Raw genomic sequence first — 144,179 nt, 5'->3', positions numbered from 1 at the left:
TTTGAGGGGAAGATATACCATGGTTAAATACAGAGAGAGCATGGGTCGGTGTCAGCCAGGGTCTTCCAGTGCCCTCTGAGTGGCATGGGATAATGTGTGGGGTCTCTTGAGGAAACTGTGGAAGATACTCAATGTCTGGACTGTCCTCCATATTTAGCATGAAAGCCATCACCTCTGCATGTCCTAGGCTCAACCTGTCAAAACATCATCCTGAGCCTCTGAGCAGCCCCATAACTTAGCTTGGGCAGCAACGAGCTCTCTGTGTGCCAGAAACGGGGCTTTCTCAGAGGTTAGTTCAAGATCAATTCACTTGGCAGAGCTAGTGACCATCGGAAAAAGTTGCTACCCTTTTATCCAAGTGCATAATATGCCTTTTTTCTTTTTTCTTTTGTGTTTTGGTTTTTTTTTTTTAATACCTTAAAATAAGCCTAGAGTAGCACAGACGTTGAGCTCTTCCCTCCTGTCACCCTAACAGCCTTTATTTTTACTTATGTAGCTGGAGTACATCTGTCTTGAACATACATGGCCGGATATCTACACAGGAGACAAAATGTGTTTTTTCCAGGTTCTTCTTGGAAATTTATACTGCGGTGTTCTTTTAGCAATACTTTCCCTGATACGTGTTTGCTTTTTCACAACAGCGTCCCATTAGTGGTTCATTTATCCTATGATGGATTCAAACTCCTTTAACGTACCCCCTCCTCTGTGATTTTTCTGCTGGTTAGCTGCATTTTTAAGCATTATTCCAAAGTGCGTAGCCTCCTCTGTTCTACTTATTTTGCTACATTCTTCTGTTTTGACAGTGTTTCCCAATTTTGTGTCTGTTGTCCACTGATTTCATTATCATCTTCCATTATCTATGGAAAATACTTATATTCTTAAATAAGATTGACCCAGAAAGCAAGCTGCAGTGGAAATCCTCCTCTGTCCATTTAGTCCAACCTGCTATAATTTTCTTCTACCCAACTCTTGATGGCTTGTTTGGATTGCACGTAACTATGCTTCTTTTATTATATGTAATTCAAATAAAATAACTCTGTTCCTAATTACCATTTTGCAACAGTGCTAATTTGGAAAGGGCAACTGTCAATAGATGTGGTTTTACTTTAAAGAAATGTCATGGGAGCCCAAATTAATTAATACACTAACTACATTTTTCTTATTATTATGCAAGCACATTTGCTTGTTTATGCTTTTTGAGAAAACTGGAATTATATATATTTTTTCCTTTGAGAAAATAAATAAATCTGGAGACCTGGTCTGACACAATATTGAGCATTGAAACAGTTCTGTGATGTTCTCCAGGCATATTATTCCTGACTTTATATGGCAAGTTTATTGGAAATATCCAGGTAAAATGTTCTGATTTATTGCCTTTCTATGGTAGATTTACTGAATGCATAAAAATGCAGTGAAATTAAATAGGATTTTCATGAAATTATGCATGCAATAGCATTTTGAGAGGAGTGAGGGATCACAATTTTAATTTTATTTTAATGTGTGCTTTGATCCTTTACTCTTGTATCAATTGTATAGTCTTTTTCAGCCCTGGTATTTTCTTGTTAATATTTCAATCATGCTCCAATATATTTCTGAAAAAATATGGGTATTTAAAGCACTGTGACTTTTTGTAGGTGTTGCATTTGGTGGGTTATAAACCTGTTATAGGAGGGCAAGCAATTAAAAGCATATTTCATCTTCTGTGTGAAATAAGAAATGAGAAGTATATCTGGTATATCTTGTCTCCTCTTGTCATCTGGTGGTGACGTATTTTAAGCAGAGCTCTGATCACTAATGTGAAGAAGGGGGAACCCTGCCTTTCTCACTACCAGTCAGCAGGTTGCATGTACAGAGGAAAAACAGCATTGCAAGTCCTCGAGGGCCTCAGAAAATAATAATAAAAAAATATTAATAAAGACGACAAATGCCCATTTGACGGAAGACAAAGATCTCCAGTAGGCTGAGACCAAAAATCATGCCCTGGGAAAGGAAGGAGGGTTCTGGTACAGGATATTCGGGAAGAATAAGTGTGGTTACTCACTCGGAGGGAATAATTAAGTGTTCCCTTGTGTTAGGGATAATAGAGGATGGTCCGAGTGGGACATGATGGAAAACCAGTAATTGAACCAAACTCAGTATAGGTGCCGAGAAAAAGGACCTCAGTACTGTTGCTGCAAAAACTATGTGTGTATCCCTGAGAACATGACCTTTGAAGAAGAACAAGAAGGGAGTACAACAAAGTAGACAGGTATCAGACAGACGCTAGTAGTAAAGCTGGGTCATGAGTCTGGTAAGGCTCGCAGCATGCACTGGCCACGCGTGCAGCAACTCTAGCCTGTACTTTTCCACTCAATCCGGTGCAGGATATAAGGGGGCTGTCTCGGGCTGGAGAGGGAGAGAGAGTCATGAGTGCACTTTGAAGATACAGGGGTCGCCCTGAACAAGCGCTGTGCCTGCCTTCCCTCTGCCGTACCAATGTAGGTCCTCGTTATCCTGCTGCTCAGTGGTACTACTACAATCTATGGGGTGGTAAGACTCTCTGAAGTAACTTTTGGAACATTTGGGAACTGCTTAGCAAGGGCCGTGCCTACCTCACTCTGCCGTACCGATGGTCTCCTTGTTATCCTTCTGCTCAGCGGTACTACTATGATCTAGGGGGTGGTAAGACTCTCTAAGTAACTTTTGGGACATTTAGGAACTGCTTAGCAAGGCTTTGCAATAAAGCTGAATTCACTGCTTTTTTTTTCCTCTGTAGCAAGGCTTCACAATAAAGCAGAGTTAACCCTTTTTTCTTTTCCTTTGTGTGGGCTCCGGTTTATATGTTGTAATCTTTAAAAAAGAACCGGTTACATCCCTGGTGACATTGTAAGGCATCAAGTTTTTCTAATAGTGTGATAGTTGAGGGATTTGGAATAATTTTTACATAAGCATACAATATTGCTTCAAAAGCTTGCAATAGATTATATGGTTAAAACTGTATTTAAATTGCATAAATTTACTCCTACTAGACTGGCTATGAAATAATTGTATGCGGTTAAACTCACAAAACAAAAATAAATTAATTTTTTCCCTTCAGGTCCCAAAACTAACATTTGAATTTAAAAATAGGATCTAAATGTAAATTTTAAAGATTATTGATGTAGCAGTGGTAATCAACCCATGTGTTCATTTCTAAATACTAAGTCTCTCATCTTGTCATTGCTGGCAAACAGATCCTGCAGTAGCTCAGCAGTGGGCATTTTTTTTCTTGCTATTATTGAAATAGGTTCAGAAAATTGAGTCTGAAGTAAGAGAAGTTTCTTTCTCTCAAAAACTTTTTTCTGCCTAGTTTTAGAAAAATACACCTGTCAGCAACATCTTACTTCTTAATCTTTTATGCAGTAAACCTAGGGAAAATAGTAATCTTCAAAAGGTTTGGGTAATTTTTGGTTCCAAACATTTCCAGCATGTGCCACCTGGGATGTGTTGTGATTATTGGAGCAAAACTCATTCACATTGAAAGACTGACATATTTTATTTAGCAGACTTTGATAGGAGCAAGTTTAATAGCAGAAATCACAAAAGCTTAACCAATTTGCCTTCTTTCTGCAGTAAAAAGGTTTTGTAGTAGAACAAATAGGCTTTTCTAATTGTTCTATACAATGTTACGCATGAAGTCCTTTGGAACTGCTGCCAAACTGGTGTTAGCATTCTACAGAGAAACCATTCTGTTGGTGAATGCATTGAAATAAGAGACAAAAAGCACAAAACCCTTAAATTACGCTTAATGTAAATGTGAACATTAGGAAACATTGCAAAACAAAAATATGATAAAGCTTTTATTCATGCCCCCTGCAAGAGCCACATGGATTTTGTGACTGATGTCATAAACCGCTGTAGCCCAGGAGTTCAGAACTGGACAGACTCGTATCTGACGAGTAGCTTAATAAGTTTTATTACTTCAGAAATGAATTCACAACTAATGACAATGCCATCTGCACTCTTATAGTAAATGTGTGCCTAGTACACTTGTCACCCGGAAAACTGTCTTGCTATTGAATAAATAGGTTGAATACCATAGGAAGAGGAGGAAATATTAAAACAAACAAACCAAACCAACAAAAAATTCCTAAACCCAAACCTTTCGTACAATGCAGAAGCTCAGCATTACTCCTTGTCATGGGCGGAGTGAATAACTTCACTTGTAAGAGAGAAGCAGTGAAACGTTTATTAACATAAAACAGTGATTTAACAAAGTTAGTAGTGAATGCGACAGTGTTTTACGAGATTCGATGCCAGGGTACACTTGATTATTTACTGCATAGAGGCCAGGGTCAGACAAGCTCTTAGGGAGACCTTCCCGTTGAGTCACGAGGTTCGGAAAGGACCCCCTTGCTTTCTAAACTCCTTCTCAGAGAGGAGTCTCGGTGTGGCTGGATCCAATCCTAGTCCCAGACTTGGTCAACGGTTTATGTCTAAAGGATTATATATGCGCAATCAATCCTTAGATCACTTAGCTAAGATTTCAAAGTTTAGCATGCTATTAATCACTTACTGAGAATCTGTTGCGGCAAGGAATCTCTCAACCTTGAGGAGAAGAACCTTAAGCGAGTGTCCCCACTCAAGGGGAGATCCTGTCGTGCAGCCCGCTGCCATGCAGGAGAGCTCAAAGGGCTCTTGGGCTGTCCACTATCTATGGAGTAAGATAATTGACCTATAGTCATATTTGCATGGGAACAAGATACCTAGGTTCCCACTCCAGACGGTGTTTTGGTTATGTTGCCAGCCATCTCCCACAGTTCAAGTGCAACTCATAACAACTCCTGCTGATGGCCATGGCTTGAGCAGGAGCTGGGGGGAGGTGGGGAAGGGGAAAAGGTGAGAGCACACCGTCACACTCCTATATATCTCTGCCTTTGTTACATTCCCACAGTATGCTATAATTGAAAAAAATCCATGACTTAATTATTTCCTTAAGTTAAGTATGGGACTCTTCAATAGGGGAAACTCATTTATTCATTTAACTTCATTTACACTTTCTGCCTTGTCACAGGTAACTGTATCTTTTTGCCTTTTGATGTAAGATGTCTAATATAAAATGGTGAATGTAAAATATGATCAGCCTTACAAAGGAAAGCAAATAAGCATTATGTCTTTATTTCTAAAGTTTTAGTAGGATTCTTTAAGAATTCATAATTTTTGAAACCCTACTACAGTAGTCTTAGTTTTCTAGTGACTGCAGGCATCAGCTACCTGTATTCCCAAATTTTCACTACTATTGTTTGGCTAAGGCTGTGTTTTGCCTGTGACTTAGTGCCATTGAACCCGCACGTATTTCTTTTTCTCTTTCTCTGTTATCATCAATGCCTCTGTGGAAGTTGTGGTTTAAAAATTAAGGAGAAGGGAGGATTTTGGAGGTAGTGGAGAGGGTAGCGCTGCAGCAGGTTTGTAGGGAAAGAAAAATGTAGGTGGCTGTGTCCTACATCGAACCTGAGGAGACAGCGGCTCTCATGTCTAACTGCAAACTCCTCTTCTAAGCCTGGTCAAGCACCAGAAGCTGCAGCAAATCACCACAGCCAGCTACCATCTTCTGTGTCAGGAAAAAGATGTGGAGAACCAGCTGTTTATTGATGGCAGAGGGAAAAGAGGTCACAGGCTGTTGCGCCCTACTTTAACGGACCGTGCGCGCACCCTTCTGCTGCTCCTGCTGTGAGCGGAGCTGCCCCTGGCCAAGGAGGGCAGCGGGCAGCCCAGCCCGCCACACCAGCTTCGTCTTCAACCCCTGCTGTTAAGTCAGCAAGAGCCCCTCTGCCCCTGGGATTCATCCGCCCTGCCCTACGTGGCATCTGCTGTTGCTGGCAGGAAAGGTGATGTTGATTTTTCTGATCCAGGACTCTACAGGCTTTGCAAGGGCTCTGAACAGGCCGTACTGGAAAGCATCTCCAAAGCCCACTAGTTAGTCACAGGAGGTAGTTCAATTGTACGTGGCTTATACAAGTCCGATTTGTTTCTCTGAGCTGGGGCGTTTTGTCCCGATGTGACACATCAGTGAATCGACACCAGAGAGAGAAACACAATCAGATAATACTTTCACAAAAAGCGGAGCTGTTGGTCAGTAATTATCTCTCACAATTCCTATTTTATCCTTAAAGCAAAATCAAAGAAGAAACAAACAAAGAAAAGAACTTTCCGTTCCCACAGGATAAACGATTTCTACTAAAATCTATTTGTCCTTTTAAAACACAGATCTTAAAACTGGAATACTTTCCCCAACAGGATTATTTTATAACTCGGTTTCCTTGGATAATATTTTCTCTGCTTTTTATTCTAATTATTTCTGCAGAGAAGTCAATAAATATGTAAACAATGCTTGTTTTGTATTCTAAATCATAAAAAGGCATAGTTTAGTAACAGAAATATTGCCCTATGTGGTAATGAAAACTCTGAGATTCAATAGTGAAGCACGCATGCAAGTTACAGTGAAATGTACATGCACAAGAGCTCACCTAATTATGTTTAAGAGTTCACTGTCAGATTTTTTAAGGTGCAAAAATCCCTGTGCTGTAAAAGACCCACTTTATGTTTATTGCATATCCCAAACTTTCACTAAAACTCTCAATAAAGGGGGAAAATGGGTTAAGAAATAACCATTGGACCTAAAGGGCTTCTGCATTGGCTCTCTGGTGAGTTTTAAAATAATACTGGGTACACCTTGTAGCGTATCGTGGAAGTCTAATAAAGCCAACCGAGCTTGCATTTCTGTAAAATTGAAGGGTTGCTGCAGAGAAATACATCTTCCTGGTCTGAAAACACTGTAGCTTTTTTTATTCTACATATTGCAGAGTTATGTAGAATTCATACAGGTTTGATATGCAAATGTCACTTGTTCCAGCATGATGATTTATTCACATCGTTCTGCTAGCCATACTAGGAGGATATACTGTCCCACGCTATGATTTTCACTCTGGCTAATGAGGAAGAGAAAATAAGACAAAATTACCTGAGCAATAAGAAAAAAGCCCATGTTTAGTGATAGACGTATTTTACCTCATGCCCTTCTGTTGTATGCGTATGACAACATACATTAGGGTGCTGCCTAGGAGTCATATGCCAGCAGAAAAGTTGTGGCAGTATGTGTATACAGCAAGGAGCACAATACTAGGATGGAATTTAATAACTTCTGAGTTGCCAGCGGAAACTTTCAGGAACAAGCTAATGAGAGGGGACTTGCATGATGAGAGGCAAAAGGGAAAGTAAAATGTGCTTCAGTGTCCAAGGCTAAATTGTAAAGCAGGTTTCAAATATAAACCGGAGGTTCAGATAGGGAGAAAGTCTTCAGGATATACAGTATGGTGCAAATAGAGGAGACAAAGGGGAGGGCAAGATCAAAGTTGTAGAATGAGCACGGAGGAGAGTGCAGAAGAGAGGTCAGAGAGTGCCCTGGAGATCCTTGAGAGAAGGAGGAAAAGTTTTAATTTGTTTTAAAAATACCACAAAGGCTAAGGAAACTGAATGATAAGGTGCAGCTTCTGGAGTATGGAATACATCCACTTGAAATGCCGTGTACTTACTAGGAAGGCTTTAAGAGACGATGAGCAGCAGTCAAGATGAGAAGGACTTCAAGTCTGAAAGTGTTCAAGGACACAGTTAAAACAGTCAATGGGAATGCAGGAATGAATTGTAATAAGGTTTCAAGGTAGATAGGCTTCCTCATAGTAAAAATGATACGAAGGGGAAAAGCATTTGTTAGCTATGAAAGCCTCTCAAGGTTTTCCTAATAATCCGGCTCTAAGAACAAAGTCAGAGTCTGAGATTCGGAGCCTAATCAAAGTGCTCAGCAGAAAATAATAATAGCATCCTGTGACTGACCGGCCCTCAGGTTTAGCTGGCTGAGATGCATAATCAAGAGAAAGCTTAGTGGGGAAGGACATGTAACAGAGTACATCGGCCTATAAAAGATAACATAAAAGCGCTATTGTTTCTGTAAGTTCCCGCTACTCAAAATAGACCTAGGTTTAGATCCCACGTGTAGTGCAAGGAGAAGGTAGTTTCAAAATTGAGGCGGGTGGGGCGTGGAGTCCCCAGGAGCTGGAGGAGAGCACAGGTGCATAAAACATGTTGCAGATAAAAATCTGAAAGCCCAGCCCTCGCGACTCATTCATCACTTGGGGATCCATGGCCTGAACACTGTCTTGAACTTATATTCCCATTTTTTAAAAAAACTGAGAAAGGACCCCTCAGATATATGACAGCTGTTCTATACCAGCGCTTCCAAGACACGGGACAACCTTTTGCCATATTAGATAACTTCTGTCATGACTGTATGTGGAGTTTGAGGGTTCCTTTTTCTTCTCGTTGAGGTTTCATGTGGAATAATTGGATCAGAATAGGAATCCAGATTTTCCCCCAGGATGTTTAAATTTGTCCAACGCCTTGTACCACCACCCTCCAGTGTACTAGCCGCTACGAGTTTTTGCAGCCTCAGCAGCACTACTAATTTGTGTTAATTTTTGCCTTGCATGTTAAAAGAGTGTTTTCTCTGCGTGTCTGGAGTAGGTGCTAAATGCAAAGGCACACAGCTATCGCAGCTGTTTCCATCTGAGATGAAATGACAAAAGGATCTAGGAATTAGACAGCTATTTGGGAAAAATTTGGAGATGACTGGAATAAAATGGAACAGCTGCTCTCTGAGGAAGCTGTTAGCATTATACCAGAAGTAGAATAAGCTCCCTTTAAGCCAGATGCCTCTAAATTAGGAACAGACCCAATAAAGGACTTAAATATTGATGTGCTATATTGAGATACTGTAATGCTGTAATTTGGATTTTGTTCCTGACAAAGGAATCCAAAGCAGTTAGGTACACAGTCGCAATAATCATTGTGTGAGGACCGTCTGGCATCTCAGAATGAGATCCAAATGGCTAAAGCACTGAGCGAGGAATTGTTTAAAACCAGCCATCCAGAAGGGCTGGGAAGAGGGCTCTAGGTTGAAGTCCCACCTTGATATTCCAGAGCAGGCTCCTTACAAATACCTTTGCAGAGGCCCTTCTGTCTGGTCTGGTTACCCTGTGTGTAGCATCTCCTCAGGGCATGTGTCTATGATTATTCATTAACAACAGGGCAAGGCTCACTCTCTTCTTTGAAAGGATAGCTATTTAGTGGTGTTGTCTACTTATGTACATTCAAAAAGTAGAGTATTCAAAGAAAGAAGTCTTGGGTTCAACATTCTTCTTAGCCCCAGTATTCCTGGCTGAGTCCTTCAAGATTATCTCAACCACCAATTTAGAAGTTACAGTAGACAGGGCGGAGGGGGTCACTTTGAACTTTTTAAAACCCAAAGGAGCAGGAAATTCATTGCCTGACACCACAAATGATTATCATGGTAAGTAAGGCAGTCACCTCTCTCTGGGAGCAGCGCCATTCTGCAGGGTCCATCGGGTACAGTCACAGCTGAGCAGCTCTGCTGACCCGAACCTTCTATGCTGGGAGTGTATAATACCAGAAGATTAAGCCAAAATGATGAATGTAGATGGATGGTAGCAAAGTAATCTATGAGATATTAATTGGCATATGGTGTACCTCAAAAAATGACTTAGAGGACAGGAGGAATACCAGCTGTGTGTGTTAATACTGATGATACCAAACAAGCAGCATCTGACCGTGTAACAGCCACAGCTGGGTGACTCTGAAGGAGCACCTGCTCGGTGCCGCTACAAGGGGTCTGGGCAAATAAAATACAATCCATGCGTCCTGTACTGAGTATAATCAGTTGGCATTGGTTAGTCACATTAGTAGAGATGGGTTGATATATGAAAATTATTATATTCTTTGTACAATACCAGGTCTCTAAAAAATCCGATCACCTAACAGGCAAATCAATATTTATATGGCAGGAATGGACACTAGCAAAAAGCCTAATTCACCTGAGGAATTCAGAATGATCGTGTTGTGAATACTGGTATAAGCGTTACATAGTGCTAAATAAAAATGCAAGTGCTTTGGGTTTTTGGAGATAAATCTTTGCTTTTGAAATGGTGTAGGCACTTCCTTGATTAAAGTGATCGAACACCAGCTATATCCTGTCTCTGACAGTTCAACCTGTAACATACGAATCAGCATTTTCAGACAACATGTTACAATCAAGCTAGAATAATATCAGCTGTTAATTATCTTTTAAAAGAGGAATGAAAGAGTATTTAATAAAAAGGAGACAGGGTTAGAAGTGGTAACTTCTGGGCAGCAGAGCTATAGATTATTTTTTTTACCTTAAATCTAATTTTCCCTGTAACCTAGCATGGGTATTATCAAGAGGAAAAAGAGAATAAAATAAAATAACAGCAAGGAATGTGTCTTTGCTTAATATTGAATGTCAGCCTTTGTCATAGATATACACAAAAGTATTAGAAATGCTTTCTCATTGTTAGGCCTTTCAACTGGAGTGAGCCAGTGAAAAAGAACGTGGCTTCTTTAAAATAGTACATTAAAAAGTTAGTTGTGTACATTTTATATCCACACATGCACTGTTCGCATGTATCGTTGTGGAGATTTGTACACTATATTCTAGGGCTTGTTATCCATGGGCCAGATGGTACGGTGACTTGCACCAGCTCAGGATCCAATTCAGCATCCTTTTAAACGAAGCAATCAATGTGATGTTGAAATGCATCATTTGGCAGTGCTTTTGTCATCCAAATTCATCAAAGGAGCTATGGTGCAAAGTGCAGACAGTTCTGACTGCCTATTTGTAAGGAAGAAGATGAGCACATATTGTATGGCAGCAGGTAGACTCCAGTTCCTGCTAGTGGTAGTGGTATCAGGATTGCTGAAGCTTTCTTGCACGTGGAGTTTATACAGGCTACAAAGGATTCTGTGGACCAAAACTTGTCTAACAAGACTTGAAAAACATCAGGCTTCCACAAATATTCAGTGTTCTGACATGAAGAGGGATGAAGCGATGGTTAGGGAGATGTAAGGATAATTAACCTTACACATGGCAGAGAGTGTCCCAGAGGGTCTCAGTCAAACCAGACATTATTTACATGAAGGACTGGCACTTAGACATGCTTCCACTTTGCCCTCCATCATAATCTCTTTTTTGTCAGCTTGGTTCCCTATTTATTTTTTTATTACTGACTATCAGTTACTCATTCTGATGCCGATTTTCTTATCTAAGAATTTGCAGGCAAGATGTTTTATTCTGATCATGATCAAAAGGGACAATCAGGCTCTTTCACTTAGTTCCCTAATAACCAGTTGACGGGGGCTTATTTCAAAGCATGTTACTGTTAATGTGACACATGTAAGAGGGAATAAATGGCAATATAGAGGTGTTTTCATGTTGCAAGTTGTGCTCAACTATTGCAAGACATCATTGAAAGTATCATACAGAGGATGCATCTTTTCTAGCTATATCTAAACATGGAGATTGTTTATGCTTGTCACCAGACAGTGATTAGTGTACCAACTTTAAGACTGTTCATCAAGAAGCTCTAAATAAAATTTTGAAAATCATGACCCAATACTTGTGATTCTGAACCATCTTGGCTTGTTGAAGATCTGTAAGACATCTTGTGCCCAGCTGAAAGACGCACCCAGTGTGTCGTTTTGAAGAAATATTTTTCTTTCCTCCAGTATTAATACAAAAATCTAAAAGACAAACTGTGAAGAAATCAGGACTGGATTTTTTGGTTTCAGTCATCTACTGTCAGAGATCAAAGCTCTGAGGCCTGAACAAGGAGAAGCTGCCTAAACATTAATTCATGATTCATCTAATTGAAACTTGCACTATAGACATGCCCAGGATGCGGATCATAAGTAGTCCTGATGTACAGATTTTTTGACCTAAAGACCTGAGAAGAGATTGAGAAGACCTGCCAGGGATCCAGGGAAATGCACTAAGGTAGGCCAAGTCCTTCTTGGAGGGAAGCATCCACAAAATAGAGGTGAATTAAAGCACGGCTGAAAAGAAACACAGTATGACAAGCTGTGTATAAAAAAGAACTGCGGGACTGCACTCTGCTTTTAAATTATGAAGGTTATAGTATCTTCCTAGAAATCCTGTAGGATTTGTTTCCCCCCTCTTGCTTTCTGACCTATTTAAGGAATTTACAACATCTCAATCATTCCACGCTTCCTGGAAGGAAAAGCAAAATCACTTTATTAATTCAAGTGTCTCCCTGCACTGTCAGTCCAATTCTATTTTTTTTTTAACAGACCACGTTTCTTGGTTTCAATGTCGTGTAATATTCTGGCCTATGTTGCTTTAATGTAGTCTCATTGATTATAGTCATCTACTACATCCTTTGTAAGGGCTAGAATTTCTTACAGTGTGGCAAATTCCGCAGTACATTCATAAAAAGAAGTACCATTGAGAATAATCCCTAAGAGTCATCTGATCCCATGGGTGCAAGCTCAGCAGATGCCTTATGATGAATATTTCCCTTACCTGTTCCTAAAAAATCTTCTGAGCTTTATTATGTGGACCTATTCTTTCTTTAAAAAAAAAAAAAAAAAGTACTAAAAAAGCTACATTGAATTAATGAGAATTTTTGCACTATGAATTTTTTAGCAGCCATTTCAGCTTCAAAAATATGTTTAAGTCCTTTCACTTTAGCATTATTAAATAAAAATTCTATTCTGTCATCTTTGTTTCATATAAACAAGTGTTTACTTCTGTATAATGAATTAATAAATCAAATGTATGAAATCCATGGATAAAAAAAAGGGAATTTTTAGCAGATATTTAGGAAATTATTTGATCTCGTTGGCGATGAATGACTTCCTAGATGACAGCAACTACTTTGAGCTGAAGAACTTACAAATATTCTCTATTCTTGAGAGGCAGTAATACAAATCAGTGCTCGTTCACAACCGTGGCACTCAAAACGCACCTATATTGCAGTGTAAGTCATTTCAGTGCAGATGACAGACAGATTTAAGAGCCCCATTTTAGGCTGTGTAATGGCTGAACCCCGCTGGGACAACACGCCTCCACCACTAAGCTTCAGGTGTCTGCACAGCCCTTTGGATGCAGATATGCCCCAGGCTAAATTCTGTTTGCAGGGATCTCATAAGCACAGCTTGAGGTGGGGCATGTGATGGGCTCCTTGGCTGGAGAGAAATTGCCTCATATTTCCTGAAATTGCATTGCACTGCAATTGCTGGGTTTTATAACCAACTGGTCTTGTAGCTTAGCTATGGCGTTAGAGGCAAAAATGTATGAAATGGCCAATATAATTTGTATGTTGGAGTAGAACTGTAGCAGTGTGGTATTCTCATTATTCACAATGGTTTGCAGTTGTGTTTTAGACTCTGCCTTCTGATTTACGTGCGCATTGCCTGTAGCAACCAGTGGAATTCCTTTCCTACTGGTTTCGTCGTGGCACCCGTGGACCTGTCCATGTTTTGTTAGAAAATAAAAAAAGTAAGGATCTGGAAATGCTCAGTGTGGTGTGATTAATATGATTTCCGGAACATGAACATAACAATCAACTCTTATAACTGCTGATGGAAACTTAATCCCAAAATTTAGGACACTTTTTGTCTATTCTGAATAGAAGTTAAAACGTTCACTCTAAAGCAAGGATCATAAGCATGTTGTTGGGGTCATCTAGACACAGAAGTGGCACTTGTTCAAATTCCAAATTTAATAGCAGGATCTGTTCTTGCAAAATCATGTGTGGGTAAAGCTTAAGGATTTACTTTGAGGCTTCAAAAAAATTAATTATTTTCTTTTCTTTACAAATTTTGTATCTTAGATACGATAAAAACCATACCAATAATTTAGATATAAGTTCGTGTGGTATCTTTCTGGGACAATTTATTTAATTTGAATGTAATTTGGTCACTGTGAAAGCTCAGCTTTTAAACGGTAATTTTGTAGTAAATTAATATGCTTAATAGCATGAGAGTGTGTTAAAAGAATGTCTTAGCACTGTACATTGAGGTGGTTTTTTTTTTTCTTTCATATGGACCACTTTACTAGCTTAGTTTCTAAATTACAGCCCTCGGACAAGTAAAATGATCCTTCATCTCTATAGTTACAGTCTAATCAAACAGCACTAATCTTCTTACTGCTTGTCAGCCTTCTGCAGAGGGAAATAATGGCCAGGGCGAGCTGGGAGCGAGGAGAGGCAGGAGGAAACTGCAGAGCTCAGGGAAGTGAGTACGTGATAGCGGCTGCTGAAGCTGCAGTACGCCTGGAGGATTACTTTGTGGAGTATTTCTAGAGGCATCCCTGGGATCAAGCACAGTTTATTCTTTCGTGTGTTAATTTTGGGGACGGGATGCAGCTTAGCTGTCGGTGGGTTCCGGACATGAAGTTAAATGTACAAAATGGTCAGTGCTCACCAGAGTTAAATTACTGTGTCTCCCTATGTGACAGTAAATAGCTCTCATTCAAGGCTCAGTCTGAAGAATATTTTGACCCTCTAAGGCAGTCTGGTGTGTGGAAGTGGTTGCTCCTAAATGTCAGCCCTCACCAGCCTGGAGGGAGAGGGAAGCCCATGGACTGTCTCACTTCAGAGGATGATCTTGTGTATCATCTTGCCCAGACGTTTTTGAAGATCAAGAGGAGGAATGAGCTAGTTTAGAAAGTGTATTCTCCCTGGAGACCGTCTTGTCTCCTGTGTCAGAAGTTGTACCCATGAGAAAAGTCCCCTTCATGTTTCTGATGGGGCTCAACATGACGGTGGTGCTGCCCCTGAGAAATGGCTGCCATCTCTCCGTATAAGCAATGCCCAGGGAAGACCTCTTGGGACTTTCAGCAACTCGATCCCTGCCCTGTCTCATAAAGGTAGCTCTGTAAGTAAGATTTTCTGTCTTCTGGCACAGATTCATTCTCTTCGGGGGATACTTTTTTTTTTAATATCTGTTGCTTGACAAATACGTTCAAGCAGCAGGCTGTAGGCAAGGGAATGTGCCTGCCTCTGTGCAACAGCGAGGGCCCAATTTTGCCATTCGCCTCCAAAAAAGCAACTTACCACTGAGTGCTTCTAGCTCCAGAATAGATCTCTGATTGCCTGAAATAATCTTCATTTCCAATGCAGTCCCGCACATCCTCCAAGGTCCTAGCCATGGAGGATGTTGAAACCTCCTTCCCTTTGCAGCTCAGCTCTCGCAAATACAAAGACGAAGAGCAGTCTCAAGTACGCAACAAGTAGGCAGAAGATCTCTATAATTAGAGTGCACTGCTCAGTGGTTGTCTTCTCCTTTATGGCTGGGATTCATAGTTTGAGATAACAACATTTAGTTTTCTGGTCAGCCTGGGGTTTCTAGATGACTAGGTAACGAGCACCTCTAAAGGGCAATTTATATAGTGTGTTTTACATGCGTTTTCACTTGTTATTTCTTTCCACTGACTGCAAAGGATGGAACTGCTGGCATAGTCTTACATAACTACTAATTTGAATGCCTAAATTAGGTAAAATGGATTCGACCTGAGATGTTTGCCTAGTTTCTGTTATTTGCAAGGGATTTATGCCTGTGTGGATGAGGACCCCGGTTTCCCTTTATTTGTCAGTAGATTTCTTGTGCATCGCAATGGCCTTGTGACAACTGAACATTCATTTCTTAAAAAAATTCACTATGTCAAGATTCACTGTTAGTATCTCAGAACTATAACAGCTACAAATATTTTTGTGGTAGGTTTCTTTCTGTTGAATTAACATGCATGTTTGAGCTCTTAATTTACTAAGAAACAATGACACATTTTTATTTGAAAGTAGATTTTAGAAGAGCAATGAAGAGAGAATAATAAGTGGAAAATACCATGTATTTGCTTGTGAAAGGCAGAAGAAAGTCAATATTAGTCACGCTGCCAAACAATCTTTTTGAGGTATTGAAGGCTGCCAGAGCTCTCACATTGAAACAGTAGTGGACTCCTCAAATTTGTTTCTCAGGTAAGTAGGGAAAATCAGAATAGTTCCTTCTGCCCAGAGCCTTTTGGTTCTAATGTCACTGAAAATTTTCGTTCCAATACTTCACCAAAGTGGTCAATAAGGCTTGTTAAAGCCATGGGTGACACCAGGAAATTTCGTTTTCAGAGGTCCTTAACAGTCACAGCTGCCATCTCTTTTCCAGGCACGTTGTCTTTGGTTCTCACCTTGAAGCATTAACATCACGTGGGGCAGCGCAATTGAGCACATCTGTTAATACCTCCATGCCAGGAGAGAATGACTAAGTGTGGGAAGGAAAGGCGTTCAGCTCAAGGTTGTCTACTGCTTTCATTATGTGAAGCTTCATGTCAAAAGGATATTTTGACTCAAGTAAAACTATTCAGATAGACAAAAAGTTAGCCGTCTACTCGTAAGAAATACCTGAGCAGATCGAATGCAGGCTACATCAGGTCTTCTCTGCAGGCTCTGGGAGCTTAAATGTCAGTCTCAGGCTGCAAATATATTCAGAGGAAATCAGTACAGCACTAAATTTGTTCTTCTTTTGAGCAGCCAATGCTAATGAAATAGCAAGGAGGCTGCACACCTAGAAAATGCCAGGGATGGTTCAACTCTTAACATTCCATTCCAGTATATTGCAACCCAAGGCTGGAGTAAGTAAAGCAGCATGATTAAGCTAATAAATGATGTTCTAACCAACACCAAATTTAACTCAACGTCAGAGATCTAAAAATGCTTTGATTTAATAATTAATTCTGCAGAAATTCTTATTGTTTTTTCACTCATCCCCTTGCAAGAAGCTGTTATAGGAAGAGTTGCTTTGGGGAAACAAGCAATATCCTTGAACAAAGCCCAGCACAATGGTCTTATGGCTTCTGTCTTTCTTTAAGCCCTGCTTGTACAGAAGTAGTTAACTCTGAGCACATAGAGAGTCCTCCTTCCTTGAAGTGGTTCCTAATTAAAAGAGGGGGACCTAAATCATCCTGTCTCCAACTAGTGCTGTTGAGCTTGACACTCTTTATCCTTTTAATGAAGAGTGAATATTTGCAATGAGGCATTGATGTTTCAGGTGTAGTCATAAGGGGCCGAGGGTGAAAAGCATCAGACTGACTGCTCTGGTGTGCTGAGAAGCTGAAGTACATGACGTTGCCCATGCTCGGAAAACAAAAGAAGAACTGAGCACTAACTATTAGCAAATACTATGTTAAGTAATAGCAAAATATTTGGTTGAAGTTGTCAATAATTAGAAACAAGATGAATCATTCACAGGCTGTCAAGCGTCTTATGTTAACACGCAGTAAAAAAAAAAAATTGTTAGAGAAAGGTCTTTACTTGCATGCCCTGGGCCTCAGGTTCATGTGCACACGTGCATGCGCAGGCAACAGGGAATATTAAGTCTGGCAGTCTGGCATACTTCTCACTGAGCACTCCTAAATTGTCGCTCCCATCGTTTTTGTCCTTTCTCTCACTTACCCAGACTACTTCTCCTCTCTTGCTCTTTCTAATAGTGTGGAGTTGTGTGCAAAGTGGGTATAAACAAGTTTTGAGATTTTGAATGCGTCTGAGGCATCTTTAACAACAAAACCAGAAATTATTTGGGATTCTTCGCTAAGGCCGTTACTACGGAAGCAGTGGATGAAATCACAGTTATTACAAACATGCTTCTTCAGTGCTTTCAGAAATACTGGCTCTCGAAGCAGAACCCCCTCAAACCTGGCAATCATTTAGGTAAAGATGTAAAAGCTCCTTACCTTTTTTTTTTTCTTTTTTTTTTAAATTTTGCTCTTCTATCCCTGATTCAATCACTTGACTGATGCTCTCAGAATATTCTGCTTTTGGCGGGGCGTGTGGGTGTGGGTGTGGGTGTGTTCATATTCCACTTGGAATAGTTTCCATTTCTGCACTGTATTCCTAAGGAGAAATTTGTCCATTCAGGTAGTTAGGGCATCTCTGGAGTCAGAAAGAAAGTAGTGTGGAACAGGCAGGGTGGTGATGGGGAGGTTACCCAGCCTGTGCCACTGCCCAAAGCAAGTCCTTTCTTATTTCTGCTCTTAAAACCACCAGTGATGGAGACTGCACCAGCCCCTCAGGTTATCTGCTACAGTGTTTCACTCTCCTCAGCCATTTGAAGTTCATCCTAATATTTAACCCCAATCGTTATTGCTGCACATTAAGCCGTTACTTCTTGTCTGGCCACCATGGACAGGAGGATCAGATTGTTCCTTCGTACTTTGCACAACCTTCAAAAACTGTCCCACCTTGATCTTCTTTTCTGTAGTAAAACAACTTTTGGGTCTTCCCATTTATTTTTCTTGTCAGTCATGTTCTTGTAGTTGATTTTTTTCATCTAAATAAATTGTTCCTGTGGAATTTTACTCATTTTTTTCCAGCCCTTTTTTGCCAGTTGGTCAAGGTCACTTGTTTTGGGGTTGGGTTTTTGGTTTTGTTTTTTTTTGTTGTTGTTACTTCCTTCCAAAAATCAGAACTTGTGGCTATTATCCAGTGGTTTTATATAGACCTCATGGGAATTTAAAGTAGGGAAGGAGAAGCTGAGAATGGACCTGAGTGGAAAAGAATGAAGAGGATGAGAAGACAGGTTCTCTTACACATTGTATCAAAATAACTGCTTGTCTGCAACTGTCTTGTAAACCTGTGCAGCACTAACACCATGGGAGCACAGCAGAAGTCCAGAAAATATTGGAACAACACATATTATGTTCTATAATAAAAGTATAATAATTAGTCTGGCTTAATTTCTCCTTGGAAATTAGCCTGGCCACAGCTGGGCAGTTTTGCAGGGAAGTAAGTAGTATAGTTGTATATTAGCTGATTGATCTTACAAGACCATTTCATTACCTGAGCAGCAGTTCCAGATATCCTGAGTGGCACCACAAAGGATACAAGACTAGGACAGACCCTGGCAACCCCTCCTTCCTTTCCATTTCCTTGCAAAATTTTCATTTATCCTGAGTGGACCCAGTCCAGAACTGGCTTCATTCTCTGTCCCTTTTCTTTCCCCAGCCCCTCGTGACTGGCCTCTATGTCTGCTTCTGCGTGACAGGCTCTACACAAAGCGCAAATGTTGGGCGGTGGAGGTGGAGGGAGAAGGGTGCTTTTCTGGATGCCTTTGCTTTTGTGGAGTTCAGTTTCTGTGTCCTTTCTTGAATTCACTGAAGTGATGTCAGTAATCGCTGTCTTGCTCATAATAAAATGCCCTCAGATAATCAGTGCTCCCCGTCTGGTTTAAAAAGCTTGCCCCTGCATACCTTGACAGCCTGTCCTGATTTTGCTAGGTTAATAAGGGATAAAACTATTTTCTGGGAGGTTTATGTACACCATTCAGTCAAGTGCTGCACTGCTTGTTCACGTCCTTAAAGGTTATTTAAGAGATAATCTCTATTGATTTGAAACATATAAAGCCGTGGGTAACCCTGAGGTAACTTAATAGCTGACACAGTAATAAAGCATTTAATCAGCCTCCAAAGCTACTTAGGGTGCTATGTTCTAAAGCAATTTTTGTTCTTCTGTAGCAAGCCATAAAAAGGGAGGAAAAAGTATTGAATGCCCTTTTGTGCGTGACATCAAAGTGCTGAGGTGACCGAGGTGTTTTGAGCTGTCTGCTCTGTGACTTGATTGTTCAGTACCTCCTATGTTTGTTGCATCCATGTTTGACAGTCACTCTGGACCCAAGTCAGACCTGCACATATGCAATTCCCATCAGAGGCAGAAGACCTGTTAACCCTGGATCTCCTTAGCTCAGTGATATGTTTGTCTTTTCACGAGATTGAACTGAGTGTTGATTTGGGCTTCTCTCCCATCAAGCTCATCGTCTTCTCTAACTTATGAGTTATTGTTTCCACAGTATCAGTATTCCTCTTCTGGTTTAGGAAAGTTTTAAGAACGTATTTATTTAGGCTCTGCTGACATGATCCTACTTCCAAAGAGTCATCTAGATGACTATAAGCGTCAGGCAAATTAATTACCTTGTGGTACTGCGTAAGGGTCTTTGGCTAGCACAAAACAGAAAGTCCGAGGTGTCCGATGGCTGCCCCTTCTACCCCCGTGAATGAGCAGAAGTTGTGTCTGTGTGTCAGGCTGATCTGCTGAGCCAGGCCCTTCCCAAGCCTGTCCCCAGAGACCCTGTACGTGCTGTGTCGTGCACAGGAACGGGGAGGCCTTTCCTTAACCTGCAGGACTGCAGTGGATTTGGAAAGCCCCGTTGGAAAGGGAAGAATTTCCCCTCAGCAAGCGAGATGTACAGTCCTCCATAACTCTTCCACAGTCTCCTTGAGAAATCAAACTCTTTCTGTGTGCAATGTGGAAAATAGATGTTTTACTTATTAGGTCATAAGTTATCACCTATGGCAATGTTAAATTAGTCTCCATATGACTCCCTTGTTTTTAAATAGGAAAAAAAAAACCACCCAAAAAACAGTGCCAAAAGTGGAAATTAGATACAGACACTACATAGCTCAGTTCATACTGGAGCCACTGCCCAACAAACTTCACGTGGCAAATTGGACAAAGATTCAATGTCACTTGACAAAATGAGATGCTTTTTTCTCCACCTGGCTTGCTTTTTTCTTCAAAATTAGCATGTGCTTATTGGAATAATTTTGTAGATATAATGTTGAATAGATTAAATATGTTCTTCAAAAAGAAAGGCATAAAGTCTGGTCAGGACAGATTTCCCACTTCACCTCAGTTCTGCGTAGGTAGAAGCAGATCACTTGTTTCCCACCTCGGTAACTCCTTACTGATACTTGGCCTTGTACATTCCTGCTTTTTATTTCTTTTTCACCATTGCATGTTCCTTCCTTAGTGTAAAGTCTTGGTAGGTGATTAAATCACTTTCCTACAACCTTTGTTTTTTGACCCCTGTTTCCAGCTCATGTCTCTGCTGTATGTCTCTAGACCAAGTCTCGTTGTCATTTGTGTCCTACTTCTATGAACTAGGTTTCCTAAGTTTGATGTTTATGACACGTGAAAGGAAAACAACAGACTAAAGACTGAGATTCAGATTTCTGCAGGAGTAGTTGATGATAATCAGTACTTGAGCTTGCTCTGAGTGCATAAAGTAATTGTCAGCTCAGCATCTGACATTCCAGTCAGGAATATTTTTTTTCTTACAGTTTCAAGCTTCTGTACCAGGTCCTGAAAACAGGTCCTGAAAGTTCAGTGGAGACAGGAAAAACTGAAATTAGTGTGGCAACAACACTTTTAGCCAGGCCGCTTACCTTAGTCAAGAGAAGAAAAGGACCAGTTAGGATGCATCCATGGGTGCTGATGGAGCAGCCATCAAGAGACCAATTTTTATCATGGAAATCAGAAGATGTCCCCAGTGACTGGAAAAAGGGAAATGTTATGTCCACCTTCAAAAAGGGAAAGTGGGAGTCCAGGGAAGCACAGAACATTCAGCCTCACATTAGTCCAGGGGAAGATTATGGAGCAAAGCCTTCTGAACAGCCAGATCTGATCTACCAAGGGCAATTTATATCTAACCAACCTCAGTAATGCCATCAGTAATGAAATGACCACTACAGTGGATGAGGAGAAAGCAGTGAATGTCATTTTACTGTACTTTAGCAAGATTTTGATAGTCTCCCGTAACTTATTTGTAGCCAAACTGAGGAGATGTGGACCAGACAAGTGAACTACAAGTTGTGTGAAAAACTTCTTGGACCATTGGACTCAAAGAGTAGTGGTCAAGGGATTGAAAGCTAATGGATAGCTGTAGGAATAGTATTCCTTAAGGGTCAGTCCTGGAGGCTGCACAGTTAAAACATCTTTATTAGTGACCTGAGCAGCAGAAAGGAGTACACTCTCATCTGTATGGTGCATGACGACAAACCCAGGAAAGAGTTCAATGTGCTGAAAGACAGAACTGTGATTCATAGGGATCTGAACAAGAGGAAGGAGCTAGTCAATGGGAACACCACAATGCTCAGCAAAGACAAATGCAAAGTCCTCCTCTTGGGACTGAGCAACTCCATGCAACATTACAGGCTGGGAACTAGCTTGCTGGGGAGCAGCTCTGCAGACAAGGGCCTGGGGATCCAGCTTTATTCTGAGGTTCACAAAGAAAGGACAAGAGACAGCCAAATTCCAACTAGACATAAGGAAAAAAAAAATTACAGAGAGGTTGGCTAAAAACTGGAGCATGTTCCTCAAGGACACTGTGGAGCCTCCACCTCCAGAAGTTTTCCAAACTCAACAAGGTCTTGAACAGCCCAATCTCACACTGAAGTTAGCTTTTCTTTCACCTGGGGGCTATACTAAATGCCACTGAGGATCACTTCCAACCTGAAACATTTTATGGTGATTTTTATGATTTGCCCAATAGAAGCCGGCAGGTTTCTATCTCGCTGAGAGCTGTCAAAATTCAAACTATCCTTTCTAACCATTTTCCCCCCACGCACCTCAACCACTCTTTTTGTCTTTAGCTAAGATACTTGTGACAGTAATTTCCTTTTCTGGAAAGAAGGCAAACATCCGGACCACCCTTGGAGAGCTGGTGTGCAGTGTAACCAAAGCAATGTGGGAACAGAGATGACCCTGTGTGTCTTATAGCTGCGGTTCGAAACAAAGGTGTTAGACCTTGAAGACTCCTCTTCTCAAGTGATGTCAGGCAGATGTGACAGGGAGAAGTTAAGCTGGGAGATCCCTTTAACCTATAGCAGAAAAAAACGAACTGCAGAAGTCAGTAAGATTTATTTATTTATTCTGTAGAAAAAAAAAAGTACAACCTTGGGCAGGGGGAGAAGTGATTTTTAAGTTGTAATATTTCTCAGCAGTGAAAAAGGGAGGATGTTTTAACGTCCATCCATCTGCTCTACCTTCTTGTGAAGGTCTTTGTCTTTCCTAACGCTCTGTCCTTAGCAGCTGCTGTGGTGGTTTTTCCCTGTCTCGTGAAGATACTCGGCAGAGTTGGCAGTGAAAGATTTTTTGAATGACAGCCTCGATTCTTACTGCTCAGAGCATTTCCTTGTGGGTGTGTTTTGAAATGTTTCTGCTAGAGCTGGAACTGACAAAAAAATCTCTGTAGCTGAACTCTGCATAAATCTGCATTCTGGTTACATTCTCTAAAATCTCTGCCTTGTGGGAAAAGGGAATGTTTACCACCACAGTTTCACTAGAGGTTTTAATGTCTGAAAAGCACACACCTGCCTCATGATCTTTGTTGGCTTTCTAGCAAGGACATGCCACCTTTTCCATTCTTTTGAAATTCCCCAAGTCTTCTGTGCCCTGTTAATTTGGTGATTTGGGGCAATGTGTGTATTCAAGAGCAGTACACACCTCTTCGTCTTACTCCCAATGCACGCCACCTTGAACACTGTCTGCTTGTTCCTGCTGTGTTTCCTGGTTTCCATTTCCATTTTCCGTTCCACTAGTTTCTGATCTGTAGGAAATAATGATTTAAGAACTCTGTTACAGTAGAAGCAACATATTTCTAAAGACAATACATACTTTAAACAAAAAAAAGGTCATTTCCCACATAAAGACATTAATTTCTTAACCATTTTTTAATTTACAGCACCATTCTTTCCAGGCTAGTGCAATCTCAAACATTTTTGCTCTGAAACTTGGGTTATAAAGAGGCTGAGCTTTGCCCACAGGAGAGCGCCCCAGGATTCGTGCAGTGGGGTTAGCAGCACAAGCAGCTGCATCCTGCTGCGTGAGCAGCAGTCAGGCTCCATCCCTGCTTCCCGCAGCCTCTGGCTGAAGCCCGGGTTAGCTCAGCCCAGAGCGCAGCGTGCTGGTGCAGGCTGAGCAGGGAGAAGCGTCTGAGTTGTCCCTTGCTCTAGCTTTACCAAAAAGATAAGTTTGTCTTATTTTCTTGACTATGGAAGAAAAGCAAGTTTAATCACCCTCTATAAGTATCCCTTCCATTTTTAATTCTTGTTTTTCTTCTTCGACACAAGTCCATCAGGCTTGTCTTTGCTCCCAGTGTACAATGGTGTATGATTTAGCTGAAAGCAAGGACATTTTGTGTTACAAATGGGTGTGTTAGCAGCTGCAGGAAGCTGCTCTTCTGATGACAGCCCAGAGAGCCGTGCCACCTTATAGTAGAATCTCTACAAATCTTTGGCCCATCTCCAGATCCTCCAAAAAGGGGCAAATAACTACTTTTGGCACATAAAGAACCAGGCTGTTTCTCAAATGACGGCTTTGAGGACACTACCATGAGCAAATCAAGTAGCTCCCCTGCAGCATCCTTGTCCTCATTTGACCTTCCACAGGGGAAGAAGTATGGTTTAGGCTGGGAAGTGAGAAGCGCTGAGATGAAAGGTTTGATAAAAGCTGTGGAGATAAACTGGGTGTGTAAATACGGAGGTTATAATTATTAACATAAAGGGACACAAATACATCTCCCAAGGAACTGTCTTTGCTCTGCCTTCCCTGTCCGATATTTTAGACTTTACCCTTGCTAATCATCCATGACCGTCTAATCAGAAACTTACAGTGGTAAAGGCATCTTACAGCTCAGAGCGGCTGTAGCACACTGTTAATTTAACTGTAGCAAAACACGAGTGGCTGCAGTTGCGGAGACATATCTTAGACTACACTGCATTGTGGTTTTGCTGAGTAGGAGCAAAACGAACTTCCCTGTAATTAGTGCTGGTGACAGTAGCAGCTGAGCCAAACCTGAACCAACTGCAGCAGTTCCCTGGACAAGCTCCTTCACGCAGGCTGCTGAACTCTTGGATAAAAACAAAAATAAGCATCTAATTTGATTCTCTGTCTTTCATATCTTCTTTTGAAGGTGCTTGAGGTTTCTGAAGATGTATCTTTTTGAACTCTTGTTTTATAGCCACCTTTACTGCTTATCTATTGTACCTAGTCCCCCAACTGTGTTGCTCGCTTTTAGACAGCTAAAGCACAGGTCCCATTTCCTTTTTCTTGGCAGTATTTGTCCTCATTTTCTCAGATGAGACTAGCTTGATTCAATATAGTAACTGCAGCCAACGGTCCATCTCAGAGCAGTTCAGTTTTGTAGGGTAATGAAGTTTCACGCACAGGTTTTGTTGTACTTAAGGCTTTTAAAACCTTTCCATGAAACTGGAATTGTCTCTATATGAAAAAGCAAGGATTGAAAAACCTGTTGTTTGGAAGAGGTAGGACTGGACATTCTGATGATACATTTCCCAGGAATGCAAGAAGGAGCCTGTCAGCCCCTAAGAGGACCATGTCTGCTTCACCTCTAACTCAGATGACTTGAATTTATCTCATCAGATCACAAAATGCAGAGGAAGAATGAAAAATCCTCCCACTTCATAAGGGGCACTAAGGCATACTTTCTTGAGGTCTATTTATATTTGTTATGTAGGAGACTGATAACATGGTGACAACTAAGAAGTCCACACCTCTTCGGCAACTTTATTTTGTACCCTTATTATTCATGTATCTTTAGCTCAGCAGCACTGCTGTGTAATATGGTGTGATTTGGCATGTTTGCTCTCTGGAGATGGCTGTGACAATCTACTGAGTTGTAGAAATAATAGAACCATGCCCAACGCAAATTTGAGAGATGAAATTTGTAACTATATACTGACCTTCTGCCTCAGCTTAGTTTCTCATAGGTAATCCTTGAAAGATAAATTGCTAGGAGTTTATATCACTGCCTTACTGTCATCGTGCTGTGAAGGCTGAAGCTGTACTCTCACTAAACAAGACTGCTGAAAAACTAATGCTGACTTAATTGCAATCAAATAATGTATTAACTTGTACGTCTCTGCCTTATCACCTCATCACAGATCTAAAGAAGATAGCCAGAGTGAATGTATTTCTTTCTGAACTGGTAGTTATTTTCAGTTAGTTTTGAAGTAAATGTGCTCCTTCAAGAAAGAAATGCAAAATGGCTTTTCATTCTTTCCAAAACAAAAAAGGAAACAATAATACTTCTTATCAGGGCTCACCAGGTTTATAGCATCAGTACCGTATGTAATGTATTTTTCCTAAGTATAGCATCGTATCTAATAGTAGAAAGATACAGAAATGATTACATAGCACCAAAGGGCATACAACTAGATGACTTCTTTGATCTAAGATAAATTAATGGGTACAAAAATATGAATTCAAAACACTTGTACTGCCCTTAAGGTGTAGAAAGGCATCATGTATCTTCCAAGTTAATCCTATTAGATTTCTTCTACTGGCAGCTGCTTTCTTGAAAATAATTCCTTCAAGAAACTTGATAATCCTGGTACTTAGTTGGAAAAGCTTCATATTGCAAATGGGAAGTCTAAAAATTGCCTCTTAATCTTGCAGTTCCATTACAAAAGTCCTTTTCAGCCTTCCCATACATGATACTGGAATGCGATGCCAGTATTTTATATAACAAACTAATGGCTGGAATCCTTACTATAGATAAGGTCAGACTCCATCTGATTTGACTTTTTCAGTCCTAGACGATTCCCTCTTTCCGGGACCGTAGCTTAACAGCCTGAGCAGTGCCAGCTTTTGGGTGAGAGCACCTCTCTTGTTGAAGCTGGGCCAATGCTGAGAGCAAGATCCTCTCCGTGTGTGCATGTGTCTCTGCGTGTGAGAGAAGTGAGGAAACAGCCGGGTGGCTAACTGCGGCACAGCGATGTAGGTATTCAAACAGCAGTGGGAACATTCCCATGGCTGCAGCTCCCTGGACCCTTTCCGTATTTTAGCCAATGCCTACTGAGAAGTGACTATTTAGAAGCCCTCGTTTAAATGTTACATTATTAAGAAGTCAGGCACTGCTTACTCTTGTCTGTGCATGTTAAGCATCCTAAGGGCGCGTCTCCTTGGTTGTGCCCTTGGGTCGATTCATGTCATACGGAAGGTAAGGAATTTAAAACAGCCTTACATATATTAAGGTGGCCCACATGCTTTTGTTCTTCTAGGGCATAGTTAATGTTCATTTTCCTTCTAGGCCTCTGATGTCTGAGGTGACCTTTTCTATCTATCTGTTTCTCATGATCAAAGTTCGTTCAAAAATTGAGGACAAGTATTACTTTCTTGCCCTACAGAATGCTCTGTATTAGTCCAAGGATAAAAAAGGATGAGTCAACTTATAGCATTTTCATCTTGCCACATGATGCCAGTATTCCATTGAATATCTCTCAATTAGGGTTGCAGGCACAGCAAATGATAAGTAGCTTTATGTATTTATTTAAATGATACACCATTGTTTCTGTCACTGTCACACCGCTGCTTGCGCTGCCTTTCTGTAGTCGAGTGCAGGAAGGTTCTACGCGCAGAACTGCTGTCGGAAAGCAAATGTGAAACTTTGCACTGCAGTCCTTGTGGAATATGCATTTTCAGTTTGGTTTCTATGAGCACTGGCACCTGCACATTAAGCACATCCTTCAGTCTAGCCCTCATCAACAAAACACTTAAGGATTTGCCTGAGTGCTTTCCTCAACTGGGGCCTTCAACGCCAATTCTGAGCTCACTGCAGTCGGCGTAAGCTTTGACAAGAGCTGCAAGTAGAGCAGCCCCGGCCTTCCAGCTTCAATGAATATGTGAAGTGTCCTTAAAAGTTTGTATTCTGCTTTCCTAACCTTGACTGTCAATATCACCTCCTACTGTAACTCTCTTTAAAGTGCTGCACTTTGTCGTGTCTTATTGTTTTTCCCTCTTGACGTATTAAGTGAAGGACTAATGGAATGTTGCAGGATAGCATTTTGTTTGTTTTCTGGCGACAGTATTTTTTCGGTAGCTGATTCCCACCCAGAGGGATGCAGAGGCCCTGCAGGTGCCTCAGCAGAGCGCTGTGCGGTCCTGCAGTCCCCACACCTAGTATCTTTTAAAGCGTGTAACTGCAGCAAGTCATCCATCACCGGTTTCTATCATACCTCAACCGTTTTACACCATTTTTGGCTACTGCTACTGTAATCACCCCAAATTTTCAGACGAAAAGATTAAGTTTTTATACAGCTGTAGCCTGTTTTCTCTATTTCTCTTAAAAATGAAATAATTACTTCTAGGGTTCTTTTATTATAGAAGGCTGAAAGTGACTCAGAAAGGAGGTAAACATGTACCCATCCTGAGCCAAAACACTCAGTCCTCATTGATTTAATTGAGAACTGAGTATGCTTAAATGCCTTTATGAATTAAGGCTAAAATAATGTCCCAGCAATTGAGTTAAACTTTTCCTCTGGACCCACAAGCATGGATCTTGGTAAAAAACAGGGAAGGAGGCCTAAAATATTAATGATAATGGCATTTTCAACTTGCATAGTTCTAAAAGTGCATTTTAGTTTAGTTGTGGGAGTGTTAGTTCTTTCAAAAATAAGACTTAAAAAAGCAATTACTCTTTGAGCTAATCATCCACTGTATTTATTTAATATGTAAGTCAGATCAAGTGCAAATTGCCTTTTAGAAGTTGCTGGATCAAAAACTTGTTTTATGTAGAGCCAACTCTTCCCCTCAGGTTTAATAACTTTCTACTCGTCAGAAGGTGTCAAAGTTCCCCTTTTCCAGTGCAACCATGGTGAGAAAAGCTGTCTTTTTGTCTTTCCTATGTTCATTGCCACTGAGATAGTAGCTACACAGCAGTATTTTCAGTGCTGGATATAATTAATAATGATTTACATAACGTTTAATAACAGTATATTTAATAGCAGTGTAAGAAGATGAAAGTTCGTGACCATTATTGAATTAATCTCCTGTTTTCAAGTTCTGTATCACAACTGAAGAGTTGATTTCAACATGCAAGTTGCATTCTCAGCAACATATTTCAGTCAATTTATATTGATATTCTGAGGTTACTCTCACTCTACATTTCTCTGCTTTTACTCTAATTTAGAAGCAGCGAGAGGTTAACCAGGATTTAAAGGAAATAAAATAGACAATTATAAATTCCATTGCATGCCTGAACCATTTACAATTATGAGCGTAAACTGAATTTCTAATTGAACTTCAGGAAATATTTGCCATTACTACATTTTACATTTTATAGTGTTGTGGAAGGTTCATTTTTTAAAATTAAATATTAAGCGAGGTAGACAGTGTTTTCTTTCAATCTTCAGTAGAAAAGTCAGCAAGAAGGAGAGATTAGCAAAGTTAATACCAGCAATAAACCCTTTGCCTTGGTTAGAGGTAAATCAGATACTTAGATAAGTAAGATATTTTTAGCTCTTCCATACATGAAGAACTTCATTCTTTGACAGAAAAAGCACTGGCTAAAAAGGTCTCAGAGCCAGCAGCAGCCACCTCTGGGAATTCACGAAGGGTGGATGAAGTGCCATAAATTGACAACATCATTGTTGCTTTGCCCCCTTTCTTCAGGGGGAACAAGGGTGAGAAAAGAAGCAAGGGAGCTACGCACCACTCAACATAACTTTAATACCCAGAAAAACTCTGGAACAACCTATTCGTAAGTTATTGGAAAACTATAATGAGATGAATTGCCACCAACTCTCTTCTCCTATAACTTGTTCTTGGTAAATCCAAGTAACTCTCTTTACAGTGGGATAATGGCATTTGTGGGTAGAGTGGGAGCCATGAATATTTTATACTTTGGTTCTTAGTAAGGCTTTTCACAATGTTTAACATGATATTCGCAAGCCAGCTACAGAATCACAGTTCAGATGAAAGAACCCTAACCTGCAAGCAAAATCGTGCTCAAGAAATGCTTTTCAGCAGTTTCTTGACAAAAGGGGAAGATATCTTTATGCAGCTCTGCAGGGTTTTACCTTCACTCTATTCTAGTCTGTTTTCTTTTCACTAGTGGTCTGGGTGAAGGAATAGATAGGGTGCTTATACTAAAAAAGACAGAAATACTACAGTTATGCTCCAAGGCAGAGAAAAGTTGAAAATGGAGATTCAATAGGGACAACTGTAAAGTTGTCATTAATGGCATGAAATTTAACAAGAACATATGCTGGGTTCTGCACCTGGAGTAATGCCGGACACAAGAATAAATTGGGAGAGGAATGGCTGGAGAGTAGCCCTGCAGAAAGGGATCTGGGGGTGCTGGTCATCACAGGCTCTATATAAGTCAGCAGTGTGCCCTGGCAGCCTGGAGGGCAAACCGCATCCTGGGGTGCATCAAACAGAGTGTAATCAGCCGGTCAAAAGAGGTGATTACCCCACTGTATTGAGCGTTGGTGCGGCCTCACCTTGAATACTGTGTGCAGTTCTGGGTCCCACAATTTAAGAAGGACATTAAGGTCCCTCAATGCGTCCAGAGGAGGGCAACAAAGCTGGTGAAAGGGCTGGAAGGAATGTCCTATGAGGAGCAGCTGAGGCCTTTGGGCTTCTCTAGTTTGGAGAACCAAGACTGAGGGGTGACCTCATTGGTCTCTACAGCTTCCTGAGGAGGGAAAGTGGAGAGGGAGGTGCTGAGCTCTTCTCCCTGGTACCCAGTGATAGGACACATGGGAATGATTCAAAGCTGCATCAGGGGAGGTTTAGACTGGACATTAAAATGTGTTTCTTTACTGAGAGGATGGTCAAGCACTGGAACAGACTTCCTAGATGGGTAGTCGATGCCCCAAGCCTGTCAGTGTTTAAGAGGCATTTGGACAATGTCCTTAATAACATGCTTTAATTTTTGGTCAGCCCTGAATTGGTCAGGCCAGTTGGATTAGACGATCGTTGTAGGTCTCTTCCAACTGAAATATTTTATTCTATTTTACAGAGCAGTTCTCCAGGGAGTATCTAGGTGTTACAATGGCTTTTGAGCTGCCCATGGCACTGAAAAAAGGGAAATACCATTTGGGGACGTATAAACCTACAAGTACAACCAGCATGCAAAACAGTCCTTTGGTTCTGCTCAGTAATGCCAAGCCCACTGCTGCAGTCTTCGGTCAGGTTTTCAGCAGCTTTTCCATGAAAGATTTGGACTAACCAGTGTTCAAAGAAGAGCAGTAGGAATAGTAAGAAATTTGGCAAGTGTGTCTGTAAGGACTGACCAGAAGAACTGAAGACTGTTTAGCCCAAGAAGGGAAGGACTGCAAGACACGTGATAATGGTCTCCAAGTATGTGAGGCTGCTTCAAGAAAGAGAATAACGTGTTCTCTGAGCCCAAGGTGGTGAACACACTATGGATGTAGTGAACCACTGGAACAAGCTGCCTGACAGGCTGCAGGTCTCACTGAGTGGAAATATTTCTGAACAGGCTGGAAAAGCATCCCTCCAGAGTAACCATAGGACAGACAGGTGCCCATTTGAGGTCCCATTCAGCCATACTTCTCCAGGCTCTTCTGAACAAGACCAAAGCACAAGAGATGATATAATATATGCACACATTATTAGCTTTGTTTCTGTTTATACTTTGTGTTCCTGCTGTAAAATTTAACTTGCCATTCAGTTTGACCCACCTCCTTGTGAAGTTCAGATGTTAATGCAATACAGGGAAGAAAACACTTTTTTTACCATTCTTTAATTTTTATGGATGAGACTTTTCCAGATGGTGTTTGTGAACAAGGAAATCAAATATATATGTATATTGGCTATGTTCACTGTTATTTCTGCTTTGTTGTTGTTGTGGTTTCTTCAGTAAATGCAGATATATTCTTAATGACATACTGTCATCGATTTTGAGGGGTCAAAACAGAGAATTCTGGATTCCAACAGATTTGAGGATAATCCTCTATCTGGTAAGATTCCCTTTTGCTAAGGGACAGCAAGTTATTGTTTTCTTCTGTTTGCAAAGATTTGTTCTGAAAATATCTCCTGCGTTTTTACTACTAATCTACTTTCTTGTAAGGAAAACTCCTATTGCGCACATTGGCTACCTCAAAAATATTTTGGTTCTACTGGAAATATTTTCTGGTTACAATTCTAATTCAGTTAGGTTCCAGCCTAATTTTAGATCATTGCTAATGCTTGGAGTATGTACTTATTTTGTCCACATGTGGAATTTGTTTGTAATTTTCTCTCACATAAATTTCAATGGGTCCCATTTCTGTAGCATGCTGAAATTAATCTCTTTTAGGTCTAAAAATATATTCTTTATTTCTATTGAGTTTGAGATCATGCAGAAAATGCTACTCCTTAGGTGTCAAATTTCTCATATCACTTAGTCACATATTTATGACTCTCTTCTTATATCTCTTCTGAAATGACACGTGGTATTTGGAATATGGCAGATGGCAGCAACCTCTGAATCAGTCATGCAGACCACTATCTGTTTTCTTATGTAGGACATAGATATGAGACCTTTGCAAATACTCTTTTACATGTTAACAAAGAAATTGGCCTTTAAAATGGTGATAAGGAAAGGAAGGGAGCTCAAAAATAGCTGGAAAAAAAAAATCAACTGGGTGGTGTCATTTTTGCAGGATTCCTAGATTCTTCTTCGGTGTGGGATGCTCGAAATGCTAACATAGGCGTTACTCATCTGAAACCTTCCTCAGTCTTCAGTCAGTGTCAGCACTGCATTAGCAATCACCGCCTGGCTTTCTGCGACGGGGGGAAGAGCTGGTTGCCTCCTGTGCTTTGCTGGGTTTTGTGCTAGGGGTTAGGGCAGACCCAACAAGAGGGGCTGCACCAAGCATTTAGGACTACCTGAGCAAGCTGAACATTCACTTGTGCCCCATTGGGAATACCCTCCCTGACACTGCCAGAAGAAAATGTAAACCTAAAGTGACTCTTGCTGTAAAGTATTTCCATATTTTTTTACATTGAACGACACACTGGACAACAAATGTTTGTTGAAACTGGAAAGGAGGAAGCCTGCCTCTTAGATTTGCTTTATCTTCACCATGCCCGTGGAGGCAATTACTGTGGTGGTGCTGTAGGCTCAGCAAATATTTACTCATGCCCAGGAGGGACTGCAAGGTGAACTGTCAGTGCGGCAGATTGCCTCTCCCAATGAGAAAGGGCTGAGAACCATTCTGAGAGGAGAATTTAGGGAGTCCTTCCTTCAAAAGTGAAGAGGATTTGGAGCCCAGGTTTGAAAGGTATAAAGGAATCTGAAGATGTAAGGAAACGTTTGGTGGTTTTCCCAGGGCACCTGGCATGTTAGTTCGGTGAGTAACAGCCCAGCCTGGCCCCTACAACAAAACACTGAATGAGGGATGGAATGTCTGTGTGTTGTATACAGCGCGTGGGCAAATTAACCTCAGGGGGACCTCTTGCCACACAGCTCTTCTCATTGGATTTCCAATGGACTCAGCTTTATGTGTTGTATTATCATTTCAAAGGTTTCTAATGGTTGCCACGAGGCCACATGGGCCCCACTTGGGAGCACGTTGCCCAAGCCCGCTCTCTTAGCTTAGCTTGTGGCGAGGCACCCTGCTTTTCGGGAAGAGGCGTGCGGGTCAGGAGGGTGGATTGATACAGTGGCTACGCAGCAATGAACAGCACCGTATTAAACTGGCGCAGCTGTGCAGCTCATGTCAGTCCAGGTCAAAGCTTTCATATAAATGCTTCAGTCTCTTTGTGCGGACATTTGGAGATGGGCTCACAGTCTGTAACTCCTTCCTGCAACATAACACCTCCTACCCAAACCAGCCGCTCTCAGAGACCTGCGTTACTGACATCAATGACTACAAATACTCGTCATCAGAAGAGCAGGACGGTGATTCAGATTTTTTACTCATTAGTTGAGGATCTTGTTGCCAACTGTTGGGAACCTTATCAGCTTTCTCTCTCACTCATGCAGCCCACTTGTGTCAAAATGAAGGCTTTAATAGGGTGTTTTGCATTAAAATGGAGATAAACAGTGTGTTTGCTTGAAGCAGAACAAGGCAGAATAAGCCAGATCTTCAGCTGATATACATTTGTCACAGCTCTATAAAGATAATGAAGCTATACTAATTTACATTAGTTAAGAAGCAGAGCTGCTGTCTCTCATACAGACTCCTCTGCAGATCTTCTTCAAGCAGATAAAGAGGCACGCTGGTGATGAAGTGCAGCCCTGACAGCTTCCAGGACATGCCTCAGATAGGTCAGAAATGGGTCTAAATCATGCCTCCGCTGAAGATCGCTGATAGGCAAGAATTGGTCATAAGTAAAAGCTTGAATTCTTATACTTTTCCCTGGGCTGGCTTTTGGTACTCTTAGGCAAAGCTGCTCCATCTTACCTTTGCCTTTAGGATAAAGGGTCTGCATTTTTTCATGACTACTTGGAATTTCTCATGTGCAATTAAGAATCATGTCTTACTCCAAATCTAGCTGGGGACCCACTCCATCCTCTTTGGTATTCACTTCTTCCCTGTCTCCTCTTGCCTCTTGATTTTTGGGCAATGGGGAGGTTTTTCTTAGCTTTTCTGCCTCTTTTAACACTCTTTCTCTCCCTGTCTTGCTCACTTGACTCAGATTTTCTCATAAGGCCAAATTTTCTTGTTAGAAGGAGTCGGGTACTGTTTACCTTTTCGGCATATATTTCCATCTGATATCACTCTGCCTTTTAGTGACAAAAGAAAATAAATTTCAATAATTTGAATTTTGAGTAAGTAATAAAGGTTGAAGGCATTCCTTATTGTTGTACTATTCAGACAGCCATTGGCCTTCAGGAGCCCACGAGGTGAGTCTACAGCACTGGGGATTCACCATTTGGGTCACAAGTATGCAAGTCCCACTTAAATACCAGCTGAAGCTCTCAAGTCTGCTTTTGCAGACGTGGTCGTTTAATTCATGCACGCTGGAAGCAACAGTGATGATAACCAAAGAGAAGTGTATTTGTCCCTCCTGTTTCCCTTCACTGGGAAGTTCATGCAGTTTTCATGTCTTGTGACGTTATTTTGTGTTCCCGTGGATGGCTGCGTAACCAACAGCCTGACAGCCGGGGGAAGTGGGAACAGAGGCACTCGAAGGCCCGTGACTGTGAAGCTCTGGAACAAGCGATACAAGCTGTCAATGAAAAATTTAGCAGAAACACAGCATTTTTTCTGCTGTTCAGTAAAGCAAATTTTATCCCTCCCAAACATAAATTCTTTTAAGAAATTAAATATTTTTTTAATGGAAATTTTCTGCAAATTTGTGTATGTGAGTGCACGAGCCGTATGATCTGCTTTTTCTTTCAAAATTCAGTATGGAAAATTCCTGTAGCTGCAGGTACTTTTCTGCCTTTGAGTCAGAGTATCCACTGAGATGTAATATTCATTTCATTAGGCTCATCAGTGTTAATGCTGTTCAGCTCCATTTAATGAAAACAGTAAATTAGCATGTGCAGTAGTTCTCTTTCACTAACTAATTGATATATGATGAAAGTTCCCATGTTACCAGCTAGTACATCTTCAAGGAGAATAACTAGAAACAGTGGCTTAAGGGTTTTTAAAAATGCGTGTTTTTAATGACAGTGATAGCCAGTATAGGCTACTTAAGAGATAAAAGCAAAAAAAAAAATAAAATTGATACTGCCCGATAACAAAATCTTGTCCAAATCATTTTTTACCCTGGGAGTTTCAGTAGGTATTGCTCTTATGCAGAAATGGTCTTTGAATACAGATTTCAGCAGGATTACATACTTTAGCGTAAGGATTATCATTCTGAAGTCTGCTCTCATAGTCATTTTTTTCGGTGGACTTTTAACTTTTGATCTTGTACTTGCATCTAATTGAAGAAGTGCTTATACGACTGTCTCTGCTGATTGCTAGGCAGGAAAGACTTGAATTCCTAGCTGTTTTCCAGAAAGTCAAAATGGAGCATAGCAGATTCTCATCTGATGTTAACTAGTTGCTCTGTTTAAAGCTGTGGAAGGATGGGGAAGAAACACGGCGAGGAAGCACTGAAGGGCACCTCCGTCAATGACAGAGGCACCGTAGTGCTCCAGAAGCCCAGGAGACTTCATCAGGCCACAGTCAAGCACCTGTTTTGAAGGAAAATTTGAATGACCAGTAAGGGGAATAAATGAAAAATCATATACTTCATTAGTATTGGTTTGTGGATGGCTTCAGTCTTCCTAAAAAAAATCAGCTGCTGACTTCTCCTTCTGTAGTTACATATGCCTACAAAACCTTCAGAGGGAGAGACTGGAGATGGATAAGAATGAAAAATGCAAAAGGACCTGAAAATAGTCCATTCTGCTGAAGGAAGTATGGAAAAGACTCCAAATATAAGCTTGCACATCTCCCGAGGCATCGTGTTTTAAAAAGGGAATGGAATGGTGTGAAGAGAAAGCAGCTGTAGCGACTTTGTAGCCAAACTGATCTGCTCAAATTGCAAGAAATCTCTGACCAATTCTTGCAGCATGCAAGGCACCCAAACACCATACAAACTGTACAAGGCACCAAGTTGCTTAAAAGTCACCTTTCCCTTGGCTAGAAGGTCTCCAGCGGTGAGATGCTGCTCATCTGCTAGCAATGGAAAGCCAGGGCTCATAACAACTGTGTTTTCTGAGTTCACATGTCCCGGGAAACACATTGCTTTTCCAAGACAAACGTGTTGCTGGCTTCATGCTGCTGCCCGTCGGCAGCTACTCAGATTTGTACAGTGCCAAACCACGCAAGCCCTCGCAAGTGAGGTTTTTCCTGGCAGGAAAAAACAGAGGTGCTCGTCGAGGTAACCTGAGGACTGCTGCGCTCGCTGCATTTGTTTAGATTAGTCTGGAGTGCCATAGCGCTGTGCAGAAATAGGCCTTGCGGCGACTTCAGAGACTGAACAATGTGGTAGTTTGCCTTTAACTAGAGCTGAACTTTATAAAATCAAAGTTTTTATTTTATTAACGCAAACTTGATTTCCCCCAATTATTTTTTAGCAAGTATCTTAGTGTTGTTATACTCCATATGGACAAGCCAAAAATCCTGTCCCATAGACAGATGGGACAAATGATGGGAAAATTATTATAAATGCAAACAAAGTTATTTAACTGGAGGCTTGGTCATGGTTTTAGGTTCTTGATTTTCTAGTCTGGGAAGTGTCTTTCTCTCATGTGTGATAGCTCTTATCATAAGGCAGTGGTCTTCTATTGCATCTTCTTTGTCGTGTGTTCTTCAACTAAACATTATGTATTTTTGAACTAAATGCAAGACGATTGTATTAAAAAAAAGGTGAGTCTATGGAAGTATATCTGAACTTCTTGCATATATTTTAAACCTTATCATGAGGAGTATAATCTGTCATTTTCCTGCCCAGGTGGAATGTGGTGTGGTATGGTCTCTGCCCCTGCTTTCCAGACATAGTCAATTTTTCTCTTTATTTCGGATCATTCCAGAAGAATTTTATATTGTGGACGAATATATTGATTTCACTTTAAGACATAAACTTTTTGAGTACTGCATTGTGTTCATCTGTATCATTTATATTTGTTGAGCGATAAATTGGGTAGCTGAGTGATACTTCCCGTTGCTGAAGTTTAAAAGGTCTGTTTGTGAAGACTGATAAAAATGGCAAAGCACAGGAGTGCTTCAGGTCATATATTACCTTCTCTTCACAAACTTCTTGTTGGATTACCGCTGAGCAAGAAGCCACAGCGATGATATTGTAAAAGATTCATATTGTTCTGTATTTTTGGAAGAGATCAATGATATGGTGGTAAAGGATATGAAGGAAGACACTTTGTTATCTATGTTCTCCTTTAAATGTTATGCCAGGTGATAAGTTTCCCTTTTATTTTTGTGAGCCAAGCTCCACTGCTCATGTAATGGTTTGTATTGTGTTTTTTCACTTGCAACTAAAAATCTCTAAAGACGTTAGACTGGCAGGAGCATTTCAGGTTTTTTAGCTGACTTTTTTCAGAACTGCTGCCTCAGTTGCCATACAACTGCTGGGGCAAACTGAAATATAGGCTTGCCTTTATTTTTCTAGGCGTTGTAATTAAAGTTAGCAAAAGCTTAACAAATTCCCTAAAGCCTTCCTGGATGAGATGGAAACTCTGGGATCTAGCGCTTTCCTGGAGTGATTTTGAGCATTTTATCCCTACCCTGCGCAGACCCCTGGCCCCAGCCTGCATCGGCCATGCCCTTGTTTTGAACAAAATGGTTAATTATTTTTCTGTTGCCCTGGGCCCAGTCAGGCAGTGTGTAACTGATGCTGCAGCTCCCTAATGGAGTAGTGGTAATCACAACCTTGCCTTGTACTATTTTTCTTCTCAGCCCGCAAGTAGCATTATAAAACATGGGATTCCCAGTTGTAATTGAACTACAACAAAGTCTGCTAAAGGAAAAACATAGTTCCAAGTGCCTTCCCCCTTTCCTTCTCCTCATCCTGAGACACGTTCTTGGGTAATGCAATATCTTGTGTATTCTTAATCAAGTCTAAGTGTATTAGGTAATTTAAGAACTGAATAAAACAATGAATAATTGTCTCATAGAGGACGGAACACTTTTCTTCTTCTCTTTCTGTTCATTTTGTCAAGAAGTCAAGGGAACTTGTGTCCTGGGAGTATAATATTGATGGGAATGCTGGTCTTAAGAAATCTCAATTGTCCTCTGGATTTATTATATAAATGACCTTATCTGTTTTGGGGTTTTTTTGTTGGCTTTTTAGGGGGGGAGAGCACCGATTTGATTTTTTTCCCTAGTTAAAGCCTATGTCTTGCGTCTGTTTCAATCCATTTCCTAAGTGCATATTGCACTTGGGTTTTTTGACTGTGCCCTCACTGCACTTGCATGTTGGCAACATTGTACTTTAAGGGGAGATGCAGAACAGAAGTTTGAATCATCTTTTACCACTCTTTTTGCTAAATTTCATTTCAGTACCCTGGTACATAAAGACTTTATAGTTGTACTCCTGCTCTGGTTTGATATAGTTAAGATGACATTTACTGTTGGATCCTGGACCAGATGCATCGTTGATCTGACTCAGTGTAGTCACTCTTGTGTTATTATTGCTAAGTAAGAGTAAAAGTGCAAACTATTAGTTTTTGGGGTTTTTTTTGTTGTTGTTTTTCACTAGCCCCTGAAATCACACAGCCTTAGACCGAGCATAGGAACCAGGCAAATCAACAGATCTTAGTAGGATGCATGAGTATCTCACTGGTCTATACTGACATCTATTCACTGAGTTCAGCCTGGACTTTAGATGCTGAAAAAGGTTTCATACTCTATTCCTCTTTCCATTCTTATTAGGCTGCATGAAGATGTCATTTCACCCTTAGTGTCCCAATCTGCCTCTCATGTGTCAACGGAAGGAGCCAGGGGAATTGCCATTTAGCTCTTCCAAAAGATTTAAAGGAAACCAGAATTGCTTTCCACTGAAAAGATCAGGAGGATGGTAGGTAGCCTGTTTCTCTGACATTTCCCTGACAAAGTCACCCTAAAATTGGAGAAAATGGTATTACTACTCAAATTAATGATATAGTGAGTGTACTTAAAAGCTTGGTGTTGTCTCAGTGCCTGTCTACCAAGTCAAAAAAAAAATGTAACCAGCCTTTGTGGTTTGACTAGGCTCAGATTCTGGAGGTACTCCAAATCAAAATGACTTATTTTCCCTAAGAGTGTACTGTTTAGGGTACAAAATCTTGCTGTTTGCAGATCCTAGCGTGAAGGAATAACAAAAAACATGGTATCCTTCAGCTTTAGTATTTCCCCTGGACCTCAGGTCTTTCCCTGAGATCACAGCAGTACTGGCTCCCGAGGAGAGTGCCCCTTTCCACCAGTGCCTGTTCTTACCTTGCCTCTCAGAGGGAGAGAAAGCAAAATCTCTATATCCGTGTGGTTTACTGCAGTTTCCTATTCTTTAACTTGACTTTTTTGTCTACTTTGAGTACTGATGCAAAGCATCCCAGCAGCCTGCTGAGATCAGAAGCCACCACCATTTTGCAAAGAGCCCACCTCAGCAGAAGCATGTCTTCACCAGGCAGTTGGGATCAAGATGCTTAAAGGTGGTTTCATGGCAAAACTACTCAGATGTCATTAACTGTATACACATGCAAATTCTTGTATAGAAATATCCCTATAACTCAAGTCAGAAGAAGAAAACAAGGCATCATACCCACTCCAGGGCTGTGATTACAACTAGAAGCTGCCTATAGCACAGCTGACATAGAGCTATCCGATATATATTAGATCAGGTTGAAGGCTGACCTTTTTAATGCCACTTGGCAAAGCTCAAAGAGAAGTTAGCCAGAGCCAAGGAGGGCAACCACGGTCACCCACCCATCATCCTGACTCCCTCTAGTTGGGGAAACCTCTATCACTGTTCCAGCCAGAGAGTCAGGAGCGGTTTGGTTTGTAGGGCACGAACAAAACATGGCCACATTAGTTGCCCTGCTTTTGGTAATGAGCTGCCCTTGAGGTGCAACTTCATGTCCCAGATCACTGCTCTCTGAAGAGTGCATGCCCAGAGCTCGCTCCTCCTTGTCAGGAGACCCTCAGCCGCCCAGCTGTTGGCTGTGAGTCTGAGCTGTGATGTGGAGGCCCTGCTGACAGACAGATAGATCCGTTATGGCCCGCACATCCCCCCTTCTGAGAACTTCCAGGTGCCTTTCTGCTAAACTCTTTTTTTGTTTAATATTAAAACTGCTTTCAGACAACCTTTAATAATAAAGTCATGAGGTAGTACTCTTTTACCTTTTTATCCCCCTATCTTTTTACTGAGTCATGTTTATGTATGAAGCAAATTATAATATTCAATAACTTCACAATCCTGTGAGTTTTTATAAATATTTAAAACTGTTGCACTCTGTTTAAAATTTCTCATGCATTAGAAAGGCAAGAGACTGTAAATTAAATTTATATTGCATGCTTGAATATTGGATGTCAGTGTACTCCAAAGTTATTTGGACTAAAGCAAGTGAAATAAACTACCTAATACAAATGCAGTGATTTGCCTTGGCATAGTTTCTTGATTCATTGGCAGTTTATACAACTACAGAAAAAAGATGACACACATTTCAAATTGTTTGGGAAAGTTAACAATCAGGTCAAAATTGTAATTTGCAAAGCTAAATAAACTGATGGTAGGAATGGAACAATAGCAGATTTTGAGGTTATTTCTTTTCCTTTTTTCCCCTTTCACTTCCGTTTCTTATTTTCTTGTATTATGGGTCTCTTTTCTCTGTGTTTTGTAATGTAACCGAGTCACATAGGTACTGGGAATACAATATATGTTTATTTCCATCCAGGGTGTCTCTCATACAAATCATATTTCATTTGCTTCAATTTTCTGACCTTGTAAACAGAAATTAGAAGATCCCTTGAACAGCCTTCGAGAAATGTCCTGGCTACTGCTGTCTTGCATTAACAAAAATTGTCGTCAGTACAAATAACAGAAAACAAAAACGAAGCAAAAGCACAATTTGTGGTGCTTGGACTACGTCCTTCATTTCCCTTCTGTTTCTTAATTATTTTAACATTCTCCTCAAATTTTCAAATATAACAAGCGAAAAACATTGCTCAGCCTTTCTAGTTATGCAGGTTCTTCAGTTTCCTTTTGCCAGGTCCTCACAATCAGCAATTAGGTAAGAAACTGGGAATTTTGTTTCCTTGTGGTTGTCCTTACCTATTTGTTTTAAACAAAATTAATTTGCTTGGCCAAGAGAAGCACAGGATGGAGGACTCACGATAACCAGAAATGTAATCAGTGATTCTGAAAGAAAGGGCTGAGACTGTAGATGATTTATGTAGGTTCAAGATTTTAAAGCAAAAAGCAGCCACTGGCCTGGTTTAGCTTCCTCACTGCAGAAGCCAGAGCATTTCACACACTGCTTCCTACTGAGCCGCACATTTATAGTCTGATTTAAAGCCAGCCACTCCTGATGTGGAAGCGTCTAGAGATGGAGAAACCACTTGTTCTGTAAGTTATGCTTTCTGTTAAAAAACATACAGAGATTTTTGTTGAAATTTGCCTACTTTGGGTATTGGTTTTTTCTATGGTCTTCTCTTCCTTTAGGAGATTAGTATCTTTAACATGATATTATTTCATTTCTGTGATGGTAATCAAGTTGTCTATGATCCTTCTCTGTTACAGACTGAATAGACTGCCCTCTGAAGCATGGACAAGGAATGAAATGCAGAGGGTGAAGCTGATGCAGAGGTATTCATCACCAAGAAGCCATGTGGAAATAGAGTGACAGCCCCGTGGCACGTGGGTGCTGTGCAAAGGGTGGAGGGAAGAGGTCACAAAATCCAGACTGGTTGATCACGGGCTTTGGGAAACAGAGACCCAACTGACTATATCTCCACGAGGCACGTGTGTGGTGTTTGGTTCACAGCTCTTTTGCTGCAGAAGAGGCAAGAAGTGTAGCTTGGAGGTGATGCCCAGAGTTATGGATTAATTAACCCTGGATGGAAGTCCTTGTGGTAGTTGCCAGGTACCTTAGGTCTTGCTTTGCTACACTGGTAAGTAATGGGAAAACAGAATAGACAAAATGGGAGTAATTAAGATAAAGTGTTGGAGAATTTAATAAAAAAGTACTGTGTATTTCAGAAGCGCAGTTGCTGCTACCTAACAGGCACTAATAATTATATGATTGTGAGAGGCTAAAAGTGATCCTTAATCACCTGTCTTGTAAGAACACTGATGGTCATTAAAGAAACGACCCCAGTTAGTAAGGGAAAGACCATGTCCAAAAACCAGCAGAGTCAAAAAGAGAGCTTAAATTTATTCGGCTATCAGTATCATGACTGGAAAAATGTAGTTAAGTATGAGTTACGGCTTCATTCCACGTACTGCAGCCTGTAGCGGTGGATACTTTAATAAACTTCACTAGGAAGAAAATAAAATGGATTCTGTGAAAATACCTGAGGTGTTTTGAAGATACTGGCACCTGAGGAAATATATTTTATGGCAAGCATCCCTATAATGCAAAGAAGCAGGGGACGTGTAAGTATGTAATGAATATAGAACAGGCTTGGGGAAATAAGTGCTGGTGAATTTAAGCAAGCTGTGTGCCTTGAAATGTAAAACAACCAAAGTATATTTCTTCAGTACAACAGTGAGTAGTAGTATGCATTTATTAGCTGCAGGGTAACTGAACTCCCTATCATGTTAAATGCAAACCCCTGAAGGAATGAAATGTTTTGATTGAAAAGAAATGGGGCCTTCACACAGCACAATCAAGCCCATTAACAACCAGTTTACTCTGAAATTGCCTTGTAGATGTGCTGTGTGTCGGTGCTGCCCCAGCAGGCGGGTTGGGGGGGTGATGGGAGGGGAGGAGGTGCCATGGGGGGTGGCAGGGGAAAGGCTGCAAGGAGGAGGTGTCACCTCACGTTCCAAAGTCACTGGTGGCACCACTGTTTGCCGCTGCTGCAACAGGCAACACCGGCAGCACGGGGCAATAAACCACTTCTAAGCACAGCAGCCTTAGGACAGCGTGGTAGGTCCAAGGCTGCCTGGCAAAAAAATCTTCTTCCTTGGGGCTCTTTTGCTGCTACTGCTCTAGGTACCTCACAGCTTGGCTTAAGTCTCAAACCAGCCCCAAGTAAAGGGCGTTTCTACTCCATTGATATAAACTTGTGTAGCACTCTATAGGCAAATAGTAGAAGAAAGTCCTTCCTGGTGAAGCAGCCTGAATACCATAATGACACCTGACAACTAAATGCACTAAACAGAGGTAGGTACTTCTTTAGCATCCACAATTAAGTTAATCAGCTTACGCAGGTTGTTGAATGTGAAGCAAGAGCAAGACATGGCTGCAGGCAGTTCTTCAGCTCTTCTGCGGTGCAGCAGTGCTCTCAGGACTTTAGCTCCTGGAAGCTGTGAAGAGCACTCTTTATCAGCTGTTCTCCCAGGAAGCCTGGAACAATATTAACTGGGCCGTGCTCAGCTGGACACTGATTATGTGCTTTTTCTCCCAGGAGACTGCAACATTTTAAAAGCTGTGTGTTGTTCTCAGGGAGAGAGATCCTCAGGTAATCACTTGGTATCTTTACCCATCTCTTCCCCCTGTAAACATGAGCAGCTTCCATGACAGTTGGTGCTGTTGCTGTTGTTTCCATGAGGGAGCTCATCTTACTGCTCTGGCAACCTGGAGGATCACCTTGTCTATGCTGTAGGAAATAATGCTGCTACACTGTTGCTACAAGCTCCATGCGAACCCTTATAGGAGGAAAACGTAATTTTATTTTAAAAGAAATCTCACTTCACTCCCATTTTCCTGCCCTGTTTCTCCTAAGCATCAGGACAGGTGTCTCCAGATGTCTCCTGGGGGTGATGGGGAGAGCAAGACAACAGCTCCAAGTCCTCGTCACGCTTCCTGGGCCCTGCTTGCGCTGGGGAGGGTGGTTGAGCTTGGAAGTGTCCTTTGTGCCCTTTAGGAGGTGCTGATAGTTTTTTGCCTCTCTGTCCCATCCCATTTTTTGACTCCATAGGATTTGTTCACTGTCCTTTCTTACCTTCTCTGGGCAGCCAAGGGCTCCAGCCTGTTCTTCATCTTCCAACCCAGATGGGAACCCTTGCTGATTTGAGTCTTGGGTGTAGGCTGTCCCTGGATCTCTAGTTGCCCTGAGAAGCTGCACATAGCTGTGTGTGCTGGGATGCCCGTGACTTGCTAGTCTGGGTGCCATCAACGCGTGCCAATCTTATGGCCCTTTTCCTCTTCCTCCTGGCGCTCCCACATGCAGATCTCCCCCTACAGTCTCTGTTCATCCCAATCTTAATGTTTCTGCTACAGTCTTCTGAAATACTCAACAAAGCTCTTCAATGGCCCATGTCCTCACTGCTACCACACAACATTATTATAAAGTGAAATAAAATCTCAGATCAAATCTTACTTGTCCTTGAGATTCCTGATAATTCAAAATGGATCATTCAGCATCTGCCTTTGCAAAACAGTTCAAGTTGAAAGGAAGAATACCTTGAGAAAAATATTAAGCTGCAATGAATATATATCGTGAGAGGAAGCAGAAAACACCTGGATTCGATGAGCTACTTCATTTACACCTTTGTTCTGTTACATGTTACAGTGATTGTGCAAAATAGCTTTGGTTCAGTGTTTTCCATGATTATTCTTACCCCAGATGGATGCATCTCTGCAGGGGTTTTAGAGCAGTTTGCTTTTGTTGTTGTTAATTTTGAAACGGAGATTGATGTAGTTTTCTCTAAGTTTTCTCAGCCAGAAAAAAATGAACTGCAGTGCGTAACTGGTACACATGTTTAGCTATCCAAACAGAACTCAAAAATGAGAAGCTGCAGCCTCGCTCATTAGAAATTTTTATGTAAATATAATGTTGATACATAAAGGCAAATCAAGAGTTTCAAGAGTTTGTGAGTTAAACAAATTGAGTAGGCTCACTAGTTTAGCAATATTAAAATCTGGTTAGTGAAAAAGTATTCAGATGGAGCGTTTTCATTTTAACTGGTGTCATTCCCATATCCATTTACATACTTATAGCTAGTCTGTTAGTATTTCTTCCTGCCATTTTCCTGTGCTATAACAGAAAATGGTTTCTGAAATGTAATGATACCATACAGCCTCTATGGCCAGAGCTGAACCTTCTCTCGGTAGTACTGTAGGGTGGCTGACGTTAATTTAGAATGCAGTGTCATTTCCCAGGAGTTATGGGTTAATTCTGAAAAAAATTAAATGACCTTCAGATACATGTTGTATAAATGATTCTCACTCATCCATATTCAAAACAAGACTTTTAAAAGAGGCTCCTTGTAGCTCATATCTGCAAGTGTGATCTCAGGGAAAAATAATTGCGTTCAAAATTGCAGTTACTCAACTAGAGGCAAAATTTAAAAAATGTCTACCTCTTTAAACAAATCATCTTGCATTTGAAATTTATTTTCACTTCCCAGGTGGTTATCTTTGTCGGTGTTTCAGGAAGCAAAAAAATACATATGAACCAATAGGCACTGGATAATTAAAGCCTCCTATAAAGACAAACTACTATATATGTAAACATCTCAGCAGTACCAATATAAATGAAAGTGTGCTGAAAAGCATTTTTATTGCATGCTAGACAATTTCAGATAATTGTTTTCTATGATTTCGTAAGGAACAATGTTGTTCCATTTCATGCCATTTAAAAACCCACTTTATTTTCTGGTAAAAATATTTTTTGCAATGCTTTAATGCACTTCCAGGTACTCCTGGAGAACAGCAGAGCTGTCTTAAGTTTCCTTAAAAAATCTAGACCACCTCAGAAAACTGCCTGAGTTTAAAATATATTCTCATTTTATAATGAGAGCAAATACATCTTTCCCTTTCAAATGAGGAGCAGCAACTAACAAATTACAGTTTTCTAGTGAAATAAATAGATAGTATCTTGTTAGGTGTATAGGTCCCTCAGTTGTTTAATATGAAAACTCTTGATTGTGTGAGTGGATTTCCTCTTTCTACTTCGTAAGACTTTGGGCCAGACTCTTTACTCCCACAAAAAGGTGCTTCTGACATTTTATTTTTTTTGGATACCACCTTTTCCAGGAGGCAGACTCAGTGTCGCAAGTCCCATGTGAGAATTAATCACACTTTTAGAATAGTTTTCTAGATTTTCACTCCCCCGTGCTCCCCAGCAGCTCTGTCTGGCAGCCTGTGAGCTTGAAGGTGCAGAGCAAACCCTTCACATCTGCAGGACGTGAGCAATACGGGGAGAATAGGTACGTAAAGTAGAAAAGGTCTGTGTGTAGGCCATTTGATACAAATCCCAGAACTGCGTGCCGGGGCTGACGACAGAGTAACAAGATGCCTCGCTGCAGGTCCAGCAGCTGAGGTGCAGTCAGTTATTCCCGGTTGTCCCATGCTGGTAGCGGTTCTCCCAGGCCGGGTCTGTGGTCGCTGCCTCTATCCGTCGGCTCCTGGCTTCACTCTCTGCAAGCAGCAATTTCGAGACCGCTAAAGCTTGTCATTCTGTGTCACGGGCCTCGATAAAGCCCCAAAATGCACTCACGCTTGTCTCCCAACACTGAAGAGAAGGTGGAGCTGCACGATGTGATACGTACTGGGGAATATTTTGCTCTCCTTACCTAATTTTCAACTGCCAAATCCATCCTGAATTTAGCAAACACTTCAAGCTGAAATCACAAATGAAAATTATTTGGGCCTTTTCGTTTTCTTTTTAAAACTTTTCCCTTATGAAAAGTCTAATTATTCTCATGTATGAAGAAGGTCAAGGATATGAAGTTCCAGAGTCTCTTCTTGCATCATTGTCAAACATTGCACCCAGACCAGGGTCTCAGGGGGCACTAACCTCCACGTGATCCTTTTCAGATCCTTCCCATGGTTGGAAATGCATGTGACTTGGTATGGAGAGAGCGGTGGTACCTGCAGGATGGTAAGGACTGGGAGGAGGTGTCTCAGCACCTTCTCTTCTTGTTTTGCCCAATGAAACAGTGACTGAATGTGAGAAAATGAGGGAGATGGATTCCACATCCTCGTGGACAGTGTGGGAGGTGCCTGCTGATTTCAGTCCACTCTGTCTGAATCAGAGGAGAGGTTTCACCCTCTGCCTTCTGAACAGGGTACATACCTTGGCCCTAGGAACTGTGCCTGTGTGTTGGGGAAGAAAAGGGGACTACACACAACTTTCTGGACCTTCATTGGCATGTTGTTTATTGCAAATGTATTTAAAATTAAATAAAAGGTTTGTTCAGATCAAAATCCACCTCCTCTCTTTCCTTTTTTCCTTTCTTTCCTTTTGTCCTTTTTTCCTTTTGTCTTTTTGTCCTTTTTTTTTTTGGTTTATCTGCCAATTCCACTGCTCTGTCCCCAAAAAAAAAAAAAAAAAAAACCAAACAAAAAAAATCCACCAACAATAAAACCGAACTCTAGCTACTTGCACCTACTTGTACCTAATCTTCTGTTTTATCTGCAGATGTGTAAAATTACCCAGTCCTGATTTAATCCCTTATCCTTTTGCAGCAGACGGTATGAAGGTGGAGACATGGACATACTTATACACATAAATGGATTTGAATTCATCTCTTGTGTTTCCCAAAGTAGTTGATTACTTAGGTCCCAGCTCCCTTTCTCTAGAGCTGCACGTTTTCACAGGGAATAGGAGACGGCCTGTGACTGGGACATGCGAGTTATCTGTACCTCTGTTGTTAAAGAGAGGGAAATTAAATGTGTGGAAGAAGAGAGCTTGAGGTGTATACCCAGGGAAATGGGAATTGCAGGTGGCAAGGATATTGCCAGGTAGTCAGCTCTGTTTCCTGAGCTTACTGTTTCCTGTTTTCCTCTCTGCCTTAAGCTGCTGTTGTTTCAGGCAGAAGCCAGAATGTCTTTCCACAAAGCTGAAAGAAATCGAAAGCAGGAAGGAGCCAGGGGGAGAAAATTCACAACCAAAATTTAGTTTGAGACTTCACATCTTCAAAGAATAAGAAAAATCCCAGGGTAATGGTTCCTTTTGCTTTATTGTTTACTGTTCATCTAAGAAATAATGATTTTTCTTGCCTGGCTTGGTTTTTACATAGCTAAACTATGCATAATTTAAAAGTACCTTATTGCCAAGTGCACCTTTAGTCTAATTTAGGGCAGATAACTATATAGTCACAGCAATATTGTCCCCAAAGCAAGTATTTTAAACCTAGGAAACTCATGTTAAGCTTAAATTCAAAAGAAATTGAAAAACATCATGGTATGGCACCTCAAGACCAAGTCTAAACTTATTTGTATTCCTGTTAGTACGATGTGTGGGGAAAAAAGAGGAAATCTGACAGTATGAAAAAGCTGTAAAATGATATTTGGTATCATATTGTTACTGCTCTGTGTCTGTGGATAACTAAAACATATTTTTAAATTGTACTTTTTATTTTATAGCTTTGTTACATAATCCTTGTCCAGGAATTCACTTTATATTGATATTTTTGCACCCTGCCATTTGTAAATTTTGAGTCTGTTTTTTGCTGCATGAGCCAAATTCCATATTGTCAGTCATAGAGAAATTAAACAGCGGAAACAATGCACAGTGAGTTTTTCATTCTTCTGAATAAAAGTTTAACAGCCAGATTGTTACCTGTGTTGTTCAAACACTGCACAATCTGCTTAAATATTAAAGTTTTTATTCTGCTAACACTATTTTTCTATATCGAGGTAATTCTCATTAAAGAGTTGACATTTCTTTATTACACAGGCAATTTCCACTAAGTGTGCTTTAAAGGCTGTAATAATGGTAACAGTTTCGTGTATATATTTACTGCCGGTATTTAAGAAAGAATTTTTTTTAATCGGAAGTGCTTATCCACTGGAATGATAAAATGAACCTCTTCTCTGATAGCATCCTGAGGAATTCCTCTTTTAGTATGCTGGAACGTAATGGAAAATCTTTGTTAGCCTTTAGTTAAGACATATTACTGTGCACTATAATTACAATCATTTGCTGATTTGTTCGTTGATTTTAAAGTTATGTGTTCTTATTGCCTTTTTGCAATATTTTCAATTCAGGATAGTAGGTTAAAGGCAAAATAATAGAGATATCCACTTACATAGGCAATCTCTAGCTATTTTTGGTTCATCCTTTGACTCTAGCTCTCTGCGTAGGTTTTACCATTAGACCCATCGCCTGCCTTGCAAGTTCCTAACAACAAAAGTAGTAACAGCTGTGCATTGCCACTGCAGTACTAGGGAGGAACGATGCACAAGGGTAGAAATAGTGCAAGGAATATTGACTGTCATCTGAGAAGAAGATTCAAGCAAAGACTTATTATTTCCATGCAAGTATTGTGTCTCTATTTTTGATCACCTCCTTGTGACTTGAGTCTAATGGTGCTTGGAAATTCTGGGCGATGCTAGATTTAGGATCCTAGCTGTAAACAAAATAGACCACTGAGAATATATATAAAATTATACTTGCCGGTGGCTTAAAATCTGCATTGTATGTTCCTTTTTTGGTCTCAAATGGGACTGTACCTTGTACTTCTAGGAGGTATCAATTTTGTAGAGGCTTCACCCTTTCCTCGTCATAAATACTACTCCTTGGATAGAAATTTCAGAACTGTTGAAGCATCAGGTTTTTGCTTGTACAAAAAAAATCACGTGTACAGCCATTGACCCTGCTTACTGCAATATTTATTTGATTTTGTGGCATCCAGGTTTGCAAAATCTCCATTGTTTTCTAGTCCGTGGGATTGTGAGAACTGCCTTGCAAGAGTGGATCAAACATTACTTATGCTGTCTATAAACAACCCAAAACAACACTCTGAGGGATGTGAAAAAATCTGTAGCTCATTAATCCATATAAAGTGCTAAAACTGCAGTGTTGTCAATGAGACACTGCTCTATTCAGGAGTCCAGGTTAAGTCATCTCAGCACTCCAGGAACTTTGCCTGAGGCACAGCTACAAATATCCTGCACAAGATTTACTACACAGTTATACAGCACAGGGCTTTAAGAGGAAAATACTTCTGAATATAACAGGATCGTTTAGGATGGTGGATGGAGCAGAAATTTTGGAGGAGGTGGCACAAAATTAATGTTCTTCTCTCGTTGGCAGTACTGGCTTAAATTCCCTTGTCCATCAGTGGAAGGAAAATAGATCTTGGCAGAAAAAATGGGCTGTGATATTTTGGTTTGTTCACGAGCAGAAAACACAGGTAGCATCCAAAATTTTGCACATGAAATTAAGAGGTTTTTATACCAGTGCATGTAGGATGCTCAGGGTTTTACAGGTTCCCAAGGACTGAACAGTAGTTTTTCCACAATTATTTATTGAAAAAAAAAATCCCTCTCTGAAGATAAAAGGATGTCTAGGGGTTCATTGAGATTGAAAGTTTGAAATTCAGGAGGGCTTTATGCATTCTGCAGCTTTTCACTGCCAGTGCTGGTGACTTGGGCTAAGGAAATGTGCCTACACATGTCATTTACTTGTTTGAAGAAGATTCAGGGGGGTTTCTTTCTCTTTTTTCTCTTTTCTCTTTTCTCTTTTCTCTCTTTTCTCGTTTCTCTTTTCTCTTTTTTTCTCATTCCTCTTTTCTCTTTTATTGCTTTAGACATAAAGCTGACACAAAGCATGATCACAATTTGTATAAACCTAACAGGTATAGATTGTGCCAGGGCAAAGATCCATCCCATTCACTAGTCTGCCTTTTGGGAGTGCCCAGCAGCAGTTTCCTTGGGAGTGAATGTAAGCACCATAGGTTGTCTCAGTGCCTGTTTTTTAGTAACCCGTGACTAGTGACTTGTATGTAAGAACCTGCAAAGACCACAGAGAATGGACGGGGAGAGGAAAACACTTGTAAAAAGACACTGAGTTTGGTTTCTTGGCATAATTTGGGGCAAAATTCCTCCTTACCTGACACTTTGATTAGAATTACCTGTTTTCAGCTACTTCTGACTAATGAGAAATACTTGGATTGAAATTTTCTTTTCCGAGTTTCTCCCTAGCACAGAGGGGAGGAAAGACATTCCTCAGCCTGCTGGTGACACTCTTCCTAATGCACGACAGACTTTTCCTGAGTGAAGACAGCAATTAGATTTGCCTCTGCCTTGCCTTCTCTTCTCCAGACTAAACAAATCCAGTTATCTCAGCCTCTCCTATCATGTGGTCCAGTCCCTAATCATTTTAGTAGCCCTTCATTGGCCTCAGTCTGTTTGCCAGTCTCCCTGTTGTTCTGGAGGGCTCAAGCTAGGACATAATACTGCAGATATGGCTTCACAACTGCTGAATAGATGGGAGTAACCTTTTCCCTTGACCTGCTGGCTATGCTCTTGCTTATGCAGCCCAATATGTGGTCGATCTTCGTTCCTGCAAGGGAACACTGTTGGCTCACGTACAGCTCCAAGCCCCCTATGACCTTCTCTGCAGAGTGGTTTTGTAGGCAGTCATTGCCCAGCCTGTGCCATAATGACCATGCAGAGTGGAAGAGAAACATCCTCGAAGGCGGAGGAACCAGGAAAGTTGGAACAAGGAGTCTCAGGGAGGAGGAATCCTAGTGGGACCTGAAAAGGCTGATCCGTGAGTGTATGTCTGCAAGCCTGTGATGGGTATCAGGAGAACAGATGCTAAACAGCGATTAAATGAGTAGGATGTTGGCTCACTGTCTTTCATATTTTACATTAATCAGGTCTCTGGGAGTATGAAATTAGAGGCAAATAACTGAGATGTAGGACCATTATCCCACATCTTGCAGGGCATGGAAGATACAGTGAATAGACCGAGAGAATGGGAGGATGGTGTCACGGTTAAAGCAGTTCTGTTCTAGAGTATTTACTGTCCCTGCCTGGAAACACAGTTCCCAAGAGTATCAGAACTAAATAACATAACTCTTTCAAAAACTTTTGTCTGCTTGTCTGACTCCTTGTCTTAAGTCTTTAGTTAAAACTTGTGGTCTCATCTGCAGAAGTTCTGGGAACTCCTGGAAAGAGCTGAAACCCAGAAGAGCCAGGTGCCTTACTTTGAACAATGGAGAATTTATTTAATGAGGTCTCTGACAAATTATGTTACAATGAGCCCAACTTATTGCAATAATATCCACAGCTAGAGGATATATTTTTATTTTTAAAAGTCTTTGTGCCTTTTTTGTGGTCTTTGTGGTAGGTTGTGCTCATGCCAGAGATTGCAGAGAAGCCTGACTACAATTTGTGAAGCCCTTAGACACAGAAACAAGCACCACAGAAAAGCTCATGAGGAAAATAATAATTCTGCCTTCAGAGAAATGTTTGAATAGTGTATGGAATACATGGGGAGAAGACATTACAAAATATTGAAATTCTGTATATGAAGCAAATACAAATCATGTCTTGTGCTGAAGTGGGAAAGGGTCCCCTGTAAAGAAAATATAAACTTGTATTTATTGTCTATAACATGATACATACCTAAAGGCAGCCTTAATCTTGGTATTTTCTGTCTATTGAACACTTCTCAGCCTTTATAGCATTCTTTTAACTTTAGAGGATTTTTTTTTCTTCCCATTTAATAATATGTAAAGTGCAGTTATTTAAAGAAGCTTGAATGAGGTTGTACCTAAAGGTCATCTAATATCAACTAATAAAACTGTGCAGAATATAAAATATTCCTTTTTTTGTATTATCTGTTATTTATGGTATTTCTCAGAACCTGCACTGAATTAGTGATATTGAAATATCCTTGCAGGATAGTTAGTTAAAGGAGAATAAAATATATCATGGTACAACTGGAGTTGGAAAAAATCAACCAAAGACTAGAGCAGCCAAAGTATTTCAGCAGATATAATTCTAAGTGTGAAATTTGAGTCCTCAGTACTGCCACTAAGCTGTTCTTTTGGGCTCTGAATGTGCCTGAAGTCTCATGTGAAAACTTCATTGCCCCAGGTCTGTCTTGACACACTCAGAAGCACTTCTGACCGTCTGGTGTTGACTATGACCTGATTTCTAGCTCCCTTAAAGGAGTATGGAAACCAAGAACTCTTCCAGCCATGTATTTTGCTCTAGCTGGTGTTCCCTAGCTACCCTAAAACACCACAAAGGGAAATACAAGGGGAAACAGAAGATGCTGTCTAGTCCCCTTTTGCCCAGTAGTCTATTTTACCAGAAACTGTCCCCCATGGTGGAGAGAGAAGGTCAAGACCCTGCCCTCCCTATCCACTTCTGTGGACTGGACATCCACTCCTCCTACCCATAAAAAAGGGTTAGTTGGAGCAGGAGCTGTATGTTCTCAGACTACATTGCTGCTACCAGGTGAAAACATATGCCAGGATGTGGAGCTGATCTTGGATGCACAGCTGTGCTCTATGCATGAAAGAAATACACATCAGACAGGAGGAAACGAGACCAAATATTTTGTACTAGCTACTACACTCAAGAAATGGATATTCCTTTTATAGTACGTTACTCATTACTTCCGGGTTGTGAGCACACAATGTTGGCTCGTGTACAATTTTTCATCCACCAGTACCCTCAAGTCTTTCTCTTCAGGGCTGCTTTCAATCCCTTCATCCCCAGCCTGTATTGATACCGGGACTTATCCCAACCCAGGTGCAGTTCCTTGCACTTGGCCTTGTTGAACTTCATGAGGTTCACACGGACCCAGTTCTCAAGCTTGTCCAGGTCCCTTTGGATAGTATCCTATTCCTCAGGCATGTCAACCATACCACTTGGTGTCTGCAAATTTGCTGAGGGTGCAGTTGATACCACTGTCTATGTCACTGAACAGTACTGGTCCCAATATGGATGCCTGAAGGACACCACTTGTCACCAGTCTCCATCTGGACATTGAGCCGTTGACCGCTACCCTCTGGATGTGACCATCCAACCAACTCCTCATCCACCAAACAGTCCAACCATCAAATCCATATCTCCAATTTAGAGAGAAGAAAGATCCCTTCCTTCAGAACTATTACCCAGCCTTCTCCTGCATGTGCAGCCTGCCTATCTATAATACCTTTCACATGTCTTTATTGAAGAGCGCACAGCACACCGTGCACTATTTCTTGGGTTCACATGACCATCTTAAATTCTAACCCTATTCTTCTGTGTTCTTTCATCCCCTCATAGTTCAGTGTCATCTGCAAACTTTTTAGATAAATTCTGCTGCATGAGTTCTTAACAGAAATATTGAGTTGCACTCATCTCAAGAGAGACCTCTACAAAATTCCACTGGGCCATTGCCATTTTGACAAATAACCATTAATTAATACTTTTAGTGGTTTCCAAATGCACTAGTTTTATACTCCCTTATCAAAATCTGAGTCTGACAGGGATTTTTCCTAACTTGTTTTCAGGAATACCATATAAAAGTGCCAAACTTTGCCTAGGTGGGAATATGGTATCTTCTGCTTCTCCCTTATCCACAAAGCCTATTATTCTCTCAAGGAGCCCTTAAATCAAATTTAAAAATTCTAAATGGGCTGTTTTATATCTTCTTGTCATTGTCCAGGTGTCTATAAATTACAGTTTGATTATTTGATATTATATTTTTCCAGAAACTCCATCCTTGCTGGTGTCTTACTCCCCAGTACTTCCTTTATTAACAGGTTGCCCAGGGAAGTTGTGGATGCCCCGTCCCTGGAATGTGTTCAAGACCAGGTTGGATCGGGCTTTGAACAACCTGGTCTAGCGGGAGGTGTCCCTGCCTGTGGCAGGGGGGGTTGGAACTAGGTGATCTTGAAGGTCCCTTCCAACTCTAACCGTTCTATGAGTCCATGAGTCTATTCTTTTGTTAAAACTTGCAATATGTTTGCTCATTTTCAGTCTTTCAGACCACATCTGTTCTCTGTGAACTCTGAAAATTGTTGGGATTTTTTGTTTGAGATTGTTTCAGTCAGTTCTCTAAATGCATTACAAAGAAGCTCTTAGACATTTTTAAAATATATAGTTTGTGTAGGTCTCTAAATTAGATGGAGATTTTACTCATTGGTATTTATGATGGTAGCTGTCTGGTGAAAATGACCATTTTAGTCAAGGCAAATACAAAAAAGTCATTAACGACTTCAGTCTTCTCATCACCCTTTTGCTGTCTCTCTCCCTTCATGCCTTACTCCCCCCAGCCCCTTGCTACTAATGTGATAGTGCTCATGGCTTAGTCAAATTAGCTTCTTACTGTACTTGGTGTCCTGCATTAGGGTAATTTGTTCTTGCACCCTTAATGTCATTACTTGAAGGACTTGCCAGTCCTTAACCTTAACTCTCCTTTTCTTTCTCTTAATTTTCTTCCCATGGGTTTTTTGCCTACCAGTTCTTTGAGTTTAATGAAATCTGTCTTCTTGAAGTCCATTAAACAGCTTCCAAGGAATTATTCCATTGTAATGGAGAATATGAGTTTTTTAAAATTAAAAGAAACTCAAAACTAACTTTCCTATTGGTATCTTATAGTAAGCATAAGCTTAAAAATTCAGCCCTTCTCTCAGATGAAGCAAGAGGAGTTGCAGATATGTTCCAGGGAAAAGTATTCAGCAAAGAACTGAATCATTTGAGGATTATGTTGTTGTTGTTTGGTGTTTTTTAATGTTCCGTGTAGGTGTAGAGAACTGTGAAGAGCACCTTTATGAAAGCTGGGACACTCTCCTTCATCAGCTTCATTTTATTCATAGCAGTCTGTCTTTATTATCAGGTCTACAGTTTCTATTGATGTATGAAGCTTGCTGTAAATGATACGTATTTCCGGAACTGCTCCTTGGCTAGATGCAGCAATGAACCCCCAGCAGGTGACACTGCTGCAAATGTATGCCCCTACTGAGGTGGCATAGCAGATCTGCTGCTTTTGTTTATCTGTTCCCCGGCAATTTTTCATTTAGCTAATTTGAAGCTATCATGGAGGCATCTATATTTAAATACTTGATCAAGTGCAGGCATACCTGAAGCTGCAGTGCCCAGGGATGGATAACAGGTGAGTGACTCGCCAGTCTGTTCCACCTACTACTGCCTATGCTGACTATGTGTGTTTCTCTGAAGTCCAAGTGTGCCACTGATATATCAGAAGACCACTATAAGAGCACCATGTTGGAAGACATCTTTTAATGCAGACAAATTGCAATCTAAGTGTAAGAAAATAGGTATATACAGACTGACAAGGACAGCAGGGAAAATATGTTTGGAAATGATAGGAAGTAATGTCGGTACATGAGCAGCCTAAACTGTTGTGAAATTTACGCATGCTGTGGAGGAGTTCTGAAGTAGGGATTTGAAGGTGGTAGAACAGTGAAGTAACACAAAATTTTACTCCCAAGGGTGAGGGGAGGCATATGATAGACATAAAGATGCCATTAAAAATGAAAAGTATTGGCTGGAGCATCACAACATAAGCTGATTGGTGGTAGTAGCTGCCGTTGCAAAATCGGAGCAGTTAGCAGTGGAAAAGAGAAAAGGCTTAAAAGGAGGAAAACTATTAGGTAACAGTTATTGTTTTGGAAAACAAGTAATCAGTGTGGAATGCAAAGAAAAGCATAACATGATTAGAACAATGCTGAGAAATTATCTCAGTAGTAATATGAATAAGTTGAAAGCCCATGAACAAGGCAAGGTTGATTTGTCAAGACCAAAAATAATCATATTTATTCGGTGTTGTAGTAATCAAGACTGACATGCTGAGAACTGAGATGAGGATTGTATCTGTGTTGACACAAAAGCCTTGCAAACCAATCAGCAAAGTCAAGCTATCATCCATCCGCGAGGAGCCAGTTTAAACATGAGGACATAAAAATTGAGTGGACGACATGCAATTAGGGTATAAAAATCAGGGGGGATCTCTGCACCAGTCAAGAACAAAACAAGAGGGAAGGATTAAAAAGGACTCACATTTCAAAGCTTCTTTCGTGGGATTTTTTAGCCTAGAGATGTTGACAGAAAAGCCTTAAATACATTTTCAGTACTGAGAGCATTTTATTCAGATGTAACGTCATTACATTTTTACATGTCGTGAGCTGCTTCCCTGAGGGGTGATGGACTCAGGAGAGCTGGTGAATCTTCAAGGACAGCCTCCTCAAAGAACATGAATGGTCCATTTTGATGTGTAGGAGAACAGGTGGGGGTTAGAGGAGAGCTGCATGGGTGAACAAGGAACTCCTGACTGAAATCAAACTCGGGAAAGTGTACAGTAGTTGGAAGCAGGAATACATCGCCCAAAAGGTATGCAGGGATGAAACTGCAAAAATGAAAGCTTGCTGGAGTTGGAACTAATCAAGTTTAGTGTTGAGCAACAAAACCATCTTATATCTATATATGTTAGCAGGAAAAGGAAAATGCTAGCTTGCTGCTGAATAGGTGAGCAACCCACTGATGAGGATTTGGAGGTACTCCAATACTGCCAGGGCTGAGGTACTCAGTGCCGCCTTTGCCGTAGTCTTTACTGGCAAGGTCTGCTCTCATGCCTCAGGGGTCTTCATGCCCTGTCAGGGAGAGCAGTACTAACCAGAGCAGGAGAGGATTGAGTTAGGGACCAGATAGGGTAAACTGGACATGTAGAAGTGGTCAAAATGACCAGACAGGACACACCTAAGGAAACTCAGGGAGCTGGCTGACATCATTGTGAGGCCCCTCTGTTACCTCTGAAATGGATTGCAAATGGGTGATTCATGTTTCCAACAACAGGTGAAAGACGAATTTATATCTGTCTTCAAGAAGGTCAACAAGGGCATCCATGGAATTTTAGATGGTCATCCTAACTCAGTCTGTGGGGAGACTGTAGAGAGGTCCTCCAGGAAGACATGTCTCCAGCACATGAAGGTGACTGGGAACAGCCAGCTCATATTTACCAATAGCAAATACCTGACCAACCTGAATGCTTCCTGTGATAACTGGTTCAGTAAACAAAAGGAGCAGATGTCTCATATATTGACTTTTGATGGTCCCACAGCTTCTTTTAAGCCAGAATAGGGAGATACAGAGTGGACAGGAGGACAGTGTGGTGGGTGAAAACCTGTCTGTATGAGAATAAGAGAGAGACTGGTACAGGAGTGAGACCAGTAGAGGACTGGTCTCTTAATAGATGGTCGGGGGCTGGAACAAATGATGTGCAAGGAGAGGCTGAGAGAGCTGGGTTTCTTTAGCCTGAAGAAGAGAGGGCTGAGCTGGGAGCAGATGTAATTCCTGTCTTCAGCAACTCAGAGGGAAGGAGCAGGGGAAAAAGAGTCAGACTTTTTTCAGAAGTGTGCCACAAAAAGACAAGAGGCAATGGACACTGGTTGCAGCTAGACATAAGGAAAAAAAAAATCACAGCTAGAATTCCTGCTAAGAACTGGAACAGGTTGCTCAGTGAGGCTGGGGTATTTCTATCTGGTTGAGGCCCTGAGCAACCTGAGATAACGCTGAAGTCGGCTCTGCTTTGAGAGGGGTTGAGACTAGGTGACCACCAGAGGTGTCTTCCAGCATACACAGTTCTAGTACTCTGTATTGATTTTATCACTTCTCTTTTTCCTCTGAAGTTAAGGTTAAACTGAGTTTTGTCTCTGATGAGTGAAAACGATCAAGCTAGATGTAAGCATAACAAAATTACGGCTTAGTAACAACTGACCTCTTACAATTTTCTGCCATTTATGCTCCTTTCTACTCAATGCCAGCAGCATTGCACAGTCTCCTTGTGTCAGTTGTTATTACTCATCAGCTGAGTTCCCAACTGTTCTGGGAATAAAATGGGTAGGTCGCGTGAATGACAAATATTTGTAAATTGCAACACCATGGTTATAAGATTGTGTTTCATGTCTCTAAGACTTGCTCTTATCATTGGTTTTGCTGTTTTTCATACCCATCTTATACTTATTTTAATTAATTTCCAGCATGATGTTATCATGCATAACTTGAACAGCACGAAAAAGTCTTTTGTGTGTGTGCTTAAAGCCTAAGTGTGTTATATCGTAGGCTTAGGCAAAACAATAATTAGTATCACTCAATTAAACAGATGAACCAAAGCACACTCCTTCATCTGTATAAGGCCAGATATCTCGAAGCAGATCTCTCCCTCGGGAGGTGCACTGGGAGGTCAGTCCATGCTGTGCCGTGAAGAGATTCATCACTTACACTCTAAGTAAAACCAATTGATTATTTCCTCCATCTTTGGTGCATTTTGTCATGGCACAAAGGGGGCCTCTGAACTGCTGGGTTTCACACCTACTTGTTAGAGTCTTGAATTTTAACTGGGGTTACAGTGTTTTCCACCCCTTCCATTTCTTTGAACCAGTCTCCGCATTCTTGCTGCAGTCAGTTTCTAGGAGAGAACACAAAGTTATGTTTTTATTCATCCTCCCAGGTATCACACTTGAGCCCTTGCCTTTCTGTGTGGAAGCCTACAGCTGGTCTGCCTGTTAGATAGCTCTTCCTTTTGTGATAGCTGCTGTCTACCTTGCTGTAAATATAACAAGTTGGCCAGCATGGTCATTGCTTTATAAACCATTTGTCATGGCCCTTGGTGTATTGTATGTGTCCTTTATGATACTAAGCACGCAGAGGGAGCTACAAAATAATGCATCTGATTATTTATTCTGGACAGTAATTTCTATTGAACGAGAGAACAGCAATGACTAATATGTCCTGCCAGCTCGTGGCAGGCTGACCAGCCCAGCAAGCTGACAAACCTGCCAAATCCCTTTGTTTGTCACCATCTACCGAGCAGAGATGTCTTTCAAAACCCCTTTTTGAGCACTTTATAAGTCCATCTATTTTCATTCTCCCTTTAAATTTTCTCCCTTAACATCTTTCTCTATTTGCCAAGAGCAAAGCTGTATTTTTTCCCAGCTGTACCTCCAGCAAAATGGGAAGTTAAGAGTGCACTATTTTTGGGCAAGGCATGGACATTAAGGGATGAAACACCTTTTCTCAACTGAGCCTTCAGATTTAGTTTTATTTTGCTAATAATTTCAGAGTGTGGACATATAGGAGAGGTTTGCTAATATTATACATTAGCATGAAAGAACTTTATGATATATGTCACTTTTCACTTGCGTCTCTAGAATCTGGTAATTCAAATTTTGATATAAATATGCTGTTTATGATTCTGTATATTGTATTTGTTATGAAGCTTATTAGCTTGCGAATCCAACAGCAAACTCATCTATTGTCTTATCAACAGTTCACTCAAGTGATTCACTTCAGTTCAAATGTCTAATTTCTTCTATTAAATTATGTTAGGCTTCCTGAATCATTATCTTTATCATATTCTTTTAAGCATTCCTACACTCTGCCATGCTTGAAGAATGACTCTATGCTATATGAACATGACTGACAATTGTTTCAGTGTAAACAATGTTTAAAAAAACATTAACACCTTAAAAAAGGAGCACTCCTTTTAAAAACTTATCACAGTACAGCCATTTTTAAGTAAAGTCACACATATATTTCTAACATTGTCTTAGTTATAACATCTCAAACTCCCTTTACTCTTTTAATAAAAAGTATTGTAAGGATTTCCTGGAAATATTAAGCTTAGTATTTCTATTTTGAGGTAGTACCATATATTAATTTACAGATGCTAAACACATCACAGAGGCATGAGCAACCAAGATGTTAAAGCAGGTCATTGCCGATGCACTAAAGTAGGTGTCCTTGCACCCCCTTTGCTGATCCTAGTTCGACAGATAGATCCATGTCTTGCTACTCACATATATGCAAAGATAAATGATTTTTTTTTTATTGCAGTCTTTAGGGAACACTCAACAAGCAGAGACAAAGGATACCACTAATGTATCCTAATGGAAGCACAACCTTCGGCACTCGCTAATAATAGTTGGCAACTCTTCAAGCAGCATATGGACTCTGGGAGCTCTGAGCAGCGGATTTTCCTGAGCTGATGGACTTCTTGAATCACCCTGATACACTATGTGTCCTCCAGGGTATCGTAATGAATGCAATAGCAGAAAAAGATATTGAAATAAATACTGAAGAAAAGGTGGTTCACTAGAAAGAGGTCATAAAAGGACTTTTAGTGGTGTATAAAGGCGCAGTCTGGAAAAGTAATTTATTATCCAGTGCATTTGGTAACCCGGCACATATGCCCTTAAGTGACGGGTTTGGTTGGTTCCTGCAGAAAAGATCTCTGATTATTATTGTTTTTATAATACTTCTTCCAGTGGTTAGTTGAAAATGCTGTCCACAGGCTATCCATTCTACTGAGATTTCAAATTCATTATGGTCATTTTTCAGAACAAGGAAATCCATTTTCTATTACCCAGAAGGTGTTAGCTTCATGTGTTTCTGAAAGAGAACAATTGTGGTGGTTGCTGCTGGTGAGTGAGTAATTGACCAGAGAAACTTTCTGTATCCACTTCGGCATGACAAAAAGCTAGTGCTGTTCAAAGGAAACATTATAGGCTTTTTCTTTGTACAGAGAACTCATTCTTTGTCCAGGTAGTAAGTGCAAATAATTCCATGCCATTTAGTTGAATAAAAAGATAGATGACAGAAAATAGGAGAATACTATAGCAAAGAGAAGAAAAAAAAATTTACTGTGTAAAACTTATAAATCATTTTTACCTGGACAGAGTCCTTGAGGTAAGAGGTAATAGTCTGCTTAGCTGCTCTAAAAGGAAATTGGTCCTACAATTAATACCACATCCTTACAAATTAAAAGTAAACAACTTTTTACGTCCTACTGAGACCTCCCTGGTGTGAGCTGTTATGGCTTGATCTCTTCCTGTTGCCATGCAGTGGGCTGTGCAGCAAAGCAGGGCTGGCGCAGCCCCACTAGTGGGCTGCAGGGGGTGGGTGTTAGAGGGAAACCTCACCAGGCTCGGAAAGTTGAGACTCTGTGAATCACCACATGTGATGCCTCAACACCTGTGTCTGGAGCTGGGTTACATATGCTTCATCTCTGGCACCCATCTTTCCACGTCCAGTCTCTACAGCCTGAGAGGTAAAGGTCCTATTTCAGATTAACATGTATCTCTAAAGTGGTTGTTTCAAATTAATCTTTTTATGCTTATTTTTTGACAGTAGAAAGAGAGGAAGGAGCTCAGGGTCCCCATGACATGAAAAGTATTTCTAGAGACCAAGTAGGGCAGAAACGAAGTTGCTAAAGAGTATCAAATCCCATAGGCTCAACCTCTTCATACAGTGAATTGGTTTTTTTGCATTTTATGTTTTGCAATTCGTGACTCAGTTTCCTAGGTTGGGAGTACTGTTCTTTTCCTTTACTTAGTAACTGAGCACAACAAAACACAAACGAGCTACTCTATTGCAACATAAATTTGGGTTTCCTAATTTGTAGCAAAACATAGTGCTGCAATTTAATATTGAATAAACACAGAAGTCCAAAGACATCGCAATCAATTAGTAGAGAATAATATATTTTTGCAAGGTTGTGAATCTCAGTGGTTACATAGAAAGAAGCACTGAGGGAATTTAAATACCACTGAGGAGGATTTGCATAACTCACTAAACATAAAGGACAGTACAACAGGAAAGAAAACTGCAAATGAAGTTCCCAAAAGTAAAACAGAAAAGAACAGCAAAACCCCCAAATGCCACTGAATATAAGGCTGAAAGTCTGATTCAGTCATCTACTAGACAGGAGAGCTCAAAAATATGTATAATTTAATAAAAGCTAGTCAGCGTAGATCCATCACTGGAAGCCCAAGCTTCAGAAATTTGCTTGAATATTTTTGTATATACTAGAAAAGAGATGAGCATGGGTGAAAGTCATAATGTATCTGTATTTCAGGAAGTCTTTTAAACCATACTGCCAAATAGCTTATTGTACAGAATATGAGGGAAGGTGGCCAGGGCAGCTGTCAGAAGAATGGGACAAGCCCTGACGCAGGGACAGGTGTCCTCAGTGGCCCGGGGCAGAGGCACGCTTCTCTGCTGAGCGATCTCTGTCTATGCGTCCAGCAGGAGGTAAAGGGAGGATATGTGTACTGCAACGTGCCCTACCATGAGAAAGGATGTAGGTTGCCTTCACACCATGGCCTAGATCACCTTCCTATCAACAGAGACAATCACATCTAGCAATGGGGCATTTCATCAGTCTCTTCATTAAGATACCAAGGGGTAGATTTAGTCTGCTGGGATACCTACCTTGGAGCTGTAGTTTTGGTTTTCTGGTGAAGCACTCTTCCTTCAGCTGAATGCTGTTTCCTTAAACAGTCAGTGAAAGGTGGTTAAGTGTTTAGAAGGTCTCCAGGGGCACAATTCTTCTCCCGGAGATGGGTTCTGGGTCAGAGTTAGGAGCAAGTGAAGCTTCTATTCATGGTTTGTGTTTGCAACACTTACCAACTCGCTTGAGTAACTTAATTCCTCTTTGCCTCACTTATCCTATACAGAATAAGAGAAAATATGCCTTGTTTCCCTTCTGGGGACTTTTATCCCTTTATATGACAATGACTGTATTATCACTAAGCATTTTGGGGTTTGAAAGGCCACAATGATCATTATGGAAGCTAAGGACTATTGCAATACAATAGATATCCATCAAAAAGCTATGTTGTTTTTATTACGGGTCATGTGCAAAAGCCAAGCTTTTTATATGCTTGAATAAAGGAGAAATATTTTGCTGTTAGGTTTTGTCTCAGCGTGTCATCCTTTGAACAAAGAGTTTGCCTTTGCCAAAATTTTAGCAACATTACACACTTACTAGATATCCACCTCACGTTTTGACACCTCACATGATACATATCACTCTATACTCATTTAATCAAGGTCATGCTTATGCAGATAGTAAAAACTGTCTCTGGTTGATAGCAGAATTTCTGTTTGAGGGACTTTTTGTCATTCAAATGCATGTTAAACATAAGAACATTTTTCTTTTTTCACTTCTAGTTTTCTTCCTAATATCTTGATCCGAAAAACATTTGGAACTGACTTCTAAATCAGGCACCACGGTTTGGTTGTTCATGCTATTGCTAGGATGATGTAAAAATTCACATTACACAAGTGATAAATTAACTGTAAACAAATGTTTCGTACCTTTCTTCCTCTGTGAAAATAGAAAAGTCTTGGGGTTTAGCTGTTTGTTCACAGTGAATTATAAGCACGGACTATCTGTTTGAGGAGACTCTCTCTAATCAAAATAGTGGAAGAGCTCTGCCTATAAACTGCTATCCAGTAAAAAAGTAGTGCATCATCCAGAAATAAGGGTCAGATGTAGAAAAGTCAATCACTGACATCATGAGAAGCTTCGGTGCTCAAAGCTGGAGCTTCTGTTCAGCTTCTTCTGTACCCTGTGTAGCAGAGTATGTCATTGCTTTTGAGACAATGATGGCATTTACAAGGGCAGATTGCTGCCTTGAACCCCAACCGTATCTTCATGTTCAAAGAAGACAGAAGTCTGCTTTCTGATATTCTAATACTGATTTTGGCTTATTGGCATATGTTGTAATGCTCCCTTCGGAGGAAAACTCCATATTCTCTTATAGAGAGTAGAAAATGGTCATAAGCTGTAAGAGAAAGACCTTGTACCGGATTCAGAGTGAAATAGCGTATTAGTGATTCAGTTGTCATACTCATTTACCATATCACAGCTGTCAGTGAAAGGTAGTCAGAAGTTCATGTTGTACGCTATGTTTGTAAATGGTGATGCTGTCTCATTATTTTCCAGCCCGTCTGCAATTAACCTCCTATTTTGAGCACGGTGAAAGTGTGCAGTAACAGCATACAACATTTTAAACATATTTCAAAGTGCATCTTTGTCACTTCAGTCAGTCATGAGGGAAACAAATGCTTCCTTCCTGATTTGCATGCATGCTGGTCATAAATAATTCTTATCCTTAACATCATGTATTTGAAAAAAGGAATAAACTTCAGTAACGGATTAGTTGCATGTCATCATTGTCTGAATTTTGATAGCTCCTGAATCTTGAGCGTAAGTAATGCAAGCAGTAATAAACTGATTGAGAGCTCTAAGTAGATCATCCTGACTCTGAAGCTGTCTGTGATGAACCCTGGCCAGACTCTATTCCTGAAATGAAGTCACTGTACTGTCACTCAAGCCCTCAAGGGAACTTGCAGTACTCCAATTTATGAGCACGAGCGCTTTGGGTGTGCAATACAATGCAGAATTGCTAGTCACTTATATTTTCACCCTTGTACATACTGTGTGCGTGACATACCTGTTTTAACATTTATACCCTGACCAACGCAGGTGTTTGAAAGTTAGTCTTACAGACCTAAACTAAGCACCTTACCCGCCCTCTGTAGCCAAATACAAGACTCCTTCAGAAAGCAATTCTTCTCATCCTCAGATGGTGGTTATGACAGATGAGACAAACTGTAGCGCTGGAGTTGCCTGTTCTCCCTGAGAACAAAGTTGGGAGCGATGAGCTTCAATTTGGGGAAGGAACGTCTAACCTCTGGCATTGGTTGGGCTTTGCCTGCTGTTTTTTTCCTTTCCTTCTGCAAGACAGCTATTCTAAGCTAATCATCTGGTTTCCCACCTACAGACAGCAGAGAGCAAAGAGACTCTCCAGGGGATGATTCATCCTCTCCAAAGATAAGTATCTGACACAGGTGGGTGTTAGTCAAAGTAGAAAATGTACTGTAAATTCATTTTTGCTGGTATTGTTCACTACTTAAACAGTCTCTTAGGAGTAGAGCTTCTTACCTGATTTTTGCTTTGCAGAAGAGACCCCCCCACCCGTCGCATTGCCAGAGGATGAGATCTGGATGTTAGTCTGAGCATTGTCTCAATGTGGACCGCAAAAATGAGGGAAGCACATGGAGGAAAGGAAGGCCCTTGGGAAAGGTATAAGCAATGAAAAGTAATTTGGGAACGTAAAAGGGTACATGTGAGAGGCAGTGATTACTGAGGAAATAAAAAGGGGTTTTTAGGAGAAGAAGAATAGTGCAGGAAATCAAATAGAGCAGAGATTAAAGAGCACAAAAGATGTGGGGAAAAAAAAAAGATAATGAATGCAGACACTATTGGAAATGGATGGTAAATACAGGATGAAACTGGTAAGGAAAAACATGCCTGCAAAACAGGAGATTTGGAAGAAGTTATTTGTAAAATAAAAAAGAAAGCTGCTGTCAGCTAAATAAAATAGGTACTGATTTCTTTCTTCTATTTCAGTTTAAGTTCCTGACAGAGGCAGGTAAAATGGCCAGGAAACATACCTGTTTGGTACTCCAAGGCCAGGCTATTACAAACAAATTAATTTTATATTGCCTGAATTAGAAGTCAATGAAGTCCATTTACCTGTGCTTACTCTATGAAACCCATCACTGGGTCCTAAATATACCGCTACCTAGATATTTTTCAACTTGGTTATAAGCCCCAGTTCTCAAACTAGCCTGTATTAGGAGTGTGAATAGCAGAGAGGAACAGCATCAAGTGACACAAAACACCTAAAGGTAATCCAAAAGTGAAGTATCTTTGTCAGGAAGACTGAGGTCTCCAGGAAAGTGCAAACGAAACTATGGATAAGTCCCAACTACTAATTCAAAGGTAAGAAATCAGTTAGAAGGGAAACAGTAAAAATTCAACTTTTGGAATTACTACCGTTTAGAAAATCCTGTTCCCTTTCTTAAGTCCTTCTTGGGTTGTCCTACCTCCAGAATGATATAGTCTTTCTCTACAAACATGTATGTATTTGAAAATTGCTCAGTGTGACCTAATATTGGAAAAGCTGTTCATATAGCAGTAAATAAGAAAGCAGTCCGTGCTTAATGCCTAGTTCCAAACATCAGTCTGCTGCTTACCCTGACTGCATCACGTCAAATATTTCAGAAGCTCAACAGTGTAACAGTACAGCAGTACCTGGTCAGATGTGAGGAGACAGTGACTTATTTTAACATTTGAAACAGAATTAACAGATAAGACTAGATAAAAAAGTGGCTCCAGAGGAGTGATATTTTGAAACTTAAAATTACTTTAATATCACCCATTTGAAGAGTTTTGTCTTTATAGTGAGGAGACTGTTTTGGCCTTTTCCTTTCCCTCTTCCCTTCCCCAATCACAAAACTTGCTGACTGAAGAATGTCTGAATGTCTGATGAAAGAAAGTCTTTGGAAACTAGAACTGGAAGCAGACTGTTATTCCAGCTAGATACTTCTGTTTAAATAAGCAAGGGTGTGGATATCCATCACATTATGTGGTTGAGGCCCTGAATATGGACATAATTCTAGATTTCTCTCCATGAATTCCAGGGCAAAGGAGGTGATCATCCTTAGCATCCTTTGTCTTGCTGGTCTTGTAATGACTATTTTCCAGATCAATGGGAGAAAGAAAGAAAGAAAGAAAGAAAGAAAGAAAGAAAGAAAGAAAGAAAGAAAGAAAGAAAGAAAGAAAGAAAGAAAGAAAGAAAGAAAGAAAGAAAGAAAGAAAGAAAGAAAGAAAGAAAGAAAGAAAGAAAGAAAGAAAGAAAGAAAGAAAGAAAGGAAGAAAGAAAGAAAGGAAGAAAGAAAGAAAGGAAGAAAGGAAGAAAGGAAGAAAGGAAGAAAGAAAGAAAGGAAGAAAGGAAGAAAGAAAGGAAGAAAGAAAGGAAGAAAGAAAGAAAGAAAGAAAGAAAGAAAGAAAGAAAGAAAGAAAGAAAGAAAGAAAGAAAGAAAGAAAGAAAGAAAGAAAGAAAGAAAGAAAGAAAGAAAGAAAGAAAGAAAGAAAGGAAGGAAGGAAGAAAGTAAGGAAGAAAGAAAGAAAGGAAGGAAGAAAGGAAGGAAGAAAGAAAGGAAGAAAGAAAGAAAGGAAGAAAGGAAGAAAGAAAGAAAGGAAGGAAGAAAGGAAGGAAGAAAGAAAGGAAGAAAGGAAGGAAGAAAGGAAGCAAGGAAGGAAGAAAGGAAGAAAGAAAGAAAGGAAGAAAGAAAGGAAGAAAGGAAGGAAGAAAGAAAGAAAGGAAGAAAGGAAGGAAGAAAGGAAGAAAGGAAGGAAGGAAGGAAGGAAGGAAGAAAGAAAGAAAGAAAGAAAGAAAGAAAGAAAGAAAGAAAGAAAGAAAGAAAGAAAGAAAGAAAAGAAAGAAAGAAAGAAAGAAAGAAAGAAAGAAAGAAAGAAAGAAAGAAAGAAAGAAAGAAAGAAAGAAAGAAAGAAAGAAAGAAAGAAAGAAAGAAAGAAAGAAAGAAAGAAAGAAAGAAAGAAAGAAAGAAAGAAAGAAAGAAAGGTCTGCTCCCACTGGGAAAATTTTTCTCACATTCACAGAGCATTTTTCATTAATGTTAAAATTAATGGACAGGACCTGTCCTGTCCATCTCCAGCAGTCTCCAGCTGCTTCTGTTTTACTTTATGCTTGCAAACAAGTTACTCCTTTAGAGTTCACTCACAGGAGAGAGAATTATCAGTTTCCCAATTTTTATGCATCTATTATGATTACACAAATATGTCCCTCAAAATAAAACTGGAAAACAGTGTGGTTCTATTAGCAAAAAGAAAGTCAGCCTCTCCTCTTCTAGCAGCGAGAGGAGGAAGAAGGAAAAAAAGTTCAAATATTGCAAGTATTGCACTGGTTTATTTTTTTTAACCTGCACAGCAATTCCAGGCACAGGTGTGCATCTGGAAGATCCTAGGACCTCCATGAACCTCTTCAGCAGATTTCGCCTGAACAATTTTATCAGTAAGAGGATGATCCTTCAGATGGGATTCAATTCAAGACTACAGCATCTGAACTGAGGTGATCACATGTTGTGTGCATAGGTTACTGTGACAGTCAGTGAGCGTGTGGTCAGCCTAGGGAGGGATTCAGCTGGCATTCCATCTGCTTTGGAGCTAGCAGAAGCACTCTTGTATTGGGTGGATCTCCATTCACCAAAGTGGGAGTTCAGCCCCATAATGTAACTTCATGATTTTTTTATTTCCTTCACACTGGTTCTTTGTTATTATAACGGTTTGCTTTCTTGGGCAGTAATAAGCCTTTAGCCACAGCAATGTGGATTCACAGTGCAACAGCTGTGAAGTATTAACCCCATGCGGACAGAGAATTTTACTTCAGTGTAAAGATGGAATAAACTATGGTTCATTGAGACACATGAATGCATCACTTTTAAATAAGATACATCAGAAACACGCACTGGGATTTAAGCACATCGCTAGTCCTAGCTCTTAAGGTCTAAATGAGGGTCTTCTAAAATAGGTGTCTTAAGTGCTCAGGGAGAGAAGTGACCCTAGTCCTCCAAAGAAAGAACCTGCTCTATTACTGTACAGGACTTACTTGGGTGGCTACAGTCCACAGTATTCACTTGAGGAGTTCAAACAGCACAGCCAGAAAACTATAACTACAATGCATCTACTGGGTAAGCTACAGTACAGAACTGCAGTGTAACTAGATTAATTATTCCCAGGCAATTTCTTTCTACCTGTTGACATTGTTCTCAACACAAGAGCGCAGGCCTGATTACTGCCCTTGGATGCACTTATAATACAAATAAAACCCAATAGTTTGACAATTGATCATAGGAGGCTAATGGAGCAGAGACTCTCTGAGTTCTTATTCATGTCAGAAGGCACAGAAATGAAACTACATCCTTCTCTGAGTATTTTCTAGCACTGCTCAAAAGTCTGAGAAAGAGCCTCCTTACGCTGCCTATCAGAAATACCAAATGGTTACCAAAAAACTACATCAATGTTTTGTCAAAATGCTGAGTATGGAAAGTGGAAAGTTCTTATCTTTTTGTTCCAGGCTGACAGCTGAGTTTTATTCTTTTTGGGAAGGGGTATGAGCACCGTCTGGTTTAGAGCAGAAATTTGAGCATTAGAAGTCTATCAATGACTCTGGGATAACGCTGATCCATGAACCAACAGAAGCTTCAAGATTAACACTGTTTTCCTTACTTGAATCAAGTCCTTTCATCAGTCTTCATTGGGAATGCTTTTTATTGTTTCTATTGCACCTCTGGCATAACAAATCCTCTGTTTCAAGATTATAAATCGCTCCTAAGAAGAGTAGTTAACTGAAAGTTGAGCTCCTTTTTCTGCACATCTGATACTCCAACACTTACATATGAGTGTGAGTTCCTTCCTCTACATAGAGAAATATTAGACCCCCTTACGACTCTGGCAGCTCAAAGAGAGAAATAAAAAGCACCTTTTTAGGTGACTTCCATTCACATATCATATCTAGCCTAACTAACCTCTGCTATTGGCTTCAAAGGCCCTGGTCTTCACGTAGGACAATGAATGTATAACCATGGCTGGCTATATCAAGTTATGCATGTAGATTTTCAGATTCTTCCTCATTGCAAAAAGTTGGTATAACTTTTATCACAGTATGACAGCAAGGGGCTGCTGATCAAAGATGTTAGGTCCAAAAAGTGGGATGCTCATATATAAAACTATTCTGCAACAACTTCTGAATCCAGCATCACGTAGCCAAGATTTGTCTGAGAAAATCACTCTCCGTACACCTGATTCATTTCAATGCCATGGCACATTGGAACAATACATTGGGAATAGACTCTTGGAATAAGATGTTTGCTAGCAAAGGATAATTTAAACAATTTAAACAATTTTAAGAGAAACTTTAACTTAGATTTGCTCTGATTCTCTTGTACATACATTTTATTTCCTAAGAAGAAAATGTTAGTTCAATTACTATCCTTTCCTACAGGATTTCTTGGTCTTTAAAACTCCAAATACAGCAGAAAATAGGCTTACATTTGTGAAATTATGTTGCAGAACCAAATACAAACATAGTTTGTGTTCCAAAGGGCTTGTGTCTTGCCTATTTGCTTTCTGTAAGTGGCAAAGATGGATATCAGAAATCACAGGAGTACCAAGAAGCTCCAGTGTATTACACATTAAAATAAAATAAGAGCAATACATTATTGCTAAAGATAATTACACATAGCCCTCCTAATATACCAACTGTAAAGCTCTAGAGCACATCCTGTTCTCTTTCAAGAAATAAGTGATTCTTTCCCCCCCACATTTTCTAGTCTACACTGTTCTATTATGTCAAATTCATTCATGAGTTTGTTCTTTTCAGTTCTGAACATTTGGGGATTGGAAATTTTTTTTGAGGGAGTTCTTCTCTGGGTAGATTAAAGAAACTTTTTTCTCCTAAGTTCTTCAGTAAAAACCTCTACATTGAGTGTGCTATTTTTCCTTAATACGCTGCTGTGATGAGTTTTTACTTATTCCAATATGATCTAACTATAGGATAGACTAAAAATATTGTATTAAACTACCCTCTTCCAAAATAACATTGTATCCAGTTCTGGCCTAAAATATCTCCTTGGGTGACTGGAAGGGTATAAAGATAACTTACTGTTATATTTCAACTGGTATCTATATTCACTGCAATCTGAAGGAGGAATATGGTTGTATGATTCAGTCACAGAATATTAATTTGAAATATATTGATTTCCCCCTTAGATCAATACTCTCACGGCATACATATTTTAATCTATATGCAAAGTTGATGGTATCATTTGAAAAGCAATACAGGCACAATTTATTTTTAGGTAAGTCTTGAACATTAGATATTTTATTATGGCTACCAAAATAATTGACTATCATTTTTTTCTCAAGTTCATCTATTTGTCTTGTTTCCCACATATCTTAAGAAGAAACTGTGAAAACACTATGTTATATTCCATTTTAATTAAACTTCAAAAGTGTTTTCATATCCTTGTTGCTTTCAGGGAATGGACCTCAGTGCAAACAATCTGATTGAATTACAAGTTGGTTGTATCAGAACACTTCATAGTAAGAGAAATGTAATGGAACTAATCAATTTGACATACATGTGACTGTTTTGCTTGGTTTTTTCCTCTCCTTTGGGCAGTAAAGGGGGGGGTCATCATCCTGCTTATTCGTTACAGATAATAGAAATCACATTTCACAAAGGCACAGTTACTGCAATGTGTTAGTAATCATTATAATTGATTTAAATGCTTGAATTGACTGAGAACATTCATAGATCTGTTCATGAATTCACTGCAAGATAATGCTGGTTAAAACTGGAACATTTTGTTATACCGCTCAAAGGGCCTTAGGAAAGTTTCTGTGATGAACAAGTTTGTTTATTCAACTTGCTGTTCTGAATATTTTTCAAGTGAAGGTAAAGATTCAGGTGCATCAAAAGGTGAGCGTGTTGTGCTACCTTAGGAATTCACTCAATGTATTTTATGGGAATGATAACCTAATAAAATCCAGAATTTAATTATGCAATGAGATACAATATTTTTTTGCACATTTCTACATCTTGAAATTTCCTCGGGATGCCACAGGAATCACCACACTCTAGCAACAAATGATTTTAGAGAAGTTTAATGTTCTCTGAACATTGATAAACCCTTGAAAATACCAACTGCTCTTTTCCTCTTGGTAATAGCACTGTCCCAGCTTTCTCCAGTGAGGACAGAGGAGAACATCTCAGTCTACATGAATTACAAGCATAACTGTGTCTTTCTATTCTTAACGCGGTCCCTCACTTGGGATTTTTCACAAGGTAGTCAGAAGAAGTTAAAAGTCAAACGGTCCATCCTTCAGTCTGGTAAAACAATACCCAAAAGGATGGGGAGATCAAAAATATTAAAAGACTAAAGGTCAAAGGTGAACAGGCTACAACTTGGGTTCCTTCTCCTCCTAGAACAAGTCACATGTAGGAGCAAGAAAATCAAGATTTATAGCAGAAGACATCTGTACTCCCAAACTTCAGCTCTTGGCAAGACGCAAAAAGCTGCTAAGTGAATTCTTCTGTATAAAGCAGCAAAGGGAGAAAAGAACCTGGAGTCATTAAAACTCAAATTATTAAACTAATTCAACCTAATTTATTGACTGTTTATAATGAGAAGTGTCAAAACAAGCATAGCTGTGATTCTTGGTATGCAGATCAAAGCTTGCCCCTTCTCAACTTCAGCATTGCCAATACAGAAATCTGTTGGGAATTTCTGAGACGTAGCTTAGGAAGGACTGGTTGCAAACTTAGCCAGGGCGGGGTGGGGGTGGTGGGGTGGGAATAGAAAAGCTGAGCCTGGTAGCATCTAGAAACCAGAGGGCTGACAATGTAGAATCAGCCTGCTACAGTAAACCAAATGGGTTTATTGTTACCCATTGAGGTCAGTTAGTGATTTCTATATAGGTAATAGATTGATTTCCACGTAGACTTTTCTCTTTATTTGTGCTGAGCAGCTGTCACATTAAAGGAGGTTTATGAATATTGACAGGTCATGTTCTGCTTGCAGTTAAACCAATAATAAAATTGAATTCCACCTCTATAAATCTGTTAAGTCAATAATTAACCTGTGTAGAGATAGGTGCAACTGATGGTGGAATTTTGATGTCTAAATCAAAATGGTGGGACAAATCCTATGACTGGAACGTGGATATCGATGGCTACAGGCTGTTCAGAAGGGACAGGAGAGGAAGGAGGGGCAGAGGTGTTGCCCTCGATGTTAAGCAAGGGATAGAGTGTGAAGAGATGTCCCTAAAGAACAGCCAAGAGGAAGCTGAAAGCTTATGGGTAGGAATTAGAGGCAAAGGCAACATGAGGAGCCTTGTTGTTGGTGTCTACTACAGGCTGCCTGATCAAGGGGAACCTGCTGATGAAGCTTTCTTCCTCCAGCTACAGGAGGCATTGCGCTCAAAGGCTCTTGTCCTGCTGGGGGATTTCAACCACCCCAACATCTGCTGGAAAACTAACACGGAGAGCTGTAGACAATCCAGGAGGTTCCTGGAATGCCTCGATGATAACTTTCTAAGACAGGAAATAGACAGCCCTACCCGAGGGGATGCCATACTGGACATCATAGTCACCAATGCCAGTGAGCTCTTTGGGGATGTCAAGATTGGAAGCAGCCTGGGCTGCAGTGACCACACACTGGTGGAGTTCATGGTCCAGAGGGAAATGTGCCAGACGAGGAGCCTAGTCACGACCCTGAACTTTAGGAAAGCAGACCTCCAGCTCTTCAAGGAGTTACTCAATAGGACCCCCTGGGAAACGGTCCTCAGAGACAAGGGGGCAGAACAGAGCTGGCAAATCTTCAAGGATGCTTTCCATAGAGCACAAGAGCTCTCAACCCCCAGGTGTAAGAAATCAAGTAAGAAAGGGAGGAGACCAGCATGGCTGAGCTGGGACCTGGTGATCAAACTAAAAGGCAAGAAGGAACTGCACAGGCAGTTCAAGCAGCATCAGGTGTCCTAGGAAGAATATAGGGATGCTGCCGGGATATGTAGGGACAAGGACAGGAAGGTAAAGGTGCAGCTGGAGCTGAACTTGGCAAGGGATGCTAAGAAAAACAAGAAGGGCTTCTACAGGTACGTCAACCAGAAAAGGAAGGTCAAAGAAAGCGTGCCCTCCCTCATGACTGAGAATGGCACACTGGTAACAACAGATGAGGAGAAGGCTGAGGTTCAGAACAATTTTTTTGCCTCGGTCTTTATTGCCAGCCTCTCTCCTCATGCCTCCTGGGTTGAAGGACCGCAAGATGGGGATCTGCGGGACAAAGTCCCCCCCACTATAAGTGAAGACAAGGTTCATGACCACCTGAGGAACCTGAATATACACAAGTCTATGGGACCTGATGAGATACACCCCAGAGTCCTGAGGGAATTGGCTGACGTAGTTGCCAAACCACTCTCCATGATATTTGAAAAGTCATGGCAGCCAAGTGCAAGGTCCTACACTTGGGTCAGGATAACCCTCATTATCAATACAGGCTGGGGGACGATGTGATAGAGAACAGCCCTGCGGAAAAGGACTTGGGGGTACTCGTGGATGAAAAGCTGGACATGAGCCAACAATGCACACTTGCAGCCCAGAAGGCCAATCGCATCCTGGGATGCATCAAAAGAACCGTGGCCAGCAGATCCAGAGAGGTAATTCTCCCCCTCTACTCTGCTCTCGTGAGACCCCACCTGGAGTATTGTGTCCAGCTCTGGTGCCTTCAGCACAAGAAGGACGTGGACCTGTTGGAGCGGGTCCGGAGGAGGGCCACGAAGATGATCAGATGGATGGAGCACCTCTCCTGTGAAGACAGGCTGAGAGAGTTGGGGTTGTTCAGCCTGGAGAAGAGAAGGCTCCGGGGAGACCTTATAGCGGCCTTCCAGTGCCTGAAGGGGGCCTATAAGAAAGCTGGGGAGGGGCTGTTTGCAAGGGCGTGCAGCGCGGACGAGGGGCAATGGTTCTAAACTAGAGCAGGGTAGGTTTAGATTAGACGTTAGGAAGAAGTTCTTTACAACGAGGGTGTTGAGACACTGGAACAGGTTGCCCAGAGAGGTGGTGGAGGCCCCATCCCTAGAGACATTCAGGGCCAGGCTTGATGAGGCTCTGAGCAACCTGATCTAGTTGAAGATGTCCCTGCTTACTGCAGGGGGGTTGGACTAGATGGCCTTTAAATGTCCCTTCCAACCCAACACATTCTATGATTCTATTCTATGATTCTAAATGTAATCTGTAGAAATGAAACACCTTTATGCACTTTTTAGAATCAAACTTTCTAGTTAGATCTATACCTGTCAGTTATATGCTTCTGGTACCTATCTCAGGTGTTACAAAGTACTGGATTCAGAAGGCACAAGGTTTTGTTTTATAAGATAATTCCTATGTTTTTAACAATCATGGATATTAACCTGTACTTGATCAGGTAAGTATCTTTGTAAAACCCAGTAAACAAAGTAAGAGAGGTTCTAATTAGCATAAACGAAGTCTTTGTTCTTTCTGTATGCTCTTTCCTATGTTACTTTCTTATTGCAGAACTTGAGATTCAGTCTTTCCTATCATTTATTGTCAGAGATATTTTCATGTGGAACAATTTTTAAACCTGGTGATGATTTTTAATGTTTAAGATTTTACAAGATATTTTAGCAAAGCCCTATGGATTTTATTCTGACTCTAGGGTTTGTTTAAGCTGCCCTAGTGCCCACAGTCCTAATTAAAAAATTTACTGAATCTCAGACTATTGGTCAGAGTGTTCTCAGGAGAAGACTCTCTCCTCTTCTAAGCATTTATGAAGGAACGATTAGAACAATAACAATATCCATAAAAGTTAGATGTGTCTAAAAAGTCTCTGTAGAGGGATAGGAAAATTCTCAAATCTCAAATTCTCAAAACTTCAGTGCCATAGCATGGCAATATGGGTTACTTAAAAATACAAAGGCAGCTTTTATATTTGCAGAATCTTTCCAGCATGAGACAGTTGTAAGTTGGGAGTGTTTATCAGTCATGTTGGAGTCGGGGGTAGAAATTTCCCTGTTGCACCTCTTTCCCCAGAGACGCTGTCTGCTGGGGTACAGCAGTGATTTGTGCTGGATAGTCCCCTCTCTAAAATGCGTACTCACACTGATCTTTAAAATACTGTAGTTCCCTTGCTGGTACCTTCAGTTAATTCAATCAGTCCCTTACACAGTTCAAAGAAAGGATACCTGTAGATTACTTTTTGCCTAGATATGAAATAGGTGTCAGTGCACATACATGCTTTTCTCCATAACTGCGGCTGTTGGCAGTTCCTTACTTGAATGCACCAATGAAGTTCTTAAAGAGTAAGTTGAATAAACATCTCCCACCAGTATTAACTGAGGTGGAGTTAGTCCTGGTTTGGGATGGAGGAGATAGAATTTGTTGGCATCTCTAATTCCCTGCCATCTCTCTCTTATTATGGGTCTATCATATGTCCTTAGCTATGCACACCTTCTTTGTATGATACTGTTGTTTATTAATCTCGGAGCCTACCTAATTGCTGGATTGTGGATTTCTAATTTCCTAAGGAACTGTTCCACGTGCTAGATCCTTACTCGCAAAGTAAGCTTGCATTAGCTGGCACAAAACCAATGCTTATAATCTTGCTTCGAAGTTTGGGGTTTAGAGAAGATTTTGCCAGCTCAGCTGCACTGAGTGCAGAAGTGAAACCGCATAATCCTCCATGCAATAATTTGGGAACTCCTGAGAGTTTCGTGACAGCTGCACACCAATTCTGTACTGACCTGTGGTTCAGAGATCCAGTGGTCTCCAAGCACGTGCAGGAATAAATTGGTCATCGCTAAGATTTGTGAGCTGAGGTAAATAAAACTTCCTTTCATCATCAGCAGTATGCCAACTCCAGCAGAAGGAAGCTCAGTTAGCACAGGTAACTTCTGCTATAGGAAAAAAAAAAAAAAGAAAAGAACTATTTTCCCTTACATTGCTTTATTTGGGGAACACCCTGCTGGATTTGGGAGCAGAGCGAGGGAGCACAGGAACAGTGACAGAGATGGAGCTTCCTTGGCTGTGGGAGGTGAGGTTGTCCCCTGAGCGGAGATAACACAACTCCTGGATCACAGCAGTGGGATGCAAAAATCTTGTTGAGATGGGTTTCAACTGCACAGGATCAAACTGCCTCAGTCCTGACTCTGCTATTATTTAGCTCCCTCCAAACACACAATCGGCCCTCATCACCTTCTGCAGACAGCTAGGGCACCCACGGGGTCACCTGTACGCAGTGGTTATCCTCGTTGCAAAGGTGTATGACAACACTGATGATGCAAAAATGGCACAGAGGGAAGAGAATGCATATCAGTATTTTTCACAGTGTGTGCCAGGGACTAGTAAAACATGATATATCGCTGATCCCTGCCATAGGAAGTTCCATCTAAACATGAGAAGGAACTTCTTTACTTTGAGGGTGGCAGAGCACTGGAACAGGCTGCCCAGAGAGGTGGTGGAGTCTCCGTCTCTGGAGACATTCAAAACCCACCTGGACATGTTCCTGGGCAACCTGCTCTAGGTGACCCTGCTCTGGCATGGGGTTGAACTAGATGATCTCCAGAGGTCCCTTCCAACCCTACCATTCTGTGATTCTGTGATTTCAATGTTTGCTCAGGTGACATTGAATCCACCATCATTTTAGGGCAAGCATGGTGTTATGGTTTAACCCCAGCCAGCAGCTAGGACCAAGCAGATATGAGACTCTGACTCACCTAGGTCTTCGCTCTGGAGTCAGTATTTGCATCTCCTTGATGACTAAACATGGATGAGGGTCTCCCTATTGATCCCTGCTGACAACAGTTTTGGATAGCTGGGCAGATATGGGATAGGTCTATGGGGAGCAATTTAGTTCAAGTTACGTTTTTGCACAAACTTAAAAACATATCTTGTGTTTAACATATCTTGTCATCTTTGTATCATCCAAACAATAATCAAGTAAATGCCTATTCTACACAGGACAGAAGTACCTCTTTTACAGTTATTGCATGGTTTTTGTGAAAATCCATAGTGCATAGATCATGTTTACCTGAAGGTAAACCCACAGGTTTACCTGAAGGGTGAAATTATATAATTTGATTCCACTCAGCTTTTCTTGGAGCTCTTTAAGACCTCTAAGAAATTGTCTGTGTTAACTTTTTATAGGTAATATTTTTTTATAAAAATTCAGCAGAGATGAGACTGAAAAGTATTTTCTAGAAACCCTCTCCAGCCTAGCAGAAAAAAATTGCCATCCTCATGTTTCCCTTACTCTGAAGACATTTGTATAAAGGAAGAATAAAAAAGCTCACACTGTCATTTTGACTTAAAAACAGTACAGTTGGTACATTCTTGCTCTGATGGCAGCTTTTTGAGGTGGCCTCCATTGTCCTTTATGCCATTAACTGGTGTCTTGCTTATTAAAATGAACTTTTTTGTTGCTTTTCAATATGTGCACAGTTTTCACTGAAGTGCCATCACTCAGGAAGCATCGATGAACATAGGTCTTCATGTGTTTGCCTCTCCTTGATAACTAAATAAGGGCAAGAGGCTCCCTCTCAAAACTTGCTAAAAACAATTTGGGTCATCTGTGTAGTACCGCCTCTGCCCCACAACTAGCTGAGGCTTTAGCTTCACTGATATCTTCTCAGGAATAAAAGTCTTAAAAGAAAAGGGTTTGTTCATATTCTCATTTGTAAAGCCATTTTAATCAGCTAGTGAAAAGTAGACTGCCTCGTCCTCTGCAATGTAGGTACTATGTCATCATCCCTTACTGCTTGCAGGAAAGGGTGGGTTTTTCCTTTGGGGGTTTTTCTTACCATAGTTTGACAGAAAGAAATAGTAAAAAATAAAAATTCCATAAGATCAGATCTGCTGAATTTATGAGAAAAAAATATAAGAACTTTTCCCGCTAAATTCCGCACCTGTATAATTCTTACAATACTGTTTTCTACTTCTTATTTTGGTAAAAAAAAAAATCAAAAGACTGTTTGTGTGTGAATATGTATGTATACATAACAGTTTCTTTCCCAGCACATACAGGTATAAGTTGATGAAAACCAATTACAATACAATCGCTCTTACATATTCTCACTCCTCTCTCCATCTGCAGTTTTCTCCTTGCCCCCACCCCCGACTACTTAAATATGTTATCACAGAGGCGCTACCAGTATCACCAGTATCACTGCTGGGCTCGGCCTTGGCCAGCGGCAGGTCCGTCTTGGAGCTGTCTGGCATTGGCTCTATCAGACACAAGGGAAACATCCAGCAGCTTCTCACAGAAGCCACTCCTGTGTCCTCCACTACCAAAACCTTGCCATGCAAACGCAATACAATGTGGCACAAAACTGAACTATGAATGGACTCAAAAAGGGATTAAGTGTGCTGATGAAGGAGCAATCTGTCTATAGCCGTCAAATACGGTTGATGTGTCCGTGTACTCTACAGATCAGGCAGCGCCTAAGACAGGGACTGATGGATGCCAGGAGGATGGACCAGGACAAGGTCAGTCTAAACTTTCTCTGCCATTTTTCTGCCATTACTCAAGAAGTTCAGCATGGTGACCTGGAGGGACCAGGCATCTGAGCTACCAGGACAATTGCTCTTACACAGAAAGACAGTCTGTATTTAGTTGTGCTAAAACCAGCAGCACGGATTGGAACTCATAAAAAAACCTGTTATGTTAAGGTTTCCTTTTTTGTAGATCTCTTTTCTTAACCGTGAGGTCTTGAACTTCCTAGAATGCGTCACACCTCACAGCAGACAGAGACGTCAGTAACATGGAATATATGATAGTGCTTTTAAGGGATATGAGAAAATATTTGCAGAGAAAGCGATTAATAAAATAAACAGGTTGGCACGATAATTTTCAACCTAATACTCAGCTTTATTCAAACTGTTGGTGGCATTTTATTTTGTGTTGGGCCTAATTAGTTTTATACAACATACAAAGTATTTTCACTGCAACAAATCACTTTAGAGAGTTAATTAGGCATGTGTTGATAGGGGTAGGCATGTGCAAGGCAGGTTTTGGAAAAAAATACATAACTCTTGAGATCTTTGAATAGCTGGAAACATTTGGGAAAAGCTGTCAAATCAGAAACCAGTCCTTGTGCTTTGGAGATGGTCAAGAAATACTGTGCTGTTGCCTCGGTATTTTAATGTGTGTTTATACTCACAGGAGAAACATAGAGATTCTAACAGAACTGTCATTGTTGTTTCACTTCAGATATTTCTTATCAAAACACTTAGGAATTTTAAAGGTTGTTTACCTTTTTATTCACTTGCTGTGCTATTAATGTAAGATAATCATGTATGGGTGCTTACAATTGCAATGGTAGTGTCACAATCCTTGAAAGAGCATTGTGCTTGCCAGTAAACTAGGTGAAGGCCTTCAGGCAAGTGATGAGCTGAGCTGAAAATCTACCTTGTATTTTCTTCATTTGTTTTTTTCTTCTGGTTATGTCATTATTGTTGTTGTTGTTGTTGTTATTATTATTACCATCATCATCATCACCACCCATAATAATCATACCTCTTATTGTATAATCTGAAACTCGTATAAAATTGACTTGATAATGTGCTTGCTCAACTATTTGGGAGCGAAAGGCTAAAGCAATTTGCCTTGTGTTTCCTGCTGCCTTTGCAGACACTCTGCAACTGAGTCCCCTGTCTTCTCTGCATAATTTGAATCTCTTTATCCTGTGTATTGCTGATACCATCATGAAGCTGGAAAAAGAACATACTGCAGAAAGCAAAGAAGCTTACCCGTATTCAGTTGTAACAGCAGTCTCCCTTGGCTACCTGCTGCCTGTACTTTTTTTCTCCATTTATCTTACTCTGCAATACAAAGTCTTTTTGAAGCTATTTCTGTCACAGGAACTCTGACAAAATCCACTTTAACTAGATGAATAGGAAGAGAAGATAGTTCAACAGAATGTTTCAAATGTGTGATGGTAGAAATATCTGTGATTTTCTTTTAACAGTTAATATGTGGGACTTGCATTCCTTGAGTGATATGTTGCTTTTCTGTGCTCTTGTCTCATTAAAACCAGCTCAGACATGGCAGGTGGACCGCTGTAAGTGCTTCTCTAGTGTAACATGAGAAGTCAATGAGAGAAAGCTGGATGCAGTTCCGGCCCACAGACTAAATGGTCATTGTAAGCGTTGCAAAGTCAGAGACCCCCGTCTGTAACAAGCGGTTGCTGTATTAGCATTACCAGTTTGCTTACAAAATCTGAATCATGTTAATCATGTTAATCGTTACAACAATTTAAAGACAGGTAAGTTAAAATCCATATCCAATCGGATTTGTAAATCATGAAAAGATATGAGAACATAGCCCTACAGAGCGAAAGGTAATACCTGCAGACTTGTTTGCATCATTTTTTCTCATCTTTGTTCTACCTTTGACCCCACGTCAGTCATCACTTCGGTTTATCCAGCAATACGAATGCCAAATTCACTAGAGTCATTAAGGATGATTTGCCTTTTCTGTGCGTGAGAACACTTCCTTCTTCAGTGTAAAGCTGAGATTAAAAACCAATCCGTCACCCATGTCTGTGGATCAGCTGATTGTTTTCCTAGCTTCTAGATGCTTTAAATCAGTTTTACCTGAGTTATTGTAGAGTTCTCTGTGATTAGTACAAACTGTCAAAGAAAATAAAATTATCCTACCTGTTCCTTCAGTGTAAATTTCAATTAGACTGCACTGTGCATATTCATTGGGTTGTACAAACCGGAGAAACCACAATATTTAAAAATAATGATCTGTAACAAGTTTCCCTCATGGTCTTCCTGTTACAAATTCAATTTCCCTGGAGAAAGAAACAATAAAATCTTTTTTATAATCCCCATTTTGCCTATGACTTTTCAAAATGCTTATGGGTGTTAGGAGAAAGTCATCATTTAATTAACCTGGTGAAAGCGCAATCCTCCAGCAACGAAAACATGCAGGTTCTTCACCATGTAGGGCTATCGCTGTACCCCATGTGCAATAGTTCATCTGTAGCCACCCACGAGCTGTACGTCTCAGCAGGGTTTATACTCTGGAGAGGCTTAGCATACTGTTAAAAATAGTTTAGTTAAAATATTACTGTAAAGAAATAACCAGGTGTAAATAACAGAGAAAGCTTGGTTAGCTCTGGCTTCCTGACAATCTGCGTGAAGTTTTTACTTTTTCCAGTGGCTTTTTCCTTCTATTTTGCTCTTTGCATTTGTTTTCTGGCATAAATACAGGCAGTCTCCTTGTGCCTTGCCCTTATTTTTGCCAATTTTTCTCTGTATCACTCAAAAATCTTAAACTGTGGTCATCACAGTGGTATTTAAGGAAGGTTTTTCCCACACAAAGGTGTTTCAGTGGAAGGCACAGTTAAAGTCCCAGAATCTAAACTAAAGCGCGCCCACAAGATGCGAAGAACATTTGTCAATTTTTTGTACAAAGTTACTTCAAAACGTGAATTGGATCAGTCTAGGGCAGTGTCCCAACTTACTTTGTTTGCAAACACTGTGTGAAAATGGTGTTAATCTCAGATGGAAAGTTGAAATTTAGCAGTTCTCAATGAATACTGGCTCTCTTCTTTCCCTCTTGCTTCCCTCTAGAGAAACTGGTAAATCATCTTGTGATTCTCCCATCAGAACTATAAAATACAATTCCTCTTTCCTAAGGGAATACAAAGCTTTCCTTCAAACATTGGCTGTGTAATGAAAGTGAGGACAAAGAGGCAGAAGGAGTATACCCACATCTAGATGGTGCTTTATAGCTTTAAATGGCAGTAAGGAAGACGAGAGCAAGTTATTAGCACAACTCAGACTATTTCAAATCGTTAGAATGTGTCAGCAAATAAAGGCATATGTTTTCATTTGAAAATGTTCCCTCTTTTCTGAGCTCCTCCGTAAGCAATCATAAATTTTCATCGGTGGTATAACTTGGAGTAGACAGCATTTCTGCATTAACGTTGTGTATGGAATTGTTCAAGAACTTAAGTATCAAACACACAAGTTAAATTCTTCATTTTCAGTGCCAAGACAATGCACATCTCTAGACTTAATATACTCTGAGCCTGAAATGGAAAAGACAGCAGCTGCTTTTGACGATATCCATTGCAACTCTGACAGATGGTGATGAACAATGTGAAATCAGTGTTTCCCAGAAACATTTTATAATTGAGGATCTTTACTGCCTCATTTGCCACCAGCACTCCAGTAAAAACATGTAGATTTATGCTATAAGAGTACAGTTGGTCTTTGTGAGATGTAATTCATTGGATTCTTTCTTTCAGTGATGTGTTGGAGTGGCTGACGTCTCCAGCATAGACTGGAGATAAGTGATGCTGGTATTGTTCTTACAGATATGTGCAGGATATGGAAACAGAGAACAAATTTCTTTTTAAAAACAGCTGTGCCAGCAGAATTTTGCTGCCTTGCCTGGGAGTTTATGAAATTTTACTTGCTTAATTGTTTCTTTCACCTTGACTGTCTCAATTGCCTTATCTGGTGCCACCCTGTCTTTTTCAGGTAGTCTCAGTAAAAATGAACCCTACAAGGATGTTTCTAACAGCCCTAACGGTATGGGACAGGAGAAATTTCCAACATTCTGAAGTGTGATCTGAGGTGTCAAAACCAATCACCTGCCCAGGACATGGAATCATACCTCCTTACTAAGCATTTTGTCTGTGCTCAATATGTTAAAAATACGTCTCCTTTTAATGTTTTTTATGACAGTAATTCTACTGTATTGGATAATAATTATATCACCAAAAATAGAAATTAAAAAAATAAAGAACAATGCAGAGTATTTACTTAATCTGTTCTTTGAAGAGCAGTGGATGGGTCTCCTAGAAGTGGAATTAAGCACTTGGAATATGTTCTGCAGGATGATCTTTTCTGTTCTTGACATGGATATTTCAGTAAAAAGCAGCGTACTTTGAACTGAGAATAATGCATTTTCTTTTTCCACATTCCTGTCCATTAAAGCTTGGATTTTGATTAGATACTGGTTATAACAGTGGTAGAATACAGAAGTTGGGGGAATTAGGTGCAGGAAGTGGGAGGTAACATTACGTAGAAGATATTATGTTCATATTATTGTGTGTACTTATTTCTGCTGTGCTCACCTTATTAACAGATGTGGAAAAGCGGGAAGTGTTTAAAAAAATTATTCAATGCCTCGGAAACTTGCACTGTATCAAGACCCTAAAGCAGCACAATCTGTTTAATTTACTGAAGAGACAATTAAGAAAGGAGTCAGTAGTTATCTGCACAGACAGGTTTTTGATGGTAAAGACCGCTTTCATCTGGCAGACAATGTATAATAAAATTCTCTGTTTATGAGTGGATGCTGGATTAATTCAGGTTGAAATTAAGCTTCAGGTTTGCAGGCAGGTAGCTGCTGCAACAACTCCATGACAAGTATGATGAACTCATTTAGTCTCAATAAGTTGCAACCTGGGATGTGTCTTTGAAGTATAAATGATTTACATAATCAAAGCTGAAGGAGGAACCATTTGAATTAAATTCTATGGTCTTTATTGTGTAGATCATGGGACTGGAGAATGCTATCTGTCCCTCCTGGACCTAAAATCTATGAACTTAGAGCAAGAATATTTAAGGGGCTGGTTTTAACATAAATCACAGGTCTTTAACACAGTTGTGGCAGGATAAAATGTCCTTTAAGTGAGAGTAAATGTAATTTATGCACACTTGAAAGGCACTTTACACTGCCTGAGCAGTGTGAAGAGGCCTTGTTATAGTGACAATAAATCCACAGTTGTTTGGGAATAAAAGGGACCCTCATGATCATCTGGTGTGACTTATGGCAGAACACAAGCTATAGAACTTCATACAGTATTTCCCACATCAAGCCCAATGACATGTGCTTGATCTTTTGGAAAGGTATTCTGTTTTATGTCTTCATATCAGCTTCTTGATTCCCTGCACTCAAAATCTAGCACACCTCTAAATTTCTTTTTCAAAGAGAAGCCTGTTAGGTGAAGAGTGGAAAATTTTTCACTGTGTTTGACATTCACGGACTGACTTTATCTGGTGAATTTTAAGGAAAATGGGAGTAAAAGTAGGTGATCTGCTTTTAAGAGGCGGACTGAAAAATGCGTTCTCCACTGCACTAGTTTCCCTCTGAATAATCACAGTGTGTTAGGCTAGGTTAGCTTCCTGAAATTTGAAAAGATGATTGGTTATGCACAGAAGCATGCTCTCTTTGATTCTGATTAAAAAGCTTGCTTTTGTTTGACTGAGTTACAATGATGTAAATCATAGTCAGACCTAACAGCATAAGCGGTTTTCAATAACCATTATATCACACTGCATTGACTTATTCTGGGGCATGCTACAGTTGCCTTAAAACATTATCAGCTTTAAGATTATGTTCCGTCCCAGTACAGTCTAGGGGATCAGTTCATCTCCTCCTGAATGTAGTTGCCATGTTGTGGGAGCTGGATCAGGCTCTAAGGTAAAACACATGTTTGGCAACAGGTCTTTCTGCTCAAACACCCCTTTCAAGGAATTAAAAATGAATTTAAATTGAATCTTTTTATTTAATTTATTGTAGTTCATTTACTTTCATTACATCTGGTTTGTACTGCTAATGTGTCTTGTCTCTCTGCCCAGTGGCTTCCAAGTTGTGTGTTTTTTACAGAAGGAACCATCTTTAACTGGTGTCTAAAAATATGTGCTTGCAAGAGACTCGTGAATGCTAATGCTGGAAACCATATTATGCTGAAAAGTGATTTTCTGAAGCGAAGTAACAATACTTACATCAGCAATAATGTCTATTGCGTGTCCACCATCTGCTTTTCTGAATCTGAAGGAAGTTGTGCAAAGCTCAGATTTGTGGAGGGAAACAGCTTTAGTTATAAATTTCATTACCTTTCCCACCTCCACTTAGAAAGGCTGGAAATTAATGGGGACTTAATTTGTGGGAGCAACACTTTTGCCTGTTGTTTTATTATAACAGTGACATAGATACCTGTGTTTACGGGAAACAAGAGAAAAAGACTTTGCTTACCATTGTCAAGGTAGTATATGCAAGAAAGGGCTTTTACTGTGAAGGTCTGTAAGAACTGGACTGAATATCATCTTAGCGACCACTGTAAATATTGAAAGATGAGGGGAAAATAATTTTTATGTGCAAATGAGAAGATCATGGAAGAACAGTGGAATAAGGTGTCATCTAAATTAGGTCTTTTTAATTTTTTAATGCATTAATAAATATAAAATGTGAGATTATTAGGATCTTTTGTTTTCATTTACTAACTAGGCTAGTTCACCTAACTCCTTTTTCTCTCTGTTTGTGTAGTCAAGGTGTTGTTATTAATGTTACATGTTTTGAAACGAGATTTTCATACCAGCTATTAAAAGAGTAGATAAATATAAAGATAAAAATGATCATAAAGAATGTTACATAGAACTTGAAAATCTCAAATGATAGGGATTATTGACAAACTTTTGAAGTGTTGCCAAACAGTATTACCTCAGTGATGTTTATGGATTTAATGCACATACAGGCTACTTTGCTTGGGAAAATTCAATAGGTGTTGCTGAAAGTTCCTGAATCCCTAATTAGTGGAGTGTATTACAGAGGCTTTTTGGCTATAGGAGAGAAAACTGCAACACACTTCTCAGTAAACCATCATGGACTTTCCTGGAACTGGTCTCAGACAAAAGCAGTGAAAGAAAGGCCCTGTGAGGGACTCAGACACCTCTTGCAGTGCTTCTTCCCAGTTTTCTCAGCTACCTAAAACACTGCGTTTGGTCTCTGGTGAACAGTGTGCTGAAAAAAAGGCTTGAAACACTTTGCAGAAACTCTTCCCTTCCTGTAAGCCCCAGGTCTATTCTGTAATATCTGTAGCTTTTAAATCCAGTCATGGGATACTTGCTCACATTTTCACTTGAATGATGTGGCTTGCTGGGTATTACTCAGTGTGGCATTTCATATGTATGTGTCCCAGAGAAGCAGCCAGGAAAGAGCGCAGTCCTTAGTAAACTCAGAAATACCTCTGGAAGGGAGATAACACAAAGAAGAGATTGTGTTAAGGATAAGAAAGACAATGGTTGAGTTGCAAGAATAAATGATTGAGTTGTTTTAGCTAGGAAAGCTCCTTCAAAGCTGCAAGAAAAATTGTACTTTAATGTTATGACCAAAATCAAGCACTAATGTTCAGCCTCTGAAGGCAGTGCTTAAAGTCAGTGCTATGCACTGGAGAAGTTCAGCAGTAGGTTGCTTTCTTCACATTCCCACGTGTAATAGAGTTAGTTAGTCGAGGTGACTGTCATAGTGATTTATACCTTTTGCATTACATTCATATTTATTATTACTACAACTTCTTAAATATGCTATTTTTTTCACATAGATACAGTCCAGGAAACCAAATTCATGTTTCAAAGTTTTATAATTCATGCTACAGTGAAAGCCGGTAAAAAATATTTAATTGACTACTTCCCAAATAATTAATTATTCTGCAAGAGAAAGCTCAGTGTATCCTTTTTCAATCATTCAGTATTAAAAATCCTTTTAGACCTTTACTGAAAACTTCCATCTATTATCATCTAACTTTTTAAGAACTCTTCATACAACATATATTCACCTTCTGCATTGAAAAAGAACCACAATTCAAACAGATTAAACTAAGATAAAAATGCTCAGATAAAAACTTGTAAAATGTAAAGAAAGCATAGAGAAACAGTACTGTCTGATGTTTATCAAGAACTTATGTACTCAGAAAAGTGAAATGTCAGGACTCGGACTAATTTTTAGTGGATAAGAAATAGCCATACTAATCACTTCTACAACATTTCAGTAGGAGAAATATATACTACTATTTGTCTCCTGAAACACTCTATCAGACTGCTTGACTAAATATTTTAAAGTGTGACAAAGTAAGTCTTAGACTAAAATATTGTATTCTCTTAGTAATTTAGAAATAGGGGGTTGAAAAAAACCAGTAAATGCATGCTAAGATACAGAGGTCATCAAATGTAAAAGTGCATATGTTTTTGGTTCATGTTTCAGTTCAAAATACCATAACAGGTCATCAACCTGATCAAAATAATGATATTTCACCTTTTTTATAAAAAAATTGCATTACAAGATTTCTATTTTAATCAGTACAACCTCTTTGTAGTTGGAAGATCAGGAGCTCACGTTGATTAGGTTTAATGAACAATAAGCAAAACACATTTCAGATAGTTCTATCAGTTCTTTGGAGGACCTTGTATTTGGTAAATATTTAGTTCAACAAAAGTAGGTGTAAAATGAGACGTAGCTCACCTCATACGATTTTTGTAGATTGTGATTTGTATGTTCTCCTTCCTCCTTACTTGAAAATTAGCCACGTGACGTGGAAATCTTTTGCAAATCTTTTGCTAAACCTTGGTGGAATAGTGAGTACACACTGCGGCTCAGTTGGCTTAGGGCACAGATTTGAAGCACAGGGAGACACAATGAGATGCACTACAGGTTTTACAGAAGTGCTTAACAGTGTGACAGCCTTGCAGCTCTTTTTCATTACAGATCCTTACACCTTCCTCAAGGAAATATGAACATGTAACGGACATAAGGCTACTGATAACAGATTTGTTTTTCTTGTTTTTTTTACTCCTCAGAAGTAATTCACAGATTCGCATACACGCACACTCTGCAGATACAGGATAAATCCCTAGAACGTATTACAAAAATATGACTGTATAAAAATATGAGCCAAATCATATGGTTGGCTACCTAGACTGGATGAAGGGATGCTGCAGCTACAGTTTAATTTTAGGCACTTCTTTAACCCTTAGCACAGCCTCCTGCAAGACAAAGGACACACTTGTGTAGCAAAAGTTTTTTCATCTTGTACCTGCCTGGGAAATGTCCTGCTGTAGTCCAGGTTTCCTGGGATCTTTCCTGAGGTTCCTGCCACTGCTAAGGAGCTGAGTGATGATCTCTGTTATGAAAAGTGGGAAGAATTTGTGACTTCTAAAAGAAAGACGGGTCTCAGAAAAAGCTTTGCACTAAGTAGGATGTTGAGACTACCCCAGACTTTTGATAGTGCACTCCTTCATCAACCTTTAAATCTTTTTTTCCTCCATGTCTTAACTTCCCTCTGTGGGATGTTTTATTGTCTGTCTTTGTGGCTTCTGGATGAGAGGGGAGAGGAGAGGAGAGGAGAGGAGAGGAGAGGAGAGGAGAGGAGAGGAGAGGAGAGGAGAGGAGAGGAGAGGAGAGGAGAGGAGAGGAGAGGAGAGGAGAGGAGAGGAGAGGAGAGGAGAGGAGAGGAGAGGAGAGGAGAGGAGAGGAGAGGAGAGGAGAGGAGAGGAGAGGAGAGGAGAGGAGAGGAGAGGAGAGGAGAGGAGAGGAGAGGAGAGGAGGAAAACAGAATTTTGTCTGGGAGCGTGACCTTTGCCTTGTGATTCATTGATTCATACATCATGGTAGGACAAGTTAACTGTCTCCCAAGAAGCCAGCCGCTACTGCTTTATATTGGTTGTACCACTACATCTTCATGGATGGAGGCATATCTGGTTCAGGCCCATTTTCTTTCGTCTTCTGTCCCTTTACATTGTACTTACTCCTTCTTTCTTCACTGCAGCCATAGTCCCATCTGAAGGTCTCCAACTTCACGAAGTCCTGCGCTAGGTTGCTCTACTAATGGTAGCAGAAAACTCAGTCATGTCACAGGCATCAAAACCCACAACCTGTACCTGCCACGGGTACAGTATCTCCTGGACCAAGGCCAAGAGAGATCAACATGGATGATGACTTGCTGGTTAATGCAGAATGTGGCCAGGAATTTCATATGGGACAAATGGTAAGTCATCTACCCCAAAAAGTCCTTGCTGCATGATAGAAGAGTTGCTCTGAGTTGACCACCTCTCCCACCCAAGGCCTTCTTCAGCTGCAGGTAAAAGACTCTATCTGCCCTGGCCCTACAACAAGTACAATAAATGTCAGTACAATTGCAGTGAAGATGTATAAGAACAGGCTTTGTCTTCCTTTGTACCTTATAAATCTGTCCTGTTGCTCACTCTTTATGAGATGTGAAAGCATGGTTACCTGACAGATAAAGAGAAAACGCCACACTTCTACAATTGCTTTAAATAACGACTGTAATACTTCAATGGTGGCCCACAAGAACCAGTTCTCTACAGCCATTTGGGTTTCTGGAGGTCTCTTTTGGACTGGAAAATAAGAGATAGTCTAAGAGATGTTTTAGGCTCAGACAACAGCAGCATCAGATTCTGTGATATCTGCCCCAGACCCAGGTAGACATGGACAATTTATCTCTGCTCTGATTCGATTGATTTAATCTGAGTTAGACATAAGTGGTCATAGACCAGTTATTTAGCAAGTCTATTTATGCTGACGTTGCTAATTCTATTTTCCAGTGTGTCTTCAGGAATAGGAGTCTAAAAAAAAGCTGCGCCAGAATAAATCTTTCCAGTGGTCTTTGTAACTACATTGCTCCTCATTTGTTTTTTGCTATTGGAAAGATGGATGGTTTGTTTTGACATAAGAGAAAAATGGATTTTGTAAGTGGCAATAACTATGAAGAATGGGAAGTTTAAATGAAGAGGCTAGTCTTTCTTATTGGATTAAGAAGAAATAGATACAATTTAATGACTAAAGGAGTCAGTATACTGCTGTGGAGAAAAAATATTTGAGTTATATATCTGACATTTTTCCATGGATTGTTTTTAATAATCACATATTGAATTTGTTCTCATATATTGTGTTTTCTTTGCCAAACCAGATTATATTAATTATCTCTGTGAAAACTATCACATAATATATACACTAGTATGACTGTTCTCAAAGGAAAACAAAACTAAACAGAAAAAAAACCCCAAGATTATTAAACCAATATAACAAACCTTTTTTGGAAACACAACAGACTGAACAGCATTAATATTTATAGACATTTCTGCCAGGACTTGCTTTTATATTTTCTCTGAATACATCCGCTATAATGCAATTTAGGTTATCTTGGAATTAAATACGACAGAAGTTTGTGTTTAACATAAAAGTGACGTTCTCAGATATGAACTCTGGTTTGTGATCGTACTTTCTCTGCATAGGTGTCTGTGCTTATATTCTAATTCCAGTAGGGCAGAATGCCTTTTAACTCCTCAGTCTTAAGTCACCAAGAAATAAAGTTGTTGGCTACTGTCTGAATGCATCACACAAGGTTATGATGTTTCTAAATTACAAAATAGTGTAAATCCCTGGCAAATGGAAAAAAAATTAAAAATCTCTGTTCAATGTTCTTTTAAACAGTGAACGTGAGATAAAGTTCAAAACCTAGGGGACATAATGGCGTAAAATGACCTTAAAAGCTTTTTTGAATTTACGTTTTCTTATGCAGGTCTGACTTCTGAGAAGAAGGATGTCAGCTGGATGATGGTGCCTTCCACTGTTTTGCAACTGATATTAAGCCTACTTCTCTCTGTATTTGAATGTACATTTAAAATATTCAGAGATGTCAAGGAATTTATTATACCTCTGCTGATCTCCCCACCCCACCAAATATTCTCTGTGAAAGCATTTAGTGAAGCCCTAAAATGCTTAAACATAAATAACTAAGGATAAATACAAAAGGTTTATCTATTATAGCACATTTAAGGAATCAATAAAGACCACTAGCTGTTTTAATTAAAAATAGACAATAGATGGCTTTCAAGTAAAAAATTCAACAACTTCACTTATCTCCCCACACTGGTCCTGCCAGAAGAAATAGTACTTTCAAAATATGAACAATAGAAAACCCATTGATTGCCATTACTACCAAAGAAATGAACCCATGAAACACTGATCAATGCCTATGTGTCTTCAGGAGATAATCACAATTGCTAAATTTGGTTATTTGCTTGCTTTCAGTACTGTATCATATTTGTTTCTTGTTAGAGTTGTATTGATCTTCCATCACACAACAATTTTTCAGTTACTTAGCATGCTGACAGGGCAGCACTGTCACAATGGATGCAGGCAATTAAGCAATCAACATTGTGAGAGGCGTACAATTTACACCGTGTCACTTTTCATAGATAATGTTATTGATGAGGTGCATGTACCTTGAAGCAGAATTATTGGGTAATATTTAGGAATTCCCAAACTAGCAAATTTTCACGTGCTTATTTGGTCACCGTTAGCATCTTATTAATTCACCGCTACTTCAAAGAGGTTGTTTATTTTGCTCTTTAAGAAATAAATCTGTGTTTATCCACCATTGACCTAGAAACCTATGAAGTATGCTGGCTTCTTTCACAACAGAGGTATTTATATGAACAGTTTACATCTTGCCCAAAATTTGCCAAAGATACTGAAGCGCTAAAATCTTGTTATCCCTTCACTAAGATGTTCAAAGTGTTGGCAAGGTTCATTAACGTCATTTCCATACTTCTCAGATACTTTTGTAATGTAAATAGGAGTTTCCATAAGCATGCACACATATCACCTACCTTTTCCAACTCAGACAATTTTCAGTCTCTAACAGTATAACCACCCCTACCTTCCTTCTCTGAAGCGGATCATGCCTCTTGCACTTTCTGAATATATCATTAATTGGCAAAGCCACAACAAAAAGTGCACACTCAATCAAGTACAACTCATTTAGTGTAGTAACTATGAACTATACTCCTGGTGTATCTCAAAGAGTCATGAAGAGCAACATGCTGAGAAGTTTTAGGATGTGATGAACCTAGACTAGGTCTACAAGTTAGACATGTCAACCTGGATTATTTCCTTTCCTCTTCCAAGTAGAGACCCAAACTGGCAGTCTGCACTCCTGTTCCCTACAAGTTAGCAATCTTGGGTACAAATCCTTTTCTGTCTCTCTTTGTTCCCAGTCCCCAAGCTCCAAAATTTCCTTCCTCTCTTGTGATGGTGAGATATTAACTCAGAGTGAGTGAGGACAAGCGGAAATGGGCTCTGTGATCCTGAAGGCTGTGATGACTTTGTGTCCAAGAGCAGCTACAAGCTTGGCTGAGCTGGGGGCAAGCTGCTGCAACCACACTGGTCTGCAACTACATCCCACTTCTTCACTCCAGGCTCCCTGTCTAGAGGGGGACTGCTCTGAGAAGTGAAGCATGCAGATATCAGAGGAAGGGGGAAAACATCATCATGACACCCTGTAGGACCTGAGGAGAGCTCTCACTCATTTCAAGATGCCAGTGAGAGGTGGAGGGGGCTGGTAAAGCTGTTGAGCAAGGACTGTCCTTTTTCCAGGGGAAAGGCAAAAATACAGGCAACACACGTTTTTCATCCAGGACTGGAGACTATGATGGAAGAGTTTGTCTGGTATCCCACTCTTGCCAAAGCTTCAGAGATGTAGGCAGGCTTACAGCAGGCAATTATGCCCCATTCAGAGTCAGGACCACTAGACCACTTGCCATTATTTTTCAAATGTCTGAAAACTGTGCTTTCTTTCTCTAAAACAATACTAATTACCTTTAATATAGAACATTTGTAGTGAAGGCTGGGGTAGTTACAGCCTGTGGCTCACTCCTAGCTCTTTTCCACCTGCAGAGGTTCAAATCCGTATCTCCCAGAAGTGCTCGCTCACCACTATGGCTAGGTTGCGGGGGACCTTTGGTTTTTTCCTATTGAATCCACACGCCAGCGTGGTGAAAGCAATATTGACATGGTGCTGATGTACAAGGAGAGACTGTCTGAAAGATGTGGCAGCTGTAATCTTAGGGCACTTGGGAAAAAGCGGGAAGTTTGGGGGCACTGGTCCCTATTTCCAGGTTTACTGCTAGAGTGCTTAGGTATCTCCAGAGCCAGGTTTGTGTCTAAGCTTTATTCAGGATCACTTTGGACTTCTACATTCTACCTAAGTCACAGTTTAGAAACCTTATTTATTTCACATGTGTGTTGCTTTTAATCCTGGGTGCAGCCAAACTGTCTCCCAAAAGGAGCTTTCACCTGCGCATTTGCTGGTCTCCAGGAAACAGCCTCTGTGTGTCACTGCAAGTGAAGACAAAAGACGAGAAGCAAGGCTACAGAATAAGATGTCCTTTTTCTTTCCACCTGAAGAGTTAGAGTGGTAAAGATCCTATTTGTTCTTTCCCGTGAGAAACTCTGAGACTTTGAGATGGACTGATTTTTCAATCAGATAGACCAGTGTAGCTTCTTTTCAATAGTCCTATTGATCAGAACATGGATCTATTATCTAAACGATAACCTGTTTTGACTACGAGCTGAAAGGAGTATGGGAAGTACTCATCTGAGCTGCTTCGTATCTCAGAGGTTTTCAGCAGTTTTTCTCATGGTGTTTTTTATGTTTGTTTAGTTGGCAACGTAAGTCCATCTAAAGTAGTTCTTACCACTCACCTACATACACTGACTTACAATGGGATAAGCCTCACCGCGTTCCAAAATCCACGCCTTCAAGTAGATGTCCTGTCTGCAGCACAAGATGGGGAGAAAGTATAGGGTGCACTTTAAAGGGTAAGCCAACATTGAATTGAATTCTCCAGTTTTGTGCATTAGCTCTAAGAAATAATCATGCCCTGATCTCTTCCCTTATGATCTTTATCTCGATTTGGCTCTGCAATAATCTTCATCCCTGCTCGTGCCTTGGCAGGCCTGCAGATGACTGAACATGATTGAGTGGTGCAGCATGTTGAATAAGAGATCGATTGCTTTGGCAATGACTACCGTGCTCACAATTCCACTTATTGAACAACCTTTAGCTAACAAACCCGCATGCTAAGATGGTGCTAGGATTATTTCAGCGTCATTTGTCATTTGTTCATGTTCTTTTAACAACACGAAATCTGTTCTCTCTGCAGTTCTTATTGCATAGGATGCTAAGCAGAACATTCTTGACAGCCCCTCATGTAAAAAGTCAAGTGCCTATTGACCTTGCTGAACAGAGCTACATTATTGTAAAAATTATTCTAAACATTTACCGTTTCTGTAGGTTTCTTAATATATACTACAACTCTCCAAGCTCTGATGTGACAAAGGACAGAAAGGTATTTCCATCCCTCATTTTACAAAAAAGGAAACTGAAGTGTGGGGAAATTACTAGTTTAGTCGTGGGGCTAGTTGTTGTCAAAGCAACGAGTAGTTCCCAGGGCTCTAAAACCCAGGCTGCATTGCCTACGAAAACATGGGCAGGAAAAGAAGTTAAAAGAAACATAGCAAACTAATGGAAGGTTGTTGCTTATCTTCTTCGGTGACATAAAGGAGGAATTTGCTGGAGTGTACAAAACAAGAAATTTCAGTGTTCATCCACTCTATTAGTCTTGTGACCGCTTCTTTTAAGAACCTTTTGTTCTTTTAAGAACATTTCCAGAGAAACAAGGATCAGAATAATTGAAGCTTAGACCTTCACAGACCATCTCACTGAAGAATTTGAACGGCTGATGAACAATTTACCAGTTCATTTGTTTACAGTCTCTTTCTTCCATCTAATGGTCAGCAAAACTACTCAAAAATTCCATTAAGTTTTATAATTACTATTTACTGGCTCCCCTGGATCCTTTACTCCCAGCCTCTTCCGTCTCTTGAGTAATTGATCTTTAAAATCCCTGTTTTAGGATTATGTATTGCTCCAATCCATCACCAGAGAGTTTAATTAGTGCAATAAGTCATAAAGGAGTTGCTATTCTATTACTCACTCGCATAACCACCTGGCAACAGCATCTAGGGAACTCTCCAGTTTTATATCTAATGTTTGGCTTCAGCATTCTCGTATTTAAGGTTGGTTTTTTAAGGATTTAAGCAATAAAGAGTCATAGTGAAAGCAATGGATCTTTGGTGGAAGAAGCCATTGACTCCAATGAGAATTTTATGTTATAAAATGGATTGGAAATTATTTATATAATATGTCTTGGGAAATACGATCACAGTGGAGGGCTTGAAAATGTAAGAAAAACATTTTGCCCTTGTTTTTGCAAATTCATGCATTTTGTTGGTTCCAAATCACTGAAGTACAAAGATTTCCAGGAACCCTGTCTCACTATGCACTTGTGTAGAACCCAGCACCGTCATATTAAAACCAGCCCATTAAACAGGACAAAGAGTTAAGAATAGGTTCCTGCCATGATTTTAGTCTGGACCAACTGGCGCTCTCACCAGCCATTTCCAGACCAACCACAGGGTTTGTCATCTTCAAGGAACCATTCCCAAGAAGAAGTTTGGATATACACACCCCATTTTGGAGGTTGAGTTAAATGGTATGGATATGGGCTGACCATGTCAGCTGGCCTCAGAGACAGAGAGCAGACCCGGCTGCCATCATAGTCCCAGGCAGACTTGTCTGCATGTAAAATTTCATCTGAACGTTTTCCAAGTAAATTGAGGAAAATAAAAGCTAAATTCTCAAAATTTCTTGGAAGAGCAGTATTTAAAGAATTGGAAAAAAGTGTCAAGAACTGAAAAATAGTGTTTGTATTGCACAACCCAGAGGGAAGAGTAGGCAACGATCAAAATAAACACAATGCAGGTTCCTAGCCAGAGTTCTTTGGAGACAAGGATCTCCAAAACACCCATTTTTCAAATGAGCATGCTTTCCAATGTAGGAAGTGTGGATTGCATTGGGTTGGATTTTTAGTTTAGAATTATTAGGAGAGTATCATTATTTCTTTATTATGGCTTTATTTAGTAAATTTCATCCCTTTACATTTATGTTTTGGAATAAGGGTGCAATTAAAAGATTGCCCAGCTTCATTAAAACAGAGAGGAAATATAATGTAGCCATCCTGATATTGCACTATAGGCATCCTTGGCACTTTGAATATTCTTAAGAATACTCAAAATTCTGGCTCAGTTGCCTACATTCCCAAAGGACCACTTGTAAAATAATATGCTTGTAGCTTAATGAGATTGTCCCAAAGCACTTTTTTAAAAAAGAACAAATATAACAAGGAAATTAGTGCCTGAGGATTTCAAAGAAGAACAACAGATCTGTCGATGCAAAGGTTGTGTCCAACTTGTATCAGTTCCCTGTGCTCTGAGGTGGTCTTTTATATGTGAATATAGTCTGTTAACATTTTATATATTGTTCTGTAGTTTCCAATTGCATACATAAAGAAATAAACTCTAAGTAGGCACATCTTTAAATTGTATTAAAAGTTTCATTTAAACCCACTATTTATTATTCTCCTCCTTAACCCTCTGCAGATGACAGTAAAAATAAGAATTAACGAATTAAATCCAAATGTAAATCATATCAATAAGATGTGTAAGTTCCAGCGAGACTGTGAATTAATTCTGTTCATGGGGAAACTACCTAAATAACTTGTGGCAAGTTATTAAGTCTTCTTGTCCCTTGTGGTGTAGTTTCCATAATGCATGGAGTTCATTAAAGGTTTTGCATAAATATAAATCATCCATGGAAAGTAATTAATCCCGTTACCTGTTTGTTAGCCTGTGTGTTCTATCTTATTAAATATGCCATAATAAATATTAATAGTCCAGGAAAAATGCTTATGGGCAAGGTAAAATTTCTGATTTTTCTTTTGTATTTTACTGTAGTGTTTAGCTGCTTTTTTTTTTTCAGCTTTTTTTTTATAAGTAGACAACTATGTGCTAAGTGTCAGGGCATAATTAAAGTAGCAAAACCAGGCAAATAATAACTCATTACATAGTGAGGATAGTCATAATCCATTGAACTGTGTGAGAGATTTCCCATTGATTTCAATGAAGGCAAGGTCAAGCCCGTTGAGTTTCAAGATAATTCCTGTAAAGTATCCATTAAACAATAAATGAGATGATGAATAACTGGACACTAAGATGTTTTCATTTATCATTAAATTAATATTTTAAATTATCTGAGTGCAAGCAATACTCAAGAAGCAAAGCATTGCAGCTTGTCTGCAAAAAAAGTGTGTTGTTAAATAATTAACCCAGCTGAACCTGATTGAATGCTAATTTATTCCAGTAATTCTAGAACAACTTAAAGCAATAGGTAGTTGTTTTTCAGAATTGTCAGAAATTTTGCATAAGTAAAATATATGCTCTATATTTTTACAATACATGTTTGCAAAGAGAGCAAACTAACAAGTAATTTTGGATAAAGAATAACCCCGCACGTCTTTTCAGGCTTCTCTGAGAAAATCCTGCATTTATCCAAGAATCATAAATTCGTTAGTATTTTGTACTGAATGGACGAGGAAGGACTTCAACTTCATAAGATCATAGAGCAAGTAAGATAATGTAGTAATAAAAAAACTATAAAAAAGAACCTCAAGTAGGGGAAACTACCTTTACTTAAGGGAAAGACACAAACAAAACGGCTCCTTAAAAGACTCCTTAAAGATCGCGAAGTTTACCCCCCCACAAGCTGTCCATGACAAGGGGAGCGGCTCCAGCCCCCGACCTCCCCCATGTCTCCGCTGGCCCTCTGCCCCCCCAGAGATCCGCCACAGCCTCCTCCTTGGCAGCAGCACCCACCTGGTAAATGCCCCACGGAGGAGGAGGGGGACAGGTTGGCTTGCTCTGGGAGGAGGCAGGAAGCAGAGGGGCATTTCCCTGCTCCTCTCCACACCCCTGCACTCTTTCCTTTGCATTTTTCTGAACTGATTTGAACTAATTTTAAACCAGTGAAACAAGAATCTTTGAATGCCTCCCTAGGTCAAGTGTTGCAGGATGTGGTGGACGAGAGCCACACTTATCTGCTACAAGTGGCTTGTTTATCATAGAATCATAGAATTGTTTAGGTTGGAAAAGACCTTTAAGATCATCGAGTTCAAACGTTAACCTAGCACTGCCAAGTTCACCACTAAACCATGTCCCTAAGCACCACATCTTTGTAACAGAGAAAAGAAAACAGGATACTTGCCCAGTTACAACTGCTCCATCTTTCAATCATCTAACTGATTATCTTGAACAGACAGTAAATAAATTTTCAGGTGTTCAAATTGTGCTGTTGAATTGCGAGGAGAAGTTGACCAGCCTTTCTATAGGATGGTCAACGCCACCATGAGCGAGACACAGGAGGCAGATGAGGCAGGAACATCACAAATCACTGTGACAGCCCCAGCAGGAAGAAAGCCATGACCCTCGGACTATAGCTGACCAGAGCTATGAAATATAGATCAGATGGGTGCTGGGGTGACAGTTCACTCACTGGGACTTAATCTGGACAAGACTGAGACAGTGGTAGCAGGAGAAACCAAGGAAGATACAGCAAAACATAAGCTTAATCGACACGGTTCCTAACATCCTGCTCTCCAAAACAGACCCAGCTCCTTCAGCACAGGGCAGGACTGGAAGAACTATTCATTCAATTATTTTTCTCATCTTTTAAGATAGATACTCATCAGTCATAAGGCAGAAAAAAAGCCAGCCCTATATATTGCATTCTAAATCCTTTGATTTTTTTTTCCTTGACAATCCAAATAAATTTCATAGAAGTGGCACTTAGAAGTAAGGCCCTTGGGTTTTCTTTTTTTTTTTTTTTTGAAGCTCATTCTACAATGAGCTGGCTGTGTTATTTATTTTTATTTTAAAATGGGTGAGAAGTCATTTCATTTCATTCTTTATTGGTTATACCGTATATCAGTAATGCTAAAATATAGTTAGAAATATTGTTTTTTCAAATACATGTGTATTGAGGTATCAAACACCTGTAAAATCACATAGTATTGAAAATTTCCATTACAGAGATTTTTATGGCAGCTTTACACTGATGTGGGGATGCATCTGCATTTCATTCTCCTTTCGGACACATGAAAGACACATCTTTTGATTTGTCCTCAAAAAGTACAGCAAAAATTGTATATATTTGTGTCCTTGCTTGTATTTAACTGTAAACCCTTTTGAATGCAAGTACAGTGAATATGTGTTCTCCTCATGACAGATCATCTGAGAATTAACCACCTCAAAGCCCCGTGGAGAATATTATTACTTATTATATTCAAATATTCTTCTTAACAGTAATTCAGTTCATGACTATTTAGGTACATCATTGCCAAGGATTAGTTCCCATTGGTGTCCTTCGATTGCTTTATGAAACAGGCATAAAAATTTCATGGATGAGAAGTGTTCTATGTGGAAAAAACACCAAAGGCAAGAAAGAATTTCATACCTCTGATGTCACTCAGCTTCAGGTAGCAGCAGTACAGCTTGCAGGAGTGCTAATTAAAACCAATAATTATTTGATTTACTTGACATGCCTTTAAAATAGCTTGTAAAACTTGCCATTCCTGAAAAGAGAAAGATCCTGAGTCCATGAACATGTATGATTTACAAGTTTTCCTCTTTTTCCCTTACAGACATAAATGTAACGATCTTTGAATGTAAGCACCAAAAGATGGAGCTGTGCATACTAATCTTAAGAGCACAACAACTCACACTAGGGAAGAGCCTTTTCTTTTCCTGCCATCTTTGGGAGGTTAATGAAGGAGAATTGATTAACTTAAGTGTGATTTGACATTGTTTTCCTTACAATTGTTTTTAACAAACAATGTAATTTCTACCATAGGACAAAGCTGACACTTACTATCATCTCATCGGAGAACGTCACCAGCAGCTCTGCCTTGTTACTCTTTCCCTCAGTGACAGCAGTCTCAAATACACAAAACACTTTCTCTAATCCTCTTAAGGAGATATTGTTGCAGGGAGTGATGTCATATTCAGTCTTGGATCACAATCAGTAAATATTTTTCTTGTTCTTTCTTTCAGTAACATTGGTTATTTCACCACCAATAGCCCATATGGCCTAGGACAAGCAAAAAACTTGAAGTGCTCGTAAAAGATCATTTTTGCTCTGGGGAAAATTATCCAAAATGTGTGAAGTGTAAAAAAGAATGTGCATAAAAGTAATTCCTCTTCAAAAAGTATTTGATGTCAGCTTTCAGTTTCAGATATCATGAGCCAATTAGATTTAAAAAAGCAAAACACCACCTTCCCGACACCATGGCGTATTTCTCTGTAATGAAAGCTTGGGCCATTGAGGGTAGTGTCAAAACATTGGGTGTCTTTGCACTGAAAGTGGAGTGTAGGACTTTTCTTGACAATTTGGGGGGCAGTGTTGCTGCTTTGAGCATGCTATTTGTAAATGTAGCTTTTCAGCTAGGTAGTTTTCTGTTGGGTAACTTCAGAGTAATTCCATTGCTTGTTTGATTTTTACGGTGCTAGTCCAGACAAACACAACAGTCAACAAAGGGGTGATTTGGACTAGTGGGCATCATTAACCTGCTGTCCACCATTGCATCATACTGTATTGCCCTGTTTACTCTCTAACCATCCATGGCTAAATTCCTTCTCCTTCATTTTCGCTTCTTCCTTTAATCTCTAACAGCTATTTTGCCATTTCTCTTCTCCTGTCTGATCTGAGGCTGATGAATAGAAGTAGAGAAATCTGCTCTTTATAGATCCAGATTCAACACAAAGCGCAGTTTGTCCTCAGATTTCAGCATGCTGCCTTGTGGAAGTTTGTCTGCTGGTATACACAATAATCTCAGACTAAATTTTTTTAAGACAAGACAGATTGTGTAACATATTTCTTTTTTTGCAATAAGGTATTTTCATAGATTCATAGCACCACAGATCATGGAATCATAACATTCTTAGAGTTGGAAGGAATCTTAAAGATCATCTAGTTCCAACCCCCTGCCATGGGCAGGGACACCTCCCACTAGACCAGGCTGCTCAAAGCCCCATCCAGCCTGGCCTTGAACACTTCCAGAGAAGAGGCGTCCATAGCTTCTCTGGGCAACCTCTTCCAGTGCTTCACCACCCTCACAGTAAAGAATTTCTTCCTAATATCTAATCTAAATCCCCCCTCTTCCAGTTTAAAAACATTACCCCTCATCCTATCACTCCACTCTGTGATAAAGGGTACTTCCCCATCTTTCCTGTAGGCCCCCTTTAAGTACTGAAAGGACACTACAAGGAGCGTAGCTCCGTCCCCAGAGCCTTCTCTTCTCCAGGCTGAACAATCCCAGCTCTCTCAGATTGTTGTCATAGGAGAGGTGCTCCATCCCTCTGATCATCTCTGTGGCCCTCCTCTGGACCCATTCCAACAGGTCCATGTCCTTCCTGTGCTGAGGATTCAAAGCTGGACGCAGTACTCCAGGTGAGGTCTAATGAGAGCAGAGTAGAGGGCCAGAATGATCTCCCTTGACCTGCTGGCCACACTTGTAGAAGCTCTTGTTGCCCTTGCTGGTTTTCCAGATACCGTCCCTGCATGCCTGGGCAATAGTCTTCCTTTGTAGCCTGTCCTCACTTTCACCTCCTTCATACTTTTTTTTTTCTCTTTTTCTTTTCTTTTTCCTTTTCACTTTCCCTTTTCACCTTGGCACACTGTCACAAGTTCTTTCTTTGGCCAGGCTGGTGTCCTTATATGTCCACTCAGTTTCCTAAATATCAGGATGGACCATTCTTGTGCTTTGACAAAGGATGCATTTGAAACTGCCAGGTTTCCTGAGGTCCTTTGAGCTTCAGAGCTACACTCCATGGGATCCCATCTACGAGTTACCTAAATATAAGAAAAGGAGACACCATGGTCATAAAAGCAAAGGCACTGCCTGCAACACTAACCATGCTGACGCTGTTAACTTGCAAGGTACATCCACTACCACCTGAGCACTTGAGCCACTTGACCTGAAGTATCAAGGGGGACATCAGCTGAGTTCCTGCATCTCACTTTTTCCCTCTGTGTGCACTTTTGATTTGCTTCATATGCTCCTTGGTAGCGTCATTGCTGCCTACATTGATGAGCAACATGAGATCAAGGGCTGGACAAGCCTTGGCAGTCTCTGCAACATCGTGGATCTTGTCCTCCAGGAAGCATCAGACCTCCAATGACAACATGCCCGCTCAGCTGATGGTGTCTCCCTGCATCCATCCTCACCAAGCACTTTCTCCTGCTGCTGACTTTCGGCTCAGGCCCAGCTGATTCCTCAAGTTTCTCTTAAAGGAGCTTGATCCTCTCCACTGTCTATTAAGGCACTTTACTAATACTACAAATTCAAATTTGAGGGCAGAGAAGAAGCATTGCTCCTGCTGTCAGAAGTCACAAATCGCCAGCTTTCCCCATTTTGGGAGTATCCAGCCACCACTCATTCAGGCCTCCAGCTGGAGGCCTCCCTCCTTCCTTACATCATGTGGCTCAGGATGTCTGCAAGGTTTCTGTGAAGTCCCTGCCTCTTATTCATGAGGGAGCTATTTGAGGCTTATCGCTTGGAAATTTCTGAAATATCAAGTTGTTCTGAACCATACTGTGCTGCCTCAAGAAAATTGCTTTACATATATTAAGTATATCAGAGTAAGCAAAAGCATTTTACTTCAAAATCTGTTTATATCCAAATGCCATCTGCTGCTGGGTGGGTTTTTTCATGAAATAAATGTTGATATGCTACAAAGGTCATACTTATTGCTCTATTGATATTTCAGCATGACACCCAATTTTGAGGAGGAATCTCATGCAGAAACGATTTGTTTTGCCACGGAGACTGGGTGTAAAGTTTAAATGCTCTGTCATAAAATAAAGGACAGTTTCTGTACCTTAGGCATGTTGGAATCAGTACATTCATTAATTTTAGGACAGCTGCCTGCTAGTGTTACGGCATTGGAAGTCATTGATATAAAGAACGTGCGGAGATCACAGGAAGAACAAAGCAAGCATTTGAGTTATGTGGCAGTGGTCGGTACTCCTTCTAGAGCTAATTTCTATGATCCTTATATTGTACTTTTGGACATCCAAGTAGTATGTAAGAATTCCTATGCTTCATCCCCTGTTACGTCTTAGATTACATCAAAATGCCCCTTTGCAAGGGAGGTTATGTTATTCCTTCTAGTAGCAGAAGATAACATCATTCTGGGAATGTCCTACTGTGAAACATGAACTTTAACACTGCCATGTAAACATCTCTCATGTAAAATACTCAGGACAATATCCCTGTTCCACATATTTCTCTCTGACACTATGTGTTGCCATCTGTTAGAGAATGGTTCTGTCACTCAAGGATGGATCTGAGGTAAATAATGAGTAAAACACTGTTCTTAAAAAAAACCAAAAAAACCCAAAACAAACCAAAACAAAAAAACCCACCAAAACAAAAACAACCACTACCTTATTCTTATTTTTATCATTACTGGTATTGTTGATGGTCAAAGCTAGGCTCAGATAAACAAAAAGACAATTTTTGCTGTTGCTGTCTTTAGCTACAGTATCATATTCCAATGCTGGCATCATAACATCCAAGCAGGCTGCCCGTGCTCCTCCTGCACCTGGCAAGGCACAGACAACAGTCAGCGCAACCTTGTCAGTAGGCACTGCAGAATTCCAGTCAGCCAGGGGGGAAATGCTGAACACAACGTTGTATCTTAAATCCTGCTCAGCTTCAGGACCTTAATGTGTTATTCGGTGCTTGCAGAGACAGCTGCTTTGGGTAAGACTTCAGAGGTCTGCTCTCCTCCTCACTTAGCGGAAGCACTAACTATAACTTTGTCTCATTCTTGTTTCTAGTACGAAATCTGATTTCTTCTGGGGAGAACTTGCTGATGGAAAGGAGGGAGAGAGCATGAGGGACAGGGAGGGGTCTGGCACAAAGAGCCCAGGAGTGGGTGAGGAGTGGGTGAGTGCCTCCCCTAAAGGGAGGCAAGCATGGCTGCGAATCCCGGTCGTACAGACATGAGCTTTCCCATTAAGCTATCCCGTGGAAGAGTGGAAAAGGCAGCAGGAACACTGTTTCACGGGACAGCTTGACTGCCATGGTGACTGCTGAAAGGCTCACTCTGGGAGATGGGCACGAGGAATCCTGACGGTTCACCGCCCTCAGGGAAAGAGCACCCACTTTCTTGGATCCACAGCCAGCTCACGTGTAAGGCTGATTTCGAGTTGTTCAAGATTTATAATAATTTTTGCATGTGCAGGTGTGAAATGAAGGTGCTCGGGCATTAAGATGTCAAATACTGATAAAGTTACAAAGCCTGGGAAAGTTCATAATTAGGAACAGCAGAAAAGGTTTTTTGAAGACTGCATCTTCATTAGGCTTCTAAATCACTTGATTCAGTCTCTCCACAGAAACCCTAGTGGAGCAGTTACAAATGGACCTGGAAACATCTGACAGCTAATGGCGCCACGGCCTAGATCCTTTAAGAGACAATTTTCAGATGCTCAGAGCTCAATTTCTTCATTTTTTTTTTTAAACAGACTGAAGTCTGTGCATTAAGACAGGATTAAGATGAGGAAAATCTGTGTGGTTTAGAGTAACTAAAGACAGCTTCATCACACAAACGTGCCAAATAGCGTTCATCTTATGTGGAATATTTTTATGTACGTAATGTCCACTGTGAGTATATAGTCAACATGCTCCTGCTTCTCTGCAAGCATTGAGTCATTGGGACTTAAGCGTTCAAGGGTGCAACCTGCATTGTATTCTTACTAATTTATTTATTTTTTTAATAAACTATTCTGCCTGAGGTATTAATGTGATAGCTACAAACTGGGAACATCCAGCTTAATTCTTTTTAAGCAGTACCTAATGATTCTTCAAGTTAGAGAACGCATGATTTTTCACTCTCTCCTTATTTCAGTCGTTAAATGGATACTTTCAGCTTCATTTCTACTAATCCATTGAAAAATAACAGGGTAGAAGTGCCCCGCTCTGTAGCCAAGTTTTTAAGAGCAATGCACCTGTGTACCTTCCAAGCCTCAACAACATGCTGTAAAGAGGAAAAGATCTGAGTACTCTGTTGAACTGCTAACATTTGCACTGCCAAAAGATTGCTTTGTTTTCTGTATTTTAGCTCTTTCCCTCTTAATTCTGTCAAAGCAAGACCTCCAGGAAAAAAACAAATCGAACAGATTTCTAGTCGTACAGCCACAGTGTTCAGGAACCACACCACCACAAAACAGTAATAGAACAACCTTTCCACTATAAATCTTGTTACATTTGCAATCAGTATGTCAATTTTGTAATTGAAATCTGAGTGTCTTGACTTGATGTAGTAATCTGAAGGCCATACTCAATGTTGCTCCCCTGACTCTTTCCTGTTGCTCATAGACTCAAAAAATGGATATTGATTTTCAGCCTTTGATATCATTGTGCTCTGCTCTAATATTTATTTCTCTGGACAGTTTGAGAAAGATTCTCGTTTAGCAAAAATACATTTGTAAGACAAATAGAATACTTACTTCAAAAAAAACCCCGAAGGGTAATTTTAAAATGTAGTTGGTGAAGGACCTGCTTGTCTCGTTTTCTTCACAAAACCAAAATGTTTAAATATATGGTTTGCATCATAAGGCTGATGAACTGTCTTTTGCAGAGCTCTGCTGTCAAACCGTAGCTACAGAAATTCAGTGCAGTCTTGCACTGCGTGCTGAACGATGTAATCACCTTTAACTGACTGGCAACCTAAAACTTGTAGTTACAGTGTACTTATGTGGGCAATATCTGTTTAATTTCATGGTTCCACAAGTCACTCAGGGCTGCAGCTATCAGAAAATGGAGATATTGCAATTATCAGCCCTGAAGCAAAGTGTTAGGTGTTTTGCTCTTTGGGTTCAACCCACAGTCTTGAGCCACAGAGGACTGGAAGTGAGTCACCTATCATCAGAGCAACGTGAACTGCCGGACACTGCTAGAGCCTTGAGTCATGGTATGCGTGTCTTATTACTCAATACATTGTACACAGTGGCCTGTTTAATATGACTTTCTTTAATCCTGCAGCTATCTATCTGCTATTTTAAACATTTTTAAATACAGAAAACATACTAATATGCTTTCACTGCTGAGTAATTCTTTCCCAATGATATTTCATCTGCTGTTACTTGGGTGCACTACAATTTTTTTAGAATGTACATTCTGATCTCATACTGTTTGTTTATTTGATAGTAGCAAGAGATCACCTGCTGATCATGTGTCTGTTTATTTACATTATGCAGTCATCAAATAGAAGTATGTGCAATGACTACACTGTAGAATGTAAGCATTTGCTAACAGCTAACATACATGACACATCATATACAAATATGGATCCAATTTTCATAAGAGAAATACATGTAACATTTTAATTACCAGTGCCACAGCTTTTATTAACAATTGAATGCTAGTTATAATGGATATAGAATCAACATGGAAAATTAATCTTTTCTGAGATATAGGGAAAGATACATATGTTTCTATGTTAAGGATGTTGCATCTTTGAATTTTTAAAACTGGATTCCATTCAGAGAAAGTGGCCACGTAATCAGTAATGCTACCGATGTCACATGTTAAAGGAGAGAGCTGTGTCTTGTTCTGTCTCAGGGACTCTATTTTTCTCATTTCTTCTCGCTTTCCTTAGTCCTAAACCAACAGGTACTTGTAGGACTGAGAAATGCAATGGTATTATCTGAAAGAAGGTTTTGTCATTGTTCTGAGCCCAATATCCACAGCGAAGACGTCAGTAGCAAACAAGAAAACACCGCAAAACTGTGAGGATCTGTTTGTCTTTTAGGTAAACTGAGGCTGGATGTACTTTAAACAGAAGGAAAAAATATTCTGAGAATTAAGTTCTTATGAACCATTTAGGATATATGAAAGCAATGCCTGCAGATTTCACGTAGAAAATTTTAAACATCTCACCTTCACTTCAAAAAAATAAATCTGATTTTAGCTTGGAAATTAAATTTAAGAAGCTTGGAGGAAATAATATCCTAGTGTCTCATCTTAAGCTTTTAATATTCATTGTTTGTGTTCTCTGAGTTCTCAAATACAGAGAGGAAAAACTGGAGTTGCAAACACAAAAATAAATTACAAAAGAATTGTAATACCTTTAGCTGTCATTTTGCACCATCTGCGAATCTCGATACTGCATATCTCACTGAATTACTTTACCACTGAGTAATGTGCTGTTTTTTCAAGAAAACACATTCTGCCTTTGCAAGCAAAGCAGAACTTAGGTGGTACTTTCATTTTCCCATAGCCGTAGATCCACGTAGGATGTGGAGCTGCTCTTGGCTCTTTCAACAGGATCTGTCTGAGATGCTGACCAGATCCCAGGCCTTAGCACCACAAAGAGCTGACTGAACAGCTGTTCTGTGGGGCTGCAATCACCGTACAGCACTGCTGTGGGAAATCCTAAAATAACCTAGAAATGTTTGCGCTGTTATTACTAAGCCGTCTTAATTCCTCCTCAGAAGACTGTCCGTGTCCTTTTCTGTTTTGATAGCGGGTGGGCTACAGGGGTGGTTTCTGTGAGAAGATGCTGGAAGCTACCCCTGTGTCTGATGGAGTCAATGCCAGCCAGCTCCAAGATAGACCTGCTGCTGGCCAAGGCTGAGCCCATCAGTGATGGTGGTAGAGTCTCTGTGATAGCATAGTTAAGAAGGGGAAAAGAACCCACCAAACCGTGCGGGAGAAGACTGCAGATGGGAGACAGGAGTAAGAACGGGAGGGCAACATCTCTGCAGACACCAAGGTCAGTGAAGAAGGAGAGGGAGGAGGTGCTCCAGGCACCAGAGCAAACATTCCCCTACAGCCTGTGGTGAAAACCATGGTGAGGCAGGCTGTCCCCTTGCAGCCCATGGAGGTTAATGGTGGAGCAGATATCCATCTGCAGCCCGTGGAGAATCCCATGCTGGAGCAGGTGGATGTGCCCTGGAGGAGGCTGTGGCCCCATGGGAAGCCCACACAGGAACTGGGTCCTGGCAGGACCTGTGGACCCATGGGGAAGAGCCCACTCTGGAGCGGGTTTGCTGGCAGGAGTTGTGGCCCTGTGGGGACCCATGCTGGAGCAGCCTGTTCTTGAAGGACTGCACCCTGTGGAAAGGCCCCACGCTGGAGCAGTTAGTGAAGAAATGCAATCCATGGGAAGGACCCACGTTGGAGAAGTTTGTGGAGGACTGTCCCTTGTGGGATGGACCCCACACTAGAGCAGCAGAAGAGTGTAAGGAATCCTCCCACTGAGGAGGAAGGAGCAACAGGGATAACGTGTGATGAACTGACTCCTCTTCCCTGTCCCTCTGCACAGCTCAGAGGGAGGAGGTAGAGATTTTGGGAGTGAAGTTGAGCTAAGGAAGAATGGAAGGGTGGGGGGAAGGTGTTTTAAGGTTTGGTTTTATCTGTCTTTACCCTCCTCTGATTTGATTGGTAATAAATTAAATTAATTTTTCCCCAAGTTGAGTCTGTTTTGCCCGTGACAGCAATTGGTGAATGATGTCTCTCTGTCCTTATCACAATCCATGAGCTTTTTGTTATATCTTCTCTCCCCTGTCCAGCTGAGGAGGGCAATGATAGAGTGGCTTTGGTGGGCATCTGGTGTTCAGGCAGGGCAACCACCACAGCAATAAAACAATTCTCTACTTAGTTAATGGATTATTTTTTTTCTTGGAGGAAGCTTCCTTTCACCAATGTCTGACAAAAAGCACAAATCCAGATGTCCTGAACAGTGTGCTGAGTCCACTATTTTGGAAACTTATTCTTCCTGCTTGGGTGTCTTACTATATCCACTCATGTGGCTTCAAATTTCAGTTTATGCTGAAGGTTCACAGATCGTCTCCTGGATCTTAGAATCATAGAATCATAGAATCATTTAGGTTGGAAAAGACCCTTGGGATCATCGAGTCCAACCATCAACTCCACTCTACAAAGTTCTCCCTTACTCCATATCCCTTAACACCACATCTAAATGAGTCTTAAACACATTCAGATATGGTGACTCCACCACCTCCCTGGGCAGCCTATTCCAGTGTCTGACCACTCTTTCTGTGAAGAATTTTTTCCTAATGTCCAGCCTAAACCTACCCTGCTGCAGCTTGAAGCCATTCCCTCTTGTTCTATCGCTAATTACCTGTGAGAAGAGACCAGCACCAACCTCTCTACAATGTCCTTTCAAGTAGTCGTAGAGAGCGATGAGGTCTCCCCTCAGCCTCCTCTTCCTCAAACTAAACAGTCCCAGCTCCTTCAGTCGCTCCTCATAAGATTTATTCTCCAGGCCCTTCACCAGCTTCGTTGCCCTCCTCCGCACTTGCTCCAGCACTTCTACTGTGTAGTTCAGTATCTGCCTACAGTATCTGAAAGCAACATTGTTGGAGATGTGGGCATTGATGATGGAGATTTTAGTCCCATTTTCAAAATCCTTATGCCACTTGCTTATCCCAAGGAATTCAATCACCTCTCTCCTTGTGTCATTCATAGCCCTCCAGCTTGCAGCTGCCTCCTCCCTGGCCTATCCGATCTTCCAGCAGACTTCTACTGCTCTCCTCTCCTTGGTGTCACAGTAGAGAATAACTCCCCTGTCAGCCAGGTGACTAGAAACAAATATCTTCAAAGGAGAGCAGTCAGAAACAAAATGTTGGTATTGATTGACCACCTGACAGGGTTTGAGCAATTTGAGTTTTCTGCCATACACAGTGATCCATAAGAAATGGAACAAGTTTGTCCACCTCACAGTCCTGCAACAAAGTGGGCCGCAGTGACCGTTTTCACATGTCACCGTCAAGAGTTTGCCAGCGCTGACAGCCAATCAGAAAGCTCCCCTTACCGTCTAAACTGACAGGCTCATTTTTTAAATTTCTTCATTAAGGTATGGATTGTCTTCTGCAGTGAGAATTTCATTTTTCTTCTTGTAAGAAAGTAAAACTGCTCCCCAAATCCTTACGCAAACGGAGTGCAATTTAAACAGAGTTGTTAATACTGCCTACCCAGTAGCTTCAGGAAATACCAACCTCAGGGCTGGAAAATGAGTCTGTCTTGTTTAAATGCTTTTGTGCTTGCAGAAAGAGACCAAGCAAGAAGGACGAAGGATCACATTTCAAACACAATCCTAGGCTTGTCCTTTTTTCCCTCAGTTTCATCTTTTCCACTTTTTCAGTGTTTCACAGAGATAAAGAAAGCTCAACTCATTGCTAAAGTGACACAAAACATACTTGAGAAATTTGTCTTCCTTCTAGAAAAAACCACTTTCAATTTAAATATTCATTTCTTCTCAGTATCTTTGTCTTGTGGGGTTTCTTATATAGATTGTACAGAGCTGAAAACTGAAATCTGCATTTAGATAGAAATCTCAGAAAAGGCTTTCTATACAAACTAAGCAGTATTGCTTTTTTCTTCCTTCCAGTATAACATGAAATATTTTTTGTCTTCCATTCCTTAAACAACGACTCTAAAGTAGGGCTTTAGGGTCCCCTAAACACTGACAATAAAGACGCTGTAATAGCTCTAATTTTTTATGATGAACCATCCTTCCTGCATCAAATGCCCAAAAAGCTATGTTTTTCTGTTTACTATAAACATCTTCTGTTTTTCATTCAACTATGATGCCCATATTCGAGCTCAATGGAAACAAATGGGAGCTAAGGAATAAAATTCCTATCATATTTGTTCACAAGCTCTTGCTGCAGTCCATGTACTGTGAAAAAGGGTTAAAAGCGACTGATGACTTTTTAATAGGTTTTCCTAGATTTCAGTAGCTGTCATTTGGTTTCAGGCAATAATTCACATGGTTACAGAAGGCAATACCATTGATTTTTAGTGTAGCAGTACTTGTACAAAAGGATTGTAAAATGCTTCATAACCTTTTACACACACTGGGATAAATCCTGCACCAGCTCATATCCCAGGTAATATCACTGATTTCGCAAAGGGTGGATGAGACCCAGAGGAATGACGTTGGAAGCAACGAATGTACAGTCTGTATGAGAAGAGAAATGCCTCTCAAGTGGCGGAATATCACATGCAAGGAAGAGGGGAAGAACACAGTTTGAGGGTAAATGAAAATCATGCTCAGAATGATCCCATGCACTCTATTGGAAAAATACTGACCCTCTTGAAAGGAATAAGGATTTTCCCTTTGACAGTGAGTTTTTCGAGGCCTGTTTTTCTCCACAAATAACAGTCTTGGCTTAAAGGGCAAATTAATGAAAGCCATTCCTGTAGCATCAAGCTTATCAGTAAGTAAGTCACAGCAAAATGTCTTTAACATGGCCAGGGTGGTTCATACCAACTCTACCAGACAGTAAAATAACAGGCAGATTTAATGAGGTGAATTGACAGTCAGCGGTTTTCCAGGAACCACGCATGACTCGGTACTTATTATGATTTCCAGAGAAAACAAGTCAGTCATGTAATTGTACTTTCAGCTAATAATGGTATGTGCAAAACAGCTTCCTCAGAGTTGTGTTTTCAAGCATTGTGCTTATGATAGGGACACATTTGCAGCAGATGGCTCCCAAAAGGCCTTTGTTATAGGGAATTACAGCTCGGTGATCACAATTTAATTTATTTTATGAAAAACATACAGAAAGCTCAGTGTCATTTAACATGTTTCTGTGTAAACTAACCTAATGAAACTCGTGATCTGAAAGAGCTTGGTGGATGTCTATGGTACCTGAGGTGAGAGGCGCAGATGAATAATGAAGTAGCAGCAATATGTTGCTATTTCTCATAACTTTTCATTATTGGTAACAATCTGTAAAATACGTAACTCAGTTCCTTCTAAGTATCTGATGGTTTCAGAGTTAAAACAAGTATTCTTCCAGTTTAAAGACATTTAGGTGTCCATCAGACTGTGTTATGATTTAAGACATTTAGACCCTGGTTGCCTGATTACGCAATTACTGATCCACAAGTAATCTAGCAAGTTCTTTTTTTCAGGCTTCATGATTTGTAGGCAAGCTAGAGTGGCATGAATGGAGGTCAAGAAAAATGTCAGTGACCAAAGTATTGAAGGTTTTCCTGGTTGTGCTGGTGGCCTATTACAGCATTTGTCAGTATGTTTATACCAGGCTGATACGCTGCACTGTATAAATAACCCATTCTACCCAATCTATATCTCATCTTCCCAACAAACGTGCATGTGTTTCAACAGTCTCTAAAATAAGGCTCTTACTGATGTCAGCGGGAGAAGGTTCTATTAACATGTTCTGGAGTTAATCAAGAGAAATCAGGTTTGACTGGTGTATGTTACAGGGTACAGAAACATCAAGAAGAAAAGTGACGGTGTTTTTCAGAATAAAAGCATATCTAAATGTCAATGATATTTCTCTTGTTAAGAGAAGGGTCTGAGAAAAACAGATGCAAGAGGCATGCCTCTCATTCTTTCCTCTCTGTTGTTTTAAAGTAGCCTACTTCCTTTCCAATGCATGCTGCAAGCTGGATTATTGGGCTCTAAATCCTTCAGGTGGATTTAGGAGACTAAAGGATATGGGACTTCTAAAAGTAATGTCCCTGTGCTGAACTTTCCCTTCCTGAAATGTTCTCCCTCACTCCAAAATGATGTTGTTCACAGGACTGTTACATTAAAGCTACTAAACAACCTGTCCAAGCCAAGCCAAGACATATAGTTTCCAGCAGTGTACCTTCCCAAGCATTAAAGGAAAATAATAACAAATACTGTAAAAAAAAATAGCTAGTAAAGGCTTTCAGCACTTAATAATACCATCATTATATTCTTCCTGAGTTAATAAGAAAAGTTCTATGATATTTTTTTGGAACCTGGGCATACCTAGATATCTCCACATCTCTTTCTAAACAGAAAAAAAAATTCCATACAAAAATCACAGAATCATTGTTGTTGGAAGGGACATCTTGAGACCAGCTAATTCACTTCCCCAGCTTAAGTAGGCTCAGCTAGACCAGGTTGCCTGGGACCATCTCCAGTTGGGTTTTGAATCTCTCCATGGATGGAGAATCCACGACCTCTCTGGGCAACTTGGTCCAGTGTTCAACCACTCTCACAGTAAAAATATGTTTTGGTGTGTTGAGACAGAACCTCCTATGTTGCAATTTGTGCCCATTGCCTCTTATCCCATCACTGGACACTACTGACAAGAGCCTGGCTCCATTTTCTTTACTCCCCACATCAGGTGTTTATATGCACTGATAAGACCCCCTTGAGCCTTGTCTTCTCCAGGCTGAAGAGTCACAACTCTTCCAATCTCTCCTGATAGGGTTTATAGGGCTTATTATGCACCAAGCCCTTCATTATCTTTGTGGCCTTTCACTGGACTGACTCTTGTATATCCATGTCTCCCTTGTACTGGAGAGTCCAAAACTGGACCCAGCACTCCAGGTGCATCTCACCAGTGCTGAGTAGAGGGGAAGGATCACCTCCTTTGGCCTGCTAGAAATGATACCCCTCCTGCTGCCCACGATGCTGTTAGTCACCTTTGTCACGAGGATACGTTGCTGGCTCATGGTCAAATGGTTGTCCACCAGGATCCCCAGGTCCTTCCCAGCAAAGCTGCTTCAGCCGCAGCAGTATTACACAGTTTTAAAGCATTAAATACTATTAAAGGACCTGTAAATTATGCCATTTCTTCTGTCTGAGTGTGTTATTTTCTGCAACTGCAGACAGTTGCTTTAATTGTCTTCTGTTAAGACAGATAAAGAAGATTTTACTGCCAGTTAAAGAATAAAGAATATTTAATTCTTTAAAATGGCACCATTTGTGATGTTATACCACAGGCTATATAGAGTTCTGCTTTTACTTAACCTACTAATATGCCTTTTGATTTACTTAAAGCCAGAATTGCTCACTAGGGATTGAAGACATCTGAACTGGAAAACGAGACTTTCAGTCACTCCATCTTGGCTCTAGATGAGAAACGAGGCTGAAGGTTGCTCACCGAGAACATCTTTCTCATTCCCCAGAGCTTCATTTATAGGAACTGAGAGCATTAGTGCCCAGTGAGAAACTGCGTAGATGGTATTTAGCCAGAAATCAAACCACTCCATGTTTCCAAACCATTCAATTCAGTACAGGGTGGGTTTTTTTGAAGTAGTGTTTTTGCAGGAAACATAAATGGAGGGTAGGTTAGCAAAGTACTGATCTCTGTTCGCATGTCCCAGTATGGAAAACCAGTCCAGTGTAATGCCTGTTTTACTCTGGCTCTTCTGCCCCACGTACAAGATGTGAGAAGCAAGCTGTGCAAGAATGAGGCAGTGTATATCCTGGCTTATTTGAAGCTTCATGAGCACTAGTGGGAAGGGGATATCCCTAACACAAATGCGTAAAAGCACACAGCCCCTATTCAGGTAGCAGTTGCATCTAATCTGTAGCCTGTAGATCCAGTAACAATCAAGAATATGAAAGCACAGTCAAGTTTCTACCCCCTGGACAAGAAGTGTGACCTAAGTTCTTCAACAAGTAGCTGACCCTAATAGTTAGAGCTTTCACCCAGCTTGCTGTGTTTACCATGCTTTGTCTGGATTTATTCAACTCCTTCTCTCTTGTCTGTAAGGAGGGGGTCCACCAGGGCAGGTCATTCTAGGTCTTCTGCTCTCAGCAGTTGGGGAGTATCCAGGCTCCTTAAATTGCAGTACGTCTCATATAGGTGTGTACTGGTTTCTTCTATGTGCCCTTGGCTTTCCATGTCAACCTGGAGAATTAAGTGTAGAAATCTGGGCTCAGTTGGAATGAGAGGGGTATTTTGTAAACAAACTAGGACATCACTGACCACAAATGATGAAACAGGTTGAGACATGCAAAGTGTGTCAGTGTGTGGGGACATAGTTTGCCTAGAAGCTAAGAAGAAATGTTCCCTCCTGGCCAAAAAAGTTATATTTCCATACAGAAATGCGTCAGCACTGGCTCAAGAGCTTTGCCAGTAAGCAGCAGAAATGCTTCTATGATGACCTTGCTTGGCCGAGTAAGCAGTTCCACTTACCTTATTCAGAAAGTGTGAAATTCATTGCCACTTCATGGTGCTGGCTTTTGATGGGATTCCTGGACCCCTTCTCTGACCTATACATGACAGAGGAATACATTTAGAGCTGGGCATCTCTGCTCTCCTGAGATCCATGGGGTCCTGTTTTTATTCCCTTCATCTCAGGCTGTTGCCTGGCAGAGCACTGCTTCAGACAGGTTTTCCGGTGGCAGCATCAGAGCGTGATACTCAACTTTAAACTCGTGTTGTGGCTCTGCTGTTCAGCGCTAGACTGGCAAGTACTGTAACAACTGGCCTCTCCAGAGCCAGATGTGCAGAGACGAGCTGGAGACAGGAGGAGTTGGCCTGCCAGCTCCAGAAGTTTTGACGCAGCATTTTGGCAGTTATATCTATATATTGGCTTTGGTTGTGAATTAATGCTCTCCTCTGCCTCTTCTTAAGTGACCAACTTGTCTCCTGGGCCATGTGGTGTATGAAGGTTGGCAGAAGCAAGGTGACTGCACACCCATGGTGTCCTTGCAAGAGGGAGTTGTAATCACTGTGAAGAAAGAATAAGGTGTTGTGCAGACATTGGAAAATAGCATTAAGGTTGTTGGGGGGACTAAAATGGCCTGATTGTATCTTGCAGAACCGACATTTCCTAGCTGCTAAAAGAAAGATAACAGCTTAACAGCCTAAAAGCCCAAGCCTTCTACCTACCAGCTGTTCGCACATATGGGAATCAATCCTCAGGCTTGGGGAGTTGCTAGGTAGTGAAAGGCTGACAGCTGACTTGGGGGGCCGATTAACTGTAAGCTAAGTCAGCCAGTTTTGTGGAGGTGAATCCAGGCAATAATTCTTCCGCAGCTGACAAAACTGCATGGATAGAAACAGGTCTTTACAAAGACTCTTCCCATGCAAGGGAAGAGAAGACGATGCTCAGCCTTGCCTGCCCAAGGGCTCAGCTGTGCCTGCTGATACCATCGTGGCACCCTGCGTTACCCAGGTGGCCAGGTATGTGGCTCACAACCAACAACAGATGAAGGCAAGGTGCCAGGCCACCCTGTGTGTCCGGAAGGGGAGTCTTTTCAGCTCTCTGACTTACAGCTTTAGGTCTGAAAAGCACGTCAAGCCACTGCTCATAGCACCTCGGAGAGCTGAGCAGACTGCTTCCTACGCGTTTCGCTTGTCTAATTTATTAAAGCCCCTGATTTAATGAGATCTGCTTAGGTTCCAAGCCCTTAATAATCCAGGGCTCTTCCACAGCCATCCTTTTAAATTTCCACCACAAAGAGTTTATTCGCTGACAGCTTTAAGCTGACTGATAGGTGAGCAGTGCTCTCCGGGTGGTTGTCTGTCTTGTAACCTGATACATAAATGAACCCCTCTCTATGTATGTATATATATCAGATTGCTCTTGACAGAACATGTTATTCTGAAGTTCTTCAGTAAATACTGTAAGCACCAGCTGCTCACCACATTCACTACACTCTTGTCTTAAGAATTAGCTTATTGTTAAATGAGTGTTGTAAATAATCACTTCAGAGCTTTGGGGACATCTTATTTGTTCTGTCACATGTACCAGCATGGCAATATTCATGCATAAGACAGTTGTTTATCCATGATAGTTTCCATAGACAGAGCTCCTGTTTTCTACAGTTTTGAGGAACAAAATACACTCATGAGAGAACAGCAAGCTTTGGTATTTCCTCTCCCCTCACCTCCCTAAGCCTTTTAGGAAGATGGTTTCCAATTATGAAATGCTCATTGAAGCCCTGGTTTTGAGGCAACTAAGGCCACTCCCAAGCCAAGTGAAAGGAATGGCTAAAAGTCATAGATCCAGGCTGCTTACAAAGACAGTAAAATCTTTTGTGAAAGTAACTGAGGAAAGAAACACACATTCTTAAGAGAGCAAGGACACTGGTGTTACAGGAAAAAACTTCACGTGGCCTCCAGAAACTCAAGTATCTCAGAGGTGCTCAAAATCTATGTTTTGAAAAGAGTTTGAAAATGGAACAATGATGTTCTTATCCCACATGCTTAGAAAACCTCTTGATCTTTCAGCAAATACATGAGAAAGACACAGACACCTCTTCCAGGAAAAAACCTATATGAAACATGCTACATACATCCTCTTAGGTTTCTTTTCCTCATTCAAAAGAAAAAAAAAGAAAAAAAAAAGAAAAAAAACAGAAATTTTCTTACATATTAGGCTTCAAACATTTAAAAGCATATTTTAGTATGGCATCCTTGAGAAATGTCATTTACTTAAACACCCAGTAAGGATTATTGTCAAGTTTTCCCCAAACTCCTGTTTCCAGTGCACAATATTTGTAAACCTGATCACCTGAATCAATTTTCCTTTCTCAACTTGAAGAGCACAGATGAGAAGTTAATAGGGTTACTTCTTGAGAAATTCTCTTTCATCACCACTTAAGACTGTAGGATTGGATTCTGAGAATAAAAAGTGTCATTCAGTGACAGCCACTGCAAAAAAATCTTGTCTTCTCCTGCTATGTAATGAAATTCCTTGTGCTTTTAAATGTATTAAAAGTGTATTTTGTGTATAGTCTTGGCCTGATAGTGCATGGTCATTTTGAATTCATGACACATTTCTGACTCTGAGTCTTTCCATTCAGAAAATTGGAATATGGCAAGCAATCTTGCTATGTAAAATGCTTTGGCAGTTAGAAATGGAAATAGATGAACTAACAACTAGCATCATATAATGGTAGTATCAGTAACACACAATTTAATAAAAATTGCTCTAGAACTAATGAACATCTACTGTAGTATTTCCCAGCAATAAACTTTTACCTATCAGCTGTAGAAATATAAGCATTAATTGCATTTATAAAAGGAAGACATTCAGATCATTCCATGAATACCATCTTAATGAAATAACAGATTTTGGAAAAATTATAATAATGTGCCAATTTTCAGTGACTACACCAAACTATGTAATAAATAGCTAGGTAGATTCATTCAGTAAAGTCCTAACACTATTGAAGTCAGGGTGAACTTTAACACTAACATAAAAACTTATACTCTTTCTCTATTATTCAGAAAGATCCTTTCTGTTGCTTGTACAAGATTTTAAGTGTTCTCGAATGAATAACATTGGATTATTTTGACACTTAAATGTCAAACAAAACCAGAAAACAATGAAACTATAAAATTGAGAAAAAAAATAATAGCACACAGTCTTATTAAACATTTCATCAACATGAAAAATGTGAAAACTTTGTGTTAGTGTTTCTTTAAATCCACTTAAAAGATCCAACTAATCATTTAAATTTATTTAACATCCCCTGTTCCACAATATCTGGCTCTCCAGAGTGGCAAATCTCCCCAAAATGTGTTAAAAAGCCGTGGAATTATTCATCAGACCAAGCATGAAATCCTAGTTGCTGTACAGGAAAAATATAAAAAAATCCAGTTTTCCGTGGCCCAATACTTCTGATTTTCTGGGGTTTTTTTAAAGCTTTAGTGATGCTTAACAGATGTGTTTGGGGGAAAAAAAAGAAAAAAAAAGGAGAATTAGAATTAATTTTTTATACAGTAACACGATATATGCAAACCCCAATAAAATAACACATTTTAATATTTAAATTATTGTTTCTTCAAAAGGAATACATTTGTGACTAAGTTACATTACAGCGAGATACTGATTTAATAAGCTTGATTTAATTTCAACTGTTTAAAATTATTTATCGTAAAAGATTTTTGATTTTTACCAAGGAACAGCAATGACACTTCTATTTATTTACTCTATCTCCCATTTATGTTGGCTTTTGAATTAGGAGGGCTAGTAGTTTGAAAAGTCTTTGATCACAGCATAATGGAGTTTAAAAAACTGGAAGAAATACAACTCTAAACTTTCTGCAGAATGATGCCAGACCCAAAGGGCAAAGGCTGTCACCGTAAATATCAGACATCCTGTGTTCTACTTCTACTCTTTCATGTCTCTCTGCCATAATAGGGCCCAGTTCTGCGAGGAAATGTTTTCATTCGCCCTTCAAACTTCTACACTGTCAAGAGAATTGTTAATATCATCATCCCATGCTTTTGGTTTTGTTTAAAAATGAGAATAACATTCTACGGGTTTAGGATGAATGAATATGCACAAATACAATAAACATAACTTTTAGAAGCTTGAAGTAAACTGCCAACTTTGCCTGAAAAATGCTCTCTTGACAGGGCAGACTTTTTTCTCTCACTCAGTTTTTCCTGAATTATACTGGATCTTACATTTCATCAACAGCTTTTCCCATTTTGGATCAGCTCTAGTTTTAATTCGCTTGTCATCATACTTGTTGTAGTTACTTTTATTCATACATATATATACATATCTTCCATTAAAAATATTTCTAAACATAATTAAGCTGAATCATTAATTTCATTCTCTGATAGTTAGTCACAGCTGACATTTTGCTTTACACTCACTAATATAAACTCAGATAATCCCAGAGACTGACCATTAAAAAGTCTATCAATTGGGAAGAATCCAGCATCAGCCTCCTTCTTTTTATAAATGTCTCCCAGGTTATTCAGAATCTCTGTGAATCCTTCATAGCACTAGTCCTGAATAGAACAGAACAGAACAGTACAGTTCATTTGGAAGGTGACTACGATGATTGTCTAATCCAACTGCCTGGATTTGTCATGGTTCGATACTTTCTATCTCCAGTTTTAATAATTTTAACTGAAGATCTAGATTTGTTCTTCTCCAAAAACTTTATTCAGGCTGGTCATGTCACCCCTGTGCCATTCCAGCAGCAACATGACTATCATTTATCCCATGCAGATTTGCTATAGTTTCCATTGTTGATATCACCCTCCAGTCCCTCCTTCCGCTTGTCCATCTACCAGCAGATTGTTCTACCTCTGTTATCTTTTACACTCTCCAATACATTACTTTTTCTGTCTTTGGGCCTTGTCACTTAACCCTTTCATCATGTTATCATGGAACCAATAACCGTTGATGTGAATTTTTTTTTTCCATTTCTTTCTTCTTCTCCTTTTTCTTCTCTACTGAAAATTTTTTATTCTTCAACTCCGTTTTCCTGCTGTAAGCCAGTCTCTTCCTCTTCATTCTGCTCTCAGAGTCATACCTCTCTATGGTCCTTCTCTTCATCCAGTCAGGGATCCACCTTTCCAGTCCTCTTGCTGGGCAGATGATTGTCTTTGCCACCCTCCCTTTCTGCTCATTTTCTCTGTTATACTCCAAATTCCTCCATTTCCCTCCCTGTTGTCCCTAGCTACACCTATTCCCCTCATAAGTTCTCGTTCATGAGTTCAGACAGCACTGGTGCTTTTACAGGATTGCAATGCCATGCATTTTTCCACCTTAGAAAGCCAAACTAGTGTTGAAATTGTGGTTTGAGAGACACAGTCTCTAAAAAACAAGTCTGGAAGTTTTACCATTCCTCGGGTAGTGGTTTGGTTCATGGTGCATAAAGCATCTTTATTGCTGGAAGAATACAGAAGAAGGTATGGGGCCTGTAGCTCAAAGGTCAAATAAGGAACCTCCTGAGATGTGCCATTAGAGTACCCCCTGTTCAGCACCCCATTAGTTATTTGATCTTTTTCCACCTAAGTGGAGAAGGCACATGACTGACTGTTTCCAGTAAAGCAGTCCACACCACAGGATCCCCGACCAAAATGCAGCCCCTTAACTAGCCCATGAACTTTGAATAATAGAAAATCTCTTCATTCCTTTAACCTGCACCTAACCTTTAAGTGCATTTGGCTTGACCCCCTCTAAGCAGCACCTGTGCATGCAATAGCTCTTCTTATAGGTCCCTAGGATGTTCTGAAGTCTACATGGATGTCCATGCCATGCAGCTGCAGTAATTTTTGGCTGCTTTCAGCTTACCCTTAAGGCATGTCTGTTCTCAATTTATTTGAAAAGTCCTCCTTGAGACAGAGATAATCTCTACTTCTTTTCCAAGCCTTATGCTTGTCTAAAGCATTTCCATCTTTCTTTCCATGTGGTCTGTGCACTGCCATGGCTTTGCAGCCACAGCAGACTGGACCAGGAAGGCTTATGGTCAAGGTCTGCTCCCAGCTCGTTTTGCAGCTGTGGAGAACTTACTTTTGCATACTCAGCATTTTCCCTGTAGCCCTTGCTGCCATCGGGAAAGGTTTTGATTATTTACACAAAAATTACCTAATTCATGTAACTCCCTGGGGGGTGTTGGTGTTTTTTTCTTTCTACACGTTCAGCTGGTATAGACAAATGCTTCCAGTGATTTAGAGGTCTGTGGTTTAATGGCCTTTAAGAGATTCATGATGTGTTAAAAACACAGGACCTGGGCTATTTGCCTGTTAGCTGAACATGTTGCGAATTCAACGGTTTTGGGAACCAAAGCAGCCAAAACCAAATCAGGATATTAGGGCATCTTCTACAGCAACCAGTATGGCTGGGGCACAGTCACAGCTCACTTGCAGAGTCACAGAAGGTGACTCACATCATCCCCACTCAAAGCAGACAGACGTATTTCCCCAGAAAACACATCTTAGCAGTAGCACTTCTGCAGGAGATAGTTCTGAAAGCAGGACAGATAAAATAAAGGGGTTACCTTTATTTTTTTAAAATAAGATCGCTCCCTGACTAAATGAGCTACTCAGGTTGTGTGTAAATATACAGATAGTTTTTAGGTCGCAGTGCATCTCCCAGCAGCTCCATTGCACCTTTGGAAAAGTATCTTACACATTTTGTAGCACTATCAATAATGAACAACACTTGGTAAAATCAAACAAGGTGGGAAAGAGTTTGGTATTGATACCATGAGACAGTGCAGTATCCAAACATACATTCACAGATTGTAAATCCCCCTGATCCGTCTGCAGAATCAAAAAGCTGAATGGACTTCAAACACCCTAAACATTTTAGCTAATCATTTAACAGACTTCTTACAATTTTAATGAAAAACATAATTTACCACAATTACAGTTTAATTACTTCACCCTCAGCATACTCTCTTATATGATAGCTATCAGATCTAATTATTTCCTTTCCATTTGAGTTTAATAAAAAAAAGGAATTGGGCCAATGTAACTGCTAGAGTGAATCTAGCTATAGTGGAGTAACACAGCTGAGCTTTTATGATGCATCTACTGGGGCACCACTAGCTTAAATTGGGAAAATTTGTACTTTGGAAGAAATCCAGAAATTTTAGTGGAAATAAGACCCACTCAAATACCTCTACATTTGCACTGCAAAGCTTCAATGCAGCAGATCTAAACCTCCATTTAAACCAATGAACACTTCTGTACTGTGATTAAAAAGCACCGCAGTACACTACTCAAGACCCGAGCAGCTGACTTAGCCATTACAACCCTGTAACAAAAATTTAAATCATGACTGGTGGAAAAAAATCTGGTATCTTCAAATGTCTCAGTCATACAGTGTCTCGATAGTACTGTTGGTCAGGAATTTTCCGTCACACCTGTTCTTTACCATTGGTGCTGCTCAAACTTTCTGATATTTTCACTAGAATAAATAAAATGAAGTAATGAATTTTAAATGACTTGACTGTGAATCTGTACTTGTTTTTGATGCCGTGTTTCCTCAAGGTGCTTTGGCATTCCCTCTGGCCCCTGGCTTAGAGAACATCTCTGATCTAGCAGTACTGCGCGCCCTTGAGAGTCATGCAGCTGCGGATGCACCAGCAGAGATACAGTCTCCAATGGCCACCTGAATTACACCTTTCTGGAGACAAGGTGGCAACAAAGGTGCCAATTAATGATAAAATTACTAGACAAGAAGCATTTTCAAAGAAACCCTAGGAAGACGGCAGGAAAAGTATTAAGCTTAAAATGACAGCATGAACTGTTCTGTTTCGTGAATATCTTAAGTGTGTTGTTTTGCTAGAAAATATCAAACAGAAAGTTTCACCATTTCCTAATCTTCTTTTTCTTCCCTACCAAAATACTAGTATTTTCTATCAGAGAGAAAACCTAGTTTTGATTCTGCAGTAATCATCAGTAAGTTTGGCAAAGAAGATTTGGTTTGCAGCACAAAAGCCTTCACATTGATAATATCCCTAACTTGAAGGACCAAAGAACTTTGGTTTCATTTTTTTTTCCTTGCCTTCAGAACATTATTTCACATTCTTAAACTCATTTGGTGCTTCCGCAGACGTATTAGTTGTCTTCGCTCTGGACCACGCTCCATTTTTCTTCTTGCTTATGTTGCCTTTCTAGTTTGACCCATACAGATTCATGCCTTCCTTGCAAAGTTTTCCCTACTGCTTACTGGAGTTTGTAAAGATACGCAAAGACCAGGCTCATTGCTATTTCAGAAGGAATGCCTTTTTCTGTCCATTATGCAGTAAAACCTCTTTGCATTCTTCAATGGTCTTTACAGCGTTATTTAATCAGTCCATTATCCAGAACATAAAGTCACTTCAGTCGTCTTTCTCAAACACCCTAAGCGTGGCTCAACACCAGCAGGATGAAAAAGCTATATGAATCTTTAATCTCTGTCTTACAACTCATTTGTCACCCTTTTAGTCTCTCTTCTCTTTTGAGTTAAAACCATTGCTCTGTGTACTCTTAATCAAGCAGCAAACAAGTATGGCATACTTGGCATCAGTTTCACTTGAAAAATTTCCGCTCCACTTTGGCTTTTCTACACAGAAATGAAATGGGTCACCTGGTCTTTAGCAAAACTGCCTGCAGCTCATCAATCTGTTAAGTTTAAGATTAATCAACACTTATTTACTTCAAACAAGAGTGGAGGCTGGATTTTTAAAAACACTCAACAACACTCCCCTCCTCGTCCTCGTTGAAATCTATTGGCTTCTGATGATGATTTCAATGAGCTCAAAAAGCTGTTTTAGAAATCCTATTCTCTGTGGTTTACAGCAAAGGTTAATGGTTAAAGAGCATCTTCATACGATGACCTGGGTCATTTCAATATCCAGAAGTCTGAAGCTTATAGTTATTTCTTTCTATACAGAAGTGTTGATATCCTCTCAAAAAGGCTTTCAGATTATTTCCCGAATTTCACCATGGACTGCAGAATCCAGTGAAATATGGCAGTATGAACACTTCCGTTATTAATTTAAGCAATATTTTGAGCAGTCTGCAGCTTTGATACCTCAACAATTTCTATTTCAGCGCTTGCTACTCAGAAAAGCAGAAAGAAGTCACAGTATTTTGATAACTCTTTTATCATCACGTAAGGCTCAAAACTTTTGATCTGCCATAGCATTGTCTTTGAGATTAATATTACGTGAGAATCAGAAGATATGGAACATGGGCACATTTGATGTATTTAACACGTTTGACATATTTAACTTTGTCTCTTAAAATCATGTCCTTCCTTTTACCTCTAGGTAGGCGTACTCATAATGGCCTGCCTCCAGAAATTGAAATTATTTAGGCCTATTAAGGAGTCCTGAGAGTAGCTTGAAGATCAAGACATTTTTCTAAAACACTTTTTAGAGTCTTTGTACCTGTCTTTTGGTGTGAGAAGCATTTGGATGGATATATCCAAGATTCTGTCTCGCAAACTGAAAAATTAGTTGCTTTTAAAATAAAAAAAAACTGAGATCTTTATCTTGGTGCAAAAATCCAGAATCTGAAATTTTAGTACAACAAATACCATGAAAAATTGTATGAAAATAATAAGAAACGGAAATATGATATCACACAATTTCCAGAACCTCTCTAATCTGCTATGCTGTTGGCTTTCCATCGTTCTTCTTTCCTCTAGCAAAAAAATGTTAGACATTGAAGACTGTGAGTTTTCATAAGATAACAACATTCCATTCTCATTTACACACACACACCCCCCAGAGAAGAAATTGTTTCCAAATGCAGAACCCAGTTCTTCCTTCCTTCATAGATATAACTATTATAGATGTGAATCTCTCCTAGGGGAAGATGCAATGGGATGTCATCACTGCCATCCCCAAGGCTTTTTCCAGGGGACAACAGCATTCAGGTGCAGCTCAGATTCTCCTCCAAGGCTGCCAGTGAATATTGTACAGGAATCGCACTGGGTTACCTGGGGGAAAAGGCAACCTGCTCCGTTGCTGCTGGTTCCTTCATTAACCACCATCAATCTTAACATTTACACCTGTCCTTATTTTCCTGCTGAGAGAACCTTGGCGATGCTGGCTTTTCCAGTGCTTTCCTGCCAGCTGGGCTTTCCTGACAGCTGTCATTAGCAGGCAATTTGCTGGTTGTTCTGAAGGAGGATGTTGTGTTCTGTGGTTTGAAGATCTCTAACATACACCTGTTGTGGCTAATTGAATTCTACTAATCCTTGCTGCAGTTACGTTCATTAAAGGATGCATGCAGCCTTTTAAAAGAACAATTAAAACACATCCTTTTCCACTTGCAGATTAACAAAACCAGTCAGGTTTTTATCCAGCTATTCCCAGTCTCAGATGCTGGAATCACACGAGCCTTTCTTTGCTTTAAGGCTTTCAGCAGGTTTGGGGTTTTTTTAATTTTGTTTTTACTGCTACTGTTGGTTATTTAAGGTTGAGCTTCAGAATTACAGCATTCCAGCTTCTCAGTCTGAGTCCTGAATGTTTCTGTCCTTTAGGTATGGTGTAAACTGTATTCTAAGAAATATTTCGTAGTATTTTTATTCAAGAACCACCACACCTTTGGGGAAAAAAAAATCAGGAAATTTTAGCAGTGCCTTTGGTTGAGATCCATTCAAGATACAAATTAGGCTAAACTTTGAATGCTTTTTTCATGCCATTTGGTGTTTTTGTTACATTGGTAGAAATCTGTTGTGTTGGATTTTTTGCAGTCATTCCACAGGCCACTTCCCAATACTGCGTGGATCCTGTGAGGTTCACTGAATATAGATTGAGGAATTTTTATCTGACATAGCTGAACTATAAACCAGGCAAATCTACTCTTGCAAATACAAATGCAGTGCTACACATGAGAAAAGCAAGTCCTTTCTTATTTTTGAAGACATCAAAGTGGGTCTGTGTCACAGTCCCTCCTGTTTAAGAATATATTTCAATTTCTTTTTATAAAGCTACATTATGCCTGATGCAGTTGAAGCTCCGCCACTGCCTCCAGAGAAGTGGATTTCAGCCTCAGGGGGCACCTGACGCATCAGTTTCTGATGTAGTTTTTCTTTCTTTCCTTTTTTTTTTTTTTCTTATTGCAAAGCTTAAGAAGTTGGTTTGAGTATGCAACTTGGTTTGAATGTAACCATTCCTATAAGACAATTTTTTAAGTCTGCCTTCCTACCAGTCAGAGTCGCCCCCAGAATAGCTTTTATAAAGCCTGCACTTGTCAACCAAACCTGGAGAGAAGCACTCAGGATTATATAGTGAAGACATAAAAACGGACATTGGAAGATGTATTTTGGCATGGAGAATTAAGTATGCTGGAGAGGTCTGGAAGTGAAAGCACCTTTTTGCCCCATTTAAGGTTTTATACTTCACTGTTAGCATTTGTTTTAGCATCAGGGACAGCTGTGTCCAGCTGCATGGCAGGATTAGACCACCCTTTTACTGCCTGCTGCCTGCTCCAGCAGGAGACTCCAAGGTGCGAATGGTTTGGGAAGGAAAATTCAAAAGGCTTCTTGTGGGTCCAGTCTCTTCTATGTCCTTATGTATCCGGGCATGCCTACATTTGCATGCGGTGAGTGTTTCCCCTCACCGCTCCCACCTACCAAAAGTACTGGGTGAGCAGGTTGAGCTTCCTCAGAGAAGAGCAGGGCTCACTTCTTGGATATGGAAATCCTGACCACTGCTCCTCAGGGCTCTGGTGAGTAATACTGGGTTGTTTTTTTCTGGTGAGTAATAGTTTAATAAAGTTATGGTAGTGCCATGTATTTTAGTGGTCCCACATTTCACAGCTTCTGCCATTTCATCTCCCGCAAAGTCACTTTCCATCTTGGAAAATGAATTAGTTGCAATCCTTCTGTTAGGAGGGCAACAGTGCTTTCCAGATTCACTCAAATTCCGCTGCTTCTACCAAAAAACAGCCTCCAACAGATTCAAAAGAACAAAGAAGAAAGGAAGCTCTGCTCTTGGAAACTCCATCACCTGCTCAAATACTACTGCAAACAAACATCAAGGCAGATGATGCTGCCAAAATTGAGAGTTGTACCGTTCCATCATAGCTGAAGAAATTCAGCTTGGTGCTAGGGAAAAATGTAAGGACCTCAGGAGGAATGGAGAAGAAAAGGAGTCAGAAAGGAAAAAAGTTAAGGAGGAGAAATTCGGCTGCAATGGAGTAAAAATTGAAAATAAGTAAAAATAAATTCCTGCCTTTGACAAGGGAGCCTGAGCTGAGGAAATCATTGCTCTGACATGTCATCTTCACTGTTGCCTGCTGTCAAAACTTCCAAATTCAAAAAATTATTTCCCTTCATAAGGAGACAGAGAAATTACATTTTGGGTTTCTTTCCATCTATAACTCAAAATAATAGGCCTGTCGGGCAAGGAGCTGCTTTAGGTTCTTTTTTGCCTCCTTTCTCTCTTTCTCTTGCTTCTTCGCTCCTTTCCCTTACCTGTGAAATTCGACTGCAAATGCTTTTGTGAAGGGCTGTGTGGGCACATATGTTGGGCAGTCTGTTTTGAGCCCCAGGGAAACAACAATAAATTCAGTACTCAAAGAGGGGAGTGAAATACCAATTTCTGTTGCAAATAGCACCAGAAATTCAGGGAGAGTGGCTTCTGAAAAGATCTGGTGTACCATGAAGTAAAAATTTCTCAGGCTCCACACAAAAAATTGTGCTGGGTGACTAGTGAAAGATTCAGGATAGAAGTGTAATCTTTCACAAGTTTGTCCCTGAAAAAATTGTCCTATTGACTGTCTTTTTTTTTTTTTTTAAGTTTATGATGACATTCAGAGGACTTTGTCTCCCTTTTTAATTTTTAATGTCCAGACATTTGCTCTGTCTTCCATGTCCTCATTTTCTTCAGTCCTTTCGCCCCCTTCCTTTACATTATGTTAATAGTGTGACCCTTCTGTGAGGTTTCCCACTTACCACAGAGAAAGAAAATAAGCCAACCTCACACCTTGAGTGGACACTCTTGGTTAAAGAAGCTGGGCTTTCCCTCTCTGGTTGGGGAGGCAGTTTGGTGCAGACCACCGGGGTGGCAGGAAGCAACAGCCATCAGCCTTTACTGCTCCTGGGCCAGGGAAGAGGCAGCTCTTTCTGCTTCTTAAACTGTGTTTTACCCACCATGGAAGAAATCAAATGGATGTGTGTATGCGATACCTGCATTTCCCCAGATGTTAAAAGAGTCCGTCAGCATTTATTTTCCCTCTGAATACCAGGCAAGTAGATTGTGCTGCGGGAATAATTTTTTTTCCTCTTTTTACCTCTAGACTGTCACTCCGTGTTTGCATTTCCACCTCCACACTTATTATTTCACACTTATGTGTGGCAAAGCCTTTCTCTGAGAATGACTAAATCACCTGATCTCCGTGGCAACTTGCTTTATGGGACCACTAATTAACTGACATCTGGGTTTACAGAGAACTGGCATGAATTATGTTTCTTTCCTAGAAAAAATAGTATCTCCCAAGCCATCCTTTTGCCAGAAAAGGCTGCAAACTCTTCAACTTAATCTACCATGCAGTCTCTCCAATATGTCCATCTGGAGGCAAATGAAGTACTTTTAAGGCACTGCACTGGTAAACTTTTCTTGACTGGAAATCAAAGAAAAATCCCATACTTTATTTTGTAATGCAACTCACTGTGTTCTCAGTAGGGGACCAATCCAGTCCCAGTTACCAGTTACCTACACCCTGTAGGTGTATTTTCCAAATAAAATACCATGACCCTTCTATGAGGTAGCCTCCAACAGAGAAAACAACGACCCTCAGACCTTCATTAAACAGTGTGTGGCTAAACACTGCTTTTTCTTCCTCAGCTCATAATATGAAGCAGCTGTCTGATGGAGAGAGCAGGAGAAACTGGATGAAAAGATGCCAGAACTGTTTGCTTCCACTCCAGCCGCTCCTAAAGGGTAGCTTTAATAGGCAAATGAAACAGCGAGTTTGAACACAAGCCTGGTTTTGTCTTTTGTTTAAAGTTAACGCATTTAGTGATACGCCAAGACTGTTCATAAAAGCATTTTTTTGTTGTTGTTAAAAAAAAAAAAAGAGTACAAAGAAACAGAAACCTGAAAACATTCCTAATATTTCTCTTTGCCCGAGCTGTCTTGATGCCATTTCTTCTGCAGCTGCTTTTCACAAGTTCTCAGATTTGTCTTTTCTTGACTAGGAAGGAAATCTCAGACCCACATTTGAGTCAGATCTGGAAATGTTGTGGGAGTTCCAAAGAGTGTGAAAACACCTATCCGTATCCTGAAAATAGTCTGAAAAACACCTGTCTCTGGGCATCAGACATTGTAAAATCCACTATTCCAGAGCACTTCAACATCAATTAAAAGCCGTTTTACATGTGTCATCTGAACTTGGCTATTCAGCAAACTGCTGGAATTTTCTTGGGAAAATTTCTATCATTCTCTGCACTTTTAATGGTCACATATAGATGCAAAACTATCATCTTTAATTAAAGTTGTGTTTACTTCTTCTGATCTAAGATATCACAGTCCATGAACAGTCATTTCATCATCCCACACAGTAGTTATAAAATTGTTTGCTTTTTACAGCAATATCTGCAAGAGTTTTAAGATGTATCCTTTACTTTTTTTTTTTTAGTATTGTGACTTATAGGACCTTATTTCAAAAAACCTATTTATTTTAAATATATCCTGGCATTTTTTTTGTCATTCCATTTTTGGTCAGTATCTGCATCCTTTCCACCCTCACACAAAGTATGGTAATAATATTTCATTCGGCTTTACAACCAGGGGTCTTATTTGCAGTATCTTCAATATACTTCATTTTCACTCAGAGTAAGATAAACTGCTCAGTAATTTCACGAGCATCCTGCCTGTTATCTTCTTTCTTCTGAGAGGACTCGATATTTTTCCATGTGAGAGAACTGCATATTTTTCCTTGTGACTTTGAGGAAGATACCAAACGCCTAAGGGTGGTTGCATGGTTTTACTTGGCAGCTGTTCAACACAGACGGCAGAACAAACATACACACAAACATATGCATACATTGTTTTAAGCAATACTGTTTATTTCTTTTAGTCATCTTATACCATGACTGCCTTTTCTGCTGCCAAAAAAAGAAAAGAATAGAATATACTATCTGTGTTGACTTCACTAGAAAGCAGCATTTTGTAACAGAATCACTGTGGTAGTAGAAAAACTAGTAGAAAAGCTAAAGTGGCATATTCAGGAGCCCACGAAACTATGATTCTGATCTTGGAGAATCCAAAGATTAACAGACATGAGTAAGCACCATAACAGCCAGCTTGCCATAGCCCTTTGTGAAAGAAGAATGTGAAACACCTTCTGTGCAAAGGGTGGATGAGAAAACAAAGAAGAAGACCCAGTGAGGACATGAGCCTTCTGAAAAAAATTAGAAGACTCTGAAAGTCTTCAGAATAGTGGCAACAGAGCTGGAATTGTCCTAGATATCCCAAAAGTAAAAGAGGGAGGGAAAGGTGATTAGTCACTTTTACAGTAGGAGGGAAAGAGGAAACCTCCTTGCCAGCTGAGCTCACAAGATGTAGAGGTTCCTGCAGGGGGGTCCTATAGGAGGAACCAGATTGTTTTGTAAAAGAGTTAAGACTCTTGAATAAAGCATCCCATGTGGAGAACATTTAGAATCTCTTATTTAAGACTAGATTGCAATGGGAACACGGAAATCTTACAATGAGAAACAGGGCAGAGTCATGAGTTAGATTTACAATAAGGAGTGTGGGACAGAACCAGGCCAGGAAGCAGGTCCTCAAACCAAGAAACGAATACTACACCTGGGTCACCTCAGCCCCACAAGAAAAGCTGGGTGTAAAGAAAAACCTCAGCAGAAAAATGAGCAAAGAGCAAGAGATCACCAGCAGCATCGTGGAGGATTTCAGAGTTGAGAAGCAACGTGCTCCGCCTTGAGACGGAGGTGTCACGATTTCATGAAAATATTTTGCGGAAGACTGCGGAGCAGAATTGTACGCAGCTCTAAAGGAACAAAGTGTACACATCCTTCACAAAAACCAGTCATCAGCAACAGTAACTGACCAGAACATCAGTAACTTTTGTTGGTTCTGTCATCTGAAACCCGAGTGGAATATTTTCCTTTGGAAACTGGACACTGGCAGTTCATGTGTGTTAATTGCGGTAACTAGCCTAAGGAGGAAACTTAGACTCAACTCAGACAGGCCAACCTCACATCATACAACAGGCAAAGCATTCCTACTTTGGGTGCATTTAAGCTAGATTTAAAGGTAAAGATTACTCTTGGAAACAAGAAATTTATAGCTACTTCAGGAGAGAGGATGTCTATTAGAGGACGGAACATACATCAGATACAAGGTCACCTTAAGGGTTGGCTTACTGCAAAAAAATGGGAGCCCATGAAGAGCAATTCCCTGGTGACTCCAGGGGTATTGAAAAGCTGCCAAGTGAATATGAAATACTATTGACAGAACTCAATAATTTTATCGTACTTCTGCCTAGAACTATCTCTGCAGTAGTCAGACAAAAAATTAAATCATGAATTAGAAAAAAAGGATGAACGCAGGACAAAAGAGAATCAACAATAAAATTGAAGACCCTATGGGATGGTTTAATTCTCTAATAATTACTGAAAAGAAGGATAGAAAACTTTCTCTATGCAAAAGTCCTAAGGAGCTAATAATGTACAAGAAAGGAACATTTTATTTATCCTCTATGAAAAGCTTTCTATTCAGTGAGCAGACAAGGCAATCTGATTATGGTGTGTTTCTCTTGAAAAAAAAGTTTTTATTGGATTATCCTCCATACAATATTCAGGTCCCAAAATATTTTGGAAAAATATAGTTACTAAAGTTATAAAGTTATACCTGATGAGACAGTATGCTGTAAAAATAGATCAACATAGAAACTCCAAAATAACTGTGAATGACTTGTGATGATGAATCAAAATTCAATAAACAGTAAGTAAATGTATGGTTAGCGAAATAAACTATGCAGGAAAAAGAAAAAAGGGCTGTACATCTTCATTTGTCATTCTGAAAAAGATTATATTTCAGCACTGGACCAACTATGCAGAATTAGCATTGCTAAAGAACTCATCTTCTGAGCACGCAATTTCATATCAGAAAGTTGTATTTGTTAAGTATAGAACACCATCTGGGTATAAGAACTGATAACGGATTGCAATATGTTATGTGTTTAAAAGTTTTAAAAATTAGTAGAATTTTAAGAACACTTCTTCACACCCAGGTACCCAGAAACTGGTGAGGCTTTTGGCAACTTGCATCAAAAACTGCTGAAAGTATGCTTTAAGACTTGTGAGTCCAATTCAGTTTCAAATTTAAATTCACACTCCTAAACAAAGGCGTCATCTTTGAATCCAGGACCACCATCTCCTGAAATGGACATTCAGAATTCAAATGTTCAATTGTGGAATCTTGGATGTTAAAATCAAGATATGGTCAACATCATTAAATGTCATGAGAAAGTGAAGCACAAAATATTCTTCTATGAAGAGTCAAGTAATTAAAAGCCTATGCAGTCACAAGGCAGGGTACACATATATGACTTATGAAGCTGTTACTCGTTGCTATGAGATTATTAGGAAACCAAGGCAGATATAGAGCAGGGATCTCTTCTTGTTCATTCTATGAACAGTTATTTGTCAAAAAAAGGGGATCAACTCTGGGAGTCTGAGTCCTGAAGCTGGACTGAAAGGGATGAACCGAAGGAAGGAGAGCTCCAGAGGGAAGCTCCAAGTACAGCAATGCAGCGTGCAGCCTGAGTCATCCCTTGATGACCTGCACAATGAAGGAAAACACATGTTCTTTTGTACCAGAGGAGTGTCAAATCAATCACTCATTATAAACAGAATAAAGAAAGCCCCTTGCTTTCCTGAAAACTAGTGCTTTTTCTCTGAGAAAACACAATTATTCTTGTGGCACATTTCAATAAAAGACCTATCTTTCTACAGAGTTGATTATATGCAAATTGAAACCAGGGTAACATAAGGAATAAGCCAAGAAATCCCCTCAAATGTCAATTAATCCAGGAGTGAGCGCACAAACCTCCTTGAATGAATATCGCAGAGAAGCTACTAGATCTGAGCTTATCACTTTTTGGACAATTGTAAGCTCTGTGGTTACAGCTTTTGTGCTTCACAGGCTTTTATACTAACACTGCGGCTCAACGTGTGCTTTTACATGCGGGTCCATTAAATGCCACTATTTTATGAATTCACATATGAAAAATATGGGCTTGTCTGTCTGGGAGAGACTTCCTACAGAAAGCAGAGTAACACTGTGACCTATATCACATTCACAAAGTAAGTGTGATCCGTTTCTCACTACCAATTAGCTTTCTGGTACAAAACTTGCTTTATCCCAGAACCTCAGATGGAGACTATATAAATGTTAATGCCTGAATGGATTCTGTCAACTTTTTATTATAACTTATAACCTTTGCACTAACATTTAGTAATACATTTTGAGTGCTAAATCCAAAGAACTGCTCCACAAAGTGCACTTAAATTAATACTGAATTTTAAATGATCTTTACCCACCAGCTTGCCTGATTAGTCATAAAACCAGTGTTGCTAGTGCTGTAGTTAAGCAGCTTAAAAGGCTAAAGTTTAAGGTCAGAAATCCATCTATGTGTTAAACAATTGAGCAAAGCATGCTTTCTGGATTCAAAACGCGAAACATTTAGTGTGGTGTGGATCTTGTGTTGCTCAGTTCCCGAGGCACTGGAAAGGATCCATCCCCTTACAAATGAATCCAACCTTCAGTATTGGACTACTTTCAGAAGAGCTACTACTGGCCACCCATTCACTACAAGTGCCTGCAATCACAGTGTGGGTCTTCGGAAAGGCTTCGTATCCTGCCCTGCTCTCCTATAGTGTTGGGGACCAATATGGACATACGCATGCAATACATTTTTTAAAGGTAGGTAGGAGCAAGCATCTGGTTCATTAAGTTATTTAGTTAAGGACTGTTCAGTACAAGACAAATAAAACATAACAAGAGAAGTGATAAATGGAAAGTAAAAGGAAAGTGACCGTGACGAAGACCAGAGCTCTTTGGCCACTGATGATGGCCATTGAAGGAACTGCTCCGGCACAGACCTGAGGAGGGTCGCCTGAACTGTGTAACTAATAAGGAGGGGAAACATGATTATCATGAGCGTTGAGGGACACTTCAGAGGACTTCTGTGAAATAGCTGATGAGCTTTTAGAAATGTCTTGTGGGATTATGTAAAAATTATTACAGGATGTTTAGGAAAATGGCCAAAGAAAGGGAAAAGGAAGGATCATGGTGTACCAGGGAGCAACAAGCACAAGAAAAGGGAGACTAGAGGGGAGAAAGAGCCAGTCACGCATAAGCATCCATTTACCTATGGCTGCACATAGGCACTATAGGGGGCATATATAGATGGCATGTTAGGCAAATTTAAGGCCTCTTCTAATATCCAAGGGATATATGAAGGTGGGTGTGCTTGCGAATCGAGGGGAAGAGGGAGGGCGCAGCATATTTCACTAGTGAATTTCAATCCTGTCTCCTTAAGCAGTAAGAAGAGGATGGGAACACGAGTAACTAGGGAGAGGTTGTCAGCACAAGACACTTTATTTCTGTTGAGATGTAGCATTATAAAAGGGATAATGGGATATGATAGACTGCACAGCAGGGGGGTGACCTCCTTGACCTCATGTGGAAGCTGGCAGCAAAGCCCTCACACTCTGGGTCTATGCAAAGAAAGACAGCAATTTCCTTTGCTGCATATTTGGCATCTTCGGGAACCAAATTCGCAGCAGGCAGATTACTGAATAAACATCTCATAAAAGAAAATATCCTTCCCTACATTGTTTCAATGAAAATATTTATTCTGAAGGAATATTTCTTTAATCTAAAACAAATTAAAGCTGTTAAATCTTCCTGCACAAGTTGTCACAAAAACAGCACAAATCCTTTATCAAGTTTTCATTAGCACAGAAAGCACAGCAAGAACCCTAACTCTCTATCCAGCTGGTATTGAAACAAATATATATACTTTTTTTTTTTCCCAAAAAAAATATCAGCTGACTTTACTACTCCCCACAGCCTTAATTTTCAGAGTTTGCTTTGAATGCTACCAGGCAGGGCAATACAACCTTCACATAAAAGAGAAACATCACCCCTTTTGTGTACATTTTTCTGTTCTTTACCCTACTGTGTCTGTAGACAGTATGGAAGGTAAGAGTGAAACTGGGTTTCTGCAGTTAGGGCAGTAACATCATTGGTAGGTTTAGGTTGCTAAACTTGAAAGATGAAGGATCACCAATGTGGTTGAAAGCCATGTTCTGCTATGAGGGATGTCAGGAGGACAACCTGAGCCTGAGCCATGTACAGTTATAAAGCACTTTTCGTCATCTCATATAGATCGCAAAGGCCTACAACAGACAATCTTCAAACCTCAGAATCACAGAGTCACTGAGACTGGAAGAGACCTCTGGGGATCACCCAGTGCAACACCCCTGCTCAGAGCAGAACCAGCTGGAGCAGGTTGTTCAGGGCTGTGTCCAGGCCAGTTTTAAGTATCTCCAAGCACGGAAACTCCACAACCTCTCTAGGCAATCTTTGCCATTGTTTGACCACCCTCACAGTAAAAACTTCTTTCTTACAGCTATCAGGCTGTTTAAACATGATTTCCCCCTTTGTAAATCCATGCTGACTACTCTCAACTACCTGCTTCTCCTTCATATATTTGGAAACAGCTTCTGGGAGGATTTGGCCTATACAGACTTGTTAAATGGTGGGTTAGTTCATAATGTAAGTATACACTTTTTAGCCAAACAACATAGGCAGGGAACAGCAAGTGGTCTACACGCAGCTGTACATAAGGTGGGTAGAGGAATAAATAAGACTGTTCATAGGATGTGGTGGTCTGGTTTTTGAGTGCTTAAGACATTTCATTCAGTTATTCTTAGACTGATAAAAGGGGGACAGAATATCCTTCCAATATTCATTACATGGATGCTTATTCAAAACTACTGAAGCTTTTGAAATGACATGAATATAATCTGATAAATTCTGGTTGTCGGGTATAGACATAATCAAAGCTCTTTTACTGTGGGCATAAGATTTGCATATCATAAAAGCTGATCCCGGACTTTGTGTGTTTTAACATCCTTCTTGAATGAGAATAATTTTGTCCAGAGAAGGACTTTTTAGAGCAGGAACTGACACGGGAGAGAAAAAATTAAAAAAGCTGTAGGTGTTTTTACGTGAGGACTTGGTGTCCACGCTCCAGTTACTGTCAGTGGTAACCTTATTTTGATTGCCCGAGCAAATGTAGGTGCTCAATGCTATTTCAGATGCCCTGAGCATGTCCATGAGCATAGATCTGGTAGATGAAGGAACTTTAGAAGACCTACACCCTTTCAGAGCAGCAGATGGAGGGCAGTTAGGATACCCTAGAGGACCTCAAATGGCACTGGGTTCTGACATTTGGGTGACTAAACCCCACCCATAACCTCCACTAGCCACAGAGCACACCACAAACCCTAGTGATTAGGTGACATTTTCTCTTCAAAGCAGAAATCTTTTTTCTTCCTTCTAGTACCAGAGTCAACGGATAGGATAGAAAAAGGACAGTCAAGTATATTGTTTTCCTTAGACTTCCGAAGCCAGCTGTCGAACTTGTATGATTTATCCTTCTTCTCCACTCCCACTTTTAAATGTTTCAAAATGTCTCTTTTAAAGCGCTTAAGAGAGAAAATTTTGGTGTTCATAATTAACAAAGCAAATGTGTTGTATCTTCCAAATTAAGTAAAAAGTGGAAGCCGTGGCTGTAGTGGCTATTTTTGCAGCAATATTGCAGCTCCAATTTTGTCAGATCTGCCTGAAATTCTACTTCTTCCTTCCTTGTTTAGTAACCAGCCAGGGTCTAAGGATTATATCTGAGCCTGGTTTAACACCAGTCCTAAAGGGGATAAAATCTAGTTTGCTAGGAAGAGGAAAAACTCAGCTGAATAATAGACATTCATACATCCATTTCAAAAGACAAAACTCATTTGCCTCTGTATGTTATTTTGTATTTAGAAATTTAAATGGGAGCATTTCATGTAAGGGCTGATGTAGATAAATTATTTGTGTGCTCAGCAAGCCCATGAAGACTAAGAAAAATAAATTCAATAAGAGCACGAGCAAAATGCATGATGTAAGCGGTAGGTATTGATGTAAAACAGTTTGGTGCTCACTCAAGTGTTTCTGTTACTAAGAGTCATCACAGAGAATAGATTTCTTTCCTTCCTTGGCAGCTCAACAATAGAATGGAAATTAAACTTGTGTGGAGTATTAGAGATACATGTCACTGATAGATTTTGGAAAGCAGAAGATACTGAGACACAGCCCCATTTTAGAAAATTCTTGGGTGTGCTGGAAGATTAAAATGATGGCGGGTAAACAATGGTTTTAAAATGGCTCTAAGGTTCTCAGTACTGAAGGCTATACAACTCACCTGATGGGGTTTGGGGGCAGAGTTAATCTTTGGTATCAAACAGTTCAGCAAGGCAATTTCTTTGCAGTTTCTATTTGCCCAAATTCCTCTTTTCCAGCACATTTAGAAGCACCATGCTCCATACTCTGGAGACCGTCTTCTGCCTCAGATCCTATGCCAGGGGAGAAGCAATGGAGAAGGAATACACCACCTCTGTTCACCTTTGGCAGCGAGGCTGTTGCGATACAGGGCAGCACATTGGCACCTCCCTCCTTCCCTGCTCAGGATGGGATGGTGGTCCAGAAAGGCCCAGCACCAGCAAGTGCACATCAGGAAAGATGCTGCAGCACAGCGGAGGTAGGGAAGCACAAGGCAAGGGGCAAGCATCAAAGAGGAAAACAGGACCTAACACAAAGAGGTGAAAAAATCAATTTGATGATGTTTTCTTCCTGTTCTTCCTCACAATTGTCTTGCAGGGCCTTCTTTTTAACTCTTGCTTGTCAAGAGCAAAAGCATTCATCAGTCCTTTCCCCCATGCCCTCTAATCCACTGAACAAAGATATTTTTTCTTAGCTGTATTTTCCATATTCTAAAAACTCGATTTCTTTTCTTCTACTTTTATTTTTCTTTCTTGTCTTCCCCAGAATATTTTTCTTGGAACTCTTAAAAAAGTATGAGCCCTACCACATCTTTGCCCCAATTTTACTGCTCAAATATTCTACCGGTGAATCATCTTTTTCATGTAATTCCATTTGTACCAGAAAACAGTACGATGTCATAGTAAGGTAAAAATACTCTCCTAGAAATAGTGCTGATACTTGTAAAGTGAGCAAACTTTTCTTGCCCACTTTTTGTTCCAGGATATGTGCTGCAATATTATTAATTATTATACATTTTTACCAGTAACATTAGCAAACATTCATAAAAAGTGGAATCACCGGAGGTCAGGATGACACAGTTGGCTGGCACTATGTATAAACATGAAGTCATATTTTGAAATTTAATTCAAGATCAGAAAACCTTTCTTAACATTTTCATATCACACCAGTCTTTCTGTGTGTTTATCACTGTAGTCCAGTTCTGCTCAAGAGAAACAGAGAACTTACACCTGCCCTGATGTCTCAGTGGTATAGGCCTAAGTTATAAAGATCAAAATGACCCCATCTATGTTGGTAACAATCATGCAATTTTAACATGGTTAAGCTTCTAAACTCCTGCTGATCTCCTTTCCTTCAAGCTAGAGTCACTGAGGTCTTTTTGGATCCGGATGGGATTCTTCTCTTCCTGAGCAGGAAGAAATATGACCAAAATTCCCTGTGAGATGGAAAGAAACATTCCCCATTGTGACAGTTTCCTTAAGAACCTTCTTCGCCTCACCAGTCACAGATAGGTTTAGAGAGACACTGTTTGATCTTTCTGAACCAGAAAAAAGAAACACCTCTTGAAGCCCCTGTATTGCTTGCTCAGGAAGACAACAGAGTTGGGAAGGAGAGGTTGTTTCCTGAAGACTATTATATTGTTCAATATATTCATTAATGACCTAGATGAGGGGACAGAGTGTATCCTCGGCAAGTTTGCTGATGATACCAAGCTGGGAGGGGTGGCCGACACTCCAGAGGGCCGTGCTGCCATCCAGCGTGACCTGGACAGGCTGGAGAGCTGGGCAGAGAAGAACCTAATGAGGTTCAACAAAAACAAGTGTAGGGACCTGCACCTGGGAAGGAAGAATGCCAAACACCAGTATATGTTAGGGGCGGACATGCTGGGAAGCAGCTCTGAGGAGAAGGACCTGGGGGTCCTGGTAGACAGCAAATTATCCATGAGCCAGCAGCGTGCCCTTGTCGCCAAGAAGGCCAATGGCATCCTGGGCTGCATAGGGAAGACTGTGGCCAGTAGGTCAAGGGAGGTCATTCTTCCCCTCTACTCTGCACTGGTGAGGCCACAACTGGAATACTGTGTCCAGTTTTGGGCTCCCCAGTTCAAGAGGGACAGGGAACTACTGGAGCGAGTCCAGCGTAGGGCAATCAAGATGATTATGGGACTGGAGCACCTCCCTTATGAGGAAAGGCTGAAAGAGCTGGGACTCTTTAGCCTGGAGAAGAGAAGGTTGAGGGGGGACCTGATTAATGTTTACAAGTATCTAAAGGGTGGGTTTAAGGAGGACGGAGCCAGGCTCTTTTCAATGGTTCCCAGCGACAGGACAAGGGGCAATGGGCACAAGCTAGAACATAGGAAGTTCCATTCAAATACACGGAAAAACTTCTTTACAGAGAGGGTGACAGAGCACTGGAACAGGCTGCCCAGGGAGGTTGTGGAGTCCCCTTCTCTGGAGATTTTCAAGACCCGCCTGGATGCAGCCCTGAGGGATGTGCTTTAGGCAATCCTGCTCTAGCAGGGGAGTTGGACTAGATGATCTCTAGAGGTCCCTTCCAACTCTGAAGATTCCGTGATTCTGTGATTCCGTGACTAATGCCATTCATAAGTGTCTGGTTGTCTCTTCATTAGCTCTGTAAGACTCAGAGAAACTTTCTTCTGCTTCACCTAGTCAGACAGAGACACTAGTACTCAAGCTGAGACATCTTGCACTCTGCAGATTGTAGCAATGAGATGGCTATTGACAGTTGAAATACAACCAAATGCCTCGTTTTATATAGCAAAATTATATAGAAATTTTAAAAACTAATTGAATTCTCCCCTTTCTCTATGGAGTATATACCAGGCTAGGATGATCCTGCTTATAAACACTCATTGTCCATCTCTCACTGGGGAGCGTATGTCTGCCATAGAGGAAAACACCAGCCGTCCTGGCTGAAGACTATTATCTGGCTCATGAAATAAACACCTTTAAAGGCTTAAAAAACTGCTGGCCACCCAGCTTTTGTCACTTACTGCTTAAACACTCTTCAATGCAAGCGCTGTAACATGATGGTCCATGGCCAGACATAACTTTACAAAAACAATGTGTGGGGTCAGTCTGTCCATCAGCAGAGCTCTTACTCACCGCTTTGGGAAGAGCTGGTGTCACAGCCAAAGCCATGTCACAGGTGTCCTCCTTCACTAGCTCATCACTGTGAAAGTCTCCTGGGCACTCCTTACTTTCTCTCAAGCGCTGCTGAAAAGTCTAATTAAGAAGCACAGAAGCACTTTACAAAGGAAATTAATCTGCATGGTTGTTGACTTAAGAAACTTTTTCAGTTGAATCCAATCAAACCATCACTTCTTTCAAAAGTTTGGTTTTACTTCCAGCCATCATATCTACCAAGAACTATGACACATGACACCTGTGTCTCTCCTTTGCATGCGTTTATTTAATATTTTTCGTAGTCTCCTCCTCAGCAATAGCCCTGGAGACTGTTGCAGTGCTTTTATTTTTATATGGCACGAATCAATGAACTGCAACTGTATTTGTCCCCATTTGTATCAACCACGTGCAGCTGTATTTGTCCCCATGGTGATCAACTACCTCACCACTCTGGCAGAGTAATGACTCAAATACATTGGCTATCCCTTACCAACTCAGACTTAAGAGGTGGGTGGTTAGAAGAAAACAGGACTTGTACTTACAAATAGGTACAACATCTGAATGATCTTGTTAGGTCTTAAATTTTCAGCCCATTGCTCCAAAGGCCCAGCCACCCGTTACAGCACAGTGTGTGATAGTTTTCTAAGCAAGCAATGGCTAATATTGGAGGAAAAAAACAACAGCTAAAAAAAAAAAAGAGAAGAGAATAAAGATGTATCTGATGTATCTGACCTGAGATGAGATCACTCTCTACAGAAATTGCTGTGGCATTGCAAATGGGTTTTATTTACTCAGAGAAAAGCTAGTATTTTCATCAGATTGCTGATCATTAGTTTAATGCCTTCATGCGTAACCTAGGAATTTCTTTTCCAAAATGCTTTGCTGGCAAAATGAATGCCAGTAAGAAATTATAGGATAGTTTAAAGAAATATCTTTCTATAGGGCATATTGCTGATGGCTGTTACGTTATCCTGACATGGCAGGGCACCAAATCTTAAGAGAGAAGAGTTTTAATTAAGTAGAAGAGAGCGCTTATGCCTTGCAGAAAGGTTTGTTGTTTCGATCAGGGCCATGTTTCCAGTGCAGAGAGATTCTTTCAAGCCAACACAGTTTCCTTAGCAAGTAATTGAAACACGGTCAGGTGCAATGCTGAGAGCAAATGTCATGAAAAAGATTTTCTGGGAAGAGACAAGCAGCCCTACTCCTGATCAGTAATTCAGACAGAGTTTACCACACAAAACATAATCATTGCACTGCTGAATGGAGCGATGTGTCGGTGCAGAACTTCACTTCCAATGCAGTAATAGAGGAGAGCTCACAGATCTCCGCCAAAGCTCTGGTGGGCACTGTACAGGCGCACAGGTAGATCCAGTCCCGGCTACACTGTGTTTACTGTTTTTTGCTCTGCAGATAGCTTTTCTGAGCCTACCAATTTCAATGTATTACTATATTTCAAAATTAAAATTAACATAAAGATTTGGAATGGCTATTTTAATACACCACAGAAAGTGGAAATTTGCTTGAATCCTTTCACTCAGTTATTGCCGAATAACCCGCTGCCCTTCCCTCTTTGCCTCCAATGACAGGGATGCTGTAGCAATAGGATGATCAGCATCTCCCCACATTATGTGTGTGTACACAGGTGCAACAGCAGCCCTCGGGCAGCACTTACCGCCTAGCAAGCAGTTACTCACTTCTAAAACAATATTATGATACTATAGAGAGACACACCGAAAGGCTAATTGCTGAGTGGACAGTACAATTTTATGCAAGCATACACACACAACTAATACTATCTCATAACAAGAGGGTAATAGGAATAGTTCCACCTGTTGCAATGAAAGGTGGAATAGTTATTGCACTGGTGCACCAACTCCTGCATTTTAACTGTGGTATAATTGTGACATTAAATAAAAATGACCTTGTAAGGGATATCACAGATGTTATCATTAGGAAAAGGATTCATAACAGTTTAACTCTATTGTGACATGATAAAAGACACTTTTTTTTCTTACGAGGAAGAACCATAAATGTAGAAGACTGCCCTGATGAATTATTCCATTTGAGGGCTCATCATGTTCTGCAAAGAACTTACTTTTAACTGCCAGTCTTCAGATTTTGCGCATATTTTGTTTTAAGTGTTTGAAACATGTAAAAGCAAATGTAGCATAAGCTTTAAGCTACTATTTACAATAAAGTCAACTTCCTCTAACTACACACTGAGTTTCTGAGACTGTTTCCAGTATGATGGATGTTTCTCTCAATTCCTGTTAAATTTTATTCATGTTATACTGGGGAAGAAGAAAAGTAGAATGTAATTTGTTTTGCAACATAAACTTTATGAATGCTGGAAGTTAACAGTTAGAGGACAGAACTGAGTGGAACTTCAGGAATATAATCTGATACCCTCTGCTGAGCTCACTGTAAATGACAGAAACCGCATCCCTTTTTTTGTAACAAATCAATTCTGAAAAAAAGAATAAAACCACAGTATAGTTCTTTTGTGATATGTTCATAGAAATCCTCACTGAATTTTCATTGTAATATTGTGTTCATGTCCACTTTTTTTGGTTGGTTATTGGAAAAAAAACATCATTACCATACTACAAAAGTTAAAGCAGGGTCTCATATAATAAATTAAGAGTAATGAGTAATGAAAAACAGCATTCCCCAGTAATTAAATTAGCACACAAACCCCTTTGTCTCATCTGTCAGGCACTCCTTTGGAAAAGTCCAAATCATGGGTTCTGATTTAATGTAGTCCAGACACTAGACGCAGCGGTGCTGAGACCTGACTTCTCATTCATCAAATGTCAAGAGCTTGTGGCTACACAGACTCAAGTGCAAGTTTGCAACCTACAGAGATTTCACCTGCTGGGGTGTTGAGTAATTAATAATAAGTGCTGACAGCTGAGGTGAATTGATTTGGATCCATGTTATGGTTTTTATAGGAAGCACTGGTTGAAATCTTGGAAAACATGAGGAATTTTGTGGGTCATGCCTAATGAAGATGTCCATCAATGCTAACAGCAAAGAAATCAGGTGTCATTTAAAAACCAAATAGGTAAATTTTGGCAGATTCAGAAAGATTAGCAAACTATTCATTATCTGGAATGTATTAGAGGGAATCATAGGCAACCT

The sequence above is a fragment of the Larus michahellis genome, chromosome 3, assembly GCF_964199755.1.
Source record: "Larus michahellis chromosome 3, bLarMic1.1, whole genome shotgun sequence".
Classification (NCBI taxonomy): Eukaryota; Metazoa; Chordata; class Aves; order Charadriiformes; family Laridae; genus Larus; species Larus michahellis.
The sequence above is the reverse complement of the archived record's forward strand: the minus strand, read 5'-3'. Positions refer to the sequence as shown.